This window comes from Rhinolophus ferrumequinum, chromosome 12 (assembly GCF_004115265.2).
Source record: "Rhinolophus ferrumequinum isolate MPI-CBG mRhiFer1 chromosome 12, mRhiFer1_v1.p, whole genome shotgun sequence".
In the NCBI taxonomy this organism is placed as follows: domain Eukaryota; kingdom Metazoa; phylum Chordata; class Mammalia; order Chiroptera; family Rhinolophidae; genus Rhinolophus; species Rhinolophus ferrumequinum.
Genome location: NC_046295.1, coordinates 39,611,688 through 39,755,866, shown reverse-complemented (window position 1 = coordinate 39,755,866; position 144,179 = coordinate 39,611,688). Strand labels below are relative to the sequence as shown.

At 34.4% G+C, this 144,179-nt stretch overlaps 1 pseudogene; it reads left to right on the top strand.

Annotated features, from left to right (window-relative positions):
* The first annotated feature begins 48,934 nt into the window (after nucleotides 1-48,934).
* LOC117031523 (translationally-controlled tumor protein-like) lies at nucleotides 48,935-132,741 on the top strand (annotated as a pseudogene).
* Nucleotides 132,742-144,179: the final 11,438 nt, after the last annotated feature.

Genomic DNA, 144,179 nt, shown 5'->3' with positions numbered 1-144,179 from the left:
AAGTTACTCGTTTTTTCTGTGTCTCAGTTTATTTTTAATCTGGGAAATAGGGAAAATATTAATACCTTCTCATAAGCTACAAATGAGCATATGTTAAATTCTTTGATCAATACCTGGCATATAGTAAATGCTATATAGCTCTTTTTGTTATTAACGAGCATTGAATGCTTGATACAAGCCCTATGATTGCCATGGGAGCTAATGGAATAAAATAAATTTTGCCTTAAGGAGCTGGCAGTTTATTATTGGGTAAAGAAAGGAAAGTGAATAATTTTGACATACTCGTATGGTATGCTATGATAGATGAAGATCAGTTTATTGTGGTGACAACTCCCTGCCCCAAACCCACCCACATACATCCTGCTTGCTTCGACTCTTTTTGGAGTTCCCTAAGCCTTAAGTATCTCAGTCTCCAAGGAGGAGTAAGCAGGAGTTCACACATGAGTTAGGTTTCCCCATCTCTCTGCTGTTTCTTCAGTGAGTGCCACACTGCTGCTTTGGCTTTCACTTGTGCAAGTGCCACCATTTTCCTCCAAACATTGTTCTATTTGTTACTTCATTTTGAGCACTCTCCACTTGCCACGGCTGCCACCCTAATGGTCAGCTCAGTAACTTGCGCTCGAGCTGAGGGCCTGAACCTCCATTCTGCTGATCCCTGTGATCCTTCCCCGCTCTTGCTGCTCTTGGAGTCTTTCTGAAGTGACTCCCCTTGGAATCTTAAAAGGACCCACACCAAGATTACTTGAACCTTGAGTCATTCAAGAAGTTTGTGTCTAGCACTTTTTAGCTTTCTCCCAAACTGTTTCCTTCTAAGGTACTGATGTACCTTTGAGTTTTGCCCAGAATTCTTGATTCTTCCTAATTCTCAGCTTCTGTTGTTAGGAGGGCTCATCATACTAGAGTTTGTATTTCCTTATGACAGATTCGTTTTCTGGTATTAGAGACTTGCTAATACCCCCAGGCAGCTTGGCTTCTGAATGATTCCTTGTTTTCTAGGCATTCTGAGATATATCTGAATCCCAAGTATGATACTGTGTGAGTTACTTTCCAAAAGGACTTTTAGACTTAATGGTACGCTGGTAAATGTTTAACAACCAGCAATTGGGGTTATGGGGTGCCCTTGTGTTGCATTGGCTGATTTCCATGGTGTAAATACTCCAATTTCAGGGTACCAACGTGTACATGGAATTGGGAAGCGATACCTACATTCAGCTCTCTTGAACTATTATGAGTTGGCTCTAGCACACCACTGCGTATGCGCTATGCCGAACCATGAATATAAACAGATACGTATCTGGGTAACTGAGGTACTCTATGGACCATATATGTCCAAGTCTAAGTTGGGTCATTCTGGTGTACACACACACACACACACACTACAGGCACACATGTAATAACACATGGCAGTAAATAAGAATAAATCAATGACAGAAAGTAAGTTAGATGTTTCCTCTGCTGTACGCCTAGAGCACCTTGTACGAGTATGTATGTTTCTACTAGATTACAGGTGTTTGTACTACATCGCACTCATTTGTTTCCACACATGCCTGCCTGACTGGATTTTCTTTTCCTTTTTCACAGTTATTGAGATGTAATTCACATATTATATAATTCTTTCACTTAAAGTGTATGCCTTAATGGCTTTACTATATTCACAGACTTGTGCAAATATCACCACAGTCAGTGTAAGAACATTTCCATCACTTCAAAAAGAAATCCCATCGTCATTAGGAGTTCCTCCACATCCCCACCCCCCTGCTCCTCTCTGGTCCTAATCAATCATTAGTCTACTTTCTGTCTCTAAAGGTTTGCCTATTGTGGACATTTCACATAAATGGAATCATGTAATACGTGGTTTTGTGTGATGGTCTTCTTTCACTTAGTATATAACCTTTTCAATATTGGCCCATGTTTTAGCATGTTTCAGTACTTCATTTTATTTTAATGCTGAATAAGATTCTCTTGTATGGATAGATCACATTTCATTTATCATTCACCAGTTGATGATAACTGAATTATTTCCACTTTTTGCTGTTATGAATAATGGTACTGTGAACATTTGTGCTATTTTTGTGTGGACATGTATATCCATTTTTTTGGCATTTACCTAGTAGTGGTATTATTGGGTCATATAGTAACTCTATGTTTAACATTTTGAGAATGTTTTTTAAATTAAAATTTATTTGGGTGACAGTGGTTAGTAAAATTTCATAGGTTTCAAGTGTACAATTCTGTAACACATCATCTATATATCACATTGTATGCTCACCACCCAGATTCAGTTCTCCTTCCATCACCATACATTTGGCCCCCTTTACCCTAACCTACCATCCCCTTTCCCCTTTACCCTCTGGTAACCAATCAACTATTGTCTGTGTCTATGAGTTTTTGTTTCTTTATTTGTTTGTCTTGTTTCATTGTTGCTTTCAGTTTTATATTCCACATATCAATGAAATCATATAGTTCTCAACTTTTTCTGTGTGACTTATTTCTCTGAGAGAAATTTTCAAACAACGTTTTAAAGTAGGTACAACATTACACTCCCACGTGCAATGTATGAAATTTCCAATTTGTTCACATTCTTACTACCACTTGTTATTATCTTATTTGGTTATGGACCCCCTAGTATTTCATTTAGCTCTACGATCCATTATCCAATTTTTGTGTATCATGTAAGGAAGGGTGTGTTTTCTTAAAACCATAGATTCCCTAGCAAAATTCCAGTATAAAGAAGTTGGCCTTAATCTAAAGAAAATGCAGCATAGCTTCTCCTCTTTATGCAAATTAATCATTGAGTTTTCCTTAAAATTTTCAAGAAAGACAGCCATTTTGGAATTTATTTTGATGTTTACATATCTCCTTTCTTTGAGTATCTATCAGTTAAAATTCTAATGCCATCAAAGCTTTATTTTTTCATGTCTCAGTAGCAGACCTTACTTGCTTTAATGGACCCAGAACTGAAGAAGTATTTTACTTTTTTGACAAGTAATTAAATTTCTAAAAATTTGCTGCATCAAATAGTTTACACTGAATTAGTAATCTGATTTTTAACTGCAATTATATGCATAAACAGTTTCATTTTCTCCCAAAGGTTGTAAATATCTTTACAAAAATAGGTGGAAGGAAAGCGGAAAGGGGAGGGTAAACCCCTCCCCTCCCCTCCAAAAAAAAAAAAAAGAAAGAAATCTATTGAAGTTACAATTAAAAGGAGGTGTTTGATATGATAAATAATGATGAGATAATGGGTTTCTGTGGGATATGGAAATAGAATCCAAAATGAGAACGAGGACCTCAGTTAAGAGCTGGTAAGTAGATAGACTATGAATTGAAAGTTTGACTTATCTTCTCTACTTTTTCACAAACATTACTGGATTTAAGTAAGATTATCTGTAGTTCTTGTGTGCATGGATTTCTCAGAAGTGACAGGTCGTCTGCGAGCCTAAAAGTAATACTACATAGCCTAAATTGTAGGCTAATCATACTTATATTTTTCTCAGTAGTTCTATGTGAATCTTCTCGGCCAGGTGATGAGATGCTATCAGAAGAGAAACCTGTCCTCTATTGAAAACATACATATGGCTTCCAGGCAGGGGGCTTTTTAAAGGGGCTGTGCTGATCAGAACAGGTTGTTCATGCTGGAGAGGAAGGAGGCTTACCACAGATGTAAGCTCGTAAGTTGATTAAATATAACAGCATTGCTGTGTTGTAAGTTATTAAGGGGCAGTGGCACAGAGACCCCTGTCATCACTAATGAGGATTCCAACCTGACTGATTTGACCTAATCATTAGGAGATAATAATAGATCTATCCCTTAAATTATTGGATAACTTTGATGCTTGCACAGTAGCATGCAGACGAAAGCAGACCCCAGCATGGCTTTTATCATTTATTTTAGACCAAAATGTGCCAGAGAGAATACAGAAGACATTAAACCATTTAGAGTTACCAAGCTATAAATATTTGTCAAATATGACTTTAGCTTTAAGATACCCTTTCATTTTAACTTCTAAAATTATTTTTGTAATTTTTTCCTCATTTATTTTAACTTTAACAAACATGTTAAAAAGAAAACAGGTTAGGAACCATTAATTTAGTAAGTTTCTACTTTGGAGTATGCTGTAATTAAATCAGAACACTACTTCAGAATAGATAACTAAATCTTTAAAAGTGGGGAATACATAGGTTTTTAAATGTAGGGAATGTGTTAATCTATTGCATTGATCTTATCTTAATTAAAATAATTCTCTGTCATCATTGATCATCTCAGAAGTTTGCCCCTATACTATAATCACATGAGCTTGTCCTTCAAAACATGTCAGAATAATTCACACTTCTTCTTTAATAATTTTCTCTACAAGTTAGCAAGTCTCATAAGAAAAATTTTATTTTATTTGCATGGAGTATTCACACAGTGTGTTAAATACAAATGTAGAAATATAGCTGCATGAATTTTTACCTTGATTTTAAAAAAAGATTTGTTTATTGAAATATATATGTAACGAAAGTACATAAATCATAAGCTTAGTAAATTATCACTAAGAGAATACAGCAATAAAATCACTCCCAGGTCAAAAAGTGAGATTATTACTGGAACCAAGAGCAATTCTGGTGATTATTTCAATCAAAATCTGTTCCATATTGCCCAAGGAAACCACTGTCTAAACTTCTAGAACTGTAGTTTAATTTTGTCTGCTTCTAAACTTTATACAAATGGAATTACACAATAGTATACATTCTTTTGTACTGGATTTCTTTCATTCAACAGAATATTTATAAAACTCATCCATGATTTTGTGTGTGGATGTAGTTAGTTCATTTTAATTGCTGTAGAGTATTTCATTATATGAATACACTATATTTTATTTATACTTTATACTTTGATGGATTTATTAGATGTTTCAGTTTTGAATATTCTTGAATATTTGGTGCACATGTACACAGTTTTCTTTGGGTTATACTTAGGAATGGTATTGTTGGGCCACGGTGAGTGCACATGTGTAGCTTTACCAGGTACTACCAAACTTCCTCCAGTAGTGGCTTATTTATTGATTTAATATGTAACGTTAGCAGTTTGAAATTAAAATGTTATTGACTCTTTTTTAGGGTTAAACTACTGTATTCATAATAATTCTTTAGGTGGGAAATATATACATAGGTTAAAAAAGTTAACATTTGAAAATTCCAGCAAGTGGGTGAAAAATAAGAATTTATGATTCTTTCCCTGTAATCTTGAAAGTCATTTGAGGCCTAATATAGCTGATAATCTGTATATCTCTTTTTCTCTTTAATTTCTCTTTAATTTCGTCTTTAAATGTCAATTTCCTTAATTGTAAAGGTATTAGTAATAATCATTATCTCATAGGATTACTGAGACAAATAAAAGAGACAGTGTATCAGAAGCTTGACAAAGTAAATGCTCAGTCAATAACAGTTATCATTTACCAATAACATTTGAATTTAAGTCTTTATATCTACACTACCTAAACCTTGATAGTCTGGAATAACTAACTTAAGTTATATGATGGTGGAAAAATGTAAAACAGAAACATCCCCTGAACTCCAGAGTATGTGGGACATTTAATATTATTGCTTTGGAAGTATCACCATGCATTTCATCTCATAACTTAAACAGGAAGTGATTCTCTTCACTAAGGGAAGTATTAATAGATCCTTTTTCCACTTTGTTTCTTTCAGGGCTGCATTATGACTTTTGTGGCCTTTCATCACTTTTGCCTTCATGGGTTTCTTCCTTTTTTAAAAAATAATAATAAAAAGAATATGATAGTGTCAGGATAAGGAAAAATATATTATTATAATAATATAGTACAGTATTTTCTTCAAACTAAAAGTTCCTTTCCCCCCAATTTTAAAAGAAATTAAAATGTTTTCTTGGACCTATAAATGCACCATGGGCTCTAGGCACTGCTGTCTAATTAAGTTGATTCTGTGCTTTCTGTCTCTCTCTCTCTCTCTCATTTGAGATATCATAGCATTCTTTTCACGTTAAGAGGTAATAAGAATTCACAAACAGTTATTCTGCATATATGTAAAGCAGGCAGTCACCATTTTGCAGTGCACACTAGGCAGAAAAAATACCACTTAAAAAATAAATATACACTATGGGAGCACAGATGAAGGTTCCTAATAGAAGAGCAAATGACTTGAGCTTTAGAGACACTAGGAAAAATTACACTGAGGGGGCACATAAAGTCAATTCTCAAATGGTGATGAAACTAGATAAGCCATGGAATGATAAATTTGTATGAATGCACACACACACACACACACACACCATTCTCTGTGATATATTTTTTCTGAGTCTCCATTGAATTCACTAATATTTCTTTAATCCTTTTCTACTTTATGTTTTAAAATCCAATGAAATATCAACCAATGACTCTGAATGGCTGCTGATACAGTTTTCTCATTTTTTTCACAATGATCATGAACTCCGACGCTGTCTTTCTAAACTGATCCTGCACCACTCCTATTTTCTCTAACCTCTGAAAATGGTGATCCTAATGGGCCATTTGCACCATTTTTGTCAAGGAGGACATACTCTATACTCTTCTTTCATACTCATAAAGCATATTCCAATTAATTAATCTTGACAGAATCGCCAAGAAAAAGGTACATGACATGATAATTCCAGTTTTAAGTGCCTTTACATCTTGTAGTCTTGGACTGTATTTCTATAGAAGGCTTTTGCTTATTTAAATATTTTTCTTATAATTATATTTTGTGTTAGTAAGGTTTCTGATCTACATTGCTTCATTAAAATAAATGGTTTGATGAGCAAGGCAGCTTAAGATTCATATTCTGGGCTAATTAACAGATTCTTCTAATTGTTAGAAGGCTCCTGATGTCTTTCTAATTCTTTCAACTCATTACTTTCTTACTGAAGTTACAGTTCTTAAAGGAATAGTAGCAGATACTATGAAACTTCCTTTTTACATATACACACTGCCTCAAAATACATTAATTTGTGAAAGCACGCCAATAATTTAAAATCTGTTAATTGATGTGCGTTCCTTCCAAAACCAAGTGAAATATCTTTCCTATTTTTCATTTCTACTTTCCCATCTGGGATACTAAAAAGCATTTTTAAAAGATTACTTTCAGTTGAAGATAATGTAGCAAACATATATTAAAATCACTATATACTTCCTCTTGAATATATTTTAATTAGATTAGTAGTCAGGTCTCTGTTCTCTGGATTTCTACTACTACAGAGAAGAGCAAGGGGGAGGGATCTAATTTAATTTTGAAAATATTTATTCTTCTATATGATTCATAACAAATACCATTTATAATGTGTCCATTTATGCGTAGATCATTATGAAGTGATGTTTTTGGCAATTGTGTAGATGGATTCTCTGCCTGGAAGATTGTTCTTATTGAAGACACACAACTTTGATTCAGACAAAGGTAATGAACATTTGAAAAATACAATAGTAACTATATAAAAAAAACAACAAAGTACATATCAAAAATACCATCCAAAGTAAGTGTAGTTTGGTGAGAGGAGAATAAAACAAAAGTGACTGAATGAACTCGATACATATTTATTTAGTCATTACTCTTTGAGGCTGACCAGATAGCACAACCAATGCAAAGGTTGTTATTTATTTGATTGACAGATATTAAGCAACTTATGGAATTTACTTAACCATTGTATATATGTTAATTTCTACAAGAAATTTAAGTCCCACCATGTTCCAGTTAATTTAAAACTCTAATTAATCCTGAATATAAATTGCTAAAAAGTTACCTTTCGTGTGCTTTATTATATGAGGAATAATAATAACATTTTACAAGTTCACATCTTAAATAGAGTTTCACATACATTATCTTATTAGCTATGCTCAGGACTTCTGACAAATAAACATCCTTGATTCTATATTACAAATACAAAAACAAGAGAAATTAAATGACCAACTAGTTCTCATTTAAGTACTAAATGAGAAATAACGCATAATATCTTTTTTAATTCCAGACCTCAAATGCTCAGGAAAAAGTAATTTGACGAACGTGTTAAGTAATTATCAAGAAACAGTCAAACAAGTTACTTTAAGATCAGTGCTATTCCTAGGAAAAAAAAGTACAAATAGGTATATAAAAGTGATTTATTTACACTTCAAGAAGAATTAACATACAACAAAACAAAAGTTCTATGATACACAAACAGATTAATACAAGATTTTTAAAAAATCTACCTATTTATTTAAAGTTGACCAATCAGCCCATGAAGGATGAGGAAAGGATAAACAGATTTCAGTAATCTATGCTTCTTAAAACTTACTGTAATTTCACAAAACATATTAGTTCTAAGCTTCCAGAAACCAATGGGAAAGAGAAAGAACAAAAGGTTTGGGAACTTAGTAGAATAAAGCTTGTCACCTTGTGGGTAGAAACCAGATATTTTGTTGGTCTTGAGATCTGAAAGAAATTTACATCAGAGTCTTTGTTGGAGCATTGTGTAGTCAAATATATGACACTCTTAATTGGGAAAAAAAATAACTCAGAGAAATTCTTTTATGAAGAATTCTCATACCCCACTGGAATGCCTATTTAAAACTGATCCTTGCGCGTAGCTATTATCAGCTCCCATGGGAAAAATAATACAATAAAAAATTAGAAAATGATGTAAGTGTGTAACTTTCTGTCAGAGTTTCCTAACATGGAATTATATCATGGTAAATCTTGGAAAATTCGTATTGGTCTTACACCTGGCTCCGACTTTCTCTTAGGTATCAGCAATCTCAGCGAGAGTTTTGACATTAGTTAATGCCTGCGTTCTGTCTGTGCAGGTGCTTCTCTCCCTCATTCTAGGATCTCATGCCTTGATGCTCTCTCCTGTTTGCCCTCAGCCTCCTTCCCCAAAGCCTGCCCATAGCTGGGGACTTCTTCCCCAGGCCTTTGGGCCGTAGGGGCTGGTCTGTGTTTAGAACCTGCATCCATCTGCTCCTCTGACAAAAACGTTTTATCTCTGTAACTACTTGTAGGGTCTAGTGAATACTTTTACATATCTTAACTGCTGCAAGTGAATTTCCAATTGTTATTTTCATTGTATGTCAGGGGCTGTAAAACTTACATGTCTGTAGGTACCAGACAAATAATATAAATTAAGAAAGGGGGCAAGAGTTCTGGAAATGCAGTGGTAGAATTACAGCAAATAGGAGGTCGTAAGTCCTCCCTTGAAGAGTGCATGCTTTATCTGGAAGGAGGAACAGTCACCGCTCCACTTCAGTTGGTTGTTGCCACATGGGACTTTGCATATGATTTGGCCGGCATGCTGGCAGCTTGTTATCATGTCATGTAAACTGTACCTTTATGCTCAGAGGCCTTCCCAGGAACTTTACATAATGTGCTACTGATTTAGTACAAATTTTGTATCTTTGAAATCTACTGTACCAAGCAATAATCTAATGTGCTTTCATATTAGAAAATGAGAACCAAAATGGAGAAATAAGACTTTGGTCAATTAAGAAAGCATATCATTTGATTACTGAAACACAAATGGAAATATCTACTGCACTGAGTAGTTTTAAGGAGTATGTAGACAATGTAAGTGAAATTGTTCGCAAATTAAAATATATTTACAATGTTATGGAATTTGAATGAATGCATATAATTATTATTCAAAGACTTTTTAAACTTTTGAATCACCCAAGTTATGTAATATTTAGTGGAACAGAAAAGTGAATTTTCGGTAGGTTTTACTATGCTTAATACTTTTGCTTCCTTTAAAAATACAATTTTTATTTCTTCCAAACTTTTTTCAAACTGTTTTATCTTAAATACAGCAGGTTGTGAGTCTGGTCCCTGTGTTATTTGCCTACATATTTAATTTAGTGATTTTTCTTAGATATCTCAAAATTGTTTGATTCTTTCCCTTAAGATCCTGATAGGTTTCTGTGTGTTTAGCCATTTCATTCTTGGAGATGTGTGTATGTATGTGTGTGTGTGTGTATATATATATACAAATATACATATATACGTATATATATATACATATACATATGTATATATATATACGTATATATGTATATGTATATATAATGTACATATATACATGTGTATATATTTTTTTCATAATGAGTTCTTCATAAATATATGAAGTCTAACAATTAAGTGCGCGACCTCATCGTAGAAAAAGTGTTACATACCTCATAGCTGAATATCACTACAGTCATCTTCGAAGTACTCCCCTTGGGAAGCTATTCACCAATGCCAGGGCCTAGTCCACCCTTCAAAACAATTTTGGAACTCTTTTTCTGGAATAAGAGCTATCATATTACCCTTGATGTCCTGAATGTCATCAAAATGTCTTCCTTGCAATATTTCCTTTATATTCAGATAAAGAAAGTAGTCACTGGGAGCCAGATCAGGGGAGTAGGGAGGGTGTTCCAATGCAGTTATTTGTTTATTGGAGAAAAACTTTCTCACAGACAGTGCCGTATGAGCTGGTGCATTGTTGAGATGCAAGAGCCATGAATTTTTGGTGAAAAGTTCAGGTCATCTAACTTTTTCACGCAGCCTTTTCAGCACTTCTAAATCGTAAACTTGGTCAACTATTTGTCCAGTTGGTACAAATTCATAATAAATAATCCCTCTGATATAAAAAAAAAAGTTTAGCAACATCGTTGCAACAGGTTTGCGAACTTAATTGTCAGAACTCGTGTGTGTGTGAGTGTGTGTGTGTGTGTGTGTGTACACAAACACAAGCATATATGTATTTTTTTTTTCTCTTAATTCTATCTGGTAATATATTCCTGGGAACTACATCTAATAGTTATGTTACTAAAAGATACACATGTAAAAAAGAAAAGGAGCAGGAAGAATATGCATTATATTTTTTAAAGGGTTATCTCCCGAGATTCAATTTCATTCTATTTTAGTCACTATAGTTTAGAAAGTTATGTACATCAACCTATTTCTCTTTATACTTCTCTGAGAGGCTTGTGAATGAAATTTAAGATGATCCTCCCTCTAATTTACGTTGCTGTAATTTTTTAACCACTGTTGTCGACTTCAACAATGCAATCTGAAACCTTTATTGTTATTGTCTTTCTACAGAAAGTGCTACTATCCAATCCTAAATTTAGCTGTATGCCTTTGAGTACTGGAAAATAGGACTTTCTGAAGAAATACTCACAATACAGACGTGTTTCTTTGTACAAGTAAATATTTATTCATATATGCTTGGATATACAGGGAAGTTTTTCCCTCTGTGGTTGATTGTTACTTGAGTACTCTCCAAAAACCTATGTGTCTCAATATTCATGCCTTTACATGGTCTCCCTTAGATCCCTTGCACCCCCAATTTTGGTCTGGCTCTGTGATGTGCTTCAACGAATAAAATGTGAAAACACCTATTTACCATTTCTGTACCTAAGCCTTAAGAAGACCTAGTAATGTTTATTTTTGTGCTCTGAGGGTAGCTAGCTGCTATGTAAGAAGTCTGACTGATTAAGGCCACTGTACTGTGGGGAAGTCCAAGCTAATCACATACAGGAGAACTGAGGAACCTAGCCAATAGTGAAAACTAAAGCCTGAGACACAATGGCCCAAGTTGAACAGTCCCAGGTGGGCCTCAGCCATTAGATCCCACCTGGGGCAAAGACAAGCTCTCCCCACTAAGGATGCCCAAGTTGTAAGTGTGAGAAAATAAGCAAAAGGGGCTGTTGTTTTAATCCTTTATGTTTTAGGATAATTTGTCATTCAAAAATAGATTATCAAAATAGCTTCCTAAAATTACCCATCAGAAAGTAATTTGTCCAGTATTTGAGTCCTTAAAAAATATATTATGAGTCAGAGACTTTGTCAGTTATTTTATTTTGAACAGTACTATTTAAAGGAAACCCGTTAAAATGCTCTCAATCAGTTTATACGTAGGCTTCTATTGTGTACTGAACCTTTGCATGATTATAAAATTAGTACCCTTAGATTTTTGTAAATGGGGTCCCTGTCTTTATTGCAGTGCTTCTTCCTTTGTTTTTTCACTGTCTGCCTCTTGCCAGATTTAGGGAAGTTTCAAGATAGCTGTCGATAGTTCTGTCTTTCTTTTTCTTTCCAGCTCTTTTCATCCATAATAATATCCCTACCATTTTTACTGGGTGGCTATCTCTGTGATCATAGGTAGAGGGTCCATTTATTGTGGTAACACTGAAGATAAACTCTAGAAATCACCTGGACAAGACAATAAAACACGAATCTGCCAATACTCAGGACTTGGTATCATTATTAAGATGCATTGATGTCTGTGTCTTGAAAGTGTTGATATATATATATTTTATTTTATTCCCCTTTTAGTGCTTAAATAGAATTGACATACAAGGTGTATAATGTATGGAAAGATGGTGGTGTATAATGTGTGAACTACAGTAGTTAGCTAAGGTAAAGATGAGGCAGTGGGAAAATTTGGTCTTGGAAGTAAGAGATGGATAAGCTATATAGTATTCTTTCGTATCATAGAAAGACTTAAGAGAATGACATGAAATATTTGTGCTAGGAAGTATTCCAAAGATCCTTTAAATCCTCAATATATAGCTGAGAATGTTGAAACTCCGAGAGTCTCGGTATCCTTTCAAGGTCATACTAATCCTTGGTGGCTGAACTGAATCATTTGACTTGAGATTTAGCCTCCCTCCCACCCCCAGCCTCCCCACCCCACTCACACTTCTACTTAGAAGCAATAGGTTCACTCTCTGAGAATTTCTGTGATCACACATTATTTATAGTCTACCCAGACTACAAAATTTGCTGGGAAATATGTCTTATTAGTAATATATTCCCCAGCCTTGCCAATTCTATACTTTGTCTCTCTCTGCTATATCCACCCTGCCTCCCCACACTCTGGCTTGCTAGGTCCTATTCCATATGGGATACTCGCCTTTTTGGCCCTAGACTCATCAACTTTAATTCTCTTTCATAGATCTCATGTTAGTCTTTTTGACTAGATCATTCTCACTGGTTCTCAGTTGGCATTTACTGAACTGAGTATTGATGGATATTTTTTACCATTTCATTGGTAGTGGGCTGGTGTGTTGTCCTTCTGGACTCTGGTAGAGTGCTTTATTGAATAGTCACTGGTAGTAAATACATCTTGGAAGATTTCCAATGAAGTTTTTATTAGAAAAAGGCTTACATTAGATTAACTGTACTACTTTGCAGTTTTAAAGTTCTGTGGTGTATAAATGTAGTTTGGAATTCTTTGTAAAATATTAAAATCTGGTTATTCATTATTCAAAAATATATTCATATCATAAGTGGATAAAGGTGTATGTAAGTGAAGAAGTGATCAGATTATATGTGTCAGCTAATGTCTGTCATTCTGTTCCTATGTGTTCAGCTAGGGAAGTCCATCTAGTATGAAGACAGTTGAGATCTGAGATGGCAATTTTCTCCCTATAGGCTAACCAATCAGTAGAACAAGGAACTTGCAGATGGTGGGTTTCTGATGTCCAACTCAGAACATCCCTCCAAGCATGTTCCTCCAGCTGTGGATCTTTGAATAAACTGATGTGTTCTTAAAATTGGGAATTTTCAGTATCCTGTCAGCAAAAACACCATGTGAATAAACCAAATCAGTAACAAAGTGGAACCTTAATTCCTATTCTCAATTATGGTAAAACAAAATAAACATCTTTAATTTGTAAAACTAAAGATGATGAACAGGTAAAAAAACATGCTACAAAAAAAGCGCTTCTAGGATGGACATTTGGTTTAGTAAATCTAAACCTTTAGGATTTTTCAGAAAGAACAATTATGGGGGAAAAAATAAAACAATATTAAAGGCAAAAACAAAAACTTGACTCTAAAACAAACCCCAGGACTTCTGCTTCTGTTACTTCAGATGAATCCTCTAGAAGAATTGGGCAAAATATGTTTTGAAAAATTGGTTTGAAGATATTTGAGAACTAACAAGGGCTTGAAGAAACATGTAAAAGACAAAAATCAGGGAGAGTTAAGACTGTCTTTTTGGGGTCACTTTTCCTTTGAGGGTATTTCCTGATTCCAAGTTGATTCATGGCTAAGAGTGTGAGAATAAAAGCAAGCTTTTGCTAGCCTTATAAGGTTAGGAGAACAAAAATAAGAAAATACTACATTTTTTGAAAAGAAAGAAGTTAAATGATTTGTATAATTTCTAATTTACTGCGTGTAATGTGTACACACTCACACACCAAATAACCAAAATCAAAACAGTAGCTTCTACTCCCCCACCTTGCCCACAATAGCTGACTGCATAGTCCTATAGTCATTTTCCTCTACTCAGTAGTTATGAATTATTTTTTAGTAGGACCAGAATATTAAATCACCTGAGACCAGAATAATAATTGTTATACTTTTGTTTTTAATGATTCGTTTAAAAAATGTGAATCATGTTCTACTTCAGTTTTAAATAATAGGAAATGAGATATTGTCCTTGACTTTAGAAGCAAAACCTAATTGAATGATATATAAACATGAATAGTCTTTTTGTTTTGTTTATAGCTCAACGCTGTATCTGACAGACCATTGGTCTGTTAGATGTCAACATATTATACACACTTTAGAATAAAAACTATTTTTACCTTGTATTTTAAAATTAAATGCAGGAAACTATCAGCATTTTAGGATACAGAATATATAAATATTTGGAAGATAGTATAATGACATCACTGTGGCCGTATTATTAAAACTTAAGTTAACAAATCCATTTTTAAAATGGAAACAAATTCAGTCTATTTCTTGTTAGTTATTATTCTTAATTGATAGTTCTCCTCCATCATTTAATTTTTCAGAGACTTTGTTATATATATATATATATATATATATATATATATATATATATTTATTTAATTTATTTTATTTTTATTTTTTTTTAGAAAATAAGTTTGCTAATTTGGAAATCTATTCTTTCTTTTCTAATTGTGACCAATGTTTGCTTTTAGAACTGATATATTTTAAAGATGAACTTTGCTCAGAACTTTAAAGAGTAGGGCATTTGTATGAAAACTGCCTCAGAAACTGGGAATATGCTATATCTTGTTAAAGGAACCCCATCTCATTCACCATATGCAAACTATCTTCTACTACTGACATCTCTGCTTTCCCTATTACCCAAAGCTCAAGCTGTTCCCTACATCTTCTATCCCAAAGTCCACATACAGTTATTCACTAATTATTAGCAATTCTTCGTCTTCAGTATTCCTTTAAATTATTTCCTGTTCTAGCAACTCCTGTCTTACTATAGACCATCAGGACTATTTCTGAAACTTCTTTATTAGGGCTCTGTCTCTGGATGCACCCTCTTTTATCCATCCTTTGCTGATAACCTTTCCAGTTATTCTTTTGTTTAAAACTTTCATCATGGATAAGAAGAATTAACATAGTTAAAAAGTCCATACTATCCAAAGTAATCTATAGATTCAGTTCAATTCCTATCAAAATACCAATGGCATTTTTCAAAGAAGTAGAACAAATAATCCTAAAATTTATATGGAACCCTAAAAGATCCCAAATAGCCACAGCAATCTTGAGAAAGAAGAACAAAGTTGGAGGTATCATGCTACTTGATGTCAAACTATACTACAAGGATATACTAAACAAAACAGCATGGTTCTGGCCTAAAAACAGACATGTAGATCAATGGAAGAGAATAGAACACCCAGAAATAAACTCATGCCTATGTTGTTAATTAATGTAAGACAAGGGAGGAAAGAATAAACAACGGAAAAGACAGTCTATTCAATAAATGGTATTGAGAAAACTGTACAAGTACATGCAAAAAATGAAACTAAACCACTTTCTTAAACCATATACAAGAATAAACTCAAAATGCATTGAAAACTTGGTGCAAGAGCCAAAACCATAAAACTCCTAGAAGAAAACATAGGTGTTAAACTCAGACATTGCTCTTAGAAATATTTTTTTTTAATTCAGACATTGCTCTTAGAAATATTTTTTTATGATATATCTCTTTGGGCAATGGAAACAAAAGAAAAAAATAAATGGGACTAGCTCAAACTAAAAAAATTTTGCACAGCAGAGGAAACCATCAACAAAGGAAAAAGACAGCCTACTGAATGGGAGAAGGTAATCACCAATGATACATCCAGTAAGGGGTTAATATCCAAAATTTATTTAAAAAAACTCATACAACTCACATCAGAAAAACAGAGTCCAATTAAAAAATGGGCAGAGGATCTGAATAGACATTTGTCTAAAGAGGACATACAGATAGCCAACAGACATATGAAAATATGCTCAAAATCACTAATCATCAGAGAAATACAAATTAAAACCACAATGAGATATCACCTCATACCTGTCAGAATGGCTATCATCACTATATCAACAAACAACAAGTGTTAGTGAGGATGCTGACAAAAGGGAACCATCATGCACTGTTGGTGGGACTGCTAATTGGTGCAGTATGGAGATTCCTCAAAAAATTAGAAATAGAACTGCCTTATGATGTAGCAATTCTTTTGGGTATTTATCTGAAGAAATCCAAAACACAAATTTGAAAAGTTGTATGCACCCTTATGTTCACTGCAGCATTATTTACAATAGCCAAGTTATGGAGGCAACCCAAGTGCCCATCAATACATATACATTGTACATATATACAATGGAATATTACTCAGCCATAAAAAGAATGTAATCTTACCATTTGAGACAACATGGGTGGATCTAGAGGGTATTATGCTAGGTGAAATAAGTCAGACAGAAAAGGACATACCATATAATCTCACTATATGTGGAATCTAAAGAACAAAATAAATGAACAAACAAAAACAGAAACAGATTCATAGATACAGAGAACAAACTGATGGTTGTCAAGTGGGAGAGTGTTGGTGGAGTGGGTGTAAAAGGTGAAGAGATTAAGAAGTACACATTGGTAGTTACAAAATAGTCATGGGGATGTAAAATACAGCATAGGGAATATAATCAATGATATGGTAATAACTATGTATAATGCCTGGTGGGTAGTAGACTAGTCAGGGGGATCACTTTGCAAATTATATAAATGTCTAACCACTATGCTGTATACCTGAAACTAATGTAAAATAATACTGAATATTAACTATAACTGAAAAATTGAGAGAAAAAAAAGATTTTCATTGTCTTCTGGTTCACAAGATGAGGTCATCTTTCTTTAGTTTGCCATACAAGATCATGAAGCATCTACCCCAGTCTGTACTTTTAATCACATTGGGCACCCCTCCCAGTAGACTTCTGCCACACTCTGAATGGTCCATGTTCATCAGCACTCAGAATCTTTGTACCTGATATTCCCTCTGGCGTGAACATCCCTCCTTTTTCCTCTGCCCAGTGATTTGTACGTAGCCTGCATTATCCATGTCAAATATTTGTACCGTTTGAAAACTGTCATTTGCTCTCAGATGGTTAATGTTTTACAGTGAGAAGGGTGGGAGGAAAGGAAAAGGCTTATGGGCTGATATTGGGGAAGAATTTTGGAGTTTTGGAAATTGATTGTTGAGGAGACAGAAGTTTTGGTAATTTCTATTGGAAAACAGTGAGACTACCTGTCCTAGGGAGATAGATTTTGAAAGATATTTTGAAATTTATTAGCCATGCACTTCTCAAGAGATTGATCGTGTCTTCAGATTTAAATTCTCTCTACTTCAAGTAGGTACCTTTGACTACTAATGCCCAGTACATAGCAGATGCTCAATTTATATGAATTAAATACATACTTGAATAGATATGGTAAGTAACTATCCAACTATTTTATTGGAATTTCAACCGAAATATGATAATTCCATCTGAAATCACTGAAATTTTTCTTGACTTTTCCTCTTGAGCATAGTTTCTGATTTTAGTCAGAATCGAGTGATCTTTTCCAATGATTATTCATATGATAATTGAGTAAATGTGGCCCAGCTATGAGAGGCCCCAATGTTAGAATAGGGCTCAACACCTCAGTTCAATGAAAATATACTCTATTAGGTACTAGAGAAAAAATATTTTATATAGAAGATATCATAGAGGAGAAAGAGAATAGGGGTTATATTATTCAACTCGTAACATTTCCCCTTCCCAACAGTGGAGAATTCCAATCTTATATCATTTTAATGGTCTCTCTTACTCAGAAGCCACCAAAGATTTGTTTCTTTTCAACCTCCCCACCAGCTGAGTCCATTCAGCTTCCAGTCTCACTGATGTCAGCTATCCTGTTCTAAGTCTCTCTAGATCTCACTGATTCTCATTTAGGACCATTTAACTCGCTCAGCTTCTGTAATTTTATATGCACATGTTAATTATTTAACATTATCTTCCACAGTGCATGATATAGTGATTGTTCTTAGGTAAAAATTCCTCTCCAGAAATGAGAATCTACTTGTAAAAGACAGATTGAGGATATATAATTATTTTTCTCTAATAATTTTTTTTCATGTCACACATAGTATATAGACTTAAAGGATTTAAAATACACTAGATTAAATGTGAATAAAGAACCAAATATTTGGTTTCCCCCATTCCAAACTCTAAGGCTGCTATGGTCTGATGAAATAAGCGTGTACCATAAATATTAGAAAGTGTATACTTCTCAGTCCATTCTAGGAAGGTCACATGTAAGCTAATTTGATGAAACAGAGATGAGAAGTGAACCTTAGTTTTTGCATGTTTTCAACATTTTTAATCTAAAAAAAAAAGGATAATCTCAGTTGGAGAATAGTCATGAGAAGCAAACAAAAATCTTGTCAGTGTTTGACTACATATCTTTGAGAAGTGACTGTAAGTAGAATTCCCTTAGTAGAATTAGATTAATTTATTATATACAGTCATAAAGATCTCCTTGTATATACTTTTTGAAAGCCTTTCACTATTTTTCTTTTCTAAGGAAGAGTATTCTATGAGTGCCCATTGGAGTTAGCCAAATTGGACTGAAGTGTGGTTGGCTTGGAATAGGTCACAATGACTCTAATTCAGTTGTAAAGCACATTTGAAGTGCATCTATGGGTTTTCTGTTTGAATTTAGCCTCCTCATTGACCAATGCCAGCCAAAGATAACATCTTTCCCCCTTTCATCTCTATAGTCTATAGGGCAGATTTCCATGATAATAACAATTCTCTGTTCTTAGAAAGTGTGGATTAGACCAATTTGCTCACAACTTGGAAAATACCTAATTGTGAGACTATCCACTAACCACTGCTCCCCCTCCATCCATAACGCTGAGCAGCTTGACAATCATTCAGCATTATGAAGAGGGCCATTTTAAATCAGTATCAGCATATATATTGGGTAATGACTTCACTACATCAGTGATTGACAATTCTGATGTAGTCAGTGTGTTGTCTTGTATTTTTATGGAGAAGCAATTAAACATAGCTTTGATATTGTGTGTCTCAGTACAAGACTTTATCTCTCTGGACTATCATTTTCCCTGTCGACAATCTGCTTTTGATCTTTTCTTCCCCTCTAGGTTTTACTTTTTGATTAATAGCACACCAAGAAGAATTAAGGTAGAGCTATAGGCCAGTTGATCATCTTATTACCAAAGATATGTTTAAAATGGTATTGTGCTTCAATGATCGTTCTGTTTCTAACCTCCTTATTCAGTGTAAGAAAGGAACAAGGAAAAGAAAGCTTTCATTGAGAACTTTCTGACTGCCAGTCATGCTGTTAGACACTTTTATATAGATTGTTCAATTTTGTGGAAAAAACTCATTTTTCCCTCTTGTTTTACAGATGAAAAAAAAATATCAAGATGGATTAATTTAATCAAGGTGGTAGAAATACCAAATCATAATTTCAAAGTGCATGCATTTCCCCCTTAGTTATGAAAAACTATTTATACATATAAACCTTTTCCTTCATAATCCGTTGCCTGAAGTTGCCATGCTTTTATATCCTATCCAATATATTATACACTCTACAAAAAAACAGAAAAAAAGAGAGCATTTCTGAGTGCCTGCTCTGTGCCAAACATGATCCTGAGTCCTTTACACATAACTGATTAGGCAAATGCACACTGATGACCTATTGTGAAGCCAGACACAAGGTTGGTAATTTTGACATCCATCCCATGTCGTATCATTGAGTTCTCAGACAGCTCCAAGAAGGGCATGAGTCTCACCCTTACAAAGGTGAGGAAAGTGATCAGAGAAGTGAATTAACCAGCACAATTCCATTGTTCTACGTAGTAGTTGACAATACCTGAATTCACACTGAGGTGTTTGTGCCCACTGCAATCCATGCTCTTTCTGCCACCCAGACTCTCTCTTCTCAGAATGAGTAAAGTCCATGATTTCGCCTGGACAAAAATGGATACAACCCTCTTGTGTGCTGCCAAGACCATGCAATAATTTTGCATCTGGATGTGAAAAGTTTATAAAAAAGAAGCTTTATAATGTCTGGACTTTTTTATTTATCACAGGCACTGTGGCTGCAATGCTATTGAACTTAAATGTTTCTCAGGGAAAGTTTCTGACTCCCACAAAGGCAACCTGAGCCCTTGTGTGGAGCTTCCTGAAGCTGAAGGTTGAGGATAGCTCTTCTCTGTCTTGGAAGACCATTTTCACCAGTGCAACTCATACTGGCAGGATGGAGATGTTCATGGAGCAGTGGGAATACAAGGGCAGGCCTGCTGAGCCAGCATAGGTGCTAGAATCAGTCCTAGCAAATGGTGGGCTAACGGCAGTTGGATGTATATTGTCTCCACATCCAGGTTGGTGTTTTTAGAAATATTTCATCTCTTGGACTAGAATAGAGGGAATCAGAGGACTAGAATAGCAGAGGAGGGAGAGGCAATGAGTATAGACCACCCCATGCACAGGTCATAAGAGAATACATTGTCTGTTGAAAATTTAAAAACAACAATAAATCTGACTTAAAAAGTCAGTCTGCTTTTTATTCACCTTACACCAGCAATTCCAAACAACAGGAATGATGAAATGTCTCCCCACCAGAGCAGACCACACACCCAGGCTCTCTTGTTAAGACACAGGAGATGTGGACCTTCCTTTTTTTCAACCCCATTGTAAACACTGTTCAGACTAGAGCCCTTCCATTGACGTGGGGTAAAGAGATCTGGTCGATCTTACAGTGAGTATTCATTGTGTATGTTAGATATTGTCTCATTTGGACTCCATATATCAAAGGATTCATGCAAAAGTGTCTGTTACCAAATAACCATGATAAATGGGACCATAACTGTAATAAGCAGCTCTCCATCCTCAACTGCTTTGTCCCTTTCATGAACCTGGCACTTTATAGTGCAACTGTGCTTTCACATTAATTATCTCATTTTGTCCTCATAGCAACTTAGAAGGAGAAATGCTATGATACTACTATATCGACCAAGCAGGACACATGGGAGATAATCAGCCAAAGTTATCCTTTCCCCACACTGACCGTTCGAACATACTCTGAAGGACGGTTTCTTTTCTGGCCTCTGGATGACATCTAGAATAGGTACCACCTATTTTCTTGTCATTTGGTAGATTTACAAAAAGAGATCCATTAATTTTAGTCATATTATGTTCTCACATACATCAAGTTCAGTGTTATAATAAAAAAATTCAAACTTCTCATGTTAAAGTAGGATACCAGTACTGGAAAAGGTAAAAATGGTTCACATCTTTTCTAGTTTCAGTCTAGGGTTTACTCAGTCCATCTGCACTGTTGAAGAAGAACCAGAGTTGAGGGAACAGGAAAGGATTTGGCCAGATACCCACCTGGTACTGGTTTCTTCTGGTTATGACAGGTACTTAAAGCTTATGCTTCCTCTCATAGGGCACTTTCATGGGTTTTACTAAGTTCCTCTAACTTGAGAAATTACCACGTGCAATTCATTTGAAGTAGGTGAATATTTCCACTGCAGTTGGTTGCTTATCATTTCTTCCTTGTAGCTAGGTGTTCAGTATGTACATCCAGACAACTTTATGCTGAGGTCTTTTCATCAATAGGAGGCCATCTTGGTGGGTCTCTAAAGAGGCTAGTAACCAGGTTCCTAGTTATCATTGGTGATTTGATCCACCATTAGCCTGTTTTTATTTAGCTGCCTCAACAACTCCAGCTATTGTCCTTTGCCCTTTTATCAGACAGGAGTCAGATACCAGTCCATATTATCCCCTCAAACTGTAAGGCACACATATCACACCCACTATGTTGTCTCCTTGAAACCATTCTTACTAATCTTGAGATAAAACTAAAGTTTCCCATCCTAGTCTCCATGGGCATGGAGGAAATCCTCTCATATTAACAACTTTCCCTAAGGAAATCCTCCCTTTAATCTCCAACTCCCCCTGTAGTGGCCAACTTTAATCCTTTTATACCTTAAAGTCATTAGTAAAGATTGCACAAGGGCAGACATATTGCAAAACCAGGTTGTCCCTATTGCTTTGCAAGTCTCATCTAGATGTTTTGGCTTTTCACTTTGAAAGGTAGGAGGGGTTGACGTGTATGGTCTTGGGGCCTCAGCGTTAACCAAGCCTGAAAAAAAAAAATCCATCTCAACATGTGGTTCAATTATGATTCACATTTTATGTAAAAATAAACAGTCGTAGAGTTTAATTCACTAGGTCAAATAGTTGATGCACAGCTAAAGAAGGGCAGACCACTTTATCACTCGATTCCCGGGCTGTCGTCAGCTTCCCCAGACCATGCTGACATAGTTTCAATATGACAGTTCTAACTACAAGCTTAACTCATGAGGAAATCTGAATTCAAACTTAGAACAAAATCTCCAAGCCTGCTTAGTTTGAAAATCCAGGCAACCAACTGACCTAACAATGGTTTAATGTTAAATTAGCTTGAGTAACTACATAAAACTCATGAATTCACACTTCCCAGGTTGATGTCTCTCTATTTCAGCTTCCTCTCTATGAGAAGAAACTACCACAGTCTGACTTCACAAAGCCCCTAAAGGTTCTTAGTTTACAGTTTCTGAGTGTCTGGATTTCTTGGAGATCAGAATAACAGTATCTCAGTATTAGTTTATGGATTGTTTTAGAGGTATATTTTAAATCTTACACTATGTTCTCATTGGCACTGTAAGGATACAAGCCAGAATAGTTAAAGATTTCACAGCATTTTGAAGAAGGAAAGAGCTGTAGCTCCTATGTCCTCTTAATAAATGAGGCTCTTTTTTTCTTGGGCTGATGGAGCTAGTATGAGTTTATACTTGTCCACTTTGAGAGTCCTGTGTGTCAAACACTTAGATATGGATTCAGAAGATAGATGGATAGATGATAGACGGATCACAGCTCCATTTGATTATAGAGTCATTGCAATATGAGTATTTAATTCATCACTTCATAAAGCTCTCTGAGATGACTGAATCGTGGAAGGCAACATGCAATAAAAACGACCTCTCACAGTTTGATGTTCTGCCATTTCTCTTTTCAAAACTGCCACAAGAGACTAGCAATGTACTGGCATACGTGATTCTTTGCCCTAAATGCTTATATTTTCAAAAATGAATGATCCATTATGAAAAGGCTTGAACTGAAACCAAACCAGTCAAAATAATGCAGAACACGCTGGAAGGCTAAGATGAGATTCTCCCCTGACTTCCTTAACAGGATGTGGTAAATACCTTCCAAGCTCTTGTACTTTTTAACTTACGGAAGAAAAAAATAAATAAATAAAATAATAAAAAAAGGTAAAAAAAAAAAAAGGCTTTTTGCTGAAAAGCAAAGTTTAATTAAAAGAAAGTATAATAAAAAAGATATAAGCACAAAAACAAAGTATAAAATGCAAATGCATTTTCTTGTGCACATAGCTTTCTTCTATAGGAGCATATTAAAATCAGTATTCGGATCTATGGAATAGAGATTCTATTATTAATGCAACTGAAGAGTTTTAATATTATAAATATGTATGACTTTGTGAAACCATAAGAAATACATTCTGCTTAAAGTTCTACTAATGCTGAATATTTTAATGAAACTTAATGCTTATTTATACAAGTGGTATAAATTATCCACTTTAAAATTAGATAAAAACTATTTGAGAAATAATTATGAGTATGCGTTCATTAGATTGGAGTTGGAGTACTGTTGGATAAAGGCATTGGGTCAAATCCTTCATCTGCCTCCAGGAACTCAATTCCACGATAATGCCCCTAAGCATATGATGGCAATGGAATCTCAATATTTAGAGAATTCGAATTCATTTCCACTCCTCTTTCACAAAACCACGCCATTCATGGAAAGCACTTGTTAAAAAAAAAACCAAACAAACGAAAAGAAACAGCAGTTTTTTTTTCCTTTTACTTGGCCAGGGATCTAGCCCTTCATGAGTCTCAACTCCCTAGCCAGGACTGATCAGTAAACTTGACCGTTTCTAGTTGATAGCGAATGTTGTTCAGATTGCAGTATATATTTAATAGAGGCCTGGCTTTCTCCTTGCTTTACTTTAATCACAAATGATTCTCTTCTTCGTCCTTACCAGCAAGACTCTTGTGAGTCCACTAGAAATTATCAATACAGTCTGTGTAAATAATCTGCTCGGATATTATTTTACCAGCACCTGCGCTAATACTGACTAGGGGCAGAATTACATTTTTATTATACTTAAATCTATTTGGTTTTAAAATGTTATTTCTTTTCTGAATATCTTTTTCTCTTTCTCCCATACTGTCCTCATTTTTGTACAGTACCAACCCATACTTCCCTCTGCCAAATCCTGATGCCAGTGTCAGTGAAGGATGGACCATATATGCTAGAAACTGTATATACTCGTATTCAGTATAGGCACAATTGCTGAGTTATGTATACACGAGGTCAGACAATTAAGTTTGTGAACTTTTTACCAAGAGTACACAATGGAAAGTGTTCGAACTTAATTGTCCGACCTTCTGTGTGTGTGTGTGTGTGTGTGTTTATATGTATTTATATATATAAATACATATTTATGCATAGTTATATATTTATATATATTTCAGACTATATGCATATTACATATGTTTACCTAGTTATTAAAACTTGTTTTTCATACTCTTTGGATGACTGTGTCTACACCTAAAGTAATACAGTTGTTTATTTTAAAAGAAAAGAATACTGCTTTGACACTACCCTATATTGTGTGAAGGACACTGTTTTTGTTTTTAAAAATATTTATTCTCAAGAGACCATTGACCACATGGCATTCTAAAATGAGCATTTTCTATCCTGTGGTACTAATCTAACTGAGAGTGAGGATGGAAGAGGATGTGTGTGGGAATAACTTGAGAACATTTTCAAATATCTCAGTCCTTCTCCTTCCTGACAATGTTGTGTCAGGTTTATTTGGGGATGTAAGCTTTTCTTTGCATGTCAGAATACAGACTCTGTGTTGGGGATAGGTAGGTAGAGAAGGATGTGAGAGGCACTTGATAGTCTATAAACACCTTCCCAGAAGATTTTGATGCAACTCTTCCCTTGCCTATCTATAAAAGCCGGCAATCTAGGTTTTGTGTTGGCAAGATCTATATAATGTTGAATCCTATGTTGGCTCCAGTGCAAGAAAAATCATTAGCTATGTTTGGGAATACGGGGAGTTGGAAAAGAGGGGGAGGAAAGGGTGTTCTTGCTGCACTCTGTCCATTCTTAAGCTCTTAGCTTCAATGTTCTCTTCAGATTAATAGGATCTTTTTAACCTAATGGGTTAAATTCTCCTCCGAGGATGAGATTTATTTCATTTAAATTTGTTTCTGTTTTGAAGGAATCCTAGTGTGCACTCAGCATTGGGTCTCCACTATGACTTTAAATTGAATAAAAAATACTTGCACTTTAGACCATGGAAGTTATTATTATCTGGATTATTAATGATTTTGGTTAGAAAAATAAGGGCTGCCTAAATTAAAAACTGTATGTTTCCTGCTGGCACTTTCTTGACTTTTATCAGCATTTAAGAGATGTTTGTTTATTTATATCACCCCAATAACAAATGTAATGATAGTAATTGGGATAATAATGTGTTTATATAGTGCCTTATTATTCGCAATATGCATTCACTTATCTCTTTAATCCTCATAATAGCCTTGCCTTGAATGCTTCATTAGTCCCATTTTATAGCTGAGAAAACTAAAGAGGGTTAAAAGACTTTCCCAAAGCTTTTCTGCTAGTAAGTGGCAGAGACTAAAACTCAGATCTTCTAACATAAAACCAAAGTTTTAGTCACAATGGAAATATTTTAACTTGGACTTTGTGAATGTACAATAAAATTGTCTTTGAAGTGCCAAATGTTTGTATCTTAGTAATGTTAATTGTCTTTCTTTTTTCTAATCATCCTTTGGGAACTTTAGAGTCTCTTTCTCTCTCTTTTGGTTTCTGGCTAACATTGGTCTGGGAAGTTACGTATGTTTTATGTGACTTTAACATCTCTTTAACATGATTACAAAGATGTCACTTGACAAAAGTTTCTTTATTTGTCCCAGTGAACATGTTTAGGTATGCATCTAATTGCCATTTAAATAGCAAAAATTTATGCAATGAGCTAATAAAGAAATACACAAAATGTTATAAAAGAAATGCTATTGACAGATGCAATGATTTGACTAACTTTTGCTTCTTCTTCTATTACTTCCCATAAATGATCCCAAGACCTTTCACGTGCCAAGACTTTTGCTCACAAAAGCTAGATTTCACCTTGCCCCTAAAGTGTAAAGATCTGGAAAAACAAAAACCTATGATGCCAAAGAGACAGCGATTATACACACTTCTTTTATTTTAACCATTTCAAAAATAATCAGGTTTACACCTGCGCAATGACCTATCCAACAGAAAAGAGATGTGATGACACATCCGGCAATTTGACAATGAAGTGCTAGTAGCTTAGAGTTATTTCCATGGTATGCTCTCTATTGCTGGAAAGATCCTGTCCAGAACTCACAATCAGCTACATCCTGTGGCAGGGAAACATCTGGTCTGAGATAGTGTGGTGATTGAAAGTAGAGCTGAGAGCTGTCCCTGAACTCTGTTCCTTTGCCATTTAGAGAAAGGTTGTTCATCTTGAAAGGAACATTAAAGAAGGTACAGCCCAGCATTTATCAAAATGTTGACTCTAATTTCAGGAATTTATAAGAATTGAGATTATTATGCCTTACCCCAAGCCAATTTAATCCAAATTTCTGTGTGTTGGCCCTCTGAATCTGAATCTTAACAAGCGTCATACCTAATTGTAATGCACACTAAAGTTTGAGAACCCCTAGTTCAGATCAGCTTTCACTTCAGATAATAGGATTGAGGTCCTGAAAACAATTTATTGCGCAGGGTTTATACAAAACCCAAATATTCAGATGCCCAGTTCAGCCAGTTTTATTCAGATATAGAAAGTTTGGTCTTCCTTCTTTGACTCTTTCCAGACCTAGCAGGAGAAATCAATCAAAAATTTAAAAGCAAGACCACCTCCTTACACCATATACAAAAATAAATTCAAAATGGCTTAAAGACTTAAATGTAAGATCTGAAACCATAAAATACCTAGAAGAAAATATAGGAAGAAACTTCTCAGACATTACCTGGAGTAAGATATTTACTGATATATACCCTCTCGAGGGAACTAAGAGAAAAAATAAACATGTGGGATTATATCAAACTAAAAAGTTTTTTCACAGCAAAGGAAACCATCAATTAAACAAGAAGGGATCCTACTGAATGGGAAAAGATATTTGCCAATGATATATCTGATAAGGGATTAATATCACAAATCTATGAAAAACTCACTCAACTCAACTCCAAAAAAACAAACGATCCAATTAAAAAATGGGCAGAGGACTTGAAGAGACTTTTTTCTAAAAAGACATACAGATGGCAAACAGACATATGAAGAAATGCTCAACCTCACTAACCATCAGAGAAATGCAAATAAAAACCACAATGAGATACCACCTCACCCCAGTCAAAATGGCTATCATCAATAAATCAACAAACAACAAGTGCTGGCGCGGATGTGGAGAAAAGGGAACGCTTGTGCACTGTTGGTGTGATTGCAGATTGGTGCAGCCACTATGGAAAACAGTATGGAGGTATCTCAAAAATCTGAAAATGGAACTACCCTATGATCCAGTAATTCCACTCCTAGGTATCTATCCAGAGAAATCCAAAACTTCAATTCAAAAATCTTTATGCACTCCTATGTTTATTGCAGCACTATACACAATAGCTAAGACATGGAAACAACCAAAATGCCCATCGGTAGATGACTGGATTAAGAAACTGTGGTACATTTATACAATGGAGTATTATGCAGCCATAAAGAAGAAAGAAATCTTACCATTTGCAACAACATGGATGGATCTAGAGAACATTATGTTAAGTGAAATAAGTCAGACAGAGAAAGATAAGTACCATATGATCTCACTTATTTGCGGATTCTAAAGAAAAGAATAAGTGAATGAACTAATCAGAAACAGTTTTGGAGACAATGAGGAAAAACTGAGGGTTGCTAGATGGGCGGGAGGGGTGGGGGGTGGGGGGGAGGGTGAGGGGATTGGAGGGCAGTCGGTGACCACAGGATGGCCACGGGTTTGAAAATTAATCTGGGGAACGTAATTTGGTGGTTACCAGAATGTAAAGGGGTTGGAGGGTGGGGGATGAGGGTGAGGGGGATCAAATATATGGTGATGGAAGGGGAGCTGACTCTGGGTGGTGAACACACAGTGTAATTTATGGATGATGTGATACAGAATTGCACACCTGAAATCTATGTAATTTTACTAACAATTGTCACCCCAATAAATTAAAATATATATATATATATATAGACTGACATGTTAAAATAAAAAAAATTTAAAAGCACAGTTCTAGGCTCTAGATTTCAATAAAAAAAATTGAGGTTATTTCATGTTTTCATAGACTTCTAGAACCCCTCAGAACACTGAAATCATAAATATCTTTAGCAAAACACTTTAAAGTTTTGGGTATCTCTGTAAAAATGTTAGATTTCCTCAATTCCTTAAGAATTATTACATGTGAGCATTTTGTCTTTGTGTGCAAGCCAAATATATACAAAGAGTTAACCCTTGCAAGTTGCTTCCTTTTTTCTTTCCTAGTAATTGTGGCCTTGTAGAGGTGGCCCTAAAAAAAGAGAGTAAAAACTCAAAAATACTGTGCCCTAATACTTTAGGTGGGGATGATTATTCCAAAGAATTGACATTTGCCATGCAATCAGATGTATTGGGCAGTAAGACTGACTTAGGCAGTAAGATTGCATTGGGGTTAGAGTGATACTATACAAGGAGAAGAGACTGAGATGCAGGGGCTGTTTCAAAATTTCTGATTGGTTGCCTGAATTTAAACTTTTCACTATCTGAACTGTCTACATGCTTGTTTCCATCTGTATAGTACATTAGAATAAAGTATTAGATATAATCAAATATTAGACCTTTGAAAGGTCAGATTCACGTGAGAAGGGTACTTAATAAACCAAAAGACAACATATCCTACTGTCTTTAAAGAGTAGCGTTACATATGAATAGGAAGATGTCATGACAACACTATACACACCCAATAAAGCAAATGGATGAAAAAAATACCCCCCAAAATAGGAAGACCATCAAGATGACATCATATGGCCTGGTGATTTATTATCACTATAATCAACCATGCTAGTTGCTTAAGTCACCAAATTCAAGTTTGCCTGTAATTTTTAGCTAGGAAGCTGACTTCTCTCCATTTGACTTCACATACAATATTTGCTTTGATGTAATCAATATATGTATGCTGGGTTTGCTATGATTGAAAAAAAAAATATTTTGCAAGAAAATCCTTGTGGGTGACCAAAACTTTCTGTGAAAATCTGTGGTTTTGCATGATGCTGTAAAATGCAAGGTTTTGTCTTTATTTAATTTACACACTAATAATAGAAGAGATTATTTTTCTGAATTTATCTTTATAATTGCCTTTGCTGTTAAAAAATCTTTGGACCTATTTATTGCTCATTTTCATGCCACTTTTTAAAATTAATTAATTTATTTATTTTTAATTTATTGGGGTGACAATTGTTAATAAAATTACATAGATTTCAGGTGTACAATTCTGTATTACGTTATCTATAAATTACATTGTGTGTTCACCACCCAGAGTCAGTTCTCCTTCCATCACCATATATTTGATCCCCCTTACCCTCATCTTCTACCCTCCTCCCCCCTTACCCTCTGGTAACCACTAAACTATTGTCTGTGTCTGTGAGTTTCTGTTTCTCATTTGTTTGTCTTGTTCTTTTGTTGTTTTTGGTTTATATACCACATATCAGTGAAATTATATGGTTCTCTGCTTTTTCTGTCTGACTTATTTCACTTAGGATCATACTCTCAAGATCCATCCATGTTGTCACAAGTGTTCCTATATCATCTTTTCTTACCGCCGAATAGTATTCCATTGTGTATATATACCACAACTTCTTTATCCATTCATCTCTCGAAGGACATTTTGGTTGTTTCCATGTCTTGGCCACCGTAAACAAAGCTGCAATGAACATTGGAGCACCCGTGTCTTTATGTATAAATGTTTTCAGATTTTTTGGGTAGATACCCAGGAGAGGGATTGCTGGGTCATATGGTAATTCTATTCGTAATTTTTTGAGGAACCTCCACACTGCCTTCCATAACGGCTGCACCAGTCTGCATTCCCACCAACAGTGTATGAGGGTTCCTTTTTCTCCACAGCCTCTCCAACACTTGTTACTATTTGTCTTGTTGATGATAGCCATTCTGACTGGGGTGAGGTGATATCTCATTGTGGTTTCTATTTGCATTTCTCTGATGATTAGTGATGTTGAGCATTTTTTTCATATGTCTATTTGCCATTTGTATGTCCTCTTTGGAGAAATGTCTCTTCAGGTCGTCTGCCCATTTTTCAATTGGGTTGTTTGTTTGTTTTGTTGTTGAGTTGCATGAGTTCCTTGTATATTTTGGATATTAGCCCCTTATCGGAGGCACTGTTTGCAAAAACCTTCTCCCATTCAGTTGGTTGCCTCTTTATTTTGTCGATGGTTTCTTTTGCTGTGCAGAAGCTTTTAAGTTTCATATAGTCCCATTCGTTTATTTTAGCTTTCACCTCCATTGCCTTTGGAGTCAAATCATAAAATACTCTTTGAACTCAAGGTTTATAAGTTTAGTACCTATGTTTTCTTCTATGCAGTTTATTGTGTCAGGTCTTATGCTTAAGTCTTTGATCCATTTTGAATTAATTTTGGTACATGGTGACAGATAGCAATCCAGTTTCATTCTTTTGCACGTGGCTGTCCAATTCTCCCAGCACCATTTATTGAAGAGGCTGTCTTTTCTCCATTGTATGTTTTTTGCTTCTTTGTCAAGAATTATCTGTCCATATTTATGTGGTTTTATTTCTGGGTTCTCAATTCTATTCCATTGGTCTATGTGTCTGTTTTTCTGCCAATACCATGCTGTTTTGGTTATTGTAGACCTGTAGTACAAGCTATAGTCAGGGAGTGTGATACCTTCAGTATTGTTCTTTTTTCTTAAAATTGCTTTGGATATTTGGGGTCTTTTGTGGTTCCAAACAAATCTGTTGATTTTTTGTTCTATTTCTTTAAAAAATGCCATTGGGATTTTGATGGGGATTGCATTAAATCTGTATATTGCTTTGGGTAACATGGCCATTTTAACTATGTTGATTCTTCCAATCCATGAGCATGGAATGTCTTTCCATTTCTTTGTGTCTTCTTCAATTTCTTTTAAAAATGTCTTATAGTTTTCAGCATATAGGTCTTTCACATCCTTGGTTAAGTTTATTCCCAGTTATTTTATTCTTTTTGCTGCAATTGCAAAAGGAATTGTTTTTTGTATTTCTTCTTCTGAGGTTTCGTTGTTAGTATATAGGAATGCAATGGACTTTTGTACGTTGATTTTGTAGCCAGCAACTTTACTGTATTCGTTGATTGTTTCTAATATCTTTTTGGTGGAGTCTTTAGGGTTTTCTATATACAGCATCATATCATCTGCAAAGAGTGACTGTTTAACTTCTTCATTCCCAATTTGGATGCCTTTTATTTCTTTCTCTTGCCTGATTGCTCTGGCAAGGACTTCCAAAACTATTTTGAAAAGCAGAGGTGATAGGGGACAGCCCTGTTGTGTTCCTGAACATAGAGCAAAGGGCTTCAGTTTTTCACCATTAATTATGAGATTAGCTGAGGGTTTGTCATATATGACCTTTATTATGTTAAGGTATTTTCCTTCTATACCTATTTTATTAAGTGTTTTAATCATAAATGGATGTTGTGTCTTGTCAATTGCTTTTTCTGGATATAATCATATGATTTTTGTCCTTTATGACACATTGTTTACGAAGAAAAAGAAACAGGATGCCAGAACAAAATTCTTCTGACACTCTGTTAAGAACTGGAAAAAAAAAAATCAGGTAAAAAAAAAAATCATGTAGTAAGGTTCAAACACTGTGGCTTTTTCTTTCTTCTTTCCATTTCTGGAATATGGCCAGGACCAGAAGCAGCAGTGTTGAAATGCTACCGTATGAAAAAGAATGTTTCCTCTGTATTGCTGGCCTGATTGAAAGCAGAAAGTACATGGAGGTTTATGAGGTTCTGTCCAAATGAGATTCTGGCACAATTTTATGGACCCCTGAGATTGAAATAAAATAGGAATCAAAACTTGAGTTTCCAAGATGGGGTTATTATATAGTAAGTTGATTTACATGGTATGCTTTCTTTAGCACTAGGGTGTGCCCTTTCATAGTATTGGTTATTCCTTTTGGCTGCAGAACTACTATAGTATTATCAAAAGATCCCAACTCTCTTTAATTTTCTGTTAATCTTTATCATGTTCCCTTGACCATTTTGTAGAAGTTTCAAAACTATTACTTTTACATCTTTTGCCCTCCATGATGTTTGAAAATTTGTTTATTTGAATACACCAATTGGTGGCAAAAACATGGGCCAAGAAGGAATAGGGAACTCGTTTAACTCAGGATAGTGTACAGAAAATTCATTGGCTGAAAATATTTGCTGTATTGTGAGCTAATGCCCCTGAGTGACAGTGTCCAGTGCTGTCCCCAAATGCTTTCTCTCATAGGCCAACCATACAGTAGTTCTCAAGGTAAGTGGGGCATTTGGCTGGACTTATAACTTAAATCTACTAAATCTTGTTACTCAGATTTGCTCCATTCAACTTTGTATTGTTGTATTAGTTATCTACTACCACATAAAAAATTTTCCCACAACTTAACACTTTAAAGCAATAATTATTTATTGTCTCACAGACTTTCTCTAAGGTTCAAGAATTCTGGAATAGCTAAGACATGTGGTTTTGGCTCATGGTCTCTCATGAGGTTCCATATATCCTGTTGGACTATTGTCATCTGAAGCTTTGTCTAAAGCCAGAAAATCTGCTTCTAAGCTCTCTTGTGGCTGTTGTCATTTGGTCTCAGTTCCTTGCAGTGTGGACCTCCTTCTAGGGCTGATCATAACATTCCATCTGGTTTCCCTCAGAGTGGAAGGGCCATGAAAGAGATGTCATACTGTCTTTTTTGATCTAGTCTTTGAGTCACACATTGTTACCTTCACCTTATATTCACTACAAGCAAGTCACTAAGTCAGCCTACGCTTGATTGGAGGAGGCAGGGATCATCGGGGACCATCTTAGAGGCTGCCTACTACAGTCTGCCTTGCCGTCCCAATGATTCAGATGTCTCTCATAGGCAAAATGTAATCACACCTTCCCAAAGTCCTGAAGTCATCCCATTACAGCTTCAGCTCAAAGTTCTGGATCTTGTCATCTAAATCAGGTCCAAGTGAGGAAAAGGCTCCTCTGTGAACTAAGAAGCAAGTTTTCTACCCTATACATATCCAACTTAGTAAGGCAAATACAGAACAACTGTCGTAGGCATGCCTATCCGCAAAAGATGGAGAAGGGGGAAAGGCTGCATGTAAGAGTCTTGTCGCCACAGAAGTTCTCTCATTCTCTCATGCTCAGTTACTCCTTCTCCAGAGTTGTTCTTCGTCATCATGTCTTCTGCTGAACAGTTTCTCAGCCTGTTTTCTGCCAGTGGAATTTCGAAAGTCCAACAATCTCTTCTCAATTATACTGTCTCTGTTCCGTTCATACCAAACTGGTATAGTTCAGTTGATATAATTCTTTTAAAAAGTGTATGGGTTTTCTGTGAATCTTATTTGGTCCAAAACTTTAAATGGAAACCATATCCACAAATCTCTTAGAGATAAGCCCTTCCCTGTCCTGGGCTTCTGCTGAAGGACCACACCTTTAAACTTCTTAGCTTCTTAGAAGCTTGAATGATTGAGAAGATCTATTAGTTGCAACCTGAAAATATTCAGAGGGCCGTTTGTCTTGCTGAATGTAGTTAGGGTACCACCTTTAACTTTCAGTGGTCTCAATGAAGGATTTCATAGTCGTAATCTCAGTGTCATCTTCAGACCATGATTTCCTGAGAGTTCCCAGAGTTTTACCTTTACTTAGAAGCCACTTACTTTTACTTAGCATTGTTTGCATCTAGAGAGACTGAGAATTTTTAAAACCAGCCAGCGCAGGCTTCTTTTTATTAGTCCTTCCTTTAGCTTATGTATCACCTCTCACATGTCACTATTAGCAGCAAGAAGAAACCAGATGGCAACTTCCACACCGTCTGGTTGGAAGTCTCCTTAGCAAGATCACCTACCCCCAGTTTAATGTTCAGAATTATATGAATAGTTATATTCAAGGCACTTTAAGCTTTCATTCACCCTCCCTTCAAAATCTTTTAGCTTCTGACCACTGTTTGGTTTCAGAGCCACTCCCACATATTTATTTTCTTCTCAGCAGCACTGGCTATCAAAATCTGCATTAATTGTCTATCACCATGTAACAAATTAACCTAACATTTAGCAGCTTAAAACAATACAAATTGATTATTTAAGGCAGTTTGTGAGGATGCGGATCAAGGATGGCTTAGCTGTGCATTTTGGCTTTAGGGTCTCTCATGAAGTTGTATCCAGGAGGTTGGCTGGAGCTGCAATCAACTGAAACTTTTCCTGAGGCTGAAGAATCTAATTCCAAACTCACTCCAGTGGTTGTTGGCAAACAGTCTCAGGTCCTTGCCACATGGACCTTTCCGTAAGGCTGTACATGACATGGCAGCTGCCTTCCGTCAGACCACATGATCAAGAAGCCGTTGAGAGTTACACCAGTCTGCCTTTTACGATGTAGTTTCTGGGTCACTTGTGCCTTTCTTTTTGTTATGAATGAATCAAGCCCAGGCTCAACAGGAGGAAATTACACATACCATGAATACCAAGCAAGGATCATTGAGATCAGTCTTGGAGGCTGGCTACTTCAATTATGGTAAAGAAAAAAAATCCATTTACTTAAAGAAACTGGTTTATTCTTATACTGATTTGCTCACATTATTTATATTCAAGAAATTACATAATATATAGTATACCTAAGAAAAAATAGAACTAATAGATTGGTGCAATTACGTGGTATCACTTTTAGATCTGTTTTTTATATTGAGGTGTAGCAATAGCTCATATTTGATACTGCTGTAAGTTTTTCAAAATCTTTACATCCAATACCTCATTTGGTCATTGCAATAATACTTTGAGGTGGATGGGATACATATTATCTCCTATTTCCAGATGAGAAAAACTCCCAGGACCTTGAATATATTGTCTTGTGGAAATGGAACACAAATCATAGAGATGCATTCCCCTGAGATAGTTAACGTCAGTACAAACCTATGTGCATTTCTGCTGTTTCGACACTACACTCTCTCTAAACTGGCATGAACAATCTGAGAACGAAAAGGAAGTAATGCACTTTTAACAAGATTGCTTCATCTGCCTTCTGAAATTATAAATAATTTTGGAAGCACTATACACATAATATTCTTACATCCTACTGAATATAGAACATGTTTTATCATTAATGTTATTTTATATGCTTAACATATTGAATTAAAACACTTCATATATTTAGAGAAAGGTATTCTCTCACTTTTTCTCTTTCATAGTTACCCCCCATTTTAAATTTCACTCATTATTTAATTTTTAATTTTTGTTTCCTCTAGATCAGTGGTTCTCACCTATGGAGTGTCTCCATCAATATACCAAAAAAAATGAATTACTACTGTTAATGAAATTATCATCAGATTTTCTAGATATAAATTTAAAATAAATTATGGGGATTTGAGATTATTTCTATCATAACACTACTTTGATTTACTGACATTCTGATATAGATTTAGGTATACCAGATAAATAGATAGATGCATGGATGGATGGATGATGGATGGATGGATGGATAGATAGAGTTTACATTCGAATCAGAGTCGGTTAAACAATGAAAATCACATGTAACTTACAGACTATACTCATATTCTTTATACTATAGTCCATAATCAATAGTCATTACTAATATACAGTCCATTCCATGCATAATGCTAAGTTCAAGAATAATAAAAAAATTATCCCTGAACACTCCTTAAGTAGCCAATAAAGCACATTAATTATGCCAAATACAATTCTTTATTGAATCCCACAGAGTTAGCTTTTCCTTCATTGTAAGAAATAGATTCCAGGTTCTAATTTACGTTTGTGTGTGTATTCATGTGTACAACTGATCACAGGAATCACCTTTCGTCTAGTGACAGGCTCACGCTAAGAGCTGGAGTTGACAGAGCGGAGAGGTGAGGTTTGTGGTAACTGAGTCATAGGTAGATAGGGACAGCCACTCATACTTGGTCACTCTGAGGCCTACACATGCTAAATGGCAGGTAGAAATCTGCAGCAGTATTTATATATTTTGGTTTGCTTTACTTTTCTCTCTCATTTGTGGTTTTGCTGAATGGATAGTTGTATCAGCATGTCTTCATTGAACATATGACATTAAGTGCTTTGTATCATTAGCTGTGGTGTTGATTGCAAATTATTCGTTTTTAATTCAGTGCAAAATTATGTTTCAGTTTTCATAATATGTGACTAAGCCCATGGAAGCATAGCAAGCCTGTGAACATTACCTGTCACACATGTCGCTGCAGTAGAAGACACAGAGGTCGTACTGGTACCACAAGAAGTTGGCAACTCTGATGTTGTAGTTCTTGGGAAGTAACAATTTCCTCACGTGAGATGTATTGTAGGCAAAAAAAAAGAATGCTGTAGGGGGATGCAAAGAAAGTCTCGGAATGTGATCAGTGCCCTCTTACTTGTTTTTTCTGAAGCTTCCTTCTTTTCTCCATTTGGCATATAGTCCTCTTTAGGTGTAGATTTAGCTAGCATAGAGTGGTAAGCCTCGATTTGGAAAAACAGGCTCTGAATGTACAGTCGTCGTTCCTGTCATATCCCAGAGGGAGCTAGTGTCAAAACACCAGCGCTGGAGGTAAAATTTCCCCTTCTGGTACTCAACAGTTATGAAACTATTGCTTTCAAATGCAAGGGAAAAAGGATGTTTCCTTTGCATTAGCTCTTATTTTCTATACTTTTTTCTTCATATTAATGAGTTATATTGAAATCATGATTTTTTTTTTTAGTGAGCAATAAAATGAGCAGAAAAGCATGCTTGGCTAAAATACTAAATCTAACAGTTATATAATTTTAAAAGTCTTACTCTAAATAAAGTTCAAATAACCTGAGAGTTTGTGCTCCAGGGGATGCAAGCAACTGAGTGTCCATCCATCCATAAAACTCTTAGGGTAAGAGGAAAAAAGTTGATTCACTTAAGAAATTCATCATGTGACTTTACCTTTTATATTTTATGCCTCTAGTTTATGTCACATGCACATATCCATCTCATATTTTAACTTTCATGAGTTTTCTTTGTAAGTTAAATGCATAGAAATATATCTTAAAATATTTTATATATTATATATTGATGTTTTATAAATTCAAATAAGTCTACCTGTATACTTATATATAATATGTACTGTGTGTACTTAGTTATTCTAATGTACTAAATTATGGAGACATTTATTATATATGTTTAAATATATCACAATATTTATATAACACATAGTATATCAAATTATATTTTACTTTTTCATATTTTAAATAATAGCCAAAATCTATTGTAAAATATTAGTTCACATCACTTTATGTATAGTATACATTAATATATTAAATATAACATATTTAGTATATAATATATAAAAATCAAATGTGATATGTATTATGTAATTTAAAATATATTTAATATACAACTATATTTAATGTTATATATTTAATTTATGCTGTTATAAATTTAAATACATAAATGTACATTTAAATATATTAATATTAGATGTTTATTACATATTATATTATGTATAATATACAGTCATGAGAGTGTTAAAATACAGTGTTAAAATGTTCATAACCTATACATGATTTAAACAAGTCCATATGACTCTTCTGTCTTTCCTATAAATCTTAAAATTTTCAGGGTTATTTATCTAATCTAGTTTCTTTCTAAATTGTAGTAAGAAGATATCTTTCTCACAAGTACCATTTCCTTGCAGTGGTTTCTTCACTTTGCTTTCCTCTTGGTAAAGGATTATCTTACTGAATGTCCTATAGAGTGTTATGGGGAATATGTTATTTATTATTTTGATATTTTTTAAAGAGGAGCTTTATTTATAAATAAGTGTAAAATTATGGGTTAAAATAAGCTCTAATGGTTTCATTTCAGGATTTTTCAGAGATTTTGGTAAGTAGTGTGCATTATGAATTACAAAATGGTAGCTATAGCATTACAAAATGTATGAACATTTTTTGAACTCAGAATATCCTTATGTTTCCTCTTATTTCCAGAAGTGTTTTTCAGTATTGTTATTTTTCCATGGAAAACATTCTTCTTTCAAAGTTTGTTTACTCATAACATTCTGAGCTTCCCAACTTGGAATATTTGAAAATTGCACTACAAATTGCGCATGTTTCAAAATCATTTGGTGTATGTCATCATCAAGGCTATATATCTCTGCACCAAAGCTTATACTCAAAGCCATCTAAAGGTACAGTGGAATACAAGTAGTTAGAATAAAAATTTACATAGTATTGATTCCAAAAATGATCTTATTTAATTCTCTCTTATATCATGTTAATGTATTTACTATATTAATATTTTAAAAGCTAGGTGATTTGTCCAAAGTCACAACTAGTAAGTGGCAGAACCAGCTGTGAACTCAAATGTTGTGTTTCCATGTTCAGTGAAGTCTACTTACTACTGAACACTTAAAAGTATTACATAAAACATTTATGCCCATGCGCGTGTTCCCTAATTCTTCACTGATCCTAATTATTTTGAGGAGGTGAGAAGTCTAAAATTTTTTAATGAAATGGATATCATGAAAAATATGCTGTCTCTAGATGTGCCTAACAAAAATACAACAGTTGTTTAGTATATTTGCATTTGTACAGCAGATTTCTAGGATAGCACTTCATTCACTACTGAAATGTAACTCTCTGGTGATAAATACCAGAGCAATAGGTCAATAACACACAATATCATGATCATTGAAAGGGTGTGAGGAAAATAAACTCACAAAAGGAAACTCTAGAAAAGTTCTACAAATGCCTGTTTTAATTAAAACAGCACTGGTAAGACAAAACAATGCATATCTTTGTGCATAGCCAAACTATACATTTTTCATTTAATCAACTAGACATAGCATTTTCAATGTCAGCAAAATTCTGTGACAGGTTAGCTTAAAATTTGAGTCAGATTCATTTTTGAAGCCAGTATTATCCTGATACCAAAATCAGAAGAAGAAACAGATAAATGTCTTATATGAGCTTAATTTTTTAAAAAAAATCAACAAAATATTAAAGTTGAATCCAGTAAAGTATAAAAAGACTTTCACATCAGGATCAAGAAAAGATTTATTCCAGGTATGCAAGGATGCAGCAATTTTCAAAAGTAAGTATAGTACATCATTTCAATAGGCTAAAGAAGAAAAATTATAGCAATTGATACTAAAAAGCATTTGCCAAATTCAACATTCATTCATGATAAAAAATTCTCAGTAAAGTAGAAATAAAGAACTTTCTCAAACTGATTTTAAAAACCCTATTAAAATACTGAAGTTATGTCATAGTTAATGTTGAAATACTGAATGTTTTCCCCTTAATATGGGAAAGAAGACAAGGATGTCTATACGTACTTGATACAGTACTGGGAACTACAGCTAGCATAATAAGAAAGAGAAAGAAAAGGCAGATTGGAAAGGAAGAAATAAAATTGTAATAATTTGCAGATGCTATGATTGTCTATGTAAGAAATTCAAAAGAATCTATAAAAGAATTCCTAGGACTAATATATGAGTTTAGCAATATTGGTCACAGAAGAACACCTGCTACATGGTTCCTCTTACACAAGGCACCTAAAATAGTCAATCACACAGAAGTAGACAATAGAATGGTGATTACTAGCGGATGAGGATGGGCGGATATAGGAAGTTGTTGTTCCATTGATATAAGGTTATAGTTGTACAAGATGAGTAAGTTCCAGAGATCTGCTGTATAACATAGTGTCTGTAATTAGCCATAAGGTTCTGTGCACTTAACATTTTGTTAAGAAGGTAGAGCTCAGGTGTTCCTAGCAAAGAACAAACAAACAAAAAACAAAGGGGCGTACAGAAACTTTTGGAAATGATGGGTATGTTTATTACCTAGATTGTGGTACTGGTAACATGAGTGTATACATATGTCCAAAAACACCAAATTGTATACATTAATTATGTGCAGCATACTAATTATACCTCAGTAAAGCTGGAAAAAATACCCTTAATTCAAGTACAGAAAAATATCAATTGCATTTTTACATACTTTCAGTGAATATGCAGAAAAAGAGTTAAAAATGCATTTGTTCCAAAGAAAGTTAAATACTTCAACTAAATCTAACAAAATATGTACAGAATCTCTATGCTGAAAATTACAAAATGCTCATGAAAAAAATTAAAGACCAAAATAGAGAGATACAATATGCTCATCAACTTGAAAACTCAACATTCGTAGAGATGTCAATGCTCCTTAAATGAACCTACAGTTTTAATGCAATTCCTATCAAAATCCCAGCAAAGATTTTTGCAGATATAGACAAATATAATAAAAATTATGTGGATAAGCAAAGGTCATATAATAGCTTAAATAACATTTTTAAAAAATAACAAAGTAGAGAGAATCTCTCTGCTAGATGTTAAGGCTTCCTATATAAAGTATTCAAGACTGTGGTATCAGCAGAGGGATAGAGCCATTGATCAATGGAACCGGATAGAGGACCCATAAATAGACCCACTGATTTTCAACTAAAGTGCAAAAGCAATTCAGTGGAAGATAGCCTTTTAACAAATGGTACAGGAGCAATTGGACACACGTAGGCGGGGAAAAAAATAAGAGGGAAAAAGACCTTGACCTAAACTTCATATCTTATACAAAAATTAACTCAAAATGGATCATGGACTTAAATGTAAAATATAAAACTAAAAAAAATGTAGAAGGAAACAGGAAAAACTCTTTGGGAACTAGGACTAGGTAAATAGTTCTTAAATGTGACACCAAAAGCATGATACTGAAAGGGAAAAATTAATACATAAAAATTAAAAACTGCTTTTTTAAGAGAATAAAATGACAAGCTAGAAGTTGGGTAAAAATATTTTCAAATGGCACATCTGACAAAGCACTTGCATCTAGAATACAATGGACCCTCAAAACTCAGCACTTAATTTTTTTTTCAATTAGAAATTGGGCAATAGACTTGAACAGACAGTTCACTCAAGATATTTAGATGACAAACAAGCACATGAAAAGATGCTCAACATAATTAGCCATTAGAGAAAGTAAAATTAAAATGAAAATGAGAGGTTAGGTATAGTGATAATTATAGCAAGTAATAATGTTATTAGAATAGCTAAAATAATAATAATAATAATAGTAATTAAAACAGGAATTTCAAATGCTGGTGAAGATACTGAGAAACTAGATCATTCATTCACTGTTGGGGGGGAATGTAAAATGGTATAGCCACACTGGTAAATAGTTTGGCAGTTTCCTATAAAACTAAACATGCAACTTAGTACAACCCAGCAGTTATACTCTTGGGAATTTATCCCAGAGAAATGAAAACTTATGTTCACATAAAAACCTGTATACAAATGTTTATAGCAGCTTTATTTGGAATAGCTGAAAATTGGAAACCCAAATGTCCTTTACCAGATGAATAATTAAAGAAAATGCGGTACATGCATACTATGGACACTCCTCAGCCATAGAAAGGAACAGACTATCGATACATGCAACAATTTGGATGGATCTGCAAAGAATTATGTTGAGTTAAAAATCCAGTCCCAAAGTTACATACTGTATCATTGCATTTACATAACATTTTGAAATAAAACTCTGAGGTGTAGAAAAGATTAGTAGTTTCAGGAGTTAGTGATGAGAGCAGGTGGAGGTAGGAGGTATGTCTATAAAGGGAGACTGAGGAAGATTGAACAATTGTCGATTTACACCAATTAAAAAAACTTTACACCAATTAAAAAAAATGAGGCAGAAACATCTTTTAACTGCCTAATTTTAGGAATAATTCCATCAAAATAGGGAAATCAGAAGGAACCTATGATAACAAATTTTGCTTAAACATCAACTCCTGCCTACAGAAAAATTAAATAATCCAATGAAATAACATTGGGGTTCACTCTGGAAATTACTAGAGTGGAGTGAAGGTGACAGATAAAAGAACTATATAATTATAACAAAATATTTAGAAGAAAATAATTGAATATTTTTATAATATTGGAGCAGGAAAGACTTATTAAGTATGAATTCAAAGCTGGCATAAAGAAAAAAATTGAAATTTTGTCTATTAAAAGTTTAGAAAAGCATCATATGGTACTTGAAAGGCAAAAGATAAGCTGAGAAAAATATATTTGCAGTACATGTGATGAGAAAAGGATAATTTATTTCATTAATCATTTTTAAAAAGTAATGAAGACAAAAGCAATAGAAAAACAAGAGGTTGTGGAGTTAACTCAGAGAAACTATAACTTAAATGACTGACACACATCAGAGCTGGGCCTGGTTCAATTTTGAAAAGTGGTGAGGGTGACTCCATGTTTAAGTTACTTTTATCTCTATTTTACTGGTGCAGCAAACAACAAATAAAAAAGGATTTGCCTGAAGTGATAATACAATCAAATAGACGAGTCACTTAGGCCTCTTTATTCCATGGGGAGGTGGCCTTTCATTAAGCTGTTAAGATAGCCTATGTAGAGGAAGAAACCCATGAGGTCAGAGGCTCTCAGAGCCGCAGGTTGTAGTTTTTACATTTGGTTGGGGGAGAGACCTCCTGAACCCTCTGGGCTTCATCCATTCTCATGTAAGACTGTATACTTTGTTGTTCCTCTGTGTAAGTCACAGAACCCACAGCAGAACTGTCCCCATGCCACAACACACACACACACACACACACACACACACACACACAAAGTGTGTATGTTGTATATATTTATATATATAATTTTTATTTTTACAAATTATTATATAGTGAATATTTTTCTCTGTTTACAGCTGTATGAATTTTAACATATGTCTGGGTTCATTTAACCACCACCACAATCAGGATACAGCACAGTTGTATCACCCTAAAAACCTCCCTCATGTGACACCTTTACAATCACACACTTCCCCCACCCATAATCCTCTGCAACTACTAATCTTTTTTGTCTTTATCATTTTGAATTTTTGAGCATGCTATGTAAATAATATCATATAGTACATAACCTTTTGAGATTGGATTTTTTTCACTTAGCACAATACCCTATCTGAGATGATGCGTGTATCAGTAGTTTGGTGCTTTTTATTGCTAAGTAGTATTCCATTATTTAGACCTAGCAAAGTTTATCTATTGACCATTGAAGGACATTTGGGTTATTTCCAATTTTTGGAAATTATAAATTGAGCTTCTATAAACATTTGCATATAAATTTTTGTGTGGTTATAAGATTTTATTTTTCTAGGATAAATACCCAAGAGAAGAATTATTGGATTACATGGAAAGATTAAGTTTATGAGAAGTAGTCTAAACATTTTCCAGAGTGACTGTAGACCATCTATATGTTTTACAATAAACTTTTTAATTAAAATAACATGGAATATATGGCCATTAATATTTTCGTGAAGAGTTTGGTTCTCAAAGGTGTTCGTGTCCTAGGAGACTCTGAATTCTTCAGGACATTTGAAACACTTGCTTCTGAATAAAGAAGAACTGCCAGAAAGGCAGGAAGATAAAATATTTACATGGTATTATTACTTAAGGTGTTGACATTCTCTGGGTTCTGTACTGAAAAATATGCTGAGATTATAACAATTTGGGACTGGATGAGAGGAGTGATTCAGAGCTCCCACCTTAAAGTCAAGATCTAGTAATACAAGCAGAAACTTAGAAGCAAAATCTAAGCTTGGAAAAGGGCATCTGGGTTGGTCTACTGTTCAAGTGTATTGCAAACTCTGGCAGGATTGTGGCAAAGTCGAGGGTGGAGATGGTCAAGAGTTCCAGTCCAGTAGTTGGAGAACTATTGTTAAGAGCTCTCTTACTGGACAGTCAAGCAGGGCATCGGAAGCCATCCTTAAAACCATTATTTTCTTACTCCTATACTCCTTAGAGGTTTTTGTTTGTTTTCCCAGCATGGCTTTCTTCATTGTTTTCTATCTGTTTATTCAAGGTCTAGATGTTCTCCCTTTTAGCCCAGTTAATGTTCAGCCTCTTCCTGATTAGGAGTCATTCATTCATTTATAAATTCCTTTATTTAAAAGCTATCACTGTATTTAGAATAAGCACCAGAAACAAAAACCTCACTGACAAGCAGTTTAAATCCAGTAAGTGAAGAGACAAAACACATTTTATATACTGATAGAAGGCAGGCAGAGGATTAAAATGAGCTGACGTGGTAGAGAGTGACCTGGTGTCTCTTGTCAGTTGGGTAGGTAGGGAAGTTTGCCCTAAATAGAATGAGTATGTTGAGATTGGAATGACTAGAAGGAGAAGCTCTAGGAGTATTGAGATGAAAAACACCAAGACAGGCAGAACCGGTAGTGCACAGGCCCTAATGCAGGGGTGAGCTTCCCAGGAGGAGAAGAAAGAAGACCAGTGTGGGTCACACAGAGGGGGCGAGCTGGCAATATGACATCGGAGTTGTATCATCTCCCACTTTACAAGCCAGGATAAGGAGGATGTGTTGTACTCGAAGTGTGTTGGAGACTTTAAAAGGAGATTTTAAGTAGGAGAATGATATGATTTATGTCTTTCAGAGATCAGTTTGGATGCTGTGTCTAGAGGAGAGCTGATGTAGTCTTTATTTAGGTGGTCAAAATAGAGAAGGAACGATATGGACAAAAATGGGATGTAATGAAATGGGATGTTAGAAATCGGAGTGTTTTCTTCCCTTTTGTTTCTACATAAGTATTCTATAACTTAGATGCTCACCTTATTTTGTGTATGGCTGCTGAAACTGGAGAGAACAGAGGTTTGGATCAAGTGTTGTGCCTAGTGCCAGATGTCAGAAAAATAAGATGTATTTGAAAATCTTTCAGCTCTAATTGAATCATAAAATGTCAGAGCCTCATAATAAGTGTGTAAAGGCCCCAGAAGAGTTCTTTTCCTTCATGGATAAACACGAACAGCTTCCCTCTTCTGCACGCTCTCAGTGGAAGTCCTGCTTAGTAAGGGGTGAGGGTTGTTATGGTGATAAGCAGATTAAACTCAATTAAAAGCACATGTGAAATCAATAGATGTGCCAATAAAACATTTGTAAAAAGTTTCCTTCTCTGACTCGGTTGTTAGATGTCGGCTGTCTGTCCCTACATGGCTGGTTAGCATCACTCCAACCCAATGATCTGATGAGCTCTTTTAGTTATTGTCTTAAGTTCAATATTATGGGGCTTTTGGGATAATGTATCTATTAAAAGTGGAAATAAAGGGCTTATAATGTGACATATTTAATGTTTCCCAGCTCTAATTTGCTCATCTATAAAATGGGAATTATACTTGCCCATATCAATTATTTTAAGGAGAAAATATAAAAGCATCATGCAATGTACATGATGTGTAGCATATACTTGATGAATGTTGGTGATTATTGTTTACTAATCGACTTTGGAACATTTCTTCAGATATAGTGACCTCTGACTAATAAGTAGGAGAGAGAGGGAAGAATCCAACTCAGGACAAGAGCTATGAAGGGTACTCAGAATTTAGCTAGAGTAGAATAGGGATAGAGAACTAAACAATGTAATTGACACATACAAGAAGAAATAAATGAATATAAATAATCTGGAACCGGCAGTTTTTCCCAGATGATGGGATGTAGCTGGTATACAGTATCTGACTGATTAGCAGAGAGATTGGCTGTGAAGCATGGCTGGTATTCCCTGTGTAAAATGTATTGCTAAGACACCAGACCTTGCCTCTGGAAAGCATGCTTTAGGTTTTAAAAAGTAATTCTTTTTGTCAAATAATGAAGCTTGACGCTGCTGGCTGTTCAAAGTTGCTTAGAACTGGGCAGGATTATACCTGCATCAAGTGGAATATCAGAATCCCTAATAACTAAAAGGAAGAATGAGACAGAAGATAGAAGGTTGGGCAGTAGATGCTGACTCTGAGACATGATCAGGTATCTCTGTCTTGAATATTTCAATTTCATAGTCTGAAATTTCTCCCTGGAGGGAAAGAAGTAGGAAAGTAATCCCTGCCCCATTAGGGTCCCAGGGTTGCAGTTTAAGGTTTTAGAGAATCTTCTGTTGTGAGCTGAAGTTTACCATTTTTCTTCTCAGCTTTGGAAGAAGAACTGGAGGTTCCCATAATAACTTGTTCTTTGTATCTCTGCATAGATCTTACAGGAAAAAGTAATCTGCCTTCATTGACAGTCTAAGTTCAGGAATGGAAACCCTAGTGGGGATAGAGTTCTTCAAGGAAACAATAATGACTGCTGTGTCATCTTTCTCAAATTAATTTTAGAATGGCAATAATAACGGCATTTCCCTTCGTCTTCACTACCTTTTTCAGCTTAACAAAAAGACCAGATGTTACTGAATCATGACATTCTACACAGGACAATGCTGCAGTCTCCAGGGCGTTAGGTTCAGATGCACAGCATCTCCCTTGTCACATGCCCAGGGAATGCGGCTGTGTTTGGGCTTACTAACTCCAAAGACATTAATTTTATTTAGCATTTCCTCAGCAATAGCTCTGCATTCACTAATGGCACCTTAGGTCCCTTGGGATAGTCACATCTTAAACCAGAAATACACAAATTGTCACGATTGCAAAAGTGAGAGAAGATTTTAACTCCTGAGTAACCATCACATTTTAATGGGAAGGGATTATCTGGTGCACAATTCAAAACTATAACTTTGAATTAGAACCAAAGTTAGTTTTATTTTGTTTTTTAGAAATACATGAGCACTCTTAAATTTAAAAAAAAAAATGTGTTTCAATGTACCGTTTTTTATTTATTATATTTTTATAGCAACATAATGAGACAAATGTCCAGTTGCCTGGCATTGTATTTATAATTGGTACCCAACTAAATGTCAGTGGTTATTATTCATGGTATGCCCTCCATTGATGTTGGTGTACATTAGAATTATATCAAGTAGAGAAAATGGGCAGATTCTTTTAGTTGGAAAATGGATTTGATGACGTCTATTTTTTATATTCTTTTACAGAAAAAAATTGAGTCCTAGAAAAGGCAAATGGTTAGGGAGATCATAAAGTTCGGAATGATGCATAGAGGAAGAGTCAATGGATACTGGAGCCAGAAGGCAACAGTTTTAATATTTTTTTCTGTTTCATGTTAACTGTGTGACTTTGGGTAAATTTGTGTGCTTCTTTGAGTTTTGGTGTAAAATGGGAATATTAATACATAATTGGAGTTATTTGGAGATCAAATGAATTAAGCTTTGTAAAATTATTTTATAAACTATAGAACACTGTAAAGCATGCTATTATTTTAAAGAAAGGGAATGATAATATTTATTACATTATATAACATTCCAGGAGCTTTTTCTGAGAGCTTTTTGCATAGCTGCACCATATTTTGCAAAGATTGCATTGTTTTCTTATTTTTACAGTGGAGAAAACTAAGGCTTAGACCAGTAAATGTCTTGCCCACGCTCACAGTTAGTGAACAGTAGAGTGTAACTTCAAGCTTGGTTCCAGCACTTGTCTCCTTTCGTATTTTTCTTTCCCAGATAGTTCTCCCAATCTAAACCTCCATAGGTATTTTGATCCATTTCACTGTAATATCCATTTCAAAGACATTTTAACAAAGCTGATAAAAATGAGAAGTTTAGTTTTTAACTTGTGTTATCACTTAGAAAATAAATATTCCTTTTAACTAGTGAGACCACTATGGTAGGAGAAGTACTAAAGAAGACATGGCCAGTGTTCTCCCACAGTAGACAGAGGCAGTTTGAGGAATTGAGTGGTCCCATCTGTACCGCAGCGCAAAACATGTCTGAAAGGGCCCATTTAAACATTATTAATTCCAAACAGATATTCTTCTTTGGTGGGTCTTTGTTTACCATGTGAGTTGTTTAATTGACATCTATACACATTAGATGTTTTATGGCCTTAGTTTTGAAATTCTTGCTGTGTGTGTATGTTTGTATTCTCAAACAAGAGCAGCATAATTCCTTTTCTACCTTCCTGAGAGGATATTTGGGAATTTGACATTTTGGTTGTCACAACCCAGGGTATGGTTCTGCTACTGGCGTCTGGTGGGTAGAGGCCAGTGATGCTGCTAAATATCCTGTAAAGCACGGGACAGCCCCCACAACAAAGAATTTATCTGGCTCAAATTGTCAATAAAGATAATACTTTTTATTGGAATAGTGTGGCGTCATTCTCAAAACACTTTCACATGCATTATCGTATCGATACCCACAAAATCACTATGAGGTAGAAATGTTTCTCTCTAATTATAGATGAGGAAATTGACGTTTGAAGGAGATAAGCGACTTTACCGAGGCCATGCGATGAGCCAGTGAAGGTGTTAGAGCATGAAAGTGCATCTTCAGCCGTCTCAGATCCCGCCTTTCATGCCGTTCTTTGAAATCTGTGGGCAAAAGAGGACTCTCCAGTCTCTTCCTCCTCAAGCCCAGCATGGTATGTTCCACCTGCTAGAGCTTCAGAAATATATGTGTAAAAGCCTTCAAGGTTTTGTAAAAGACTAATTGTAAAAAACTTCAGGGACAATCATCAATATTATTCCACACTATGTTTTATAATAAATGTCAACTCAGATCTTTGGGCAATATTCTCTGTACATTTCACATGCATTTTCTGTTTCCTATAAACATTGTTTTATTTGTTTCCTAAAAACAAATTATTCTGTTATTCTGTTTCCTAAAAACATCTGTTTTTATGATTTTTGCTTCCTTATAAATCTTAGTCCATGTCCAAGTGTAAAAGCCTGAAACTTCTAGCTAGCAACAGTGTGTAGCCACTTGGTGTTTGCCTCTTTAGCTGCAGTATTCGTGTATGCTCAGGAAGAGGAGCCCAAGAGGAGGAACCAGCTTTTTGAGTGACAGCACATTTCAATGACAGATGAAAGACAAACTGGAGACAGAACTGTGGGCGAAGTACTAAAAACCAACAACAGTTATAACAAAAACAAGAACAGGTTTGGCTCTCTGCCAGGATTTCCACCCCAAAGCTAATTTATTAAGGTGGTATGTTAACACTGCACAACAATAATAAGGCTGGTTTAGTTTTTTATTTAGCTCAAGAAGCAATTAAAAACAGAAAGAAAAAGAACACCCAGGCTGCACATGATGGACAAATTACAAATGTTCAACACATTTCCTTAGTAGACAGTAGAAACAATCCACCTGCAAACTTGAAACTTTCTCCACTCTTCGGTTGAAATTTTATAAAGCGAAGCAGTCAGTTAATTTGTTCAGTAAGTAAGAAAATAAATAAATAAGTAAGTAAGTAAGTAAGTAAGTAAGTAAGTAAGTAAGTAAGTAAATAAATAAATAAATAAATAAATAAATAAATAAATAAATAAAAGTTGTAGTCATTTGGCAATATTGTCAAAATACGTTCTGAGGGGGAAAAAAAACCCATACTCTCAAACTGATGATTTGGCTAAAATTTTCACTTTTTAATTAGTGCTTCTGTTCTAAGGCAGGCCTTTTGTTTTTTATTCTTCTAAACATTCTTTACCTTCTTCTGTGTTTGTAGCTTCAATTTACTCTCACATTTTTATCTCATAAAAAGATTCTAGTTACTAGTATCAACTAGTACTTTTACTCATTTTTCTACCTGATATTTAAGTGTACACTGACAAATTTTTTTGAGGACAAAATTAACTCTGTATATATGCTGTGAGGGTTTGATATTTAACATTGAAGTATTGAATAGAAGATGAGAAGCAGATTGGCATCTACATGGGAGAGCATGAGTCCAGGTTTTGTTTAATTTCAACTTCAGTTTTGTACTTTTTCAATATGTACAAATATATAGGAGAAACTGGGAATTTTTTTGAAAACTTTCTTCATCAAAACGACATCATCTTCTATAATTAAAAAAAATGTTGATATTGCTCTGGCATAAAGTGAATGAAAGTATTTCTTCTTCCTATTAGTCTTGCCTTTTATGATCTAATTCTTAAAAAAAATCTCAGCTTAAATTGAAATAAATCAGTGGCATTTGATGAAAAATACTTGCTGTGGTGAAATAATGCTGTCTAAGTAAATAAGTAAAAAAACTCAAACTTTTTAAAATTAAATTTATTGGGGTGACAATGGTTAGTAAAATTACATAGGTTTCAAGTATACAATTCTGTAATACATCATCTATGTCTCACATTGTGTGCTCACCACTCAGAGTCACCATATATTTCATCACCATATATTTGACCCCCTTTACCTTCTTCTGTCCCCCGTCCTCCCTTACCTTCTTGTAACCACTAAATTGTTTGTGAGTTTTTATTTCTTCATTTGTTTGTGTTATTCCTTTGTTGCTTTCAGTTTTATATCCTACATGTCAGTGTAGTCATATGGTTCTCGACTTTTTCTGTCTGACTTATTTCGCTTAGCATAATAATCTCCATATTATTATTAAGATCCAGCCATATTGTAGCAAATGGCAGTATTTTATCTTTTCTTATGGCAGAGTAGTATTCCATTGTGTACACAGAGAGTGCCAAAAGAAGTATACACATTTTAAGAAAGGAAAAAAAAACTATTAAAATTGGAATACTCAATATATAACCAAAGATGAATGCAAGTCACGTTTGACTTATGCAATTACAAGAGGTGCTCAAAGTGGTTACCATCAGCGTCCAGACACTTCTGATTATGGTGAACTACTGCTTGGGCAACGTTGACCAAAGTGTCCACTATATACATTTTTTGGCACCCCCGGTATATGCCACATCTTCTTTATCCAATCATCTATCAAAGGACACTTTGGATGTTTCCATGTCTTGGCCACCATAAATCATGCTGCAGTGAACCTTGGAGTACGTATATCTTTATGGATAAATGTTTTCAGATTTTTTGAGTATGTACTCAGGAGAGGGATTGCTGGGTCATATGGAATTCTATTCTTAATTTTTTGAGGAACCTCCACACTGCCTTCCATAGCAGCTGCACCAATCTGCATTCCCACCAACAGTGTATGAGGTTCCTTTTTCTCCACAGCCTCTCCAATGCTTGTTACTATTTGTCTTGTTAATGATAGTCATTCTAACAGGGGTGAGGTAATATCTCATTGTGGTTTTGATTTGCATTTCCCTAATAGCTAGTGAAGTTTTTCACTTTTACTTTAAAGCTGATGATGTACTTGTTCATCATCATGGAACATCTTAAATCAAAACCAGCTCTTCTTTGAATGATCTTTCTTCCCTTTCTTCCTCCCCACCCCTGCAGCATACTCCAACTAGAGCTCCTAGAAAATAAGACACTTACCTCTCTTCAAGGGTAGACCCCTTCAAGGATAGACCCCTGCTTTTAAATCACATGTGGACTCATACAAGCTTGTTTCATAAGGGGTCTCTTTCCATTGTTATTTTTTAAGGCTGAGAAAATTCTGAGATCATACTTTACTCTCATTTTACACACCCTGTTATACTTTAAAGTACACTAAATAAAAATACATGAAAATAATTCAGAGAACAGGAGTGGGGGAAATACTTTCCAATTATTTGATCTCAAAGGATTGGACTGATACTCTTGTCCTACCATGTTGAGTTACAGGAGTGTTGACACAGTGCTGTCTTCATACGCAGTAATAAGACAAAACCATTTGATTGTGCCTTGTAGCATCTTTTTCACACCCATTCTACTCCTGCCTGCCTTCCAGCAGTTGACTATATCATCATTTCTTTTCCATACTGGTCAGGTCAGCTGATATGTGCTGCTTGAGTGCTGATGAGCAGGGTAGCACACCTCGTGGGTAGTGGCCTTGTCATGTGACATGCAGCACAGCTATCTGAGGCGGGGAAACAGCAGCAGCAGGCCAACCAAGCTTGCCGTCATCCCGAAGGCCTGATTCATTTTGATCAAAGAATCAAGATGTCTTCCGGACTAAGAGAAAGAGCTCTAACCTAAAGGACAGTCTTTCTATAACTATCATCTAAGGTGATACATTCTGTATTTGTTTATTCACATACATGTGAAAAAAAATATAGTTGTCTTTTCATTGCCATTCTTAAATATAAAAAAAGATAATACATGGATGTCTGTACTGAACAATGCCTTTTATTTTCCCTGAGGCACTTAAAGGATTTTGTAACTTATGGTCTATTTATCCTTCTAAATTTTATGTATGTACAGTGTGGGGGGCAGAGCTATCAGGTCCTTTAGAGTCCTGGGAAAACTCAGGACTTTTTCCTGGATTAAAAGTTAGCTATATCTCATGCTGCAAATTACAACCACAATTTTTCGTCAAAAGTTTTCAAGAAATAAAGAATAAGGGGGAAAATAAAGGAATATAACATTTTCATATTAATAAAAGGCTAGACATAAGCTTGAGAAAATAAAAGTCCTATAGAAGACATAATTATACACTTTTGGATTTATTTCCTATCCTTTTGTTTGCAATGATATACAATTTTTTAAAAGTTTTAAGAATTTAACTGTTTCCCTTTTAAGACATCTGTGTAAGGAACTTCCTTCCTTCCTTCCTCCCTTCCTTCCTTCCTTCCTTCCTTCTTTCCTTCTTTCCATCCATCAGTTTTGATGATCTAAATTTATCTTTAACTGGAAATAAGGCAACTCAATTTGCATATGCTATTTTTGAGATAGTGAAGAGGACAGAGAACAACACAATTTTGTATGTCTTGAGTTTAAAGACTTCAATTTAACTTAAATGATAACAGTTACAAAATCAAAGTATAATGATGATACTTTTTTCAGTTTTAAAAAAGTAAATGGTTTTTATATAATGAATTACATATAAATCAGTTGAATAGGGAATTAACTTCCTTATCCAAATTCTAACCCATCAGGGTGATGCTCCACCTTCTAACCATTGTACTAAATGATGATTACCTACTGCCGCCTCTTTGCTGTCTTCAGTATGCACAACACGCTCTCCTAAGACAACTCCAGCTTTCCTTCTATCTCCTAAGCACCACTATTGGAGGACAATATCCAGGTTGACAATATCTGTATTAATCTTGAGATTCTTTCTGGTTGTATTTAAAGTGCTTATTTTTAGGTATTTTTGATATTTAATGTTTCATGGATCCACAGAAGTTAACTGAAAGGACAAATGTGGGTAGGGTGTATATTGCTGTGGGTGAAAGGCTGTGCCTTAATTTGGCAAAGTGACTTTAAATTAGGCCTCCGTCTCGGTTGGTTCCCCATTATTTTGTTCCATTAACGTGGTTTTAGAGAAACCTTTCAAATACTGACCCTTGTAAAATCTTCCGTAGCCATCGGATTATCTCCTTAACAGAAAATGAGAGAAGAAAAATGTCAGGAAGAGCAAGGATTATCTTAACCTTGTACTACGCTGATCAGAAACCCACTCTAAGTCAGTGATTGTAAAACCTGTCAGAATAACCCGATGACTCATTTCTGCAGAATGCTAATCTTGAGAACCAGGGTCAAGAACAGCAAGAGGATTAAGTACATGTCCTCCTAATGAGAGTCAGTGTCCTTATAATGAGAGTCAGCTTTGAGGCTCTCCACATTTCAGTGACACAAGTCAAAGAAAATATTAGTTTTAGAACTCAGTTTAATTTCAGAAATTATGAAGAAGTTTTCTATTGTGATACTTTCTTCATTATTTCCATCTGCTTCTAATTTTTAGTTCTATCAACTTATAAAGAGCTTCTTTCAATAAAGATTCTTTGACCACGGTGCTTTTCTGTAGGGAGAGTAAGTGTATTAATTGCTCAGACAATTAATACACTTTGCATAGATTTAGATTATTCAGCAGATGTCTTTTCTTTTTGTCATATTAATCAAACAGAAATTATGCTGAGTAGGAGGATGGTCATGCTAGAAAAACATCCACTGCCGATAAATACTCACTTACCTAAAATAGAAATAGAGTCAAACCAAAATTTTTAGTATGGATACTGTTTAAAAATTAGCACTTTGTCGTCACTTAACAGAGTAATTTATTCGTTGGGGCCAGTAGGACACAACATGATTAATTAGCTTAATGTATGTATGCTCGATGCAAATACAGAGACAGCGGTGCCAAATTATGCATGCTTTGTGTTCACTGGGTTGAGCAGGAAAATACAGTCTGGAAGCACACAGATTTCTACTGAGTCCTTCCTTTATTCTCTAGGGGCTAATTCTCATATCAGCCACATAGCATTTTATTTTTATCATTGAAACTGGGAAACAAGCTGGCAAAATTTTCTGAATTTTAATTATGCTGTTTAAAAACATTTCCTCACAGCCCACTTTAAATGTATTAATATTAGAGCAATATTTACCTAAAATGTATAGCATATTTAAACAACGTTAGTTTTGTGATACTCTAATAACCATTCTTCCCTTTATTAGAAAAAAAAAGAAACAGCAACAATAGTATTTGTATATAGGGGAAAAATGCATTTCCTATTACTGAGGTGAGTCAAATGAAAACACTGGTAATATTTAAGCAAATAAGATTTTATGTACTCTACCTTCTATTTATTTGTTTGTTTGTTTATTTATTTATTTATTTATATTTATTTTTTTAAATTAACTTCAGGTGTACAAAACAACATAACGATTAGACATTTATACCCCTCACAAAGCGATAACCCCTGAAGTCTACTAAGCCTCTGACATCGTACACAGCTATTACATTACCATTGACTATATTCCCTTTGCTGTACTTTACATCTCGTGACCATATATATCTATATTTAATTATGGTTGACATTCAATATTATTTTATATTAGTTTCAGGTGTCCAGTGCCGTGGGTAGGCATTTACATAACCTGTGAAGTGATCCTCCGGATAAGTCTGTGTACTCTACATTTTAAATAACGTGATTAAATTAATTGGAACAAAGTGCCCAAGTTAGGAGCACAGCCGGAGCGCAACACAGTGTTTTTCTAGGAACTAAGGTGCATTTTGGGTTGGGGGTTGATAAACTAACAAAAGTATAGCCTATTAATTCCAATTCTAATGTGTTTTAAGGCCTGACTTTCCTCTGGTGTGTTACACTGCAATTCTGGATTTATTACTACTACATAATTGTAATTATAGTCATTTTGTACTATTACCTTTGCTTTCAGTCTTCCCTTTTCTCTCTGACTCTCTCTTAAAACCTCCCTCAGAGGCATTAAAGCAAGGGAGCTTAAAAAAAAAAAAAATGACTGGATGCTGTAACACAGATCCTACCTGACAGGTCTGAAAACCTTGGTCACACATAGACCACTGGACAGTATGGCTTTTTTGGTATGCAATGGCTATGACTATTTGTCCTCAGTTACCTTGAACTAGAACATTTTAAATATGTATTAATTTCTTGATGGAGTGAAGGAATGGAAAAAAACAGTTCATTATTTTGTGAACATTATGTTTGTGGAACCCCATTTATAAGAAAGGAAATTCTTTCCTGATATCTAAGAGATTTATCTACAAATAATTTATAAATATATATCAGTCAGGAGGTATAAAGTCAAATGGAAAAGCTTATGATGGCCTCTGCCAAAGATTCTTAATGCAAAGCATAGGAGTCTTCCTGTAATGTCATAATTATCAGCTGGAAGCCCTCCATACAAAATGTAAAAATAACCATGTGCCATCTGGTAATTTGTTTTCCCGGCAAATACATATGCAAAAGGGAATCAAGAGCGACAACAAAATTGAAAATCCAGTGCATGGGAATGCTGTGTGACGGCCGGAGTTTTAATAAGCCACTTGCTGTGAAATCAGTTTTACAATCCCATAGCATGCTAACAGAAAGCATTATAAGGCATATACATAAGCATGAAACTGCCATTATATTATGGATATGGGTAAAGCTAGTGCACTTAACATTCGGGCTTCCCGTATTGAGAGAGATCGTACTTAAGAGATTGTACCTGTGGTTAAATAGTAGCTAATGAAAGAGAGCTAAAATCACCATGACTGAAGTTTATTTCCCCAGGTTTATTTCTCATGAGTGACTTTATGGCTACATGATTTTCTCTCATGAAGGAATGGAAATCTCTGTACAATATATAGCACATAGATTTTCATAATTGTATTAGGTTGGTGCAAAAGTAATTGCGGTTTAAAAGGTTAAAACTAATTGCAAACACTGTAATTACTTTTGCACCAACCTAATATTAATGGTTAAAAAAAAAAGTCTATCAGTGTGAAATTGTTCAATTCTATATTGAAATCGTTGGGTCAATACAGAAACGTGTTGTGTAATTACTTTGACATAAAGGGCTGGCTTAGTCTTTTTGTAACCTTGTATTTGGTTGCTCTTGCCCTTCAAATCAATCCTTATAAAACATTTCTCTTCCCGTCATGGCAAGCAAGATGAAGCTGTAGCAAAGGAAAACATATGGGCAGCTCCAAATTCATCACTGGCACCATTCAGCTAAAAGCTTCATAATTTACAGCATTTGGAGCAAGGGCAGCACTGGACTGTGGTGTAAAGGTGTCTTTCTTTACATATGTCGAAGCACTTTTAGTTGCTGTTAATTAAATTCCATTCAAATCCTTTTGGGGAGCAAGGGGATTAAAGATGCCTTATGAAAGGCAAAGTTTGTCCTCTCCTTCCCTGTTCCATCATCCTGAGAGAGTGAATCAGTGGTGTTTGTCCTCCCCATAGGACCCAAGGTCTTTCATCCCAACTTCACATGTCCAGAGTTTGAGACTAGAGGAATCAAAGGGAACTGGGCTGTTAGGGCACACAGATAACTGCAAAGGGCTCTGGGGGTGCTGAATGAGTTCTAGTAGCACTCTCAGAATTAAGTCCTGTTTGGGAATAGAATAAGTGGAACATATTCAATACTAAAACAAATTCTTGAGTCTACCTTGTAGTTTCAGTCATTTGATGTATTCTTAGAACGAGTTCTTTTTTAACCTCATGGAAGCAGGACATGGTCAGAAATGGGCATATTCTCAGTTTGGTCTGTGTGAGGCCAAATCTATATTTGTGATGGCCACACAGTACTTTAATTGTGCTAGTTTTACTTCTAGGACAGAAGACAGGACCCCTAATTTTACTTATTGAGAAACTGAGGGAATACGAGGCAAAGTAATATATTACCTTTGTACATTGTCACAAAGGTAATACATTATACAATGTAGTAGCTATGGATAAATGAAAATTTAGTCTGAATGTGACAAAAAAGGGGCATGTGAATATTTTTATTGCAGTGTAATGTTTGAGAGTGTGTCCTTTGGGTTCAGTCTCAGCCCCACCACTATTAACTCTACGACCTTCGGCAATTCCCTTCGCTTCTCTAAGCCTAGTTGTCCTCCCTGGAAACTGTTGATAATAATAGTACAGCAGCATTGGAAAGGAGGCTGTGTAAGTAAAGAGTCAAGAGCATCATGTCGGGAGTAATGCTTCCTGGGTTTGTATCCGAGCTTCAAAATTTACCACTGTTTCATCTTGGACAAATTATTCAACAATCTTCTGCCTCAGCTTCTTCATCGGTAAAATGGAGACATCAGAAATTAAATCCTTCAGGAATTTCTGTGAGTTGTGTGTGTGGACTGCTTAGAATACGGTCTAACAAATGACGTGCTCTTAACATGATATGCTAAGGTGTTAAGATGAGTAAATAAAGTAAAAATTGAGTAGTGGGCAATTACCTTTGAAAATGCTTTAAATTGTCTGTGAAACACTGTGTGCTTCTGTGTATAGTTTTGTGCACTGGTAGGTATATAAAAATGTGTATATAAATGTAACTTCCTATGTGCTTTATTCAATACAAATTGTTTTTCTTCAAATTGAACACATGATATACCAAACTCAGTATTTGTTTCTTGAGAAGAGCACACTAAGTGGTGATCTATGGAAGCTGATTTATCTATGCACTGCTTGCAAGTCTCCTCAGAGACAAACACATTCCTCCACAGCACTACGACAGAAGTGCATGAACCGCATCACTGAGGTTGATTTGTAGGGAAAATAAAGGGCGCTTGTTGTTATAAAGTGAGAAAGACTTCTGGCCACTATTCAGTTTTTTTATGCACCTCACGCTGTTAGCCTGTTTTGTAGGAAATGATTCTAGTTCACCTGCTTAGCAATAGCAAAACGCCCCAGTCACTGGAAGGAAGACGAGACGATATTTAGATTTTTTAGCATTACAAATCCCTATGAAGCTCTGCCAATACAGGCTTTAACTTATGGTTCTATTGTCCAAATATGATCATTTAACTATAATCTGTAAATAAAATGAATGCATATAATGTATAATTTTATTCTAAATGTTATAAATTTAATTTTAGAAAAGAAAACAGCAAAAAATATTTTTTAGGGTTCAAATATTCATTCGTTATTCTTTTTTCAGGAGAAAAAAATGTTAACCATTTTGTGTTGCAATAAAACAATGATTCCAATTTTGTGCATCAAATTTCATTTATGCTGTTGAATGAATGAGCCAGATTAGATGGTCACCAAGAATTGTGACAGTTACATGGGAAAAAAATATAATTTTATATGACAAAATATTTTAGGGCAATTGAAGGACTGTTAGTCAAGAAAAAGTTACTTTTTTGAAGAACTTCGTGTGAGGCCTTTCAACTCTACTCGTTTGAACATTGAAAGAACAGTACAGGTTAATGATAGTATAACCATTGAGTGTATTTATTTCCCCTGAAGAAGTGGCCTTTTGTGGCAGCATATAGGAATTTGTCTTCTTAGTATTAAATTTTGTTTTTCATAGGAACTATCTAAACTCTAATCTTCTATTTTCACTATACAGACAACATGCAGGTGTCATAATTATTTTGAGTACGAAAGTTGTACCTTTGATTATTGATATTCTTTTGGTATCCTATCTTTTGACACAGAAATGATTACACTAACAATAATATGAAAATAAAAGAATAGCTTACATTTATTGAATGATTATAATATTCTTAGCACTATGACTCCCTTATTATAATTCTTGTTATTGCTCAAAATAAAAAAAAAATAAAAAAGTGTTTTATTTATTTCTCTGTAAATAATTTTTCTGTTAAGGTATTATATGCACTTGTCCTGTTGTTCAGTTATTCACTTTTGGAAATAATTAAGTGAATATTCTAATCTAAAATAAACACACAGGGGCCAGCCCAGTGGCTAAGGCGGTTAGAGCTCCATGCTCCTAGCTCTGAAGGCTGCCGGTTCAATTCCCACATGGGCCAGTGGGCTCTCAACCACAAGGTTGCCGGTTCAACTCCTCATGTCCTGCAGGGATGGTGGGCTGTGCCCCCTGCAACTAAGATTGAACACGGCACCTTGAGCTGAGCTGCCCCTGAGCTCCCGAATGGCTCAGTTGGTTGGAGCGCATCCTCTCAACCACAAGGTTGCCAGTTCAATTCCTCAACTCCTGCAAGAGATGGTGGGCTGTGCCCCCTGCAACTAGCAACTGGCAACTGGACCTGGAGCTGAGCTGTGCCCTCCACAACTAAGACTGAAAGGACAACAACTTGAAGCTGAACGGCACCCTCCACAACTAAGATCGAAAGGACAACAACTTGACTTGGGAAAAAAAAAAGGCCTGGAAGTACACACTGTTCCCCAATAAAGTCCTGTTCCCCTTCTCCAATAAAATCTTTAAAAAAATAAAATAAAAAAATAAAATAAAATAAACACACAGAAACTCCATGATCCTCTCTACCATTTATTTTTGTGTCAGAGTATTGAACGGGGCAAATGGAATACAATAAAAAAATTAAAAGCTCAAGTAAATAAACAATTTTTCATTAATTAATTGAATGCAAGATAAATGAGAAAGGTGGTTTACTGGTTTGCTTCAGGGCCAGTATTTCCATTTTACCCAACCCAAATGAAGATGTAGATTAGTATATTTGTATGGAGGGATATTATGTAGAATGATTTGCACTAGGGTGGATGCTTTAAATTTCTTAAGGCATAAAAAGCATATAAATAAATAGGTAATGTCATATGAAAGCAAAAGAATTTTGGAATTATTTTCAATGCACCATAAACATTAGTCTGCATATAAATTAGAAGCTTTTTTAAAAAGGTATTTTTGGGAGTTTAGCATATGTAATCAAGTGAATTATGGTATTTTTAGGGATGGAATTGAAAAAGACACCACTTTTTAATATTGTTCCTTATTCTAATCCAATTTATCATCTCAAGGTGTTGCCACTTCTTTCTATTTAAACAACAGATGGAATGTTGGTATTGAAGCCAGACTTAGGCATTCTGTTTTCTTATGACAGTGCCTAGTATTTATTTATAAAATATAAAAACAAACTAGGCCGGTAAGCTATTTGCAAGCGCCATCAGTATTCAATTAAATCGCCATGAGAGGATGGAGGGTCAGGGAGAGAAGAACAAGATGTAGGGTGCGATATTTAAGTAATCAAATACAAGAAAAAAATATGGTGTTGCTCAATATACTACTCTAGTCAAATAAATATGTCTGTATTAAACGATACACTGTTAATCCTTGTTGTAGTATCACATAACTAGGAAATGATCTTTTTAAAATGTAGCAAAAAAAAATTATTCCTTTTGAGATCTAATGCAGAACTTCAACTTGATTTGGTTCTTCATTGATGTGAAAAAGTAATCAGTGTCTGTGTATAACATTTTTTTTGGTAATATTCTTTGATGTATCTTTGAAGAAAAGAGTGATAGAAGTCTACATTTCATCGTTTACCAGATTCAAATTTAAAAGTGTTCCAAGTATAACTTTGACTTCCCACTTTGTTACAAGATTCCTAATATTCTTATTAAATGATAGTATCTTTTAACCGATACACCCTTAGGTAGTTTATTTAAAAGAGTTGGGAAATGAGAGAGGGCATGCAAGTGTAATGTTCTTCCTCAATCTCTCAGAAGATTTGAGTAGAAAAGAGTAAGGCTAAAGCAAGTTGTGTCTTCAAGATATTTTCTTAATTTATTTTCAAGTCAATTTTTAGGACATAGTCTACTTTTAGACATTTTAAACCTAGTCTGTTGATTTGCTTGTCTTTCAGTTTCTCTGCATATGAAACAAGTAACATATGACACCTCTGTAAATCCTAGTCAGAACAGGACATACAAATACTTCCTGGGTTAATATTTCTATAATGTTAAAGATGGAGAAAGAGGTAATTAATGGTTACAGTCCATTCTTTGACCCCATTGAACATTGTCAGTGACCTTTTTTGATTTATTAATATTTAGTAAGTGTTTCATTTTCATTTTCTTTAGACTTTCATGTTTATTTTAAATGTAATACAACAAAGATGATAGAAAAGCCAGTTTCCTCAGTTTATTAGAGGATGACCTGCTTTTTCTCTTTTTTAAAAGAAAATTCATTTAGGTTTTAATCTATTTTGAATTACCAGCCATTTTCCAAGACTTAACCTTTATTTAAATTGACAATAAGTGTATTTCGAAATTATCCAGTAATGAGAACAAGTGGCCCCTCTCTTTCCAAGATTTGCTCCTTGTAGGTCTCACAGAAGACGCTTCCCTTGATCTGTAATAGGAACATATGGTGAACCTTCTGGTTAATTTTTGTTATCCCCTGGACAGTTTTTCACTCTCATGTTCACATAGCAGATGCCATATCACATTTGTCCATCTGGGGGCAGAATCCTGCCTTCTGCCCCAAACCACTCATTGCATCCAGACTCCCAACTTAACCCCACCTCCAGAAATCAAGGTATTCTGGTAAGTGGATCCTATTGGACATGCAACTTACAGCATGCAAATTTTAATTAATTCAGAAAACTTGATATATTAGTTAGAGCTGCCTTAACAAAATACTACAGATCAGGTGGCTTAAACAGAAAAGAAAATGTATCTTTTTTTTTTTTTTGTCAGCAGTGTTGGTTCCTTCTGAGGGCTCTGGGGAAGGATCGGTTCCTTTGTTTGTACATGACCGTCTTCTCCCTGGGTTTTCACATCTTCTTTCTGTACATGTCTGTGTCCAAATTTCTTCTTACGAGAACACAGGTCATATAGAACGAGGACCACCCTAAGGACTTATTTTAACTTACCTCTTTAAAGAACTTGGGAGTATCTACAAATACAGTCACATTCTGAGGTTCTAAGGGTTATGACTTAAACATATGAATTTTGTGGGGACACAATTCAGTCCATCCATCTGATAAGATCAAAACATTTACAAAATTACTTTAGGATAATGAAGCAAGGGAAAGAGTCACAAATAGGCAGAATGGCTCAGATAAACGAGCACGGAGAGAACCATAATGTTTGGTTAGTATCAGAAGCATTACTGCTTGTTCCCATATTCTTCCTTTCTCCTGCAGATTATGCCCCATGTTAAACTCTAGATGTCCCCCGGGGGACATCTGTCACCTAAGTTACAGCTGCTGTTTTTCTCCTGCTCATACCTTCTTCCTGCTTCTGCTGCCTCCTAAATGTTGAGAAATTTACCACGGGGTACTGAAAACCTTATCTGAGATAGTTCTAGGTCTCTTCTAAGAATGCAGAGGGCGCTCAATATTCATCTCCACATTGATGAGAACAGTATGGATTCAGCATTGTCATGTATGAGCCAGTGAAGATGAAACCTAGTTTCTCTGTTGAAGAATTCATAGCACATAGTATCACATTTAAATATGTATAAAATCTAACTTTTCCTCTTCCTTTAATTAGTACGTTTATCTTCCCGTGGATAACTTTCTGTGGGCTTTATCTAATACTGTTGTCTCCATTAAAAACGAATGGGGTTTGCTTTTATTAGCTATCAAGATTGTATATTTTGCTTTGGCGAAAAATGGTACTATATTGAAAGTAAAAAGGTATAACCTCATTGTTAGGTCCTGGAGAACACCCTTTGTTGTTTTTGTATATGTAGCAGTCTAAGGGGAGGTTGAAATTTTGGATTAGCTGCTGATAAACATAAGATAACTCTACATGAGGGAGAAGTCCTCTGTGATTTACAGTGTTTTCCTGCTATATATACCACATGTAGGTACACCTAAGTGAGCACATAGAAGTGTGTTTAGAAAACCACTTTTGTTGAAAGGCTCCTGATAAGATGGAGAGATTTTCAAAGTAATATATTGTAGACTGTAAAGTACTGAGTTAAGAAATGCTATTTCAGACAACCTGCTATAAAAAAATCATGTGGCTTTTCAAAACAAGATGTAGGAAACAATTTTTTTCTCTTTAGAAATACACACACACACATATGCATAAATACACACACGTACACATTTAGGAATGTATTTTATATATATGATACACCGCATATCTATATCTATATCATCTATATCTATATATCTACATATATCTATATATCTGTATATCTGTGTCATCTATATCTGTATCTGTATTACATTCCTAAAGATAATTGGTTCAATTTTCCCACAGTTGTACCATTGTTAAAAAAAACAAAGACTGATTTTATAGGCTCAGATCTGCATACCAACTTCCACCATTCTTCTAGAAATAGGCCCCTTTCTTCTGGTTGAATATACATTTGAAAAGGTACATTAAAATAATTAGTTATATGAATATACAAATATTGTTTGAAAAATCAACCACAGACTTTTGACCATTTTTCAAAAAAAATAAGACTACTTTTTTCACCAATAATAGAAGTAACATGTGCTCTATGTAGAAAAATGTAAAAAGTACATAAAAGAAAGAAAAAAAGTCAGTCATTAATCAAAGATAACAATTTAGGTATATTTTTTCACTAGTTATATTTTAGTGAATATATAGCCAAAATAGTTTGTGCATTTGTTGTTGTTTATACTAAAGGAAAAAAAGAAATAAAAGGAGCTGGGTCTATAAATAGGAAATGTCTAGTAACAATTTAATTAATATCTAGTATCCTATTTGTTGTTTTACTATGAAGAATTATTATCGGCTTAGCTTAGAATCTGATCTTTGATGAGAAATATGGAGTGCTGCTGTGTTTGCTTGTTCAATTACACTGTCCCATGGGATTTAGGTAGAGAATCATTACCAGTAGGTAAAAGTAGTTATAGAGGGCTGGAGAAAACTGTAGTGTAAATAAGTAACAATAATCAAAGCACAGGTAATCACCGCATTATTAATTTTCAGAGAAGGAGAGTTGAGCTCCTCCAGCTAAATATTATAAGGGGTAATAGGGCTCAGAGTACAAGTTAAGGAAAAGAAAACAGAACTCTTAAAAGAGGGAACATGTAAGAATTAGAGTCAGATTATCAGGTTTTTGGGGTGGGAGCAGATTCAGTAATTGGGGAAGAAGGTCAAGAGCATAGGCGGTCAGAAACAGCTTCCCCATCAACATCTGCAAAAACAACAGACATTTAGATCCTGGAGAGTCTTACAGCCTGAGTTCTCTTTGCATGCCTCCTACCCAGCTGGCCTCTCACAGGCTTCATCCATCTGTGCCTTACAAAGTGTTCTTATTTTCTAACAGCTCCGTACTGCTCAGGAGTCACTCATCAACACAGTTCAATGACCTGCTTTACTGTTCATCTCTACACATAAACAGACCTGTTTGAGAGGATAACATTATTTCTTTTTGTCTAATCTTTTCCACCTTTCTTCTGCCATCCCTGTATAGCAAAGGTAAAGCTGAACATTTTCAGGCTAACATCGGCCAGATAACTTACTGTATTACGTTAAATAGAGAAGACACAGGTTTGTTTTAAAAGCATGCATGGTACAAGAAGCTTATCGAGCACTCTAAGATCCGAGGGATGAGGCAATAGGGTATGATTTGGATGTGGAGAAAAGAGAATATTCAAACATCAAGGAAATTAAGGAAATGGTTTAAATTATTTCAAATCTTTTTCTTGGGGAGGGGCAATTCTATTTCTTCTTAAAAGGATCTATTTTTAAGATCATTTTTTTTTTTTTTTTGGTAGAGCAGAGTATGGTGTTTTTCTTAATATCCAGTAGTGTGGATCGTCTGAGTAACAAAAATTGGAAACTCGGTTTTCTGTCACTGCATTAGTCAAGCAGTGCTAGATCTTTACCTGGAATACTTAGAACTCAGGAAGAGTGATTTCCTCTGTGATATTCTCCTAAGACCAGGGGCTGGCAAAGTACACAGCCTTATTTTGGTAGTAAGATTTTATTTTAACACAGCCACACCCATTCATTTCTGTACTATCTGCAGCTGCTTTTAAGCTACAAGGGCAGAGTTGGACAGTTGTGATAGAGAACAAAATGCCTGCAAGGCTAACATTTACTCTCTGATTCTTTTCAGGAAAAGTTTCCTGACCTCTGTTCTAGACCTGCACTGTCCAGTAGAACTTTCCACCATAGATCATTGTGGAAATTATCTATATCTACGCTGTCCAATATTGTAGCCACTAGCTACATGTGGCTATTTCAATTTAATTTTGAATTAAATTAAATTAAAAATTCAGTTTCTCAGTCACTGGTGGCTTTTGTGATTAGGAAACCATATTTGAAATTTAATTTAAAATTAAATCTAAATGGCTGCATGTGATTAGCGGCTACCAGGCTACCATATTGGCCAGCCTAGTTTTAGACATAGGACAATTATTTACCTAAAATATTTGTTAATGGAGCTTGGTGGTATTTTAAAGCTGAACAGGTCCTTATTAATGGTCAGATCAACACAATAGATTCTCTTAGAGTCAGCTCCTTTATCCTTACTATCGTTCTTGGAATTGGAGTGTCCCGAAGAGGGAAAAATGAATTTTTTCTCACTTTTTTGTCGTTTGGTTTAGCTGACCAAGAATCCATACGTACATACATGTTTGAGAAGGCTCACAGTAAAACTTGCCAGCACTAACTTATTTTTTTTAATTGAAGTTTATAAGGGTGACAATTGTTAGTAAAGTTACATAGGTTTCAGGTGTACAATACTGTAATACATCATTTATATATCACATTGTGTGCACCCAGAGTCAGTTCTCCTTCCATCACCATATATTTGATCCCCTTTTACCCTCATCGAACACCCCTCCCCCCTTACCCTCTAGTAACCACTAACCTGTTGTCTGTGTCGATGAGTTTTTTTTCTTTGTCTTGTTCCTTTGTTGCTTTCAGTTTTATATCCCACATATCAGTGGAATCATATGGTTCTCGACTTTTTCTATCTGATTCTTAACATTAACTCTGAGTTGGCATTTTCTGCTGTAAGCATTCATATTAGAACGCAAAAAATTTTCTGTACAATTTCCTGTAAATATCATATATGTATTGATAGAAAGTATTTTCACTTTTGTACAGTTTTAAATGCTTACCACTTTTAATTATAATTTTGTCTTTGGCTTTTGATTTGTTTGGAAGTATGTTTTGTAAATTTCCATGTAGATTGTTTTCCAAACTATCTTTTTGTTTTTGATTAAGTGCACTTAATTGGTCTCTCTCAGAACCTAGTTTGACTAATCTCAAGCCTCCGGAATTTTTTGGTAGTTTTAAGTTCTAGCATATGTTTAATTTTTGCAAATGTCCTATATGTACTTGAATGTATATTCTCCAGTTGATAAGTCAAGCGGTCATTATCTGTATGTGACATTTTGTGCTTCAAGCCGTATGATTATGGGTTTTTGGTTTACTTGATCTGTGGTTTACTTAGAGATAGATGCTTAAAATTTTCAGAAGAACTATGGCTTTAGCCATTTATCTTTATAGCTAAAATTTTCATTATATATTTTTGAAGCAATGTTATTAGATAATTACAGGCTCATAATTGCCACGTTTTTCTAGTGAATTTCAACCTTTATCTTCATTCATTGCCTTTTAATTATATATATATATGTGTGTATATATATATATATATATATATATACACCTAAATATAAAATATACATATGTGTATATATATAACAAAAATATACATATATATGTATATTTTTTGTTTTTACCTTAAATTGTATTTTTTTCTCTGGTGACATTAATACAACTAATAGTAGCTGTCTTTTGGATAGATGATTTTCTGTATCTTTTTCAATCCTTTGAACTTCATGTTTTCCTCTTCTTATCTTGTATCAATAGTTTATATACAGCATATAAATTTTTAATTCCAGTCTGAAAATCGGTTTTAACAGGAATATTTAATCCACTTATATTTACTGTGTTTGATAATTGGATCGATTGCTCCTATCTTATTACATACTTTCAACTAATTGAGTGGGTTTTTTTTTTATTTTTTTACTTCTCCCTTCACCAAGTTTTCTGACTTATTTTTTGTTGTTGTTGTTTTTTTCCAGTTGTATTTTTTTCCCTACTTGTTTGGAAGTAAATGGCTGCATGCCATCAATTTAGGGTTTAGCTATTTTTTTTTTTTTACATTTATAGCAAATAAAAGCTAAAATTAAATAGACTGTTACCCTCTTCTCGAAAACCAGTGATCATAGAATATTTTATAACCCATCAGCCCTTTTCATTTTAAATACTATTATATGCAGTTATTTAAAGGATATTTAATGTAAAGTTTTATCCTTATTTTTAACACCTAATATGTATTAAACATTATTGTTACATTTTTTTATTACAGTCAATGTTTGTTTAGATTACACCATATTAACCAAAGTTTTGTCTCAATATTCTTTTCTATTAGTCATCATATTCCTGCCCTAAAGTGTATTCTTAATTCTTTATGTTGTCCTTACTGAAATATTATTTTGCTGTGTATAGAATTCTTCATTCACTAATATTTTCTCTAAGCACATGGAAGCTATTATTCCATTGTCTTCTGGTTATAATTATTGTTATTAAAAAGTCTGGCATCTGCCAGATTACTGTTCCTTTGTAGTTGACCTCTCATTTGTCTTTGGCAGGTTTGAAGACATTTTTCCTTTGGTGATCCATAATGTGTTTTCTTAATGATTTCTTGGACATCTTTGATCTAAGGATTATTTTCTTTTAACAATTCTAAAAAACTTAGCTTCTTTCTCTTTGAATTGAGCCTCTACCCTATTCTTTCTACTTTTTTCTCTCTGAAATTTCACTTAAACATCCGATCTATCTTTTTTCCGTTCATTATTTCTATCTTTTAAATTCCCTTTCACATATATTCCATCTCTTTGTGTTGTACGCCGGGTAGATTCTTCGACTCTCTCTTCCAATGAATTATTTCTTTCTTAAGCTGAGTTTAATTATCTGTTTAATTCAGGAGTCAGCAAACTTTTACTTAAAAGAACAGGCTGTAAATCTTCCAGGTTTCTGGGCCATGTGGTCACTGTTGAAGCTATTCTACTCTGCTGTAGCATGAAAACAGCTGGAGGTGATACATAAACAAGTGGCCCTGACTGTGTTCCAATAACATTTACAAAAACAGGCAGCTGGCCTTTGGCCATAATTTGCTGATCCCTACTTTAATCTATCAATTGCGTTTTAAAAATTACTTTCCAGTTTTAGAAGTAAAATGTGCTTTTCTTCAATCCTGCTTTTGTATTTCTAATAGTCTTTTATACCTTGTACATATTTTCAATCATCTCTTTAATATTTTAGCATGTTAAATGTAATTATTGCATATGCTATTGTTTCATAATTCTAATATCTGTATTTTTTTCAATATTCTCTTTTACTGCTTACTGTTTCTACTGACTTACACTCATGGTTCCTTGCTCACTTGTGTGCTTTGTGATTTTTACCCTTACTCATTTTTTCCCCCTAAAATGGAAATCTGGAATCAAGTTACATCATGTCAGGGAAGATGTAGATTTTCTTTTTCTAAATTCTTAAAGGACTACCAATCAGGAAAGACTTTACATTTCTCCTTAGAAGTTGATTTATTACACACGGGTATTATTAATTCAGACTGAACGCATATGTTATTTGCGGTCACTAAATCAAAGAAATAATATACTTTACAAATACAGGACAAGTCTTCTATGGTGGCCAAGAAAATGTCCTACTCATACATCCTGCTACAGGAAGCATCATAGACTGATGGACCCTCTTGTCATCCTTTTGAATCCACAACTGCATTTACACTGAGGACATGATTCGCACAAACTGTTCCCATTCAGTGTCTCAACATGACAATACAAATGCAGACTTTTTTGTCAAGATATGGGACCCCTTTAACTCAAGACTTTAGCTCTAGGATTCTCCATTGGCCTGGCCAAAGCTCCAAAATTGCCTTGAACTGTGCTGTAATATGAAACTCTTCCTACTCAGTCCTCATGCATTATTTCTCCTGCACTGGCGTTAAATCTGTGTCATTCTGAACGCTCTCTTTGCCTTACCTCGCTTCCACTGCTTTATCCCTAGGAGTTGTTTCATCCATAAAACCTATGCACATCTGATGCTGTCTTGGCATCTACTTGTCAGTGGACTCAAACTAACATGCCCCCATATTTTAGTCTTGAAAAAATAAGATTATTTTATAAGTGTATGTGCATGTGTGAAACACAGCTATATTTGGTTTACACTTAGGTTGTTTTCTGTTATTTTGCAACTTTAAGTAAAGCTTTACCATAAGTTATTCTTATATTTTTAATGTCAGCTTACAGTTATTCGCTTGCCTAGGGTTAAGTTAGTGTTAAATCCTGTTAATCTCACAAAAATACATTAACCTAACTCAATACAGACAATAGAAGAGCTGTATCTCAGACACTGGTCAGGAAATAAACCTAATTGATCTTAATACCCACCAACTCTAGTTGATTGCCCAATGGATGTAAAATCTAATCATTTCTCTAGACGCAGTAAAATGTGGCTTATACTAAACTGTAGCATTAGCCATCTGCTGCACATGGAAACCTCATTGTTTATTTCTCTCCATTTATCAAATGCCACCACATCCCATTCCACTACTTTTAATTACTCATTTTCTGAATTGCATTTTGGCATATATTGAGAAATCTTTTTAAAAAAAACTCTCATGTAAAATGTGTACTGTATCTAAGGAATGTATGCTGTGAAGGATGTTCTTAAATTGATAACAGTATAAAATGTAACCCAAAAGAATTTTTTTCTCTTGTCCTGATTTTAGAATTAGTTTTTCCCTTAAGAAACTAATTTGTTATATCTGATACGTTGAGTTATGCAATGGATCATATTTCCAGTTTTATACTGACTGCCAAAATTTGAGGCTTACCTTTAATTTTGTGTATTAATCTCACTTCTGGATTTTATTTTGTCATTTTACTTTACATTTTCCATATTTCCCGTATGTATATAAGTATGTATGTATGTATGTGTTTATGTATTGCTGAGAAGTATTACAGAGTATGTCTGTGGCACAATGTGTTTATCCAGTCATCTGTTAATGGACTTTTTTTTTTTTTTTTTTTTTACCCTAACACTATGTGTCTTCATTTGTTTTACAATCTCGCTTGGTGAATTTTCTGCTTTAAAATCTGTCATTTTTTTTCCAGTTGATATTATGTCATAACTATGTATCTGCATGATTCTATAGAATTCATAGTTATTACCTTTATGGTTGGATTATTTTCCTTCTAATGGGTACAGTATATTTACTTTTACTGTGTAGAATAAAGTGACAGAGTCAAAAATATTAAAGGTAAGTATCCAAAACTTTCTTTTTTCTGCCTCCCTCAGATAATTTTGTTTGATGACTTCTGAATCTTTCTGTGATGGTCTGAGTATATGGTGGAGATCTAACTGGGAGGGGTGGGAGAGAGGTAGAGTTAGACAGAGAAAGAGGAAGGAAAGTGAAACATAATTGTCCAAGGCTAGAGTTTTATCAAAGGAGAGAGAGAGACAGGAAAGATTGGAGGTCACTTCCTGTGATAGGGAATTTGGGAAGAGAAATAGACAAAATATTTAGGGCGTTTATTGTTTATTGTATAGGATAATTCCTTCTTTGTCACACCTCAAGAATACATTCAGGCACAGTATGAATGATTCAGCAAAGCTTTTGTAATCCAGACTGAGGTTTATTGGGAAATAATAAACATACCACATGGAAAACAGCTACATTTAGTTTATACTTAGCTGTTTTTTTTTTCCTATTATTTTGTAACTTTAAGTAAGGCTTTAACAAAAGTAATTGTGTTTTTAATATTCTTATTTGTGCCTTAGGTAATAAAGTTGAAAACAGTATCTTTAAGTTGAATATAAAGTTTGGCAGAGTTATGATATTACCTAAAACAGAGAGATTAAAAATGACCTCATTAAGAACAGGATAGGGATAAATCCAACAGGGTTAAATTCAGTATATGCAGAAAAAGGAACACAAAAGGGATGACTGAATAAAGGGTAGAAATACTGTTTAGACAAATGTAACATGAAAAATATCTCACGCGCAATTAAAAGACAATATTGTTTTTAAAATAATAGCAAATAACATGGCAATAATAGCAAATAGCTAATTTTTACGTAACATTTTTATGTTCTATATATTTTTAATCTGCAGCTTAAAGGGAAGAAATAATAAGGGGAGAAAAAACAAAAAATTAGCAATCATTTGAAATACAACTACCAGAGAGCCAGAAAATTTTAAAGAACTTTCAGTGTTTATAAGTTACGCTTTCAATTATAATAACTGGTGAGGAATGTTTTCAGAGGGCTGATGTAGACAAACATGCTTAAATATTAGCATGAGAAATCAGGGTTAAGCAGAGGAATCTATTTTTGGTCATAGGTGTGATTAAGATGGAAATTAGCCTGAAAGAAAAATCATGGGCTCTGCATTTCTGGGGATATTTTACATGTTAGGAGCCATAACTTCCTGGGATGGTTAATGAGTTGCCTGCCTGCATAGACGGGTCCAGAGTGGATGATCTTCAGAGGTCCCTGCTACCTCTAGAACTCTCCAACTCAGTTCAGTGGTTAGGTTAAAAATGAAATAATATTGATACGGATTTTGATTAGCAGCAGGTTCAGGACAAGTATGTCTGTGATCAGTGGAGATAGAGCCACTCCATATTCTTAGCATTTCCACTTTTCCAGCATTCTCAGGGGCAGAATTGGTACATACGTATCTTGACCCTTCCTTTACTGTGGAATTAAATAATCTAGAAATATAAAATGTATTTCCAAATATAGAGATTTTCTAGCACCTTCATTTGACATCCTAGCCAGCTTGATTATAAACTCATCTAGTACTACTATTTTCCACCAAATTTGATTACCAGGAAGGTGGTTACTAAGCTCTTTACAATGTAATAGTGGCTGACAAACTGGAGAAAGAGATTGGTGTGACAAATTTTTACTTTTTCCTAAATATACTGCTGCAATTGTTGACTGTTTCAAAGAACAATAATCGTATTTTAATACAAATGAAATTAAACTGTAAAATAAAATAAAAACAAAGGCAGGCATTTAATAATATTAAATGAGAGCCATTAAATGTTGTCTCTATGTACCTGACTAGAAGTGTGTAATTACATGCTGGCATCCAATATTTCTTACTCTGTAAATAAAGGCAATGTTTCTATACATATTTAGTATAGTTATTTACACAGAAGAGATGCTAACTAGATATTTGATAAATGAAAACAAAATTGGTTTCGTTAAACATATACTTACCAAATTAGCAAAAAACATACAAACACACCCCCAAGTAAATGCTTGCTCCAACAGTGATAGCTGGAAATCAACCATATTTGTTTCTGTTTTCATGACTCCAGTTCAATTTTCAATGTTCCTTTTTTTTTCTTTTTGAACTTTGACACTAGTTAGAACCTTTAATTGTAAGTCTTCAATTTGAAGGCCCCGTGACTTTTTAGCAATCCTGAGATGCCTGGATTAGCACAGTGTAACAGCAGATTTTGGATTAATTCCAGAGTTTAAAAGCTAAACTAAGCATGGATCAGTGTTTCCCACAAACTAGTGACACCCTTTTGCGATTCAGTTTTCCAACTAATAGGGAGTGACTATTGCAGATAATGTTTCTGCATTTAAACCCATAAGAATTATTGTGAAAGCAAGCGGAACTCATGAGAGACCAGGGGGTTAGAATGAAGGAACCCTTGCAGTGAAAGGAATCAAGGATTGTCTTTAGAACCCATGCTACCTGAGCAACCAGGTCAAAAAAGCTTCCTCTAATGAAGATCCATCCATTACCATGACATGCAAGCTCTAGCTGTAGATCACTTTCATGGTCTCCAAAGAAGCTGAGCAGTTATCAGTAACATTCAAAAATCCACTGGAAAGTCATTCATTTCACTTTATGGTCCTAATTAGCCATTTGTATAGTTCTATAATTAAATATGTTCCTTTCTCATCAAGTTTTTCACTTTAGTAATGATACCACTGTGCCACAAACAGGCCCCATGCTGCTGGGTTTGGGACTTATTCATAGCATTTAATTGGTCACCCAGTGGTTAGCCAATAACCCCTTCTATGGGAAGCAACACTGAATGCTGTTAATGGGCTGGAGGCACAGTGATTGCCTCCTGGTACCCAGCAGTACTGGGAATAAAGCAATTTCCTCCACTGTGTTGTGTGCCCAATAGCTAATCCTCTCCACTCCTGAAATGCACACTATTTGGTTATAAGTATTTGTGCTGGCTTACTTACCGCTGGGTTGTTAATAGGCAGTGATTCTTCAATGCTCCTTCAGTGAAGTTACAGTCTGCTTGCTGACTGCTAATTAAAACAAGTTTGCTCTCTAAGACTGCAACTAAAAGGTAGCAAGGTCATCTTATTTAATGCAGTAACCTTTTATTTAACAATGTTGATACCCTACTCATATGGACACATTTTATAAACTGGCAAGTCTATTATTGATTGCCTCAAAAGAACAAAATGGAGCCACTGACTAAGTCTGCTTTCCTTTGAAGTGAAATTGTTACAACTCCCTAGTCCAGGCCTCTGTTAGTTGAAACACAAGGCTTGCTGCAGGATTCTATTTAAGATATTTGGGTTTCTGAACACAAAAAGAAAAAATATCGACTGTAGTAACCCTAAATGTTTAAGCCATTAAAGTAATACTGGGTTTTATTTCCCATGTGTTTTATTTTAATTGTAGTTTGATGTATGGGAGAACCTGATAAAGGCTCCAACTTAGACAGTAAAACAATCGGTAGATGGCACTTCCTAACCGCCTGCTTGGTGTAAATACACATAATACCGTCTTAGAAATGGGGTTCTGGGCAATACAATAAAAATTGGGTGACTTGTAACAGGACAGAGACAATCACATTTTTGCTTAGATAGTGCCCAGATATTTTTATGTCACATCTCATAGAGATCTTGGCGGGGGGACGGGAGGGATTCTAATTTGCAAAATTTTTGATGTGTACTTCTTTCTTAACATTGCTGGGATTCATCTCTAGTGATGACAAAGAAAACAATGCACTATACTCTATAAGACAATATGGTACCTCTTCCTGCCTTAGGCACTTTTCAGAGAGCCAGGAAGTGTCAAAGTGAATTATTCAGGGCTCTCAAAGTCATTCTGCCTCAAAGTTAAACATTATTGCTTTAGAAAATATAGTTCTGTCTTTCCACCATAAAAAATTAGAAACAATTTTAAAATGCTCCACTTACAACCAAATCGAGAAGCGACATTTTAAAGACAAAATATTGTAACTGCGGAAAAAGCAATGCGTCTCCTGGGGCAAGGTGACATCACAAGCAATTTCTCTCTGATGTGTAATGTAAAGTACATTTTAGAGCGTTTTAATATCACATATTTAAATGCCATTTTAGAGTTAGAGTGTCCTGTATTATGTACATTGTAAAATGGGCTCATATGTAGCTGTAATTATGTGGACAGAAGTGCATATATAGTCAACAAAGGAAAAAAATCACTTTAAAATTCTTTTCATGTATATAGTGGTAAATCAATACTATTTTCCTATTGCTCCCATAGTAATAGACAAACTACTTAGCTATACATTTACTTTGTGTAATAAATCATTTAAACTAAACTGTAATAAATATGTTCTAAGACCAACCGTTAATAAATTGTCTTTAAAAATCCTGCTTGATTATACTTACTCAGAGCATTCATTGAATTATGGGAGAATTAACTATTATTAGGTCAAATTCGGTGAACATATACGTACACACACACACACACACACACACACACACATCTTTGTTAGTAGTGATGACTCATTGATAGTGAGAAAATCAGATAGTGAGAAAATACTTCTAAATTGGAAATCTCTTTCTGACATTAACCAGTTACCTGACCTTAGGTATATTATTTTCTCTCTGTGATCTTGCCCATTTGGAAAATAATAGTAGATCTACACTATAAATAGATAACTATTATCTCCCAAAATATTTTTGAAAAGGTTATTAATCTATATTCACACATATCCTTATGTTATATACATACGATTTACATGTACATAATCTCCAACTTACTGAACTTATGATAAGGATAATTCTGAAAGTATTATTTATATAGTATTTTGTGCCACTAGAGCATTAAATGCCAAGGTTAGGTGGCAGTCTAATGTAAAGGATAAGAGTAGAAGCTCCACAGTCAGGATTCCTCTTATGCACGTCTGTGTGACCTTGGGCAGTTGGACTTAACCTGTATGTACCATGCTTTCATTATTTGTACAGCAGAGTAAATTATAATACATACCTCATAGAGTTATCACTGGGAGGACTGAATGAAATAATGCACAAAGTGCTTATATCAGTGTCTGGAACATTATAAAGACTCAGTAAACATCATTTATCATCATAATAATTATATGCAAAATCTCATTTATTTCCTGCTGTACCCTTGATGTATTGATTCATTTATTATATATATATGATATACATATATATGTGATATATAATATGTATATGTACATGTACGAGGTCTGACAATTAAGGTCGCGAACTTGTTGCAATGATGTTGCTAACCTTTTTTTTTATATCAGAGGGATTATTCATTATGAATTTGTACCAACTGGACAAACAGTTAACCAAGTTTACTATTTGGAAGTGCTGAAAAGGCTGCGTGAAAAAGTTAGATGATCTCAACTTTTCACCAACAATTCACAGCTCTTGCATCATGACAATGCACTGTCTGTGAGAGAGTTTTTAGCCAGTAAACAAATAACTGTATTGGAACACCCTTTCTACTCACATGAACTGACTCTCAATGACTTCTTTCTTTACCTAAAAATAAAGTAAATATTGAAAGGAAGACACTTTGATGACATTCAGGACATCAAGTGTAATACGACAACAGCTCTGATGGCGATTCCAGAAAGAGGTCCAAAATTGCTTTGAGGGGTGGACTAGGCGCTGGCTTCGGTGCATAGCTTCCCAAGGGAGTACTTCAAAAATGACTGTAGAGATATTTAGCTATGAGGTATGTACCACTTTTTCTAGGATGAGTTCGTGAACTTAATTGTCAGACCTCATATATAACTTTTTAGTATCATATGTATATCTGATACCATAAGATGTATTGGTATATATTGGCGAACAATGTAGTAAACATCATTTCTGTCTTCATGGGCTTCAAAATCTTTTGAGGTCATTAAATTAGAGTACATATACACACACATTGTTAAACAAACACATGTTAAACAAAAACAAGCAACAGCTACACATGTGATCAGTGCTATAAGGGACAGGAATTGGATGCTCTAACTTAGAATAATAGGAGGACCTACCTGCTGTAGTCAGGAAAGACTCTAAGATACAAATGGTGTGTGAGAAGCCAGCCAGGGGCAAGGAACAGGGAGAATAATAAAGAAGTGTGTCTGAGCAAGTGAGCTAGAAGACAAGAAAATGATTGTCAGAGAATGGAATATATGAAACCAAAATTGTGGAGGGTTTATAAGTCAAGAGTTAGTGCTATTCAAAGTGTGAATATGGGAGTACATTATTGTGGTGGACTGAAGAATAATGTATTTGAAGATAAGGGTTATAAGAAACAGAGGAAAAGGAAGTTTATGCACACGAATGTTGAAGTCACTAAGTGTGACAGATGTGTGTGCATAGGGAAAGTCTGAAGAAAAGTTTTTGATGAACGAGATGGAATCAGATGATTGGAAAGAAGTCAGAATACAACAGTAACTGGGAGAGTGAGGTATAGCTAGATACTGTGAGCCTTGGGAGAACAAGGGGTTTTGCAGCAGGAGTGGGGACAAATGGTCAGGGTTTGGCCCTGGGAAACAGAGGGGACCATTCTTTCTTTCTGCAGGCTGTAACTCAAATGGGATGTGAGAAGCAGTACATTCTGCTTGGGATGGCTTCAGAACAAAGTGTGCTCTCCAGTTTTGGGTTCAGATGAAGTCGAGAGAACGCTTTGAATGTATAGAAATTGGAGATGTAAAAGAGTTTTCTGATGACATAGAGGATGCTAGAGGCAAAGTGACAGGAAGTACTGAGAGCCACAGTGAGTCACACTCTTGTACAATCCCCTCCTCTGAAGTATAGGTGGAACCTGTGGCTTGCTAATAACAATAGACTATGGTAGAGGTGATGGATGTCACTCCCATGACTGCATTGCCTTATATAAGACTCTGTCTTAGCAGACCAGGAGGAGAGATTCAGTTGCTGGCCTTGGAGAAGCAGACACCACTTAGTAGATTGCCTGTGGAGAGAACCACATGGCAGGGAGTTTTATGCAGCTTCTAGGACTTTCAGCAAACAGCCAGTAAGAATTCAGAGCCTCCAGCCATACAGCAGCCATAAGGAAATGAATCCCGCCAATAAGCTGAATAAGCTTGGATTCCTCCCAGGGTGAGTCTCTAGAGGAGAACTCAACCTGGCTGACATCTTAATGGAGCCTGGTGAGACTCTAAGCAGAGGACCCAGATAACCTCTGCCCAGACCCTTGACCCATGGAAACTGTGAGATAACAAATGTGTCTTGTTTTAAGCCACTATATTTTTGGTGATTTGTTATACTACAAACTAAAATTCATACAGCAAGAGAGCGGGAAGGGGGATTAGATCAGACAAGAGGAGCAATATATACAGTGGAGTGAAATACATTAAGCATGGATTTATGACCAAGACCTAGATTAGATGGAATTAAGGTTTATAGTCTTTTAAAGGAGAGTGGACACTTGTTTCTAGCATTGTGGTTACAGATATTGAGCTCAAAGAAATGGTGGCCTTAGGGAGGTTGATTTTCTTGTGTTGAGTCAGCTACTCCCCCAAGCAGGATAAACCGTTATGGTCCCCTTAAGTTTTCAAAGACTGAATGTACTAGAGAGCTCTGAGGTGGCATTGTTAAAAAAGGTGAAAATACTGAGGTCCAAAAGGCAGATACAAGATGTCTTAGCCCAATTATTATTTTAGGCTCAAAAACAATAAAACTGAGGCTCAGAGAAAAATAGACATCAAAGCCACTCTGCTAATGAAATTCAGAGCGTGGATTTGGACCTGAGTTCTCTGTGTATAAGAGATTTTATGTATTTAATTGGTCTGTAGTAAACATCAACCATGAGTGATGGGTGCTGGACTAGATCAACATGGGTGCTAGGTGTAGAGTACAGTAAGGAGTAGAATAAGCTTCAGCAAAATATGGACTGTTACTTCTAGTACACAGGTTAAGGAAGAGCAGAAGAGAGAATGAGCACAATGCAGAACATGTAAGATAAACAAAATTTGTAAGTACAACAAGAGGAAGCAAATTTTAGGTAATCTGAGGCTGGGTTTCATCATTTGAAGGTCAAGACACCTGCAGCAAAGGGGACTAGATTAAGAAAGAGAAGTAGAAGGAGAATGAAGAAAAAAAGAAGGAGGGAATGGAAGAGCAGGAGGAGGAGAGAAGGAAAAAGAGAGCCTTTACAATGGGATTGTATAAAAGATGGGTGTAAGAAAACAAGTGGGAGGATAATTTAAAAAATGTTTTATTTTGTTCTTTTCAATTCTTGAATATCTCATAACAACCATAACAAGACAAAAGAAGTGGAAAGAAATTAAGAACAGCATAACTTGTAAGGAGAAGATTCAATTTTCTTTCACAGGGATAAGCAGTTTCTCAGTAACATATTGTGTTGTAGGAGTCCTGATTCAGATGGGGAGATAAATCAATAGGATATATTAGAGTTTTTTCAGATATCAACAGCTAAGGATCCCAAGCTGAGTCTCTGGTCAGCAAAAAAGACTGGCCTTATTTGGTGATTGCATAAGAGAGAAAAAACCAAAACTGCCTGAAAAAACTTGGAGACTTTACAGGCTAAATGGTCCAGGAATGGTCCGGTTCCTAAAGATGCTGCTAGTGAGTTTACAATACCAGGAACAGACATCTTGCACTTTAAATGAGTGTAATAACCTAGAGAGACACCTGAGGCCAGAAGCAATGAGCTTACATTACTCCCAGAACTTTCCTGTTTATGATCGGAACAGGTTATGACTGTTGTCTGGGACAAAGACATTCCATTAGAAAATTTAAGAAATAATGTGTGTATACTGTGTCTCCAGGAGCAGTGTTCTGGATATGAAGACATAAGACAAAAATAACAAATTGTATTATGATAAGGTATCTCACTTTTCCAGGAATCTATTCTGTATAAAGAAAGGAAATATTCATTAAGTTCTTAAGTACCTTCCTTACACACTAATAAGCATTTAACAAACATTTGTGTATTTTTATATTTACTCATTTATTCGCAATTTAAAATTTATTTTTTTAATGCTTCCTGGTGGATTCAGCTCCCTAAGGCAACAATACATTTGATATTTTTCTGAGACAACAATTTAACCACAGGCACTTCAAGGCTCACTGGGCTAGGCGTGAATACTCCTATTTGGCTGCCTTAAATGCACACTTCAAAATGACTTAACTGTTGTTTATTATCCTTGCCACTACCATGCTGCAATTTTTTTAGATAAAATAGTATTTCCTTTTGTAAATTGGCTCCAGAATGAAAGTTGGCATCTCGTGTGATAGGAGTATTCACAGACTTGTGCAATAGTCCAATAGGTCTCTGACGTGGGCCTTGGGATAACTGGGTTTACTGAAAAAAAGGCACTGCAATGTTTATGAGAAAAGCAGTAGTTACTCTGAACTATTTGAGCGTGGAGAAATGCTTCATTAAACATGTCCAGAGGAGTCAGAGAAAACTTCTTTAAAGATATAACTTTTAAGCTGAGATATGAGGATTGAGTAGATAAAAGGGCTGTATCTTCTGGTTGGAATGCATTGCCCGCCCCTTATCTGTTCATGTCTGATGGCCTATACTGGTAAAGTTACAGTGGTGATGGAAATGTATGGGCAGACATGAGTTATTTCAGAGGTGGAAATGACAGTGTTTGATGATTGAATATGGGGGCAATGGGAAATGAAGGAGTCTAAGAGAACATCCTGATTTTAAGGTTGGTGAATTGGTTCAGCAGGGATATAGAAAGCAAAAGCATAGGAAATAAAAGAGGAAAGACAAGTCACTTGATCTTAGCCAAAAGGCCGAGAAGCGATAGAGGAAAGTCAAGTCAGATGGAAAGGCAATACATTTAAAATGGGGACAATGATAATACTTATATCATAGGTTTGTCATGATCATTAAATGAGTTGATAAATGTAAAGTACATAGAACAATGTCTATAAATTGTAATCACTTAATAAATGTTGACAGTTATTATTAAGAAACATGTTCAGTAAGTTAATGTGTAACAGATGGATAGACTATCATGGTAGATAACATGCCACACACTGAAAACATATCCAAACTAACATAAAGAAATGAAAGCATACTACTTAATTGAGTGTTGACTATAATTAACATTATGTGAAATATTGAGTTAAAGTTGGTAAAGAGATGCACAGAAATAAAATCTGTTGAGTTACCATGGTGGGACTGAGAGAAATATGTTTTCATGTTGAAAATGTTTCTCTGGAACATTAGAAATTGAATTTTTCTAAGAAACCTATGGTGAAAGGGGGCATTATATGCAAATTGCTCATGAGCATGTTGTATGAAAAGGGATGCTAAATTAAAAAAACAAGAGGGGAACAACTAAGTTTCTAACCTCAGCTCTAAAAAATTTTGTGAAATGCTCTGTGACTGTAAGAGCAGAAGCAGCAGGAAATCGTTTTATAAAGATACGATTCTAGGATTTGGGATGAGAAGTAGGAGGAAAGCTAGGAAAAGAAGAAGGAACCAAAGAAGAAATAATGGAGAAATAATGTCACAGAGGTACAGAGACAGAACACACTTAAAGAAAACAAGGCTTTTAAGAAGATAAAAGAGAAATGGAGCTCCAAAACTCATGGAAAAAAATGGGACCAATGTTTGTAAACAAATACCAATAAAAAGGAGGGGAAGATGCAGAAATATGTAATCGACACAGAATTTGATGAGGGAGGAAAAGGGAAAGAAGTAATTTATGAAATCATTGATGAAATAACTGAAATCACACAAATATTGGAATAACAGTTTAAAATAAAATCTTTTAAAGACTACTTATGAACAAAGTTTTTTACTTTATGAGACATTCTGAAACATGGAGTTAGGCAGATTTTAGCATTACAATTTTTAGCTGGTTTTAGATATTATAGAAACATTTACTATGTGTTAGCAGGGGATTTTGCATCAATTAACAGTGGACAAGAGCCATGTAAGGATGAGATTTATATTATATATGATGAATTTGTGAAAAATTCAGAGTATATTGGAATACATGATATATAAGACTCTGAAAATGTTTAAAAAAATGTATAATAATCTCAAAAGTCCCAAAAAGGAATGTAAAAAAATAAAAGCATTTAAATTTATGGCAGTACTTCACATATAACATGAAGAATAATAATTAGAAAGGAATTTCAGCGTTCACAGAAAACATATGAGTGAATGAAAACTATAACTAAAACATATCTGAAACCAAATATTAAATTGGCATCTAGAAATGGAGACATATATATCATTTATTTAGGGGCGGCTGGATGGCTCAGTTGGTTGGAGTGGGAGCTCTGAACAACAGGATTGCTGATTCGATTCCCACATGGGATGGTGGGCTGTGCCCCCCGCAACTAGACTGAGTACTGCGACTGGAGTTGGAGCTGAGCTGCACCCTCCACAATTAGATTGAAGGACAATGACTTGACTTGGAGCTGATGGGTCCTGGAAAAAAATGCACTGTTACCCAATTTAAAAAAAAAAATCACTTTTTAAAATACAAATGCTAGCAGTTTTGAGTAACCAAAAGGGACAGAAATACCTTAGCAAAACTTTAAAAAGGTGCAAATAAAGATCACTTTTAAGTCTTCTTTTGGTGATTCTATGATGTTAGATGAAAAGGTTTACCCAAAGTGGGTAATTTGGCAGCTGTGTATGGAATATGGGTAAATCCCTGTTAGAACAGAAATAAATGGGATCTGTAGTAGGAATATCAAGGATATGAGAGCCTGCACCTTTCCAAGATGTCAGAGAAGGGTGAGAGATCATTGATTATGATGTAAAGCAAGCTCTAGAGAGAAGTAAATTTGAAGGAGTTAAAAAGACTAAATTAAACATTTCCAGTTGCAAAATCATTAACAGAGTCCTTAGATGAAATACAAAGGCAATGAGATACAAAAGGAATAATAATAAGAGAAAATTCAATAATTTTATTTGGAAAGTATAGGGATGATAATAGAGGGGGGGGGTATGTCAGGAACAAAGCATTGCCAGCTTAAGTCACAGAGTTTTTTAGAAGAATAATAAATAATGGACATAGACTTCAAGATAAATAAAGAGATTTAAGATCGTTTGGAAGGAGAAACTGCAGATAATAAATGAGTCATTTGCATAACTATCTTAAAAACAAGAAAAAAGAAAAAGAAAACACATGAGATAAGATGCCAAGAAATTTAAAAACAAGTGTTTTAAGGTTTAAAAAATGATCTGTGATACTCCAGTATCACCGAATTTCGGTCTCTGATACCTCAATTGGGTAAGATTTTCATTCTTTGCTGATTGAACTTTGTGCAATTTGGTGAAGATACTGAATGAAAACCATAGCAAACTTGCAAATCTTACCAGGAACAGTTGTCTTTCAAGGGTATTCCCCAACCTTAGTCCCCCGCACATAGGACTGAATTTTTGTAGTCTCCCTGGAATCTACCATGTTTATCAATCAGTTGGTAGTTAGGGGGAAAATATATGATATATATTATTAGGGGGAAAATATATGATATATATATGATACTATATAATATCATATATATTTTCTTATTATACTTTTAGCTGCTCTGTTACTCTAAATTCTCTCTGCCATCTAAAGCTAGTAAGATTGCATTTCTCCACTTCCAGATCTAGGGGGAAGGAAGTGTTCCCCAAACATGAAGACCAACATCTTTCAGTTTTTAATCCAATGCATTACGAATTTTTTAAGAATAAAGTCTATTTTAGGTTTCTGGCTGCCTTTATACTTTATAGTGTTTTTCATTGCCTCCAAATAGTTTTTCTTTTATTTTTTAGGATTTTTTTGTTCAGTTTTGTAATTATTTTCTGTAGAAGGAGACACTCGAAATCTTCATACCGTCACTTTCAAAACTTCTACCCCATTTTGGTTTTGCTTATTTTTAGTGTTTTTTTTTTAATTGTGAAAATGAATACATATTAACTTTGTATTAAGACAAAAGGTCACTCTTCAAGTTTTCAAATTGACATTGGTTTTTTGGTTTGAAATGCTTTCACAGATTCATTCCCAGAGTATTCTCAAAGTCCAAGAGTCTTACACAGGTGAATCATGGCAGATGAATAAATAGATGGAGGAATTCTTTACAAATATTTTTCTGGAGCCATAAGTTAATTACATTTTCTTCTTGAATTTTAAAAGACTGACCGCATTCTTATAGATCTGTCATGATACTTGGGGTGCTAATGGATGAGCTATACATTTCATTAAATGAATGTAGACCATTTCCTTGTCAAATTATGAATGCATTTCCCACAAATATATTAATAGCATTGGAACCAACCTTTTTGGTTCCTAATAAAAGATATTTTTTTAATCTAAAACCTCAAGTCACTTAAATAAATATAGTGTATGTGTGTGTTACCTAGAGTTACATTTCTTTTGGAGTTCAGACTTATTATTAAAATAGTTTCAATGAAGAAAAATACTTGAAAGTCGATTCAAAATTGTATGGTTAATTTTGTTAATTATGCTTTTATTTACACTGAGTCTAAAAATGTACATTAAATATAGGATTTATTCACGAAAGCATAGCTCTGTATCCTGCTTGGAGCATGTACTTTGAAGTTTCTGGTTTTCGTGTTTTCTTCACTTTAGTAAATTTTAAAATAAATATCAACATTTATGAATTGCCTGAACATTAAGTTTCAAATTCTGGGCCTGATGAGTAAAGATTGATGTGGCCACATTGAACCCATGCATGGCACAGATTTCTGTGACTCTGGCTGCTGAAGATTTTTGGTATCTTAAAATAACAATGTATTTAATATGATGGACTAAAATTGCAGCAGTACCTTATAGGATAAAGTAAGATTAGGTTGCAAAATTCAACCTTTATATGTTTATATGTTTTCTCAATTTCAGTAGCATATTTACACATTTGGAATTCATATGTACATTTCTAGCCAGAAACCTCTATTTCAAATAATGTAGATTTAGGCATCAAAAATATTTATAGGTGGGTAATAAAGATGTTACTGTGTTGTGTAGATAGAATCTAATTTATTATTTCACATTTGTCTTATTCTTTAAAATGAATTATAGCAAATACAGTGTTTATTTATTCACTTTCCTATTACTTCTGAAAAGAACCTATCATGGTCATGATATTCATCTTTGTTCAAAGTGCATTGAAATGTACAGCACTTTCATTTGCAATATTTTTGCTTTCAATGAATAGCAAAATATATGTTCTTAACGTTGTTTTAAAGCAGTGTGTAAACCTGATATGTTTTTCTCTGCCTAGTATTTTTTGAAATGATGCTTCCTAATTACAGAGTATTTATAAATTGTATTGTGTGTAGGGAGTTAAAAGGCATCAAAACCCCATTTTTCTCCTTAAAATTCATCTTGAATTCTTATCATAACCATATAAATGTTTTAAAGTGATCTAATTAAATTTCAATGCAAAATTATTGCTTAGAAATGAATGATTAACTACATGGTATTTGCAGCACACTGAAAACTAGTGAAGAAAAGCAGAAAGCCAAAATTGGCAGAGATATTATAGGAAGTTGGTGAAATTAGTAAGGTGATCATTTTCTTTTTCACTTGTGATTTCACATAATATTTTAGTCAAAATAAGTGACAATCAAAATTATTTAAATACACGGTTCAAAATAACTTGAATGTTCAAAGAATTCTGGCTTAGGCAGCTGATTTGTTTGCTCCCTAGTTATGGCTTTTCTGAGACTTCATTCATTTCCCAAATTCATAATCAAAATACAAAAAAATCACTGAAGTAAAATCTTGGTTACACAACGTATATATTCTGCACCATCAGAGATCTCAGGGTTACTTAGTGAATTTAAAAGCTTTTTTTCATCCCTCATTATTTTCACTTGGCTTTGATTCTTTCACAAAGAGATAAAGTTGAGGCATGCTCCAACAAAAGATATACATTAAGGTAAAAAGAAATCTAGAGGAAAAAAATAACAGAAGGATGTGGCTTCAGAAAGGAGAATGAAGCTAAAATAGATGGGTGCCAAAAAGTAGGTGAGAACAGAGAGATGGCAACGTTAATGGAGATATCAAGAAAGAGAAAATGAAAATGGAAAGTTAAAAAAACAAACAAAAAACAGAGTGGCAAAAGGAAAGCAAGAATGTAGTTTTAGGAAAAAGGCAATATGAAGATGTTTTCATGTGTTTGAAAGATCTAAACATCTTATTGAAAGTTCTTCTCTCAAACTGTACAAATAAATATATACCTAGTATTTAAAACAACAAAAAATGTTTTTCTTGACCTTTTGTTGATAGAAATGTACACATGTAACAATAACAAGCAGTAAAAAATACCTTCTATTGATTTCTATAGATTTGTCATATCTAGGAGTTATATTTTCCTGGAATTATATGTGAAATACTATGTATATAGTTCTATTTATTTATTTATCTAAATTGAAGTTTATGGGGGTGACAGTTTTTAGTAGTTACATAGATTCCAGGTGTACAATTTCAGGTAATACATCATCTATACATTATGTGTTCACCACCCAGAGTCAGTTCTCCTTCCATCACCATATATTTGATCCCCTTTACCCTCAGCTACCACCCTCCTCTCCCCTTACCCTCTGGTAACCACTAAACTATTGTCTGTGTCTGTGAGTTTTTGTTTCTTCATTTGTTTGTCTTGTTTGTTGTTTTCAGTTTTATATACCATGTATCAGTGAAATCATATGGTTCTCTACTTTTTTTTGTCTGATTTATTTCACTTAGCGTTATAATCTCAAGATCCACCCATGTTGTTGCAAATGGTACTATATCATCTTTTCTTATGGCAGAATAGTATTCCAGAATAGTATATATACCATAACTTCTTTTTTTTTATCTTTAAATTAAAGTTTATTGGGACAACATTGTTAGTAAAGTTACATAGATTTCAGGTGTACAATTCTGTAATACATTATCTATATCTCACATTGTGTGTTCACCACCTAGAGTCAGTTCTCTTTCCATCACCATATATTAGACCCCGTTTCACAACTTCTTTATCTATTCATCGATCGAAGGACACTTTGGTTGTTTCCATGTCTTGGCCACCATAAATAAAGCTGCAATGAATATTGGAGCTCACATATCTTTATGGATAAATGTTTTCAGATTTTTTTGGGTAGATACCCAAGAGAGGGATTGCTGGATCATATGGTAATTCTATTCTTAAATTTTTGAGGAACCTCCACACTGCTTTCCATAGTGGCTGCACCAATCTGCATTCTTACAAACAGTGTATAAGGGTTCTTTTTTCTCCACAGCCTCTCCAACACTTATTATTTGTCTTGTTGATGATAGCCATTCTAACTGGTGTGAGGTGATATCTTATTGTGGTTTTATTTGAATTTCTCTGATGATTAGTAATGTTGAGTATTTTTTCATATGTCTATTGGCCATTTGTGTGTCTTATTTGGAAAAATGTCTCTTCAGGTCCTCTGGCCATTTTTTAATTGGATTGTTTGTTTTTTTGTTGTTGAGTTGTATGAGTTCCTTATATAATTTGGATATTAGCTCCTTATTGGAGGTGTTTGCAAAAATCTTCTCCCATTCGGTTGGTTGCCTCTTTATTTTGTCGATGGTTTCTTTTGCTGTGCAGAAGCTTTTTCATTTGATATATTCCCATTCGTTTATGTTAGTTCTTACTTCCCTTGCCTTTGGAGTCAAATTCATAAAATGCTCTTTGAACCCAAGGTCCATACGTTTAGTACCTATGTTCTCTTCTAGTTTATTGTTTCAGGTCTTACGTTTAGGTCTTCGATCCATTTTGAGTTAATTTTGGTACACAGTGACAGATCTAGCTTCCTTCTTACGCTCATGGCTTTCCAATTCTCCCAGCACCATTTATTGAAGAGGTTGTCTTTTCTTCATTGTATGTTTTTAGCTTCTTTGTCAAAAATTGTCAATATTTATGTAGGTTTACTTCTTGTTTCTTGATTCTATTCCATTGGTTTGTGTGTCTGTTTTTCTGCCAGTACCATACTGTTTTGATTATTGTTGCCCTGTAGTACAATCTGAAGTCAGGGAGTGTGATACCTCCAATATTGTTCTTTTTACTTAGGATTGCTTTCGCTATTCAGGGTCTTTTGTGGTTCTTTACAAATCTGATGATTTTTGTTCCATTTCTTTAAAAAATGCCATTGGATTTTGATGGGGATTGCATTAAATCTGTATATGGCTTTGGGTAATATGACCATTTTAACTACATTGATTCTTCCAATCCATGATCATGGAATGTCTTACCATTTCTTTGTGAATGTTTTCTTCAATTTCTTTTAAACATGTCTTATAGTTTTCAGTATATAGGTCTTTCATATCCTTGGTTAAGTTTATTCCTAGATATTTTATTCTTTTTGTTGCAATTGCAAAAGGAATTGTTTATTTTATTTTATTTTATTTTTATTTCTTTTTCTGAGATTTTATTGTTAGTATATAGGAATGCAATGGATTTTTGTATGTTGATTTGGCAGCCGGCAACTTTACTGTATTCATTGATTGTTTCTAATAACTTTTTGGTGGAGTCTTTAGGGTTTTCTATATGTAGCATCATGTCATCAGAAAGTGACAATTTCATTTCTTCATTCCCAATTTGGATGCCTTTTATTTCTTTCTCTTGCCTGATTGCTCTGGCTAGGCCTTCCAATACTATGTTGAAAAGCAGAGGTGATAGGGGACAGCCCTGTCGTGTTCCTGTATGTAGAGCAAAGGGCTTCAGTTTTTCACCATTAATTATGACATTTGCTGAGAGTTTGTCACATATGGTCTTTATTGTGTTAAGGTATTTTCCTTCTATGCCTATTTTATTAAGTATTGTCATCATAAATGAATGTTGTGTCTTGTCAAATGCTTTTTCTGCATCTATGGATATAATCATATGATTTTTGTCCTTTATTTTGCTTATGTGGTGTATCACATTGATTGATTTGCATATGTTGAACCATCCTTGTGCCCCTGGGATGAACCCCACTTGGTCATGATGCCGAAAGCAAAAGTCAAGGACCTGATGGCTTCACTAATGAATTCCACCAAACATTCTAAAAGGATCTAATACCTGTCCTACTTCAATTCTTCCAATAATTGAAGAAGAGATAGTACTCCCTGACTCATTTTATGAGGCAAAACATTACCCACATACCAAAACCTGGTAAAGATAACACAAAATAAGAAAATTACAGACCAATATCTCTGATGAATACAGATGCAAAAATCCTAAACAAAATTCTAGCAAATCAAATAAAACAATGCATTAAAAAGATTATGTATTTCATTTTTAAAGAATTGATACTAGCTTGAAACTTAATGATATACAAAAATCCTTCTCCTAAATTACTCAGAATTATAATATAGGTTAAGTAGAGTTTGTGGTATCGATACATTAATCCAGAAAACATTGACTTTCTGCTAACTTATATCCACAAGTACTTCCCAAGTAACACAAAATGCAAATGTATACTTTAATTTAGTCCTATTTTATATTACAGGCAAATAGCACTGCACTTATTCCCCAAGGGATTACTCAAAAAAGAGTTGTTCTTTCATATGTGTCCCTAAATTTATATGCGCTGGTATTTGTCACCAATTATATTTTTTCATCTTCATAGAAGTATAAGTAATAAATAAAATTATAAGTATTGTAAATATACAACATAATGATTTGATAAATGTATACATTATGAAAGGATTCCCCTCATGCAGTTAATTAACACATCCATCATCACACATATTTATCTCTTTTTGGTGTGAACATTTAAATTTTTATCTCTTATCAAATTTCAATTATAGAATACACTGTTATCAACTGTAGTCACCATGTTATTAGATTCTCAGACTTTCTTCATCTTATAACTGAAATTTTGTACCCTTTGAACAACCTCTATTTTCCCCAGTCCCTCCCTGGCAACTGCTTTTCTACTCTTTCCTTCTGTGAGTTCAAGTTTTTAATTTTTTTATTTTTAGATTTTACATATACGTGATACCGTACAGTATTTGTTTTCTCTATCTGGCTTATTATTTCGCTTAGCTTAGTGTCCTCCAGGTTCATCCAAGTTTTCACAAATGACAAGATTTCCTTCTTTTTTAAGGCTGAATAATATTCTCTATACACACACACACGCACACGCACACACACACACCATCACTTCTTTATCCATTCATCCATCCACTGACACTTAGGTTTTTTGCATACTTTGGTTATTCTGCATAATGCTGCGATAGACATGGGAGTGCAATTATCTTTTTGATATCCTTTTCCCCCCCTTTGGATATAAACCATAAAGTAGAATTGCTGTATCATATGATAGTTTTATTTTTAATTTTTTGACGTACCTCTATACTGTTTTCCATAGTGGTTGTACCTGTTTATATTCCCACCAACAGTATACAGTGTTCCTTTTACTCCACTTTCTTGTCAGTGTTTGTCATCTCTTGTGTTTTTGATTATGGACTGCCTAACAGGTGTGAGGTGTTATCTTATTGTGGTTTGATTTGCATTTTCCTGATGATTGTTGATCTTGAGCATCTTTTGTGTATCTTTTGACAATTTATATGTTTTGTCTATTCAGGTTCTTTGTTATTTTTTAGTTAAGTTATATGGTTTTTTTGCTATTGAGTTGTGTGTGTTCCTTGTATATTTTAGATATTAGCCACTTATCAGATATGTGACTTGCAAGTATTTGTTCCCATTCTATAGGTTGTCTTTTCATTTCCGTTGATGGTTTCCTTTGCTGTGAAGAAGCTTTATCGTTTAATGTAGTCCTACTTACTGATTTTTGTTTTTGTTCCGTTTGCTTTGGTGTCAAATCCAAAATATCATTGCCAAAATCAGTGTCAAGGAGCTGACTCCCTAAGTTTTCTTCTAAGAGTTTTATGGTTTCAAGTCTTGTGCTCAAGTGTTTAATCCATTTTGAGTTGATTGTTATACATGGCATAAGGTAGGGGTTCATTCTCATTCTTTTGCACATCGCCATCCAGTTTTCCCAGTACCACTTATTGAAGAGGCTATTCTTTCCCCATTGTATATTTTTGGCTTTTTTGTTATAAATTAATTGACCACATATACACAGGTTTATTTCTGGGCTTTCTATTCTCTTCCAGTTGTCTATGTGTCCAAAGAATGTTTAAAAGATGATTTTTAAAAAGTCCCTGAGTTTAAGTATCTCAGGACAAATAAAAGGTAATCCTATGAAGCAGATGAATACAGTAGATGTTAATAAATTTGAGATAATGTTTAGAATGAGCCAGAAAATCATGTGCTATTACTTGTATGACTCATTATATTAGCAATTACATAAGGGAAGTTGACATCTCCAATTATAAAATAATTTAATTTTATATGATATTGTAATCATATTTACAAATTCTTGAATGAAGAGGATAATTGGCACAGAGATACTATCAGTTAAGCATCCCTAAACCTTCTATCTCCCACCTGGACTGACCATTGACTAGAATCAACACACATGACTGCAAAGCTCCAGCCAGTTACATGCATTTGTAGAGTTTCACCTGCATTCATTGAGTGTACTACTGTTTCCGAAATGAAAGCACTTATCTTCAAGTCTCATCAGGCACCTGTGTTCATCCTCTCAGTTTTCCCTCATCCTACTTCAGGGTATGGTTCTTGTATGAGCATGCCTCTAGCAAATATAGATCCTTAATGCAAATATAGATCTTGATTTCCTATCATATCCTGTGTGACATACACTTATGGAGCTAGAAAACCCAGTGAGAGCAGAGCAACTGAGAGTGGTATCAAGAGGAGTAGCTAAGGCTGTTAATTAAATATTTGACTAGTGGACCACATTTCTTCAAACATTTTTATCAGAGTCATGGTCTTCTGTACTACAAATGCATACATTTGATTTTGTTATACATAAACTATTTTTAGAAATAAAATAATTTTAATTCTGTTTAGAAAAAAATCGGGAAGAAATTGAACATAATGGCTCAATTATTTTCATTCTTTTCTTAGTTATCGCTCATTCACCTCTGTCAAAATTGTAACTAAAATAATGTATAAGATGCCAAGAAATTATTCATAGTTAATATAATGTCTTTTTAAAACAAATAAGAGCAATCAGTGCCCTTGCAAGAGACATACTTTAACTCAGGCATTGGAAACCATAGATGTAATTGAGTATCAGTGAGATGAGATGCTGCAGAAACATAAACAGAACTAGTTCTGGTCACTCACTGTGTTGAACATTTCCCCGGGAGCATGGTACCTTAGAATCTTAACTGCTGCAATTGGAAGATAGGGACCCAATTTCATAAGTTTCAAATTAATTGTCTATGAATTCATTTTGGGTTCACATGCTTATGACTCTTTCAGATGGATTTCCTCAGCTCAGACACAAAATATGAATTCTTCATAAAAGCAAACAAATTACTTCTTCACTTTGATTTTTAAGCAGCTTGGAAGAACATCATAGGAAAACAACACCGCCTCCCACCTCACCCACACAGACAGCATTGGCGGGAATCTCATGCTCCTTTGGGCTAAGGTCCATTTACACAGAGCCTGGTGTTGACTAAAGTAGTTGTGAGTGTTTAACTTCTGAAAGCTTTACCTACTCAGGTTCACAATGAATGTTTACTGTGATCAACACGCTGTTCTACAAGGCACATTCATGGGTCAGTCATGTTGGCACAGCTTTAAACCAGAAACTGTGCTTTACACAGAAAAACTAAAAGGGCATTTGGATGTAAATATTTTTTCTCTGACTATATACCTTATAGAACTATATCATCAGGTATGTCTCTTGGAAGTTATTTCTGAAGTAAAGAGTGGTGATGATGTTGGTGAAACCAATGTTTGATAATGACAAGCTCTTATGCATATGAATGTGATGTTTACCTTTAGAATCCTGTGAAAGCATGATTTCATTCTTTGAAGAAGTTGCAATTTGATTTGGCCAAGAGCACAAATCACAGTTAATGCTAAAAAAGAAAGCACCAAAATTAAATGTTTCATGTGTTTTTCCTCAGGGGCAAATAGAATACACATATATACCTATCCACATACGCGAATACACATGTGCACAAATACATACAAACCACTGATAAATCTATATCTATCTTTATCTAAATAAACACACACACAAACTTTGAACTATTGTAATTAAGAAATGATGTCACTAAGCTAAAAAAATCATATAATAATTTTCTTATTCTATCAAATATCTCAACTGAGGATGCTCTGAATTTTGGCTTTGGTCTTGATATTTATCTAAAGTCTATTTTTTCTCCTTGGCTTTGTCCTTAGCTATTTGAAGTCTGTACAGCTGAATTCTGTTTTTAAACATCACTTTTGATATCCATGTACTGGTGAGTTATGAATAATCATATAGGTTGACATCACATATGATCAGTGTAATCATATCAGTAATAAAAACATGTAGGTCATTAGGATTTAGGGCTAAAGCTAGAATGTTTACTGCAATGGATTGAATATTTGTGTCCTCTCAAATTTCATATGTTGAAATCAGAACCCCAGTGTGATGGTATTTTGAGGTGAAACCTTTGGAAAGTAATTAGATCATGAGGGTGGAGCCCTAATGCATGGGTTTAGTGCCCTTCTAAGAAGAAGCCAGAAAGCTAGCTCTTGTTCTGCCATGTGAGGACACAGCAAAAAGACAACTCTCTGTAAACCAGGAAAAGGACACTCATAAACAGTCTGATATCCTGATCTCAGACTTCCAGCCTCCAGAACTGTGAGAAAAAAGAAATGTTTATTGTTTAAGCCATCTAGTCTGTGGTAATTGTTCTAGTATCCCAAACTGACTAAGACATCCATAAGCATTCTGTGTGCATCTTGGAGTAAAATATCCTAAAATGATCTATATTTTGAAATTAATTGGAATTCTATTGCTTCAGTAATTAATGATGATTATCAAAGCTTTTTACTTGAACATATTTAATAACTTTTAAATAGTTAAATAAACAGGAAAATAGGTTAACACTTATCATGTAAATAATTTTCACCTTTACCTTGGAGATGATATTTTAGAAGTTTCAAACTGAGATACAGAATACTGGGAAAGTTTATTAGCCAGACAATTTAGGAATGAGAATATTATATGTTTTTCAAGCCAACGGTTGAGGCTAGAGGATTAGATTAAATTTTATTTGCCTGTCAGTTCACAATGAGCAGTCAAACAACTAAACAAAACAAAATACCAAGCAGAGAAAAATTAAGTCATATGTGCCAGGCTGCTTGAGGTTTTCAGAACATTGTTCTAAACATGCACTATGATAGCCCCAGCGTGGAGAAGAATGCAGCCATGGTAGAAAGTATTTGTTCTCGGCTCATGAGATGGTGGGAACTTTACATCGTTCACAATATGATCTTATGTTATTCTTCATGGACCAAACATATGTGTCTAGTAAATACTTCTGAAAGGAAAAAAAGAAACAAAATGTTATGGTAATATCAAAATAGCGATGTCAGTGATCAGTTTCAGACCTGCCTTTCTGGATTCTCACATTGTAGTACCATAGTGGTCCTCACACCTACAGTTAAGGTGTGGGCACCCCAGTACCCTACCAATCTTATTGCATTTTTCTTCATGCCCATGGGACAGAGTTGGGTAGGAACAGAGCAAGTGCCCAGCACACTCTCATTTAAGAAGCAGAACTAGAAGGAGAAGGGAGTTGAATGCTCTGTAGAAAGGAGTTTCTTTCTTGGTCCCTAATTTTGGAGAAAACCAGTGCTAGCATTTCCTGCTCCTGGCCAAGGTGCGATTGAACAAAAATGGGAACTCTAATGCCATTATAAAGCACCTTGAAAGGAAATTGGTTTTCCTGAAGACATTTACAAATAGGGGAATCACTAATTGGTAACAAGGCAGGGCAATGCAATACAGGGCCTCGGGAGACATTCTCATCCCATGCGCCAAGGAACGTATCACCTCGCTGCTTTTATTTCAGGAAAACATGACTAAATTTTCATTGCTGAAGGGTAGTCATGCTAAAGGGTAGTCATGCTAAAGGGTCTATAGTTGAGTTGCTATGCAAGAAATACCGTTGAGTTGAATTCTTAAATTCTAGAAAATGAGGTTGCAGAATACATACACAAGCACACATGTACTAACATGCACATAAATACTATGTTTGTATGCATATGCAAAATCAAACTTGTAGAGAACCAATATATTTGAGACCGAGGTTTTTAAACAATGTATTTTTTTATTTTTTTTCATATGCAGCACATAAGGGTTGTTGAAATTTACTTCCTTAGTTTTGATCTCCCTGTATACTGTTGCCAGGTACACAGCCCCTATTACCTACAGAATAAAATAGAATTTCTTAATGTAGTTTACTGTTCATGATAGCTTCATTTCCTCCCTTATCTTGCAAAATTAATCTAGATATATATTGATTATTTTGTTCTTATCTCTTTCTTAGACTCAATTGCAGTAGCTACACTATCCTTTCTTCCCATGGCCTGTCTATAAATCCTTTAAGATTCAGGACAGAAGTCTCTTTCTGCAAGAAACATTCCAAGCACCTCCAATCATAAATGCATACTTTTTCTTTCCTCAGATCAACGATGTGTTCTTCTCCTTTTCTTTTCTTTCTTTCTTCCTTCCTCTCTTTTCTTTTCTCTTTTTTTTTCCTGCCCTGTGCTATAGTGGGGCAGAAATCATCTGTGTTTCAAAGTCATATGACACTGTTTCAATTACCCCACTTAAGAGATCCATCATCTATTTCTGGGTTTGCTGAATGGTTATTTCTAACTGGTTCTCTTGGATGAAATCTTGTTCCTTCTAACAATCCATTTTCTACCCCAGTGGTTCTCAACGGTTAGGCTATAGCATAGAGTATAATTTAAGCTATCCATAGACTATGTCACCAGATTTTAATGAATATGTGAGTTTTATTTTTAACTAGAGCTTTATAAATAAACCGTTAAAATAGTTTGACAGGATGCTGAGCCGGGTGGGTTACATAAAACTGTGGGGTGCAACTTTCTCCAACTCGTAATATAATGTAGAATTTATACCAGAAAAAAATCTACGGTGTACTAATACATGTAAACTATTTGCTTTTGGTGAGGTAGAACAAAATTTCTTCAACAGTGTTACAGAAATGAAGGATGGCCGAGGAATCAAATCCAGACTGGGGGTGTTTTTCTGGTTATCGTAAATCGTCGTTAATACTACTCTAATGTCTGCATCATAGTTGTTACTCACGTGTTTGTTTTGGTTTTCAAACTTATACGGCCTTCATGTGTGTCTCTAACGTTTTAAATATATGTCCACAATCCCTCATCCCCAATACCCAAAAAGGTTTGACAACCAAGCCTCTAATCTTAATTCATTTAATGACAAATCTGATCTAAACTGATTAGTCCCATTTAAGGTGAAAATGTATGTGTTGAATGAAGATAATTTCATGTATTTGATTGTGGGATGTTGCTTCCTTTCCCTCTGGGGATGTTATGTAGTGTCAAGCGCCTTACTAATTTTCTAGAAGTCCAATGTATTCTGGATTCTAAATCATACCTAGTCCCAGGGGTGTCAGATAAGAGAGTGGGGCTTTGTATTTCAAGTAAATCTCCCCAAACAAATATGCAGACTGACTGACATTCCGTGAAGTTGTCCAAAGGGCAAATCTGACCCCACCCGTCTGCTCCTCAAAACTCTTAGTGTCTCTTCGTTGCCCTCAGGATCCCAGCTACTCGGCCCATAAATCATCCTTTGTGATTTTGCCTTTGTTAACTTCTGCATCCTTCTCCCGTCCTCCAGTCATAACTGACACTCTCAGAAATTGCCCATACTCTGTTGTAACCTACTGGCTTTCCAAGTATTTATTCCTTAGCCTGATATATGTTTCCCTTCTTGTCAATGTATTAACTCCTACTAGGTTTTGTATTATCCGTTTAGTTCACTTGGATTGTTGTCACTCTCACGAGCTCCCATTGTATCTCGCATTTTCTCTAACTGTAGTATCATTCTATGCCATATATTCTAATTTACTACTAACTATACTCCACTTACATCCATTCTGTTGTATCTTTAAAGGCTGAATCTCTTGTCGACCTCATTGTATTTTTAGTTCTTAGTAAAATGGACACACAATAATATTTGTGTAATATATATATTCAAAAATGAATGAAACACAGTATTCGTTAGTTGAATGTAGGTCCGAGGGAGATGGTATTTGTTGATTTTTGATACTGTAGGTTGCAATATACCGTGTTTCCCCCAAAATAAGACCTAGCCAGACAATCAGCTCTAATGCATCTTTTGGAACAAAAATTAGTATAAGACCCGGTATTATATTATATTATATTATATTATATTATATTATATTAGATCCAGTCTTATACTAAAATAAGACTGGGTCTTATATTAATTTTTGCTCCAAAAGACTCGTTAGAGCTGATTGTCCAGCTAGATCTGACTTTCGGGGAAGCACAGTATGTAAAGCATTTACAATCTGGCATAAACAATGTGATGATGTTTTTAGCTATTCCTCTCAAACTTCAGATGTTCCTGTGTTGTTTTTTGATGAACATATTCTAAACATTCCAATGTAAAAATCACCGATGAGCACCTGGAATGAAACGTGCAAGATATTGTTGATAAAAAAAAAAGCTCAGGTGCTTTATAAATCAGGAATGTGAATGATGACAGTGGCGTTTGATTAGGAAAACTAATATCTGACAATTTTTTCATAGTCATAGTTTAATCCCTTCATGTTTTAATCAAAAATGGGATTTTAAGATGAGTTCATTATTTATTACTTATTGTTAGTTTATTAGTTAATCTCCGAGGTTTTATGAAGTATGAACAGGCAGACAGCACTGATTAGAATTGTCTTTTATAATGGCTTGCAGGACATGGTATGAAGGAAAGAGACGCATTTTAGAGATGAAGATCATTTTGTTGGTTACTCTTTTAATTTGCTAGATTTCAAACTTCAAGACAATTTGTAAGACATAGTAAAAGGAACTTCACTATATGTACCTTTTATCCAGACTCAGCAATTGTTGCGCAAACACACACACGTACACGCACACACAGTCACGCTTTTTTCCTGAACCATGTGAAAGTAAGTTGTAAACACCATGCTGTTTAACCCTAAATAATTTTAAGTGAAATTTCTAAGAACAAAAATGTTCTTTCACATAACCAGTTAACAAAATCAGGAAATTTGATATTAATACAGTATGGTTATCTAATTTAAAGTCCATAGTTAAATGTTAAAATTATCCTAATAATACTTTATAGCTATTTTTTTCTAGGTCTAGGATCAAATTGAAGATTATGCGCAATATTTAGTCATTATGTCTAGTTAGTTTCCTTTAATCTGGATCAGTTCCTCAGCTTTTCGTTCTTTTTGGACCTTGACATTTTGAGGAGGAAAAGCCATTTATTTTGTAAAATGTCCTTTAGTTTGGGTTTGTCTGATGTTTCCTCATGATTATATTTATGATACGCGTTTTTGGCTCGGAAGCAATGCTGTGTCCTTCTCAGTGCATCATATCTAGAGACACGTGGCAGGAGTTTGTTTTAATATTGATAAGGATTTACTTATTCGTTCAGTGATTTCTTTAAATCGGTAAGCATTTTTGTGCACCTATCAGGTTCTAGGAACTGTGCAAATTCCTATTTTAAGTATATTCAATATTTGCTCTAATCACCTTTCAATAGTGATTACAAATACGTGCAGTTGGGAACAAGTGAAGACATAGAACCGTTAAGGAGTTTTATATATCAATAGAAAGAGAGAAAATATACAAGCAAATGATTTTAATAGAGTTTAATGACATTGTAAGCCTATATCCTTAAAGCTTTCTAATGATTCTTTAAAAACAGTTTTCCTCCTGCTCTGCCCTTCCACAACAGCGTAATGTCAAAGGGAGACTGTATGAGGTAAGGTCTGAAGTCCTGGCTTTCAGTGGGTATCCTTTAACCTGTTAGCAATGAGAACTTAAAGCACACACACACTCTCTTGACATTCCTGTTAAATGAGAATAATATTAGAGTCCTTACTAAGTAGGTTCTTACTGGTAGATCAAACAAAAACATATTTGTAAAATCACTTGATAATCTGTAAATTCCACACAGAGGTCAGATAGTATTATTTATTTTGGTAAATATAATAGAAAAGCCACAAGATTTGCAGTCAGTAGTCAAACAAAATGGAGATAATTGTTCTAAATTCTTCATAGGACTATGGATCACATTTTATAATTTTTGTGAAAATCAGTTTAAACTGATATACTCATCTCACCTACCTGCGTATGATAATTTTATTGATTTGTGAGTAGACAAGCTTCAATTTTGTTATTTTGGGGCAACTCTACCTCCTTCATTTTTGAGAAGAAACTATGTAACTTTTTCTTTGTATGTCCTTCAGGGTCCTTTTCAGTGCATTGTACCGAGTAACTGTTGATATTGTTGATTACATGTTTCAAATATTATGAGTTATAGTTGGTGCCTTTATTGTATGCATTAAATTTAATATTAACAGAATACTTTTAAAATGTTTCTAGAACTCAACTTATGTCAGTTTTATACTCTCATTAACGTATTAGGGCACAAAACGTTTGAATACATGGAGTGGACAGTCAGTGAATGAATAGAATTCCTGGCTCCCTATGTGCTGTAATCTTATGAAAGTCATTTGTTCTCTTTAGACTTTGGGTTTTTTTGGGTTTTTTTTCCCCTTTACATTATATTATACGTTCTTCAAAAAAATATTATCTAATGCCCCCCGGTCTCAATTTTTGCTTCTGCTTTAAATGAATTCAAGAAAAGGAATATCGTGAAAATATGTTTAAAATATGATATTCACTTAGAAACAAAACAATTGAAAGCAAGTAAATTAGCACATGCCTTTTTTAGTTATTTTACTGATTCATAAGCAATAATAAAAATGAAAAAATTACACTGTCTAGCCTCTTTGCAATTCTCATATTTTCTCACTCACTTTTCTTTTGGCTCTCCCAAATAATGGTTACCCATGTGTCACCGGAAAGATCTGAAATGTTCATAAGTGATAGTAAATGGTCTCTGCTAACTGTGACCACATCCAATTTAGCCTTGAGTAAGAGCATTTTAACCTTGGCACATACTGAACACCATTTCCTGTCAGCTTCAAAGAGCACACTTAAACCCAATTCCTTCAGATAGTTTCCTCAGCTTTCTTGGCTTCTAAAGAGAGTACAATTTATGGATGACTCTGCCCATGACTAGACAGCTGGTGTCTGTGTCCTCAAAGACAACATTTTAGCTGCCTTATTTTTGGTAATAACACATAATAATCTTGTGTAAGTAATTTCTCAATAACATTAAAGTACAGCCTGTCTGATATATAGCTCTTTATTATAATTAATTTCTCCAGTCTGTGCCCTCTAGGCTAGTAGTGCATGATAAGTGTTATTAAAACACTGTTTACATGACCATAAGATGAATTAACAAAGTGGTCAACAGAATAAAAAGCCAAATAATCTCATGCCAGAGAATAGTGAAGGGTGGGATATAGTAAAAGAACAATTTATTCTGAGAAGTATCTTATCCAGGAGAAAAGAAATGAAAGGCTTGAGATGAATTTGCCTTATTTAGTAGAAATCTATACTTAAACTCTAAAGAACATACACACACCCATACTTTTACACAAGTAAACACACAAAAACAACAAGATAAAATAAAAAAGTATTGACCTAACCAATTAGAAATATTAAACTAAAACACAACAAAAACTAAGGTGTGTGGAAGAAAATAGAGATTAATTTCTGTTGAGATCTATGGTATAGTACAAGGCAGCATATGTATAAAGGAAAAACATGTTGAATTTCCAGAAAGAAAGACCTGTTATAATCTATAGTTCTGCCATTCATTATGCAGGCAAGGTGGGAAATGGGCAAGTAATATTGATTCTGAAGTTATTGGAGAATTACATTGAAGACTGAAGTGCCTAAGACTTGGGCCCTCAATAAACACCAGCTGTAGTTCATTTATTAAAGCACTTTCATAGAACGTGTCATTGCATGGTATATGCAATTATTGATAGATTTACTACTACAGTAAAACGAAGACTTTTTTTTCCTCCAATGTTTCTCTCTCTCTCTCTCTCTCTCTCTCTCTCTCTCTCTCTCTCTCTCTCTCTCTCTCTTATTTCATGAGTTGTTAGCATTGTCACTGTAAGGTAGGCAAATTAATTAGATGAAACACACCTAATCCACTTTGCATTATGTTAACAGCTTGGCAAATGATTGGACCTTGAATAGTGTAAAAATGAAGACTAAAATAAGATCTGATAATTATATCCTTAATTTCACTCTTTTGGGAGTTAGAGATATTATTTAGCTAGTAAGAATGTGTTCCGCCTCTCCCACCTTCACCCCCATACTTCACCCCCCCACACACACACACAAATAGTGGCTAACAGGTGGAAGGACATATCAGGTAGTTAGCAGTGAGGACCAATAAGTTAGAATTTCCAAATAAACAAAAAGGTGACTCCAGAACGTTCATATAGAAGATGAACTATATACGTACAAACCAATATCAAAATAAAATAAGTAAATTCATAAATGAACAACAGAAGTAAAAGAAGGCCAACTATAATTTGAGGAGTTATTTCTCAGATACAGGCATATTCCTAATTACAATCTAATTATAATTTCCTTTCAGAGTGTGGCAGAGCTTTTGTAGGCAAAGGAACACACTAGTACTAAATTGACACCTTTCAATGCCTCCAGAAATGATCTGAAATCTAAAAGGGTAATTGTGATACGTACAGTTGTCTTCACTTTTACCCAGAAACCAAAATACCTTTCTACATGTCAAACAGTCAACTGTTTCCCTCACAGTTCCAGGCAGACTTAATGGGGCATGAAAATCAAACGCTAAATCCCTTAAGAGGCAGACACAGTGTTTTTCTTTTCCACATCAGTCAAAAATAGTCATCAAAAACTAATCTTTTCAATAAGATTCACATATATGATGGGTGGTATTATGGGGAATCTTTAGAAAAATTCCCAAAGAGGCCATGTAATAATTGATCCTTCTCTTGGGAATGCTCAACACTCATAGGTTAATACTCTTGTTCTTTTGTGGAGTGGACAAAGATATCTGTGCCCTTTATCTGAAAGATAGTCTCTTGATGTGCATGGCGGGGGAGGGGGGACAGTGGAGAATAGCAGCTATTAATCCTCCATGTGAAACCACATTTCATTTGACTGTATGCTGACTGGCTGTTTGATATGGCTGTCTTAGAAAAAGATCATAAAAAAATATGCTCCATTGTAAATGCCAATAAAATGAAAGGAAATTCAATAGGATTTCTTTATTTGCTCACATTGGTTTCTGGGGGAAGCAATAGAAAACTAACCTACCCACATGGTTAAAAATAAGTAGGCATTCAATACTAGGCTCTTAGAAAAAGTGGGTGGGATTTGGGGGAGAAGACATATTTATCAAATGCAGGAGAAAAAAGCCTTGGCCCACACCCTCATCTCTTCCTGGATCGTGGCTAACCTGTATTAGGTCCTGTCTAAAGGTACTGATCCTCCAGAAAGCTATGGAGAATGTTTGGGTCTCAGTGATAACTGAATAAGAAGATACGCATGCACTGCCCTGTAGAAGGGCTCTGTCCACTAGGAATGGTCTGTCTTTGACCATTGCTCTCATAGGCAGAACCCAAGTATATTAGTAGTCAGGTCTCCAGAGAAACAGAAACAACAAGACACAGATACTAATATTGATATAGATATAGATATATGGATATATATACATATACATGTGTGCATACACACACACACACATACACATATATGTATATATATGGAGACTTATTATGAGGAATTGTCACATTTGATTATGGAGTCTGAGTAATCCTGTGATCTGCCATGTGGAGACTCAAGAAAGCTGGTGATATAATTCCAGTCCAAGTCCAAAGGTATGAGAACCAGAGGAACTGATGGTGTGAATCCCAGTTCAAGGGTAGAAGAAGATGGATGTCCAGGCTCAAGTAAGCAGGCAGGAAGAAAAGCAGTGAACTCCTGCTTTCTCCACCTATTTTTCTATTCAGGATTAGAACAGATTGGATGATGCCCACCCACATTTGGGAAGGCAATCTTCTTTCATTAGTCTACCAGTTCAAATACTCATCTATCTGCAAACACTCTCACAAACACACCCAGAAATAATGTTTTATCTGGGCACCCCAGGGCCAGACAAGTTGCCACATGAAAGTAACCACGTGCTGAGGTTTCTCCTCAAGGCTGTCCTGGCCAAACTCATCAGAAGCAGCAGCTAATTGCTCATTGGTACATTCTTTTGTTAAGACTTATGATTTAGAAACACTAGCTCAATTATTATTTTAGTTTGCTTAGGAGAAAATGCTAGTTACTACTAGGAATTAAAATATAAAAAAGCTTATGTTGGGGTGATCAGTAACTAGTAGAGAATTCTTACTTTTGCTTTTCATAGCAAATGAGGTTCATACAAAGGCTGAAACTTGCCAACATTTTCTCATCTCCTAAAGCCATACAATCAAAGATAACTTTAAGATATCTCCTGATTTCCATCAATTCTAGTCAACCCAAGAAATGCTATTTATTTGGTACCTACTTTTAAAATAGTTTTTAAAATTATCATTATAATAACAACCACCATTGATTGAGTATCATGTACTATGTTAACTGCTTTAAATTTAAAACTTCACAGTTATCTCATAGAATAGATAAAATTATTAGTCCTATTTGTATGGGAACAAAAGCTATTGTGGTAATACATTAAATATGCCAAGAGGTCTAAAATGAGTACTGTCCTCTTTCTAAACTCAGGAAACCTATCATTCCAGAGAGAGACTTTACCAATTTACATATATATATATATATATATATATATATATATATATATACACACACACATATAATGTTATAATATAATATAAATAATCTACTATATTATGCTATGTTATAATATAAATGCTAGATTATAGCATGGGGGATATAGTCAGTAGTATTGCAACAGCTAAGTAGGGTGTCAGTTGCATACTGGATTTATTGGGGTGATCACTTCATAAGTTATATAAATATTTAATCACTGTATTGTACAGCTGAAACTAATATAATATTGGATGTCAGCTATAATTGAAAAATAAAAAAAAATTTAAAAAAGAATGTTTAGATCTGGCAGCAAACTTGGTTCTGTAAAATAACAATAAACAGAAACGCATACAAAATAATACAGCCTATAGTCAGAATTAGGATTATTTCCTTTTCATGAATGTAGAGAGGTGATAACTGGATAGAGGGGTAAGAATGGCTTCATGGACTGGGTGGCATCTGAGATGTGTCTGGCAGGATAATGTTATTGATTCTATTGAGTAACTAACATGCACGAGGCTATCAAACACCTTGTTTCTGATTGTTATAATTGTCCTTATAAGAAAGGTGTCATTCTTTCTATTTTATAGATGAAGAAACCTATTCAGATAGTTCAAGGTAGTGGTTCTCAAACTTGAACATGAATCACAATCACATGGAGTGGTTGTTTAAACATGGATTTCCGGGGTCCACCCCTGCAGATTTTTAATTTGGTAGGTCTGAAGTACGGCTGGAGATTCTGTACCCCTTTCCCTGGTGATGCTGATGCTGCTAGTCTGGGACCACACTGAGAAGCACTGGCTTACGTGATTTGACTCAGGTCTCACGTGGTTAGTATGCAGCAGAGTTAAAAACGTGCATCAGTCCTGTCTGCTGGTGTCAAAAGACTCCATTTGTTCTTGCCGTTGAACCTATACATGCTCTAAGTTGATTTAGTGAATGAACACATTCAGTAATTCAGTTCACCTTCTCCAGTACTCTTCTTCTCCTGCCCTCCTTCCTCCATTAATGTAACCTATTTTCTTCTATAATTTAAGGAAATTGTTTACTTGTATGCAGTTATACCTGTTTCATAACAGGTCAAGAGAGACACTCAGAGGAAAACAACCATAGGGAAGAGTGCTATTTAAGAAATGACCTCAAATGAGAATGAAAAATTACCATTTAAACTATAAATTAGTTTTTGGAAACATCTGTATTTAGTGTGAGTGAAAAAGATCCATTTTCATCCTACTGTACATCCTACATACATACAGTGCTTTGTTAAGGTACAATCTCCTATACATTTGCACTAATTTCTTTGGTTCTCATAGGAACTCTATGTCTATTGACAGGGCAGGTTTCACATCATTGTAACACAGAAAGCACAGGGTCAGTGGGTGAAGTGACTTCTGTGTGTCTTCTGCATTTCTACATAGTATATGATCTCACCAGTGGAAAAGGACTCAAATGCATCCTCCAGAAGGATTTAAAGAAATAAGTCTTTCTGAATACAGATTGTTTTTTATATAAAATATAGTTATCCACAATTGCTGAAATAATGATTCTCTAATCAAGTTTTCTCAGCTGGAGTTATCAGTAGCAGAAGCAGAGGAAATAAAATTTCAGTTTTATTCATATTGCTATTAATAACATAGAGGGTTAAATATGATAAATAAATATTCTTTAGTTACACACTAAATAATGGTAAAGAAAGGCAAAGGAAATTCAGTATTAATTTCACTTTCTCAATATACATATACCTTAATAATTCAATTTATATAACTGGAGAGTCACTGGGTTAGCTACCCTGAATGATCGAGATAACCTGATTATAAAAGAATCTAGAACATGAGTATCCCGTAAATTGCTACTTTTCTATTTCATGCAGAGCTTCAGCACTAAGAAGAACAGTTGGTAAAGTGATATTCCTTACTTTTTATAATAATTGAAAAGAAATTCTGATATCGAGACTTCCTAGACTTAACTAGATTACTGTAGGGCACTTAGGGAATGAAGTCCCTAATGGAGCAGAGATCCTAAAAGTAGAACGAAAATTTCACAGTCTTTTACATCAAGAGGGACCTCTGTTTTGTGCCTGAGGTCCATTCAAATTAAAATCCATGCAGCCCCTCTTTTACACTTATAAAAACCAAGCTTTTTGAACATACTTTGCATCTCATAATTGCCTCCGAGGAACTATCACTGAATGAACCAAATGTTTAACATGGCAAATTATGTTACTTATATAATAGGATTCCTGAAAACCTGAAGCACTGGATATTGAAAGAAACCAGGTAGAGGAAACCTTGTGGTAGACTCTATCACCTACGGTTTTCTAGCCAGAGCTTTGGGGAAGCAACAATAGTGGCAAATCTAGTCCTTAACGCTTTGCAGCAAAGGAAGTTAATGTCGTGTAGGAAAAGAGGTCAAGCTTTTTCTGTGGCAAACAGACAAAGATGAAAGCAACAAAGGCCTTGCAAGTGGTGGTCACAAGCACCGAGCAGAGAACAAACCTCATGTGTACTCTGTGGAGAGGTCTGGGGTCACACATTGATTCTTTCAGCAATGTCCTGCATGGAGGAAAAAGCATGGTCACAGACTTCATCTTCAAATACAGGGCTGATGACACTCGTGGCCAGGGCCCTGCTCCTCACACTTAAACAGATGACAGGATTTAGATTTCTCTGTTCACCAAGTTGTTGATCTCTTACGAGTAGCTCAGTCAGAGGCATTCCTTTGTTCTATACTGGAGGAAAAACGCATTGCTATTTCTGAGCTTAGAGAATCCCAAAGCTAAATTTCAACTTACTCTATATTTGGAATCAAGGTGTTTAAATAATGCAGATACACACTCATAGAAAGATTCATTCTACTGCTGTTCAAACGAAACTCTAATGACAACAGTTTCACATACTAATAACTGCAGTTGCACAGCACAGAAGCTTAGTATTTCATTTTCCCTCAATTAGTCTTCCCCAAAGATGCTGAATATCCAACGTAATTATTTTAGGGCTAAAAACAATTGCCATCAGTGCTAAGGGTAATGGCACCCTATGGCTAACCACTTGTGGTGATAAGTCTAGAAAGAGTTTGGTGTTTTTAGTATTTTTCATTCACTGTACACTTAGGAAACTAGAGTATGTAAAGCAAAGTACATCTAAGGTAGTTAAGGGATTCTGTCAGAAGTCCATAGTTTTTATTTTAAAAAATGTGATTATCTTAAGTGATGGTCTACTTTTGCTTTATTCTGTAAATGTTTGTTGCATATTGCCTATATTACGCACTGTTAGGGAGATAAAACTGTGATCCCTGATATGAAGAAACTTACCATCTAGTTAGAAATACCAGCAGTGATCTCCTTGGTATAGAGACTGCCCAGATAAATGACTGACACATTCTAAAATCTCAGTAAATCGGTGTTGAATGAATGATTGTTTTTAAAGGCAACTTAGAGATAATAAAAGAGTAAATACAGCCTTTAGCAAAAGGTTGTACCAATAAACATTACAGACCTCTTGCCTTCAGTGTTAGAGAGAGGAGAGAGTGATATGGATTCAAGTGCTTAGGGAAGACCTCTTTGAGCCTCAGCTGCTTTATCTGTAAAATGACTCTTTATATCAGCTCAATTAAAATTAATTAATTGAGATTGTGTGTGAAAATACTTTGTAAACCACAAAATCTGTGCTCAATAAAAGAACATTGTATCTGATAAGGAACAAGTGGGACTTGGCCACAAACGATGGGTATGGTTTGCTGGCCAGGAATACTGTCAGTATACATTTCCATGACTAGAAAAGAGGGAGGCATGCCTGGGATACAGCAAAAGGCCTGTATGACAAACTATGTGGAGTACAGGATTGGTATTAGAAAGGTAACTTGGAGCTGGAGGGACAGAATGGGGAGATTTTACCTTACAGCAAATGGAGACTCAATGAGGAATCCAGTTGGTAGATAGCATGATGAACATGGGGTTTTAACAGCATGTGGAGGAGCATGAATAAGCAGAATTGCAAATAAGGAGAGTTTAAAGTCTAGGAAGCTACCGGCAGGGAATTAGTTCAGTCTAGATGACATTCACCTGAACCATATAGAGCAGGACATGAAGCCATGAATAAGTGACCAATAAATCCATTATCATAAAATATAATAGGAAGAAGATATAAAAAGCTCATCTCAATAATTTTTTTAGTTAAATTGGGGTGATAATGATTAGTAATGTTACATAGGTTTCAAGTGTACAATTCTGTAATACATCATCTGTATATCACATTGTGTGCTCACCACCCAGAGTCAGTTCTCCTTCCATCACCATAGATTTGATCCTCTTTACCCTCTTCTACCACCCCTTTCCCCCCTAAAACTCTGGCAGCCACTAAACTATTGTTGTGTCTATGAATTTTTATTTCTTTATTTATTTGTCTTGGTCCTTTGTTGCTTTCAGTTTTATATCCCACATATGAGTGAAATCATATGGTTCTCGACTTTTTCTGTCTAATTTATTTCGCTTAGCACAATAATCTCTCAAGATTCATCCATGTTGTTGAAAATGACAGTATTTCATCTTTTCTTATGGCAGAATAGTATTCCATTGTGTATATGTACCACATCTGCTCTATGCAATCATCTATCGAAGGACACTTTGGTTGTTTCCAGGTCTTGGCCACTGTAAATAATGATGCAATGAACATTGGCATACATGTATGTTTCTTAATGTTTAAATACTTTTTGTATAAACATGTAATTCTCAATTCTTACTTATCTGCAGATAAGCACCCTTGAGGATTATTTACTCTCTCCACATTAAAAACAACCTAAATGACTATAATTCAATGTTGGAAAAAATCCAAAAACGATTATTTTCAAGTATTACTTAAAATCGATGTTTAATATTGATTGGTTAAAACATAAGGTCAACTGGTCATCAGGCATAATTTAAAAAAGTGAACAAAAACCTTCACTTGGTTATCTCTGATAATATTTTGTAGAGCTATTCTAAATAAGTTTTCAATAAAATGTAAGATATGAAAAATAAAATGAACTTACCCTGCTTCTTAGCATACAAACTTCACTAGGTGATAGATGAAATTTCTGTAATTAACAATAGAAAGTAATTTTTTCTAACAATTAAAAATGTTTCCTTCTATTTTTTTATTCAGGAAGTTAATCACATGCAAATTTAGTTAACAACACTCTGTGTAAGGAAAAATCCTTGAAAATGTGGCCTCTGTCGGACGTTTGCCTGTTTTTTATTTCTGAGAAACTAGAGGGATAATATAGAATGGTATATATACACATGTATATATACACACATATGTATATATAGATAGCTAGATATAGATATAGATATATAGAAGGTGCCAAAAAAAATGTATACACATTTTAAGAAAGGAAAAACCTGCATTAAAACTGTAATAACTCAACATATCCAATAACAAAAGATGAATACAAGTCATGTGTACACATTTGTTTGGCACCCCCAGTAAATATATATATGAAAATTTTATCAAGGTGTTTAAATTTAATTACAGAAAATCACATGATTTTAAATACATTTTTGGTATCTTTGAGCGTTATATGTGATAGGCCTTAGAGAAATGAGAGAAAGTACAATATCTTGAATATGGATGACTTTTCTCTAATACTGATTATAAAATGGGAAAAGTGTAAATATGTAAAAGTTATAAAGAGTTGGAGAGTAGTAGGCTTTAAGCTTAGACATCTGCCGGAGTCTTCCTTTTTTAAGTTCTCACACTTAAAAAAGAGAAAAGGCAATAATCAGCAATTGCCTTCTGATACTTTTTCAGAAATTTTAGGCAGCAAGTAAGGAAAGTCTCTACTTAATTGATTTCAAATAGGGGAATTTGTTCATGATTAAAACTGTTGGAAATATTAGAAGAAATCAGCCACTCCTCTTTAGAGTTTAATGAGCCAACAAAGGAAAGTATTGTGTAGGTATAATCATTTGGTAACTGCTAGAAAGTTACTGTCTATTAGACAATGAATTCTCTCTTTGACTGTTGGGCACTCTCTGAGTACTGTATCCTACCTGGAAAATGGAGATAACAGTAGTTGTATAATTTCTGCACCCACCTGCTTATATCTGAGTTCCTGCACTTGGAGTGCCTTCCTTCCTTGAAATTTTCTAGATTGACGTGGGTACCTGGGACCAGTCAGCAGTGCCTCCCATGGAGAGTGCCCTGAGCCCAGACTCAGTCCTCTGTAGATCATGGTCACTAGAAATGCTATCTTCCAAATGTTCTAAGTTACCCTTTGGTACCTGGGATTAGGCCAGGATGACATATTGACATGATGGGGTGTCTTGGACCTGCTGTAGTCCTACTTTCTTCCTCTCTTTACTCTTACCACCCTACCTGGCTTAGTCCATTCGGGCTACTGTAACAAAATACCATAGACTGCGTAGCTTATAAACAGCCGAAATTTATTGCTCACAGTTCTGGAAGCTGGAAGTCCTAGATCAGGGCTCCAACATGATCAGTTGAGAGCCCTCTTCTGGGTTGCTGACTTCTCACTATATCCCCATGTGGCGGAGGAGGCTAGGCTCCATCCTGATCAGTTAATCACCTCTCAAAAGCCCACCTACTAATACCATCACCTTTGGGGGTTAGGATTTTTACATAATAATTTTTTTGGGGAAGGGCACAGACATTGAAACCAAAGTACCACCATAGGTGGCGATTAACCAGATGTCCCAAGAATTTCCAGGACTTATGGCCATGGAGTCATTTTGGAGGTCTATATTTGGGCCTTGGTTCGCAGAAGGGGTACCTTGTATATATATCACTTTTTGTGATATCATTTGAAGTTGGGCTGTTAGAATGCTGTACGCATACTGATTTGGGTTATTCAAATTACTTATATAGCCAGGGGTCCTGCACAAAATATTTACATGAAACCTCCACCAGACCTGCCAGCCTCATTATTAGTATTACTTAGAGATACAGTTTTAAAATCGTATGCTAGAATAATGGATTAATGATTTTTTTGTTATAGTAGGTATCTGTATTTTAAATTTAAATTTAAATTCAAGAGACAGCCATCAATCAACTCACTATAGTTTCCTGGGAAAACACATTTGAAAAGTGACATTTTAGTGCCATGAAAGTAGTAAGGATGATTTCTCAAAAAAGTTCTTTAAATAATTTACATCATATAAAAACTCAGTATTTTCCCTTTTTCCCCCACAGTTCACCATGAACTAGCAAGAACATGTCATAGCCTAACATACCTGTTTTGGGTAAACCCTAATCTAAAGAGAGTGTCCAGAGCTGTAGAGAAAATGTGTTCTCTGAGAGAGGGAAGCACAGAAGTGCAGTTGTAGAAGTGCCACCCACATACACACCTTAGCCCTTTAACATGACGTAACATTTGCACCTTTTCCTCTTTGCAGCAAGGAATCACCAATTACCTTTCACCCGCGTATCCTTCTCTATTTCCCCTTGCTCCACTCTTTCAACAAAAAACATAACACACACTTACTTTCACAGGTCAAAACAATAAAAAACACCCCATATAACTGTGAGAATCTGAGGCCTCCAGGTGTAAAATATACTGAACTATTCTATATTGGGACAAGACAACAAGTGAGATCTGATTTCAGTAGAAGAAATTATTTCTATTGTACTGAAAATGGGTTATATTTGAAAAGGAAAGAATGACTAAACACGAATATACTAGCTTTTTATCATAATTAAATTAGTAATAAAACAGAAAGGAGACTTTGTCCATAGAATTTCCTGAAAGACATGCATAAACCAAAACTCGGTATGTTATTGTTAAACCTCAGATCTCTAAATTTTCTGTCTTTTTAGTATGATCATGGTCAATGGGTTACTGTCATTAGAATTCCAGTTTTCCAAAGTATTTGAAATGTGTTGAAATGAAAAGCTACTCAATAAACAATATGAAATAGGCAGATTGGAGTTAGCAGATGTTGGTCAGTCAGTTTGTCTAATGCTATCAATGAAGGGAAAATTGCATACAAGATTAACAAAACTATGAATATCTTTATATTCATTAGAAAGTTTAGAGAAAAGGATGGAGAGGACTGTATGTAAAATAGCACCAGTCTAGCACTCTGGAGATTACAAAAAATGACCAGAAGCGTGATATTGGATAACACATAAGTCCATCTGTGCACCAAACCATCATTTATAGAATAAAATGATTAAAATAAATTACCTCTTGGATTTTTTTCCAGTTGTAACATTTTATGTGTTAAGGTCTTAATTTATATCATTCCATTAGGTCAGATTTGATAGTTCAGGAAAAAAAGAAATTTGGGGAGATAAATTGTATCATTATATTATTGTGCCAAGTTTAGTTATACTTTTTCACTATCTTTAAACTAAATTTGTAATTAATAAGAGTACATTTTTAAAGAAAGAATATATAAAACAGCTTTGAGACATGTTTCCCTTAATGTGTTTTACTTAATTTTTCATAGTTAAAAAGCCTACTATATCTTATAATTAATATATACACACATATACACATACTGATTGACAATCTGATACAATTTGTTAGAATTTGGAATAATGTGTCTACTGTTACTTTAAATTGCAAAAATATGAACGATGAGGGAAAATTCAGTTAAAAAAATATACATTATTTTTAAAAGAACAATATATGTAGAAGAATAAGGTAAGCTATGGAAAACAATGTTATGGGGAATTGAAAGTAAAAAATGGAGTGAAGAAAAAAATCAATGTAATAGACTACTTGATTCCACTGATTCTATATCAAAAGGAGCTAAATTAGAGATAATGTAATTTAAAATTCCACAGTTTATTGGATGTTTTCCAAATTGCACAGGTGTGATCTTTTGGATTCAGAGAGATACTATGTTGGCAATGTAGAGAAACAGGTGGAAAAATAACCCATCTTAGGATAATGTGTGAAGACTAGAATATATTGATGGCACATTGATATGATTAATAGGATGTAGGATTATTAGAAGGAAAACAAAATTGGCAGCATTGGTATGTGAAACAGGAACAGCTGAAAGAACTAGTGAAGAAACAGTTGGTTAGAAGAAAGAATAGACATAGTCTTAGAAACCTGGGTTGGAAAGAATCTGTTGGAAATTTTGGAAATTTACTTTTTTAGTGTCTTCTAGGAAAAGAATGTAATTTACATTACTATAGCTAACAATATACATCTTCCAAAGCATATTCATTAATCTTATTTTATTTAATGAGTATTAATGTTACCGTTTTAAGGTGACAAATCAGTATGTAAAATAATTAAGTAGCTTTCTAAACTGGTATATGTTACTATAAAACTGAGATGAAAAGGCAGGTAATCTGGTTTCATGGTTGGCTTACTATACGTTGTATTTAGTAGAAACTGGAAATCTTTGTAAGCATAAAGATATAAGATGGACTTGGAAAGTTAAAAGGTTTAGTTATAATATTGGTATACATAGATAAGCATATTTAAGAAAGCTAGAATAAGAGAGCAATAGGAAGAGTAGGAAGGGAAGAAAATTTAAAAAATATATTAAGAAGAAACTTGTATGTGTACAACTGCACTGGATATAGAAACATGATTAGAAAATATCCAAAACGATTTTAAAAGATAAGAGAGAATCAGTATCAAAGGCAGCCCATTTGTTTAAAAATTCCCAGGAGTCCTGTGCCTGGCATCTGGATCTTTTGTAATCTGTCTTCACTGTGTCCTGTAGCCTTTCTCCTACTTTTCTTCATAAACCCAAAACTCACCCTTTCTTCTAGATCCATAATATTTTGTGAAACCTAGAATCTTTACTCTAGAACCACATCATAGACAAATCTCATAATTTAATTTTATTACTTCTTGTATATAATCTCCTTGCAATGATTTCTACTTTCTCAGATCGTCTGTAACACGTGTATAAATCTTTTTGACAAACTACCCTTTTTAACTTACTAAAATTTTGTTCACGTTAATTCTGTTTTGCTTTTCTAGTCAGGAAGCAATGAGAGACTTAGTTTTTTGTTTTTTGTCTTTTAATTTTGATTTTTGTATTATGTATATCTAGCAATGTATCATGATTAGTCCTGATGTGTATTTTGGAATGAATAAATAAGTAAATGATTTCTTGGTTCTTCAATGAACCACTACTCCATGTGCTACAACATATTTTATGGTAATGAATTTATCCTACAAATTATTTGAAACAACATTTGAAGTTAAAAAACAGTCTTAGTTTAAATTATTATTTAAAAGAAAGAACGAAAACAGTTATGTGTATATCCCTGTCCCCTATCTTTCTCACAAACTTTTTCCTGGTCAAAGTTGGTGAAACTTAAAATATATGTAAAAGTTCCCCATAGATGTCTGGAAAAAGAGAAGATGGTGGCCTTCACTCTCCTGAATGCTAGGCAAGTAAGATATGATGAAAAATATCTGGGCGAATAGTCATAATTGTTATTCAATATTAATATTAAAATAAAAATGTGAATTAAATTATGACTTCTGACAGTGAGAGAATACAAAGGAGGAAAAATAATGTTGATGAGTCCTGAAAAATAAGAATGGGTGAAGGGGAAATAAATGCAAATATATATATAAAGAAGAGAGAAATAAAAGCAATGATATGAGGCATCACAATAATTGCCTGTGGACTGAAAGGCAGCAAGATGGTGGTAAGAGAGTAAAAAGAAATCCAGCTATAATTTATTTATGAGAAGAACATCTGAACTTAATTAACAAAGAAAAGTTAAAAATAAAGAGCAGGAAAAGCTATGTCAGGTATATGTAAAATAAGAAAGTAGAAGTGGCGATATTAATATTAAAGTGTAACTAAGTAACAAGAGATTTAAATAGAATAAAAATAGATTTATTTTAATAAAAACATTTGAAACATGATATAAAAGTCATATTTACACACCAAATATATATAGAAAGCAGAAAAATTCATGAAACAAAAATAAGAACTTGATTAATACAATCAAGTGTAAGAATATATGTACTGAAAGCTTCAAATATATTTCTTGAGAAACAATATGCAGTCACTTTCTAGTCACTGGGAAAAATAATAATGCATACTCAAAAACAATAACAGCAAAACGTATAGAAATAAAACTTGTATGTAAAATAGGCATAGATAGAAGCTAACGTGTTAAAGACTATTTCAACTAGGAAATTGCGTTGAAGAGTGAAATCATGAGGCTATTTTCACTAAATTTGGATGTACATTATCACTCATATAAAGTCCATTTTGGAAGCCCTAACTAATGAAACAAGACAAGAAAATGAAGTAATACATATAAGCATCCGAAATAATGAAAATATTTACATTTTTAAGAACATGTTTGCGTATCTAGGAAGCATTAGAGACTTGAGGAAAACCAAGATAGGATTACTCAAATAATTAACCATCTGATTGTGTTTAAGGTAAAAGAGTGAGTAACAACTTGTTCAAATTAGAAATGGAACAAAAATATCAGTATAATAGTGAAAACATTGCAAACTGAAAGGAAATAATTTAGAGAGAAAAGTTGAGATTATAAGAGGAAATCTCTAAGGTTTTATTGAAGTATAAAAAGTAAATGTAACAAATGAGACATTATTAGGAATAGTTACATTGCATTTAAAATGTAAATACTAAAGAGTGAGGGAACTAAGAAGTGCAAATTGGAGGTTAGGAAAGAGTCATTGGGATGTAAAGTCCAGTATGGTGAATACAGTCAATAATATTGTAAGAACTATGTATGGTGTCAGGTGGCTGCTAGACTTATTGGGGGATCAGTACATTTGTTTTTTTTTTAATTGAAAATACAATATATTTGCTATTTTCATTAAAATCAAAACAAAAAAAATTCTACAAAATAATTATTATTCATTGGGAGGAAAACATTTCAGAAGGAAGTCTGAAAATGGCAAAGGATTAGGAGGGATTACATTATTATATATGAAGTTTTCAAATATATCATAGTTACTAAAAAGAAATTGTCATTATATATATATATATATATACGTATATATATATACGTATACGTATACGTATATATATATATATATATGTTTAGAAAGAAAATTATTTATTTAATGAAGTTATATAAGTGGCTATCTATTCATAAGAAAATACCTACTGAACTCTAATTTATACAGCAAGCTAATATAAATTTTATACAGATAAATATCTGCAAGGAAAAAATACAATCAAACCATAAAATCAAAAGACAAATGATTGGGAGTATGTGTGTAAAACACTAGAGATTAATCATAGTATACAATTATGTGAAAAACCTTATAAATTATTTTTTAAAAGAACGACAACCCCATTATCTAATTTCCTATAGACAAACAGGCATATACAAGTAATACACATTTAAAAAAAAAACCCAAAATGATTAATTAACGTATACTATGGTTGTTATAAAAAAGAAACTAAAATAATAATGCAACCAAATAATGATGACATCTTCATCTGCTCATTAGACTGGTAAATATTTAAATAAAAGTTCTGAATTAAGAGTTGGAAAAGAGGCAAACATATTGCTGCTCCATTACGTTATTGGTTAAAGGCTGAAAAGTTACAATATTTTGTGAAAGTAATCCAGCAACTTTATTTAAGTACATATTTTACATAATCCCTCTTGAAGAAACTATTGTACAAAGTTGATAGCATCAGAATGTATTGTCTGTTGTAGCAGAGATGTAGAAATTGTATGACTTTTTTCAATGGGAAGATTGAATAATTATGGTAATATGGATAATGTACAAGGAAAAAGTTACACACACACATATATGCATGGGGAGAGAAGGGAGAGAGAGAGACAGAGACAGAGACAGAGACAGAGACAGAGACTGAGACTTGAAAGATGTCACTAATGATGAGATAGGGGATTTTAACCGTGGCCCTAAATCTTCTATTTTGAGATCTGGACCTCAGGTATAATTCAATTTAACAACAAGTGTAATTTATCTTGAGACTTTTAGAAAGTTATTTTTCTCTTTTCTTGCCTCCTTTCCACCAAACCTTAATGACTGTTTACTATTTATTTCCAATGGTTCTGTTTACTTAGGTCATGTAGGCCCTGTGACTTGGGAGAGTTTTTGCATCTGTATGGTTTCCATTCCTGGTTACAACTTAAATCTACATAACATATGCAAAGGTTGTAATAACCCGGTTAACACTTACCCCACCTTAAAGGACAAAGCTGAACTCAATAGAAAATTCCACTATAGGCCAAAGCAATTTACATCCTGGTTAGAAAATATAGAAACAAAGACTTGACTCAGCAGTTTTCCCTGCATACTCTGCCCAGCCAACCCTTTTCTTATTTTAATAAATTTTCCTCTGTATTTTTACCGGCCTTGTGAATGCTTTCACAACCCTTAGTGAGAAGCCACAACAACTAATGTTCTATTCATACATTGCATTTGTTTAAAATATATACATATTTATATGTATATATGTGTATATATATATATTTATATATATATATGTAATATGATTATTTTGAGTTTTTGATCTTTCTCAAATAATGCTCTAAAAATTCAGTACTTATATGTCAGTACCTTTGAGATATAGCACTCTTGCCTAATTTGTAGAAATAAAAGTTGTTTCCTTTTTGACACACTACCCTCAAATAAAATAAACAAAATGAAAGAATTGACTGATTTTGATGACAGACTGGAGAGCTATTTTCATGGAAACAGGTGTTTGATTCTGTAGATTATTGGTATAGGGAACATTGTTGAAGATAAACTCACTTTCTCCCTTCAATAATCATTGTGATCTAAAACAGAAATGAACCATTTTGTTGCACTTAAACATTTATTTATGAGCACTATTATTTCACTTTTTTTCTGGCGATACTGGGCAACTCCTCATCTTTGACTACCAGTTACATTCTGATGAACCCAGGTTTGGATCACCAGTCTAGGCCTTTCTCTGCAGCTCTGGGCTAATATCCAACTGTATACAACACATCTCTACTTTAATGTCTTACAGACCTTAATTTCAACATTGTAAAATTTGAGCTGATGGGAAAATAGGATTCTGTGAAGCGTTTAAGGCTGCGCTTGAACTTCATACCTGATATTTGATAGTTATGTGATGTTGGGCAATTTATTTAACCTCTTTGTTAATTTTCTTAATTTACGAAATGTAAGTGTTAATAGCTATCTCACAGAGAGACTTGAATTATTAATTTAGCTTTGATCTAGTGATTAAATGTCTGTTCTTAGTTTTATGGTCTTCTGGGGTGTCATGGTTTTTAAGGTACCACAATGCGAGCATTTTTGTGGGTATAACATCATTATGAAAGATACCCCTCAGAAGCTTGTCCATCTGCAATACCATTCTTGTGTCTCTGACAGCTTTAAGCTCCCACAAGCCCTCTTTACTTCCTAGTTCTTAGAACTCATTATCCTATCTTCCATTAGTTGTCATTCATGTATCCTGACCCCCACCCACCATTACAGAGACAGGAGGAATGCTTACTTTTGTATTGACTGGGGAAAAGGATTCATTTCACCATGGGCAGGACCATTCTTCCTGAACTGGTGAGGAGAAAAATCAAAATTGCTATTTTCAGATATGATAGTATTAGAAGCCTATTCAAGGTTACTGAACAGAACAGAAAGTTATCGATGCAAATAAGACTAGCTTCCTCGGAGATCATGGCAGCAAGAATGACCTGGTTGCGGAAAGGATCAAAGTCAAAGAGCACCGGAATCAGGGAGCGGAAAATAGTTTATTTCATATTTGTAAAGAAGCCTTAATATTTGTATTTTTCTAGATAAATTTATATTTTTCTTTATGTTTTGATATGTTTGTATACATATATAGCTTTCTCCAGCAGTACATAATATGTGTTCTAAATAATAATAATCATAAAAACCCTATTATTATTACTTGAAATAAATTCTGAAAGAATTGTAATTCTGCACTGAAGTTGCCATCATCAATTTGATCTGTGAAATAATAGGGCACGAGGCATTAAAGGCAGAGTGTAGCAGAGTAGCATGGCCAAACCAGGGCAGCAATGAAAATGAATGTGTCAGGAACTCAGAAGATGTGGTGTGTCAAGCTCAACAGAAGGTAGGTTTATTTTGATTTTTGTTTTTTGTTTTTGTTTTTTTTTTTTCTCATTCAGGGCTAAACTGTTGAGGATTCAAGCAAGAGATTTAATAATGGGTGTGTGTGGGGGGATTAAGCCTATCTGAATAGTTTTATGTTGGAGGAGATGATGTGACTAGGGAAGCAAACAGATTTGAATGACCTTGAAATTTGGCTTAGGAGAAAGAGAAGGTATTGATAGTGTTTCTGATAATAATAATATGTGAGCAGCTGTAGAAGATTTCTTGGAAGGAGATCTATTTTTCTGTGTTTGTCCTACTGAATTTGTTGTGCATTTAGAACCTACAAATTTAAATATGTAAGTTAGGGAAGGATTCTAAAAAGAATTAGAAGCAAAAAAAATGAACATGAAGGAAGATCTGAAATCTTTCTATACTAGGTAATAAGATGGAACTGTGAGAGAGACAAAAGTAGCTGCCAGTCTTGTGTTAACGGAAGTGCATAAGGAGTATATCTTTAACTTTTTTAGAGGGGGGCTATCCATCACATTAGCCTATATGCATACGGAAGAGACCCAGGAGGTATTTGTCTGAAATGTGAGATCTTTACTGATAAATGTCAATCCACCCAAAGTAGTACCTTGCAGGCCCTGAAGGGTTAACACTCCTCCCAAAGCATCTTATAACCAGAGAACCTGCCTGGCTGGTACTGGTGGGAATAGAGCTCAATATCTAATATGATTCAGTCTAAAGATAATTAGAAGGCTTAGTTCAGTCCCTAAAACCCTTCCAGAATTCACATGAGTTTGCTGGATCACTAATGGACTTTGCCTCATCATAAATTCCAGCTTGAACTTGCTTATCCTGAGTTATTTCAGTATTCACCAAAGAGAAGTTAGTGTAAATTTTTACTGCTTGATTTTCTTCTGTCTCAGGGACACAGGCAGTGAATGATGACCTAGTCAGTGATTCTGCCCTCAGTTAGCCACACTGGGGTCAGTCCCCGCAGATTGCCCTGAAGAGCAGCAAAATATTAATGAAAATAAGGTCTGAAAATAGGACAAGAGAGAAAACAAAAAGGAACCCACATAATTATTGATAGTTCAATAGTTTTTTTATAGAGAGCTGAGGGATAAATAACTAAGAGTCAAAAAGTTATCTGTCTCTTAATTTTGTAAATGTTGGCATAGGAGAAACTTTTAGTTTGTCTGTCACTCCTCTATCCTTTTATAAGGAAGATTCTAAGAAGTGAAGTTCAATGGCAACAGCAGAAAGAACCAAAAGTATAAACTAGATTTCTTCTCTCCTTTTGTTGCCTCCCCTCCTTGCCCCACCCCTCCCTTCACTTCCCCTTCTCCTCCTCTCTCCTTTTTTTCTTTCGTCAGATCACTTTGTTAAGCATTATTTGCTGGTAGCACAATATTCAATTACATTTAGCCCTGTCAATTTAACTAGATGCATAGAAGCATTGTACTTGGGGAAGCCATTTTTCCTTGCAGAGCCTCAGTTTTCTCATAACTAAAGTGAGCATAAGAACATTGCCTGCTTTACTTATAGACCAAAATTATTATAAAGTGTATATATATATATATATATCCTACTGAATTATTATGAAGTGTGTGTGTATATATATATATATATATATATACACACACACTTCATAATAATTTTGGTCTATAAGTAAAGCAGGCAATGTTCTTATGCTCATTTTAGTTCTTAGCTCATTTATATATATATATATATATATATATATATATATATATATATATATATATATATATAGCTGTAGTTGGTCTACATTAGAATTGTTATAATCTTTAAGTTCTTACAAAATAATTTTTCAGATTTAGAGGACAGATGAAACACGGATTTAATTTCCTTTCTCAAGGATTAACCTCATCGCTGTGATGAGTTTGCATGGAAGAGAAAGGGACAACAGCTAAATTATGTTCTTTTATGTTAGAAATGTGGGCTGGTCTGGGAAGTACAATGACTTTGGGCAGAGAGTCTCAAAGTGTGGATGCCTTAGATACTTTCAGTAGTTCATGAGATCAAAATAATTTTCATAATAATGGCATGCCACTATTTGTTCTTTTCATCTTATTCTGTCCTGAACATATAGTGTAGTTTTTCAGAGAATACGTGTCGTGAAATATCACAACAGACTGAATACAAAAGATTTGAGAATCCAGCTGTTTTCTATTAAGCCAGGCATTAAACAGCTTTTTAAAAATGTAAAGCAATGCCATTCTTCTCAGATTGTTATAGAATACTGGAGGGTACTTATTCTTCCTAAAACTATACTGTTTATATTAACAGGCAATTGACTTGTTATTTTAAACTAAATTAATAAGTAAGTAATTTAAAATTTGTTTTAATTTAAAATACAGTAAATTTTGATATATGAGGTGTGATAAAAAATATGGTGAATGTTTAAATTTAAAAAAACTTATTACAGTAAACGACACATTGCCATTAATCCCCTCAAAATATTCCCCCTCCCTTTGAACACACTTATCTCGTCATTCTTGCCACTTTCTGATGCAGTTCTGGAAGTCCTCTTTAGTGAGTGTCTTTACTACACCCTCCATCATGACAATGCTCCATGCCATGCATCGCTTTTGGTACCTCAATTTCTGTCAAATAAAAACATTACGGTGTGTCCTCATCCACCTTATTCACCAGATCTGGCACTGTGACTTCTGGCTCTTCCTCAAAGTCAAAATGACCATGAAAGGTAAGCATTTTGAATCGATTCAGGACATCGAGGCAGCCACAACAGTGCAACTGTAGACACTCATGAAAGAGGACTTCCAGAACTGCTTCAGAAAGTGGCAAGAATGTGATGTGTGTTTAAAGCGAGAGGGAGTATTCTGAGGGGGATTAATGGTAATGTGTCTTTTACTGTAATAATTTTTTTTATTTAAATATCCCCTGTATTTTTTTATCACACCTCATATATAGGCAATATAAACAAAAGCTCTTAGGTGTTCTTACTAATTCCCAAAATGTAAAAGTATCCCAAGGCCAAAAGACTTGAGAACCACTGATTTGGAAGGTAGCAGAGGATGGTCAATGGATTGTTAAGATGCATTGATAATGAGCAATAATATTAACATATTAACAAATAAAATATTTATAACATTTTAGAACTTACAAAGTATTTTTCACCACTTTTAATGATTTGAATCCATGCTATTTTGTAGTTTTAGATAATATTACTACCTATCATTTCTCTGATCTCCCATGTCAGTTCTTAATGATATGTAACATTGAAGACTTTGGTATGGGCCATTTGCACTGCCGAGTTCTTAATATCAAAAGGATGGAATAGTAATGTTCAATTTTCAAAATGAGATTTAAGAGAAATGTGGAGAGTCGGTCTTTACTTTAGGCTCAATTACCTTTTGTGATTAGTAACCTCCTTCAGGTAAAACCTGGAGGGTTCCACTGTTCCAATCAACTTCCATACCTGCTCTTCCACTGATACTGCAGGTACTTCTTTTCCTTTCTTGACGCCATGTATTTTGTTCTCCTGTCAAATCTCTAAGACCCTCATGGCCCTGAGGAGTCCATTTCTTCTCTTTCATTTCATGACTTCTAGACCTTTTAAAACCCTTTGTTGTAAGCTGCACCCCTACTTCCTGTCTTTCCTGTTCTTCTGGGTTATCAGTTTTTCTGTTCCTTCCTCTATCCTGAATTTTGTTTTGTTTTGTTTTGTTTTTGTTGGTTAGAAGTATGGATAGTTTGACATTTATGTGAAGGACAGAAGGGACAGAGGGGGAGAAATGTTTTTCTTTGTTCTTCTTCTGTATGTATGTATGTGTATACTCAGACCCCATAGGAGAGAAATGGGTATGTGCCATACAGAGGAGAAGGAAAAAAAATGACACTCAGGTGACGTAAGTTCAGATGGTAAGACTGGGTGGAAAACTAGATATGCTTTTTCTCTTGATTATCCAGCCACACTAAAACCCTAAACTCAGATTAAAAGTTATTATATTTGAAGTGACATCTCTTAGAAAGCTCAAGAGTCTATGGAAACCATTTCATAAGAGGTTTCGGCTGATTTTTCGGCAGGAAGGCTTACTGCCTACACAATTCTTAACTGTATGCCATTCAGAGTGATGGCAGATGGAGAAGAATACTGAATACTGAAAAGATTAAGAAAGGGAAAAAGATGGGGAGAAAAAGAAAGAAAAAACATAGCTACTCATGAGGGTCATAAAATTGCTAAAAACTTTGGGAAAGAAGAAAGAAACAAATACTTATATATTGGGTAGAGGCTAGAGAGAAATAGGGAAAAATTAAAAAATTTTCTGCTAGACTGGTAAGATAATGGTTTACTTTTTTTCTTTCAGTATTTGCATTGATTTTCAGTTGTTCCATTTTCTCTTAATAAATAGCATGTTGCAACCTGATCCTTGGGAACCAATGATTAAATAAATGATTAATTTGCCAAGCTCTAAAACATGATTATAAAAGTGTTATCAAGCTTGAGAGAATAAAAATAACAAACAAACAAAAACAACAACAGCAGCAACAAAAAAAAGCTAGCAGTTAAATAAAAAATTAAGTTGCAAATTGAAATTTTAATACAGGCACTAACTATTCTGGTGAGGTCACTTTTTCATGGATTTGAAACAGGTGTCATTTATTATGTTCATTTATATTCCAATGAAAAAAAGTGTCATTTCCTATTCTCCAGTTCAAAAACATTTTCCCTGAATACCAGTCAGTCCAGCCAAACTAACTCCTCCTAGTTGCCTAGAAATGCTAGCAATTACGTTTATAATTATGATTAAACAAAACAAAATGATACAAAACCAGAATAAACAATTTATTTAAAGAGATTACTGTTTTTGAAAAGTCCTCAGTTCTGACAGTCAAATGGTTTCGAGTTTATCTTTCTGTTTACAGAAAATTTGGTTCTGTTAACTTGTTTTGAGCACATTGAGATACAAGAAGAATACAGTGGGCTTCAATGAGAAAATGTATAGTTTTCAATTTGGGGGGCCAGGTGGAGCCATATAACCATATACACTGAGTATCTCTGGAAGAGTCCTTAGCAGACATGGTAAACCCCTGTAATGAGTCAGCCAGGGCAGATGCCTGGAAAGAAACAACATAAATAAATGAAGCCTCCCTTAATTTTGGCCTATTCCTTGCCTTTCTCTTCTCCCATTCAAAAAACAATGCCAGGGTTTTAGATTTTCTAAAGATGAAAATTTAGACTTTGGATTAGGATGTGATGAAGAGGGGAGGATCTTCCTAAATTTTCATTGTCCTGTATCTATAACTTTTTATGATACAGGGTCATCCTCTATGATTATTATTTATACACATGACTTATCTTTCTCAGCACATGATGAATTCTTTGGGGTCAAGGCACAAGATCTGTTCATGTATATACCCTATGGTGGTTATAGTGATATTTTTCTAAAAGCGGGTAGTTAAACTTTCTCAGTGAATGAATTAAAGGTGCTGCCATGTCACCAGTTCTCATTATCACATATGTTATCACTCTCCTTGGACTGAAAAATATTAGATATATGTCCTTCATTCAACACTCTTTACTAAGTATCTACTATCCGACAAAGCAATAATTGTCCTAGGCCCTAAGGATATAGAATGAATAAGAGATGAAAGAGTTGCTTCTGTTGCTATGTTTTCAATGAAAGCACCCAAATCCATTCAGCTGCTTGGTGATTATACATAGATGTGTGAGTTTATGAAGTGTAAGGGCTTTCAAGTAACACACAAAATTTTGTTTAGTAAGTTGATGTGTAGTATAATGGTATCTTTTGTTAAACAGAAGATGAGAATTAACATTTATTTAAAGAAAAATCTTTGTATTTTATTGTTTATCATTTTATCTATAGTGCCAAGCATAGTAACTGTCCATAGTAGGGACTCAAATACTTGTTGACTTGCTCACTGAGAAAATGATGGATAAACGGTTAATGTTAGAAGGAAACTTAAATGTCACTGTATCTTTAATATGCTAAGAAAGAAATTAAAGCCCAGAAATTTGAAGACTCCTGTCACTTCAAATAATTGATTTGTTGTAAATGAGATCTAGAACCTTATTACCTTGACTTACAGTCCAGTATTGAATCCCTGGAGCATGCTGCAGTGCCACTTCTTAAGTCATCTTCTGAGTAAATTGAAAGTTGGAGAGGATAATGGTACATTGCAATTTTTAAGGTCAGCTTCAATACTTCCCCTAAAAAATAAGTTATGGGTTAGCTAAAACTTAAGTCTTTTTATAGACCTGTATGTTTTTTAAAATGATTATCGATTTCACAAAAGTAAATTGTTTAGCTTAATCAAAGTCAACCAGTATTCTATTGTTTAATTTGTCACCAGCTTTGATGCTAAATACTGCTATGAAGAGTTTTAAATATGATCTGCGGTCATCGTGTTTTACGTAAAGCGAACATATGCTAAGAACTCACACTTCTATTTATGAGCCAATTCCCACTGTAATCATTTATTAATATAAAACATTTTGTTCCTGTTTTGAAGTAAATGTCTTTTTCTGTTAGAGTGTTAATATAATTATAATAATCAGGATCTACTAATTATTTATGGCTATATAACAGACATTTTATTAGACATTATTCAATGATAGGACATTATTATTTTATTTTGAAGATCTTTTACCATAACTAGTAACTATTAATACTTCATATTCAATTGGCTTAATAAGTTTCTCATGAGAACTTCTGAAGTAATTGCCTTTCAGGATTAGTGTACAGATAAAGTTCTGAACAGATCAGGATCCTTCCCTTGAGATTATCTAGGATAACATAATTGTCTTGAATTATTTTAGGACCATCATCTGGTTTCTCTTAGATCCAAAGGTCATCGAAACCCCTTTCCAAAATGGCTTGGAAATATTTTTTTGTTACGAGGCTTCTGTTTCTGTTGAAAATTTACCTTCCTAAAAAGATAAGGTTGCAGTACAAGAATTTGTATTGTATCATCAACTATAATAGAGAAAACTTGGAAAAGGTTTATGTGTCTCAATAGGAGAATGGGAAAATGCAGTAATTAAAAAACTTTTAAAAAGTGCGTCAAATCCCTGTTGTTATCTCTAAGACCTAACACAGAAAGAAGAAAACAAACAAACGTATTGTTACAGAAATAATTAGTTACAATATACAGATGATGTAAAAAATGAAAAGTAATGGTAAATATTTATGGGGCTTTTTGCCATATACATTTTTAAAGACTATTTTTTTAAAGCAGTTTTAGGTTTAAAGCAAATTAAGAGGAAAGTACAGAGATTTCCTATAATACCCCTTGTCCCCACACATGCATACATCCCCATTATCAACAACACTCTCCAGAATGGTACATTTATTACAACTGGTCACAGTGTAAGTCAATTAATGTTCGTTGACACATAATCACCCACAGTCCATAGTTTGCATTACTGTTCACTCTTGGTTTGTCTATTCTGTGGGTTTGGACATATATATAACAACATTATCCATCATTATGATATCATACAGGGTGTTTTCACTGCCCTAAAAGTCCTTGGTGTTTTGTCTATTTATCCCTCCCTCCCAAACTCCCACACCCCTATCCCCGACCCTTGGCAAGCACTGATCTTTTTACTGTCTCCATAGTTTTGCCTTTTACAGAATGTCATATAGTTGGAATCATATAGTATGTAGCTTTTTCAGATTGGCTTCTTTCACTTAGTGATGTGCATTTAGGGCTCTTCCATGTCTGGGACATTTTTATGTATAAAAATATATAGAAAAAAATGTCTAAATGTACATATGACAAATTGGTAATAATGGTAACTTCTGGGAAGATAGTAGAGCAATATGCTTGGCAGTAGGAGAAAGAGGGCCAAAAAGAAATTCATTTGTAACATTTTACTTATAAAGAGAATGTATTCTTGTTTATGTGTATAATTTCAAATTACTTTAAAAGTAAATGAAGAGAGGTCTTCTAGTTTCCACTTTGATATGTAAATGGCTTAGAAGTAATCATGCCTACTCTCACAACAAGAAAAACAGCTAAAAAACTGAAAATTAAAAACTCTTAAGTTTCATCAGAGAAATAAGGTTAAGAGTTGCAAAAAGGATAGATGTTAATCCAACTATATCAATAATCATTGTAAATGTGAATAGATTTAATACGCTAGTGAAAAGATAGTGGCAGTCAAAGTGGATAAGAAACAAGACACAACTATAATTTGTCAAGACTCAGGTCAAAAATAAAAGGATGAAGAAAGATATTTCATGTTAACACTAATTAAAAGAAAGCTGGAAAAGCTGTATTAATTTCAGACAACACAAAATTCCAAACAAGGAAAGTTATCAGGGACAAAGAGAAGCATTACATAATAACAAAGGGTTCCATTTTCCAAGAAGACATAGCAATCCTAAATATATATATACACCTAACAACAGAGCATCAGAATACATGAGGTAAAGTGTATAGAACTAGAAGGAGAAATAAACAAATCCACTATTAAAGTTGAAGATATCAACACCCACATCAGTAACTAATATATCAAACGCAGAAAATCAGCATGGATATACTTGTAGATGACTTGAACAGCTGTAGCAATCAATTGATTTAATTGATATTTATAGAATACTCCATCCAATAACAGCAGAATACACATTTTTCTCAAACTCACATGGAACATTCTGCTTATATATGTTTTCTTTTCGACTTCTTTGCTTATCTTTTGCCTAGTTTATGTGATATATATATATATATATATATATATATATATATATATGTATGTATTTGGGTTTTATTGTATCACTCATATTTTGTAGTCGAGTATTATTTTTTTTGTTTTATTCCAGATTGAGAGGCAACAGTTTTTTAAACAGTTCACTTTGACCATTTATATTTATTGTAATTTATAAGACTTTTTCTTTTTTCTATCACTTTATTTTGGGTTTTTATTTCATATGATCTTTATCTTTCTTCTTTTCTAGCTTTTGGATTGATGAAGTTTTCACTAGGTATTTTTGTTTTCATTTTTCATTTTCATTATTTTTACTTTATAACACTGCAATATATACTTTCAATTCTTTCATTCCATATGTTTTAAATTAAACTGGTATCTACAGTTGTTATAAAGCTCAGATTTATTTAATTTATTTCCCTGGATAAATGTTTCCTTTCTCTGATTGTTTTTTAAGGTGTTTTATTATTTATTTATTTATTTAGTTAGTTAGTTAGTTTGTTTGTTTTGTATAGATAATGTCACAACAAAATACTACAATGCATCTACGTTGTCTTAATTTTATTTGCCCATTTTAGGAAGTGTGTTTCTTTACTACCAATATTCAGACTTTCATCAAATTCTGGTTTTCAGTTTCCTCTTATTTTCTGACGCCTGAGATTTTTTAAAATATGCTCAACAGCACATATAAAAGAGAATTTTGTTATATTTTTGCTGTCATTTCTAGGTGTTTACATGTATTGGGAAGATTATCATTATCAAGTTATTTTATGCCATCAAATGGGATAAACTGGGAGATTCTGTAACTAAGCTGTTGCTTCATTTTGTTTGTGAATAAACCCACTTTGCAATGATTCAGTCATCACAGGAAGGTGCAGAATTTCATAGGACATTGTGAGCTGCTTTATGTAGCTGTTTTTGTTACAAGGAGATGCATTTGTTCAGTATAATAGACAATCTCTAGGAGATCTCAGAATTCACAAAATTTGCTTCAGTTCTCTGGCTTTTTCAGCCCCACACCATGACTGATGCCCCAATTTCACTTGTTGTTAACTTCCTTTGTTATCTTACTCATTCTGCTCACCAGGTTTTTCCTGACCTCAAAATAGGCCTCAATTCTGGCTATGTTTTTCTTATACATGTTAAAATGTGGGTGAACCTCAAAACATTATTTTAAGTGAATGAAGCAAAACACAATAAACCACATGTATAATTTCATATATGTAAAATGTCCAGATAAGGCAAATCTATAGATATAGAAAGTATCAGATTAGTGGTTGCCTGGGGTAGGGGGTGGTAATGAGGAATCTTTCTGTAATGAAAAAACATATTCTAAAATAATTGTGGTGATGTTTGCACAGTATTCCTGTGCAATTAGAAATACTGAATTATACAATTACAATGGGGGAGTTTTATACAATGGAAATTAAACTTAAAAAAGCTATTTAAGAAAAACAAAGGTGAGATTTCTGAACTTTTTATTGCAGCCATGAAAAGAAAAACTACACGCTAAGTGCAGTGAGAGAGAAGAGAAGGACCCTGGTTTCTTACTAGCATAGTGAACCCAGCCTGGACTGTGTCCATCTGGACTTGTTTCATATGGAAAAACAAGCATAGATTCTATATTCATTTTATTTTTTAATATATATTATGTGTATATCCATTGTTCCTTGTTAAAATTTCAGTAGTGTTTTATTGCTTGGATGTACCACAGCTTATTAATTCACCAGTTGAAGAACAAGTTAGCTTGTTTCCTGTTTGGCAATTATGGATAAAGGCACCATAAACATTTGGGAACAGATTTAGTAGAAATGTAAATTTTAATTTCTCTTGGAGTAGAATTCTTGGTAAGTGTATGTTTAACTTTGCAAGAAATTGCCAAACCGTTATCCGAAGTGTTTGTTTTATTTTCCATTTCCCTGGAAGTATATAATAGTTCCAGTTGTTCTGTATCCTCTCTACAACTTTCTTTTTAAGCCATTTTATTAGATGTGTAGTGGTATTTTAATGAGGTTTTAATTTCCAATTTCCTAGCGTTAAGTGATATTGAATATCATTTCCAGTCTTTAGCTTCTACAAACAATATTGGAACGTTGTAATATTCAAAATACTTACAATGACTACTATGGTAACAATGAATAATTACAGACACAGAGCAGAGCAATCAGAGCAGATGTTAATTGTGAACAGTTTGGACATATTTGGATATACTAGTCAACGTCAACCCAGCATCTATCATTTCACACGGATGTGAACGTAATTATGAAGTAATTTCCAGATGTAGAATCGTGTGATGGGGGAATGACCATTGCATTCGTAATTTGAGTATTTTGCTAAATTTCCTCTTATCATTGATAGGCCAATTAACACTACTGTCACAGAGGAGGGGATTATCTGCTCCTCAGGAACCTGCTCCCACAGTGAAATCAAACTTTTTGTCCTTTGATAATCTGCCAGGTGAAAACAAATGAGAGAAGTTCATTTTGAATTTCTCTTATTATGATTGAGACTTCTTTTCATATGTTTACAATCACTTACACTGTCTTTTCTGCAAATTGTCCGTTCATATTTTTCATCTTTATTTTTTTATAATGCATTCATAGTATTTTTCTTATGGGACTTTAACAAATCTTTACATGTGCAGAAATTAGTTCATAGTGATGTGAATTATAAGTACTTTTTTTCTGGTTTTAAATTTATCTTTTAGCCTTGTTCATTGTAACTTTTTCCATGAAAACTTTTTAAAAGGTAGTCAAATTAGTCAATCTTTTCTTTTATAGCTTTTGGATTTATGCCATATTTAGAAAGGTCTTTCACATTCCAAGGTTAATTTTTAAATTTCCCCAGATTTTCTTTTAGTGCTGTTATGGTTTCTATTATTTTTCTTTTTAACATTTGAATATTTGGTTCATGTAGAGTTTATCCTTATATAAGTGTGAAGTATGGATTAAACTGTTTTTCCCATAAAGATATTTATTTTTCCAAGTACCATTAATTGAAAAAACCCTTATCTTATTGCATTGAAATATCATCATTATAATTTAAAAATGATTATCACATGTGTTTAAGACAGTTGGACTTCTGATTTTGTTTCACTGCACTATTATTTATATATGTGGCAATAATACATTTTAGCTATTGTAGCTTTAAAATATATTAGACGGGTAGGGAAATTTTCCTCTTTCATTCCTCTCTCTCTCTCTCTCTCTCTCTCTCTCTCTCTCTCTTTCTCTCTCTCTCTGTATGTGTGTCTCTGTATTTCTATATCTCTTTCACAAAAAATTCTGGCTATTCTTGCATGTCTTTGTAATCAGCTTTTCTAGTTTGAAAATCAATCATAGATGTTCATTAAGATCACATTAAATTTATTGATTAAATTATGGAGAATTGCCATCTTTATTATGTTGAGATTTTCGGTCTAGAAACATCCTATAATTTTCAGTTTGTTCAAGGTATTTTTTTTGTCTCTTTGATACTTCATCTGTCTCTATGTAGATTGTTTAAAAGTTAATTCTTAAGCGTTTTATTAGTGTTTTTCTATTATAAATTGGGTCATTACTTATATTATTATTTCTATATGGATGCTGGTTTTGTATATATAAAGTTTATTATTTTCTTTGTACTGATATTATAGCCAGCCCCTCATTGAATTACATTTTTGCTTATACTTTTGAAGAAAGCTTCTTGGGTTTTCAAGGTAGCTGGAAATTTATAAGTAATTAATTTTCTTTTCCTTTTCAATTAATTTTACCTATTATTTCTTTTCCTTTTTAAATTACATTGGTTAGATTATTCAGATAAGTATTAAACAGTGGTGATTTTACTAGAAATTCTTGTGTTTTCCTGACTATAAATTAGTATAGTCTATTGTCTTCCCACTTAAGAGTGATGCTATTTTTGGAATTGTAACAGATGTTAAATAAATACCCTTCTGTTTCTCTTTTATTAAGAACTTATTGTCTAATAAAGAAAGATGTAGAAATGGACTTCATAGCAAATGATTATTTAACAGCATTCCGCCTGCTCCGCCGCCGCCCCCAGCACCAGTCTGGCTGCATCGCACTCGCTCTGAACTCCTGCTAAGCCAGCCCTGCGTGGTCTCCTACCAGCTGCCATCATCATAAGCTACAGGGACCTCATCAGCCATGCTGAGATGTTCTCCAACATCTACAAGACCTGGGAAATCACAGATGGGCTGTGCCTTGCGGTAGAGGGGAAGATGGTCAGCAGGACAGAGGGTAACATTGATGACTCGCTCATGCGTGGAAATGTGTTGTGAGCACCTGTAAGAGCAATCGCCACATTTCAGTCTCTTCCTGAACGTCAAGGGGACATTAACGCCTGGGCCGGGCCCTATGTCCCTGTGTGGTACTCGTGTCTGGAGTGGGGAACAGAGACCTGGCACACAGGTTCAGATAGAGTAAGTAACACAGCTTTATTTGGGAACCAATGTCCCTCCAGAGGGCAATGCTTTGGTAAGCACAGAAGATTATACAGAATAGAATAGAATTTAATAACAAACCAAGTACCAGAGTCAATCGGGATGGAGAAGTTCCTGGTTTGGGAGAGGTGACTGGGCCCACCATGGGTCTGGGGCAAGCTGGTCTTGCAAGGAAGAGCTTCAGAGGGTCCCGGAGTATCTCAGCTTGCACCTCATAGAGAATCTTAGTCGGAGCACCCAGTCGAACTACTCATAGCATTGCTCGGGAATTCTGCTTTTATCCTCTTTTCCTTGGACTTGTTTACCTCTTAGGTAATAACCAGAAGTTGTTTGCCAGGAGTTGTTTACATCTTAGGTGACAACCGGAAGTTGTTTTGGTGAATATGTTTATCATTCAAATTTGGTGTGCTCAGTTTCACACAAAAACATGTTTTTACTTCACTCTTATCAGTCTCACACATATGTGGCTATAGTCCTGTCCCTACTAGCAAACAACTTGTTTTGCAAACCTCAATTCAACATATATAATACATTTTATATGCTCTATACAAAATGCCTCCACCGAAGGCCCCAAGGGCAAAGGTACCAAAAGCGCAGTAGTCACTGGTGTTAATGTTATCATGCACGTCATGTGCAGTAAATCAGTTTCACAAAAGAAGAGTACAAGAAGTACCTCAAAGATTACATGAAATCAATCACAGGGAAACTTGAAGAACAGAGACCAGAAAGAGTCAAACCTTGTATGACAGGGGCTGCAGAACAAATCAAGGATGTCCTTGCTAATTTCAAAAAACTACCGTTTTTTTATTTGTGAAAACATGGATCCAGATGGCATGGTTTCTCTGCTGGACTATGAAGATGGTGTGACCCCATATATGATTTTCTTCAAGGATGGTTTAGAAATGGAAAACTGTTAACAAAGTTGGCAATTTGGATCCATCACCTGTCATCATCATAACTGGCTGCTGCTTTTCATCCACACATCAGGAGTAGGACAGATGCAACTGATGTTATCTTCAGCTCTTCGTTTATTTTGACCTTGATATATTTGGAGTAGATGCATTGTTTTTAAGAAAAACATCATGTAGATTGTCTTAAAAAACTAAATGCATTTAAACTCATTTGAGAGAATGCTTTGTAGTTTAAATACATATTTAAACCCATCCTGTGTAATGTTCCTAGAGAAGCTAGCGTCTGGTGGTACACCACTACCATAAAGCGTAAGACTGTCTTCAGATAACTGCTACAGTGAAAACTACTTCTGGGACTGGAATATAAAAAACAAGGATCAAAAGTCTTAATTCTGAGTTTAAGTGAGGGGAAAGACTATGCTCACAGCAGATCCACATTTGAAGTGGATTCCTTAGACATTTCATCAACTACAAACAGGAGTAGTTAACTCTGGAAGAGATTACCAAAAGAATAAAAAGACACTAATAACTGTTGGGAAAAAAATGACTATTTAACATCAATAGACATGATTAACAAGCTTTTTTTATTAGATCTATTCATATTGTAATTTGTGTGAGTACATATTCTAGTATGGAACCATGTTTGATTTGTGGAATAGACTCCTATTGATCATAGCAGATTATTGTTGTTTTAATGTGCCCTGGATTCTCTTTGCCAATATTTTATTTTCTTTGATATTCATGATTGACATATAAGTTAGTAGTTCTGTATTATTACCGCTTTGGTAATAATATATTTTATTTATAAGAATATTTTAGATGAAATTCTTCTAAAAATGAGATTACCTTTTATTTTATGCTTTAGTACAATTCTGCTATGAATCTATGTTGACCTGATGATGTCTATAATTTATTCTTTGAAAGCTTTATTTGCTTTTCCCTACTTTGACTCCCACCCCCAAGATTAATTGGATTGTTTAGATTTTCCATTACTCTAGAGTCTGTTTTGGTGCATTTTGAATTATTTTGTCCAGGTTTTGAAATCTTTTCATAGAATTAATAATTTATTTTATGGCTCTTAATTTCCTCAGTTGCTGTAGTTATTTTTAGTTTAGTATTTCTTTTTTTCTCTTTTACCTCCTCCCTCCATTTTTGAAGTATTTGCTTAATAATGTTAAATCATAGTTTAAATATATGTATTTTTTTATTTTGAAAAGAACTAGCCTATGTATTTGTGTTTAATTCTTTTGTTTTCTCTAATTCAGTATTTTTGTTTTTATTATTCTGTCTCTGCATTTTTCCTCTCATTTTTGAGTTATACATTTACATAACTTATTTTATTACTTAGTGACATAAATATTTAGCGCTGTGAATTTTGCTTTGAGAATTGTTCTTGTGTACTGCCATAAGTTTTGATCACAGCTATTTTTTATAGCAGTTGTTTAAAGACATGTTTGAAACCTATGTAACTTTACTAACCACTGTCACCCCAGCAAACTTTAAAAAAAAAAAAAATTTTTTTTTTTTTTTTTTGAATTTCCAAGTGATAGAGTCTTACATTTCTAGTGTTTCTAACTTTCTGTTTTTTGGATTGTCATCACATGTCATTAGTGCTCTTTTTATATTAATTCTATGACCATAATTCTATGATAAATCAATTTTTACCAATGTTCCATGGGCACTTGCACTTTGAGTAGAGAGTGATCAATGATTGTATCTAAATCTGTATCTACAGCTTATCTGTCTATATCACTATCTCAATTAAATACTCTGTGCTGGTTATTTTGTAGTTGTTAATGTAGTTTACAAAATATTTCTTGTTTGCCCCACTTCTGGACAATGTAGAATTGCATCTCTCTGCCCCCACCTTGTGGTTGGGTGGGGCAATGAAATGAATTGTAAGCAAAAATGATATCTGTCATTGTATTTCTGGTGAGATGCTCCAGAGTGCTCTTTTACCATCAAAAACAGTAATTGGCAATGTAAGCACCATGGCTAATCTGCCAACCTGGTTTCTTGAGTGAGTGCCCTGAGCAGAGGTTCCCTTCTAATCCTTGAAGATATGTAGTGAAAGCAAGAAATAAACATTTGTTGTTTTAGGCCATGGGATTGGGGTACTGTTTGTTATTGCGGCTAAACCAAGTCAGTGTTATTTGAATTATCTTTCATAATGTTATTTAATTTTGTTCATTTGATTTGTCATCGCTGAGCGATTTACAGTCTTTGTCTTATTGCTGTGTTTCTGTCAGTTTCTACTTGAAAACTCCTATAGTTTTTGTTTTATGAATATTGATGCTAAATTAACTTAGATCTAAGTCTTAGTAACTGCTATATTGTCATAATTCATTGTGCTATTTAGCATTATGAAATCACCTCTGGTTTTGCTTAATGACTCTTTGCATGATTTTAAACTCAATTAAAATAACAACACATGGTATATTTTTGTTTTTATTTGTTAGGGTCCTTTGGCCATCTTTTTATTTCCAACATTTCTAGGTCACAAAGTTTTAGGTACGTTTATTCTGTAACGCACAGGGTTTGGGGAGTTTAGAACATTTTTTTCACAAATGTCCAAAGAAGCTAACATTGACGTGGAAATGTTTTGAGAGTTCTTTCATGGTTAGCTCTATTCTATCCCTTAAGAGGAGTTCATAGGAACATTGTTTCCTCATTTCTTGCATGTGTATGCACAAGACTGTCTGTTGCTTTTGTGTTAGAATGAGACTTTGGCCAAGTAGGAAATTCTTCATTTTCAAAAGCTGATTTCTTTATTGTGCTCTGCCATCATTCATTGTAGTATTAGCATTCTCCTTTTGCTTTCCCCAATTTAATCTTCAAATCTGAAATTCCATTTTTGTCAGTTATTTCCCAAGATCTACTAAATTACATTCTAAATAATTATGTAGTCTTCTATTTCTTTTTTGAATTCTTTTAGCTCTAATTTATGCTCTGCTTTCTGTTTCTTGCTCCATAAGGACTAATACTATTATGATTATTAGTATTATTTTAATTCATAGTAAGTTTCCTTCATTTCTTGCTAACATTTTTATGTGAGAATTCCTTATTAAGCTTTTTCCCCCCACTTTTCTCCTTTTTACAAAATTCTTGCTGAAGGAAGGAAGTTTTCACATATTAGCCTACTTGAAGGAATCTATGTAGAAAGAGTTTGGGGTAAATTCTAAGCTTACTGAAATTTTGGAGGGACTTGGGTCGCTGTGTGAACACTTTTAGTTTTTCCTGCTCACCAAACTATGGAGATGGGTAACTGGGAGATTTTACACACAACATTTTTTTTTAGTTAATAAACTCTTACAGCAGTTTTAGGTTTACAGCAAAATGATGCAGGAAGTACAAGGAGTTCTATATACTCCCTGATCCCCTTAACCCCCCGCGTCCCCCACGCACACAGCCTCTTTTACTGGCAACATCCTCACAAAAGTGGTACACTAAGTTCTCACTTAGCATGGCTCATAGGTTCTGTGATTTTAAGCAAAATGACAAATAATGAAACCAATTTTACCGTAGGCTAATTGATTTAAAAAAGAGTGAAGTTCCTACAGGATCTCCTAAAGTTATAACAAAATGACATTGAATGAAACTTTGTTATTGGACAACCTGCTACATGTTTGTTAAAATTGCTGAACCTACACTGGCACATTATTATCCAAAGTCCATAATTTACATTAGTGTTCTCTCTTGGTGGTGTACATTCTATGGGTTTGGACAAATGTATGATGACATATATCCATTATTGAATATCACACAGAATAGTATTAGCACCTTAAACATCCTCTTTGCTCTGTGTTTTATTCATCTCTCCCTCTCTCTAACCCCTGGCAACCACTGACTGATATTTTCACTGACTCCATATTTTTACATTTTCAAGAATTTCATATAGTTGGAATTATACAGTATGTAGCCTTTTTATATTGGCTCCTTTCTCTTAGTAATATGCATTTCAGATTTCTCCATGTCTTTTCATGACTTGATAATGCATTTCTTTTTAGTGCTGAATCATATTCCATTGTCTGGATATATCACAGTTTATTTAGAAGTTCACTTACTAAAGGATATCTTGGTTGCTTCCAAGTTTTGGCAGTTATGAATAAAACTCCTGTATACATCCATGTGCAGGTTTTGTATGGTTATATTTTTCCAACTCTTTTGGGTAAAAATCAAGGAGCACAACTGCTGGATTGTATGGTAAAGATATGTTTAGTTTCTTAAGGAGCTGTCTTCCAAAGTGGCTGAAAAATTACAAGTTTAATCAAGAAGAATAACCTATTAAGATGTATTTGTAAACTATAGAAAAAACGTATTATTGAAAGAAGAATAATATATTTATTCCTATTAAGTTTAGTCCTATTTTCTTGAAACACACAGAAAGCCAAATTTTTATTCTGCATGCTTTATCTCTGTGAAAAATTTGAAAATTGAAGAACATAGGGACACAAACATTTAGCTCCGTTTTGAGGGCAGATTTATTTGTTGAGATTTAGCTTTTCATAGCATTTGTATTAATTAATCTTTTTTTATTTGACAAGTACTTCATCATTTTTTATAACTTATTTCTCATCTAAAACATATGGACCACCCGGCAAACAAGAAAAAAAAAAAAAAGAATAACACACTCACTCTCCTTATTTTAGGCTCTATCTGTGCCAATTCTGCAAATAATTTTGTGGCACTAACAAGGTTCCTATAATTCTATTAGGTGTATAATATTTGTATTAAACTTTTTCACATTTAATAATGTCAAAGTTCCATTGAAATGTTTAACTCTTACTTATTCTTATGGCACCAAGCCAATGGAAAATGTGCAGACTTAAGTAGATGGAGAGAAATGAAACTAACATTTTTAAACACTTTTTATATGCCAGGCATTCTTCTTGCCTACAAATATTATGTTTACTTCTTCCAACAATTCTTCAAGGTAACAATTGTAACTTTATTTTGTAAGTGAGAAAAAAGAAGTTCAGAGTATTTGGTAAAACTAAAATTGATTCTAAATGGGTGATCCAGCTTACTTCACTATACTGTATCCTAACAAGAGTTTAACATACTCCAAATTCCTTCACTAATTAGGAATAATTAAAAAAAAAATAGAATGAATGATCCTGGAATGTGTGTCTGAAACATTTTGTGTTTATTGCTGAACAATAGCATGAAGCAATGGATGAAACCTGTCTTTTGATTAAGGTGAACACTGGTTAAGAGACGAGATCTGCCTCTTAGAAGATGTATGATGTTAGGTCAATTATACAATATCTTTGTGCCTCATTTTCATCTTGAAAAGTGCAGGTAATGATAATTATATTGCATTTTTTAATGAGTTTTGTAAACAATCTATTTTAATAATGTAACACTTTTCCTGAAACACTATGGTTTCAGTAAATGCTATCTTTTAATATATTAGAAAAAATTATAACATTTTCAATTGTACAAATTGTTTCTCCTGGGTTACTAATCTGATTTCTCTGGCTGCTAAAGTGCAAAGGATTTGTGAAAATATACATAGAGTTAGCTTTTATTAATATCTTAGGAAGTAATGCAAGGGATCTTTTTCCCAAGAATAATTGCTTTTTCCTTTTCCTTTTGTTCCTGCCTATTTGTTTGAAGTCAGAAGGAGGGAAAACTGGTGAAGAGCCATGCTTTGTGCCCTTCGTATAAAATTTATTAATTTCTCTTTTAGCTACTTTGTATAATGGAATTTCATGAGATTTTGTTTGAAGAAATAGTTTTGTTTGTTTGTTTGTTGTTGTGTTTTTTTAAAAGAAACATGCTTTGCCCCAACCTTCTTACTTTATGGATAAACAAAATGAGGCTCAAAGAAAATATGGTCCAAAGCCATACAGAATCAGGACTAGGACATCCTGATATCTGGAGAATTCCATTTGTATGTAAGTCTAAATGTATAATACAGGGTCCAGTCAGTTACTAGATAATAGGCTTGAATGGAAAATTAGTTACATCTCCTGCTTACCCCCCAAAATCTTCCCTATAGTAGCTGAAGTTCCTGAAATTTGAGATTTATCCATACTAACAACCAATCTTTGAAAATTCCTATCCTCTGCAAATAACCAAAGTAGTAATCATAACCATAAAATTAATACCAAATTACTTTTTCCTACAACTACTATAAAAGAAATGGAATTTCTTTTTGAATAAGGTCAACTGAATAAGGTCAGAAGAGGTAAAGGTAAATCTGAAGCATATAGAATTAGAGTAGAAAACAAGCTTAGGTGGTGCTTTAGGTTGAGAGGCACTAGGAAATCAGAGATTAGCAAATGATACTAGGACTTTTGTGAAAGGTTTGGGAAAGGTTTTGGGAAAGCTGCTGAATAGCAGAGGAAAAATCAGAGATGAGATTCTTTCACCTGAAGTTCTGCTTCAGATATGCATTGGTTGTAGTGAATTGGAGAAATACTTTCTTAGCAAGTGTGTTAGACTCAGTTTCCTGGGCTTCCTCCACGTCTGGAGAATTGAATTTTGTATATCTGGAATGGGCCATGAAGTTTGCACTTTTCCCAGTCTCCTAGGGGATGCAGATGAAGTAAATGACCATGTTTTGAGTACCAGGGAATTAGAGGGTATGCATAACACTGTAGAGGTGTGGTTCTAAAACCTGGATACACATTAGAATCACCTAGGGAGCTTTAAAACATCCCCTGGCCACTTCCTCAGAGATTATGATTTAATTGGTCAGACTGGGTAAAGGGAATGGATACTTTTAAAAATTCTACCAGATGATTAGCATGGCGTCAAGTGTGAAAGCGACTGGAAAGACAACACTAGAAGGGCAACCAGTGCTGCAATGTTAAACGACTTGGGGTTGACCCTGTTACAGTAAGACTAACTGTAGAGTGCTAGCAAGCAATCACTACCCTGTACCAGCAGATTATTTCTATGAGGGTAGGCAGACCCTGTGCTGATGTTCACACTATTTGGAAAGAAGGAAGAGATCCATTCTTTTGAGGAATCTCTAAATACTCAAATATTGAAAGCCATTGCAAATAAACCTTAAACTACCACGTGGGTGAAAAATGAATTTTTTAGGGCCACCTATAGTCCTAGGGCGCAGTTTGTAAATTTTTGCTTCAGAGAACTTCTAAGCGAGTGGTGGCTTGGTTATAATCGGATATAATCGGATATAAGCGGATATGGTGTGGTTTTTTTCATGTAGAATGGCATCTAGTTCCTAAGAACTAGTTTGAATTACAGCTAGTCCGAGGGAATGACCTTTTCTGTATTTCACTGAAGTCAATAACCCAGATGAAAATGGCTTGAAAATTTAACTAGCTACCCAAATATGGTGAATTATTATTTTGAAACAATAAACTCTGAGATTTTAAAAGAAAAATACTGTAAAACTTAATTGTTCTAATGATTTGGGTTCTAACAACTTTGTCTCACCAATATAGATAACAACTTCATGAAATTAGATCATTCACATCTAATTTTGCCTTTTTATCTATACATAATTTTAGTGTGTGCTCTAACTGTCCCACAACTAATCAATTCATGGATAACTGTGCCCTGAAATACTATATATTTCATAACTATAAAAAGTTCATGCTGTGTATGTTTAAAACTAAATTTGCAGTACTATAAATGATGATAACTCAACTAAAATATTATTAAAATTAAATATGTAAAGTTAAAAAGAACTCAAAACAAAACACTTTGTTTATGCTGTTAGAGCATCTGTTAGTCTAACAGACCCTTCTGTGTAATTATTGATGAGGTCTATATAACAGCTCTCTTAGTACTAAATTAACTGAATTAAAAAAAATATATCATGAGTCTATAATTGAAAGATGTATCAGAATTTTCACTCACGTGATGCAAAATGAATGTATTATTCAAATATAAAGCCTAAAAACTAAAAGGAGTCATAAGTAATTCCTTACCATAATAAATACATCAAAAATATCTCCTTTCATCCATCATCCCATTATGATTCTAATACTGCAGGTAAAATGGAGACTCAAGTATTTCCAAGGTGGAAGGGCTTAATGCTTAATTTCCAAGGTGGAAGGTGGAATAATATGATTTTACATAACATTACCACATTTTATGCTGTCTTCCTCCATATTCTTTTGTTTTAATAGGGTGGCAATAACAGACTCTATTTCTTCACAGCAGTTACATAACCTTGACAGCTAGTTACACAACTTTTGTCCACATTCTCAAAATGCAAATCAGAACAAAAATAAAGTTACAGCTGCCAAAACTGACTTATAGCAGGGGTCAAAAAGTCAGATACCTACGGGGGACAAGCAGGTGACATAAATGAGGGAAGAAGGCCAGAAGTGCGCGTCCTGTCTATAGGTAGAGCAGCCCTTCAGATACAGCTAATGGCTGTCATGAACAATTGTAGTTCCTGTGTTTGTTATATCAGATTGTTCAACAGCAGCTAGAAATCTTGATTTTTCACGGAACTTATTCTGCATTTTAAATGTGTTCAATCTGTTGGAAAGCTTCTATAACATTGTTTAAGCCATACAAAACATCGGTGTACAACATCAACTTCTGGCATAAACTAGCAGAGATGACAACTAAGGAAGCTGAGATAAAATCCCTACAGTGGCGATGTTATAGAAAATACAGGTTGGGAAAGTGTTATACAAATGCCGGTGTGGACAGAAACAAATTTCTTACTAAAGATGTGTCAGCAATAGGTTAGTTAAATGTAAATGTGTGTAAGGGGTTGGGGGCTGTGATAATGAGGGACTTTTCATTCATTCATTCACTTAGCGAGTATTTACTAGGCCCGGTTCTAGGTGCTGGGAATATGGTGTTAAAAACAGAAGAAGAAAAAAAAAAAGCTCTTTTTTCCTTGGAGTTTATACTCCAAGTGAGGATATAGCCAAACAAATAAATATATGACATGCATTTAAACCAAACCATAATGTAGTAAGTGGTATCAAAAATATTCTCAATTATATCACCTGCAGATTGTCACATTGTAAGGTTTATGAAGAAGAATGTTGTTTTTGTTCTTCTACTTTTTGTGTAAAGAAAAAAGAAAAGAAAAAGAGTTGAACTTAAGTTAGCTTTTTTTATGGGTAAAACATAGACTCATTATTAATCCTAGAGACAGAAAGTAGAATGGCGGTTTCCAGAGGCTGGGAGGAGGCGGGAATGAGGAGTTAGTATTTTTTCAATGGGGATAGGATTTCAGTTTTCCAAGATTGAAAAATGTTCTGGAAATGGATGGTGGTGATGGGTTACACAACATACAAGTGTACTTAAAACCACTAAACTATAAACTTAAAAATGGTTGAGATGGTAACATTTATGTTATGTGTATTTTACCAAAAAAAAAAAAAATGGGGGGGGGACCTAAAATCAAGTTAGGGCCAGAATTTGGCCTGTGGGCTGTAGTTTGGTGACTTCTGATTTATAGTATTACCCTTCTGGGTTATCTGATTCTGCTTTGACATTGCTTTTGTGCTGTATTACTGTCAGTTGTAGATATCTATAGCGATGCAAAATTGTTATTTTCTAAACACAAGAAAATAAATTGTGTCCAGTGGAGATTCAGTTGATTAACCTCTCCCTTATGGAAAATGTCATTTTCATGTCCACTTGTAAACTCATTAAATATTTCTTTACTTCATATAAATTTGTATTTCTCTAACTTTTCCTTTGAATTGATTATAATCTATTCCCTGGGTCCCTCATTTAATCAATTAAATAAAATTTTTAACACCTTTTTGTTTTATAGCTGTATGAGACTTATGATTTTACCTTTTTGAAAAATTTTCAACCACATGCATGTTATTGATACCTGTTTCTTTGAAGTGAAAGAATTTGTATTGCTATCAAATTGTAGAATTCTGTGGCTATCCATTATAATTTCTTTCCAGGGATAGTTGTTGAATGGGCCATTTCAATCCCAAATTAAAACATTGCATTTCACTTTTAAAAATAGACTAATTATTACGAACAAAATGTGTGTTGCATATGGCAGTAAAAAAGTCCGAAACAAGACATTCCAATCTACTCATTTCTTGTCTCCCACAAGTCAGAGCTTAAATCTTTCCCTCTTCAAAGGTGGGGTCCATTCAGCAATTATCTTATAGCTATGTTATTTGTTTGTTTACCAATCAATGGAACATCCAATATTGAAAAGTGCTCTGAAGCAAACTGAAATAGAGTAAGGGAATGATGGACAGTGAAAGTCTGGGGTAGCATTGCTGCTTTTCACTGATATCTTGTTTGCCAGCAGACAGCATCCTTTTAGGTTTCCACTTAGCAATAACATTATACCTTATTGAACGTTGTAAAATGAAGACAACCACGACTAAGGGAAGAGAAGCTTTTCACAATTATATGGCAAAACAGAGCAAGGCTTTATTCAAAGATGATTATATAGTTTTCCATTTATGTCATCTAAGATCAACTTATAAGAAGGCATGCTTCACCCTAGCTAGTTGATACAGAAAGGAATTTATTAAATGGAAATAAATGACTTTCATATTTGCTTGGAAGCCTGAAGAAATAAGCTTTAGATTGAATGTGGAGGTTGGTTTCTCAAAGCCATCCCACAGGGCTCAAGGGAGTTAATGATTTTGCCAACATCAGGAAGCCACCCGCCAGATTTGGAAACTTAAGTTACAGTTGCTGGCTTTGGACCAGTTAACATCTGCTAAAACCCTGTCAGCAAGATGGAAGCCTCAAGCCCTGCATGTCTTTCCAATTTTTTCAGTTCATGTTACCTGTTAGTGCATCTGATTGTTGAAACCTAAACCACAAAACTAGATGTAAGGAATTTTGGGAACTGTATCTTGTGACTCTCCATCTCCGTCATACAGGACATCACCAGGAGGAGGTAAAAATATGTGCTGAGTCAGTTAATCAATTTTCCCTCAAATTATTGTTTGAGACCGGTGTTCATTCCAGCTCCTCCCAATTCTCCAACTGTTCTGAAAAGCTAAGGCTGAGGATAATGTGAGTTGGGAGACATCCACCCTCATGCACCTCTGCCTCCTGCCTCTTTTAAAGCAACAATATATTGTTTATAGTTTGAGATTTGTTCTGCAATTGTGAATAAAACCAATATAAACATTCACATGCAAGATTTTGTGAGAACATAAGGTTTTATTTCTCTCAGATAAATACTTAAGAGTATGTGTTTGGGTGGAAAGTATATTTAACTTTATTAGAAATGACCAAACTTTTCCAACGTGTCTGTACCATATTGCTTTCCCACAATACGGAATTTTCTAAATGCCCTTTCTCCTGGTCGGTTAAGCTCTGGGAAAGTACTTTTTCCTGAAGGGGTTGGCTTTGGTATGTTTACACTGGGCATATCTCCAAATGGTGAATTTTTACC